The 144,179-nt window shown below is 45.1% G+C and overlaps 3 protein-coding genes across 3 annotated transcripts in view; 1 reads left to right on the top strand and 2 right to left on the bottom strand.

Moving 5' to 3' along the window:
• Nucleotides 1–27,071: 27,071 nt before the first annotated feature.
• CCDC69 (coiled-coil domain containing 69) lies at nucleotides 27,072–62,607 on the bottom strand. Its single transcript, XM_060008497.1, has 9 exons — nucleotides 62,423–62,607; nucleotides 46,563–46,632; nucleotides 43,427–43,533; nucleotides 42,835–42,922; nucleotides 31,059–31,132; nucleotides 30,053–30,154; nucleotides 29,445–29,564; nucleotides 28,436–28,533; nucleotides 27,072–27,465 (listed from the first exon to the last, which is right to left on the bottom strand). The coding sequence occupies exons 1-9, from the start codon at nucleotides 62,468–62,470 to the stop codon at nucleotides 27,288–27,290; spliced, it is 885 nt and encodes a 294-aa protein (XP_059864480.1). The 5' UTR covers nucleotides 62,471–62,607; the 3' UTR covers nucleotides 27,072–27,287.
• Nucleotides 62,608–84,030: 21,423 nt separating this feature from the next.
• GM2A (ganglioside GM2 activator) lies at nucleotides 84,031–97,528 on the top strand. Its single transcript, XM_060008496.1, has 4 exons — nucleotides 84,031–84,260; nucleotides 89,401–89,562; nucleotides 94,981–95,163; nucleotides 95,502–97,528. The coding sequence occupies exons 1-4, from the start codon at nucleotides 84,171–84,173 to the stop codon at nucleotides 95,655–95,657; spliced, it is 591 nt and encodes a 196-aa protein (XP_059864479.1). The 5' UTR covers nucleotides 84,031–84,170; the 3' UTR covers nucleotides 95,658–97,528.
• Nucleotides 97,529–112,289: 14,761 nt separating this feature from the next.
• The window catches only part of SLC36A3 (solute carrier family 36 member 3), a 38,665-nt gene continuing 6,775 nt past the window's right edge, over nucleotides 112,290–144,179 (bottom strand). The window contains exons 2-10 of the mRNA XM_060008494.1: nucleotides 140,066–140,156; nucleotides 137,504–137,592; nucleotides 134,582–134,677; nucleotides 130,664–130,748; nucleotides 129,507–129,725; nucleotides 126,937–127,035; nucleotides 126,395–126,561; nucleotides 115,541–115,714; nucleotides 112,290–112,557 (exon numbers count right to left, since the gene is read on the bottom strand). Coding sequence (XP_059864477.1) covers nucleotides 112,290–112,557; nucleotides 115,541–115,714; nucleotides 126,395–126,561; nucleotides 126,937–127,035; nucleotides 129,507–129,725; nucleotides 130,664–130,748; nucleotides 134,582–134,677; nucleotides 137,504–137,592; nucleotides 140,066–140,152 — 1,284 coding nt within the window. The 5' untranslated portion in view covers nucleotides 140,153–140,156. The remainder of the gene's footprint in view (nucleotides 112,558–115,540; nucleotides 115,715–126,394; nucleotides 126,562–126,936; nucleotides 127,036–129,506; nucleotides 129,726–130,663; nucleotides 130,749–134,581; nucleotides 134,678–137,503; nucleotides 137,593–140,065; nucleotides 140,157–144,179) is intronic.

Below are 144,179 nucleotides of genomic sequence, written 5' to 3'. Positions count from 1 at the left end.
TTCCTTCCCAGTTCTTCCTCCAGAGCATACCCCTCTCCATTGCCTCTCCTGGAATCCTGTGTTTTCCCATCAAAACAGGTCCCAGCTGGTATTTATCTATTTATTTGTGATTTTGGTTAATGCCTGTCTCCATGTCTCCATTGCTTGGTAAAGTAGATTCTCAATACATATTTGATGAATGAAAAATAAATGAAAGAATGAATCCTACAATTTAAAGATTTCAGGAGTATTTAGTCCCAAGGTCTACCATTCCAGAAACTCCCCACCCTCCACCCCACCTGGGCTGACACCTGGGGAGGGAGTGACCTTTCCAATTCCATGATGTTGCCTGGATCATTTGTGTCCTGCCCCCCTCTGCTCCCTGCCCTTCTGTCACTTGCCTCTTTGGGAGCCCTTGGATTAGAGAGAAGCCCTGGGCCATGTCTCCGCTATTGAAACCAGCCTGGAGCGGTTCATTCATTCATTCAGCAGATGTTTGTCTAGTGCCCACAAAGTGCCCAGCAGTGTGCTGGGGGGCCGGAACAATGGGGGAGCAAAGCAGACCTGGTCCCAGCTTTCACAGAGCTCATGCCCTAGAGGGACAGGGGTGGACATTCATGGCACGATCACACAAATTATCATAAAATTACAAACTGAGGTAAGTGCTGTGGGACGGAGAGGAACAGGGCTCTCTGAGAGTGTGTAACAGCCTGTGGTCTAGACCCAGGATCTTGGGTGGATCCCCTATGCCCATTATCTGGGACACATGGCTGCGATCCTGGTGAAATCTCTCCCCTAGGGAATGGTCAGAGAGAACTTGAGTCCAACGTAGTGACCTGCCCAGCTCCTAGCACCTCGCTTGAGAGCACTGTGCCCGTGAAGCTGGCAGCTAAACCATTACCTCTCAGAATCCTGCCCCTCCTCGCAGGACTCAGCCACTGAAAACAGAATGCTAAAGCCCTGGAAGGCTGGAGCTCTAGGTGTCTGTCACCCTCTTGGAACAGACGGGGAAACTGAGGCCCAGAGGGAAGAGGCTGCTCACAGTCACACAGCGAGTGGCAAAGTGAAAACCGGACCCCAAGCCCCCCAGGCTCCCCGTGCTCTGCTGTCCCCCAGCCCTCCGCACTACCTCCCTCCTTCCAAGAATGATGGTTACGTTTGTACAGGGGGATCCTGTGTCAACCAAGAGACAGGAGGGTTTCTGCCAGCTTACAAACAGCAGTTAGAATGTTGACCAAACTCTGCAGGAGAGCAAGAGCCCCAGGCTCCGTTCGGAGCGATCTACGCTGCTGTGTTCACTTAGGTCACAAACATACATGAGTGAAAACCCATCCATGACATGCCTGTGTTGAATACCATTCTTTTCATTTCACAAACATTTTCTCGGAGTAAACGTAGTGATTTGAGTCTTGAAATGCTAGCTGTTGCTCATTGCAGCATGGTTTCCTGTAGCAAAAAAAAAGGAAACAACCTCTGAAACAGCCTAATTAACATCCCGTGGTAAGGGAATGGATTGATGGTATAGAACCAAGGCATTGGACACTATGTAGCACTTTACAAGTATAGAGGTAGGTCTACACAGGGGCCTGCAGCACACTGTTTTGTTAAAAAAACTGAAAAGCAAGTTTAAGAAAAATATGTACAGTGTAAAACTACGTACAGAAAAAAAAAACAGCTCATAAATCAATCCTGTATTCGTCTACGGATACACACGTGCTTATATAAATGCAGGAAAAAATCTGGAAAAACACACACCAAGGCAATAAATAACCTCTTAGGCAAGGGGAGGGGGGCCATGTGTTGGGGGGAAGGGCTGGTCAAATGAAACCTCATCGGTAATTTTTTTTTGAGAATGAATTTTATTTACATATTATTTACTTAAATAAAACTATGTTTTAGAAATACCATATTTATTTTTTTATTTTTATTTTATATTGGAGTATAGTTGATTTACAATGTTGTGTTAGTTTCAAGTGTACAGCAAAGTGATTCAGTTATACATATACATGTATCTATTCTTTTTCAGATTCTTTTCCCATTTAGGTTATTACAAAATATTGAGCAGAGTTCCCTGTGCTGTACAGTAGTAAGTCCTTGCTGGTTATCTATTTTATATACAGTAGTGTGTATATGTCAATCCCAAACTTCTAATTTATCCCTCCCCCCACCTTTCCCCTTTGGTAAATTTGTTTTCTAAGCCTGTGAGTCTGTTTCTGTTTTGTAAATAAGTTCATTTGTATCATTTTTTTATATTCCACATATAAGTGATGTCATATATTTGTCTTTCTCTGACTTACTTCACTTAGTATGATAATCTCTAGCTCCATCCATGTTGCTGCAAATGGCATTAAGAAATAACATCCTTGGGCTTCCCTGGTGGCGCAGTGGTTGAGAGTCCGCCTGCCGATGCAGGGGACAAGGGTTCGTGCCCCGGTCCGGGAAGATCCCACATGCCGCGGAGCGGCTGGGCCCGTGAGCCATGGCCGCTGACTGCGCGTCCGGAGCCTGTGCTCTGCAACGGGAGAGGCCACAACAGTGAGAGGCCTGCGCACCGCAAAAAAAAAAAAGAAAGAAAAAAAAGAAATAACATCCTTTAGAGCAAGGGTTGGCAAAGTTTTCCTGCCAAGGGCAGCAGTAAATATTTTAGGATCTGTGGGCCACATGTGCTGTCATAAGTGCAAACACAGCCCTAGACAGTACATACAGGAAGGAGTGTGGCCGTTTTCAAATATGACTTTATTTATGGACACAGAAATTTGAATTTCACATAATTTTCATGTGTCACCAAATATTTTCTTTAACCATTTAAAATGTTAAAACCAGGGACTTCCCTGGTGGCACAGTGGCTAAGACTCCACACTCCCAGTGCAGGGGGCCCAGGTTCAATCCCTGGTCAGGGAACTAGATCCCACATACATGCTGCAACTAAGAGTTTGCATGCTGCAACTAAGGAGGCCTGGATCCGCAACTAAGACCCAGCGCAACTAAATATCTAAATAAATATTTTTGGAAAATAAAATAAAAATGTTAAAACCATTCTTAGGCCACAGGCTCTCTAGAAGCCAGCAGCAGGCAGATCTGGCCCTGGGGCACTGGCCAAACCCTGCTCTAAATCCAGTTCAAGCTTTTCCCTCCTACCACACTCATTTGTTTCGTCCTCAGATATTCCCGTCCTTCAGGCCCCCTCATGACCCTCCTGTGACCTGCAGTGGTCCCTCCAGCTGCCTCCCAGCTCTACCTGTCTGCCCTTGGAGACCTTCTCTCAGGGCCGCAGGGCTAGTTTTTCCTGAGCAGGGCTCCGAATGGCTCCATTCACCTTAGCAGGGGGAACCCAGAGAAAAGAATTTTGTGTGGAGTCCACTGGAGAAGAGCCAGAACTTTGATTTGCCTTTGAAATTAGCCCCCCTCCTCTCCCATTCCCAGGGGTCCCTCGCCACTTCCCTGATCACACCTGGCTGGCACCGACCATCTCTCCCTTGCAGCCCCATCAGCATCTCAGCTCCAGGTGGCTCCACCATGTACCCCAGAGCCCTCTGCTTCCTGTGCCTGCTCACCTGAGTCATGTCAGGTATGGGCATCTTCTTCCATCTTGGCAGATCTTTTTCCTCCCTTGGGACTCTTGAGGACACCCCGCCCCATTGTCTCTGCCTTTCCCAGGACTGCCCTGTCGACAGCAGGGGGAGGGAAGTGAGTCCTGGATCTGAGCACTTAGCTCAGCTCCTCCCCTCACTGTCTGTGCCCCGTGGCTGGGTACTGTCGCCTCCGTGAGCTCAGCTTCCTCCTCTTATGGTGACAAGGACGGACCGTGAGTGTTATCGCCCAAGTCCTTTCCAGACCCAACAGGCCTCTTTGATCTGAAAGTCAGAGGCTATCATTTTAAGTCTAGCAATCTGGGATTCATCGGTGGTACAGTGTGTGCAACTCTGAAATCTGACGGTATAAACCCTGGCTCCTGTGATCACTGGAAAGATTTAATAAAACCAAGACTCAGTTTATTCAGGAGTAGAGTGGGAATAACAGTAATCTTACAATTATAGGGTAGTTTCGACGATTAGATGATGTATATAAACATCTGGCCTGGAGCCTAGCACAAAAACAATAAGTGGTAGCAGTATTATTTTAATTTAAAGGAACCTGATTATACCAAGATTATGTAATTCTAAGAGTTTGAGTGTTTATTTCTAAATTCTTTGACTCTAAGAATCTATGATTTTGCTTACAAATATCAACAGTTGTAGGGAGGGTCCAGCAGGGGCACAGCCTGAAGGATTTCTGGCCCAGAACCTGACAGTAGGTAAATACCCAGGGGAGGCTGAGGCCCCAGGGAGACTGTCCCTCTATCTCCCTGCTTCCAGCCATCCCAGGAAGAGGTTAGGGCTGTAATAATCTCTGTGAGAGAACACCTGTGCTTGAAACAGGATTTAGAGAGCTGGTGTCATCCCAGACGTCCTCTTCCAGATCTGTCAGGTCATTGGCAATAGCTATTCCCACGTGGTGCTATCAGATGCCCTTTAGGGAGCCTCAGGTGGAAGGGAAGGGACAGGCACCCTCCTGATAAGAAGTAGCAGTTTATGAAAGGGCTGATGGTTGAGATTGGAGGGTTTATTTGAAGGAGAAGGAGTTGGAGGATGGGGGATACTGGAGGTGACATGATCATTCATTTAGAACATGGGCACTGAGAAGGATGCTTGAGAGCTCATATAGTCCAGGAATTTAAAAACTATGCTCTGAGGAATTAATTCTATTGCCTTACTGCCTGCCTTGGGGTGGGGACAAGAGAGGAGGGAGAGAGCAGTGATTGAAAAGCTGATTGGGTGAGTCTCAGCCCCCCATCTTCTTCAACCAGAGCAATCCTATTATTATTATTCGACATTTCAAGACAGGGTTCTTTTATCTAGACTCTGTCTATTGGTTTGTTTTTAAACTTGAAAATCTCAGTTTAGTCCAACCTCTTCATTTTATAACTGCAAAAACTGAGATCCAGGGCCAGCAAGATGAAGAATACAAAGAGGTAGCATAAGACAGGATCTCTCTTAATTTGGTGACCTTGGGCAAACTATGTAACTTATGTGCTACTCATTTTTCTCATCTGTAAAACGGGGCGTGAGTGAAAGCTTCCTGGCAGGGCTTCGTAGGGTTAGGTCAGATAATGCATGGAAAGCACTCTGCACAGTGCCTGGGTTCCCAATTTCTGAGTTATGATCATTATCATCCAAACCTGAAGTCAAGATTGACATCTTCCTTTAATTTGCTTCAGCGACTTGTTGGCTTGGCGAACCCGTGAGCTCCAAACCTGTAGGTATCTTGTGATGGCTCCCGCAGAACCCCATCTTCCATGGAAGCGCTCCGTCCTGGGAGGTAGGGCCTCTGCTATTGAAGTGTGTGCAGCCACCCTGTAATCAGGGTTTGCTGTGGGCCCTGGCAGAATCCAGCCAGGACAGCCCGAGCTCTGAGAGCTACAGGATTCCAGATTCCAAAGGTACCTCCAGCTGGCTGCTCAGACAACAGCTTCTCAATTAGGGCAATCAAAGAACCAGGGGGCGTTCCTGGCCCCTCTCTCATCCTGCCCACTGACTGGCTGGCTTCTGTTTCATGGAAGGCCCCTATCCATAGATGTTTGGCTATTAAAGCATTAGCGTTATATTTAGATTTTAAAAAATATACTGTGGTCTTGCAAAGATATCCACATCCTCACACCCAGAACTTTATACAGCAGAGAGGAGTTAAGGCCGTAGATGCAGTTAAGGTTGCCAATCAACGGACCTTAAAATAGGGAGAGTATGCCGGATTATTCATTCAGGTGGGCCCAATGTAATCACAAGCATCCTTAAATGTGGAAGAAATGAAACCATGGGTTAAATCCAGTTCACCTGCCTTCACTGATCCAGGTCATGTCCTCCAAGCAGCACGTAGCCTAAACAATGTTTGCCCGAGTTATTTTCCGGGAACTTGGAATCAGCCGTGTCTAGCTCGAGCTGGGTTGGTTTGGACTGGATAGGACCACTGACCCTTCAACTGGGCATGCGCGAGTGATCTTTCGCCAGCAGAGGGCCGAAAACGCCTCAGAACGTGCAGAACGTGTAGCCTAGTTACGCCTGCGCAGAAAAGCACTTCTCGCACCTTTTTCCAATCACCTTTCCCCAAGCTTCCCACGCTCTCCCCGCTCCGCACGCCTCAGACCGCGCTGCTTCTTTATCCTTTATTCGATACGTACCCTGAGCCCCTTTGCCTTTGGGGATGTGGATTCGAGACTTGAACTCCCTGTTCTCAAACCCCGCGTCTCAGCGTTTTGGCTGGCTGTTCGATGAGATAACAAACCTGGTTCTGAAACCAAGGGACTCACATCAGAGAACCAGAGAGACGGCACCGTGAGGAAGCCTTGGTCCAACGATGCTGGCTTTGAAGAAGGAGAAAAGGGAGCCGTAAGCCAAGGAATGTGGGCAGCCTCTAGAAGCCAGAAAAGGCAAGTTAAAATCTTCCAAGAGCCCCTGCTGACGCCATGATTTTAGCCCAGTGAGACCCATTTCAGGCTTCTGACCTTCAGAGCTGTCAGATAATAAATTTGGGTCGTCCTAAGCTACTGAGTTTGTGGCGGTTTGTTACAGCAGTGATAGGAAATGAATAAGCTATTCATGATAACTGTTTATTGAACGTGTATCATAACCCAGGCATTGTGCTGTTTCACGCTTATCATTTAATACAAACAATAGCTCTGCCAAGCAGGGGTTCTTGTTCCCATTTTCTAAATGAAGCAAAAGGGACTCAGGGAAATTATTGACCTGGCCAAGGTCACACAGCTAGTGTGTAGCAGAGCAAAGGTTCAAAGCCCGGCACCACCGGCTCTAAAGGCCATATTGCCGTCAGTTCGCCCAGGCTTATCCCCACGTCTCTGGAGTGTCTTAGAGAATACCTCCTTAGAGAATCTTTGTTTTCAGATGCCAGACCTCAGTGTTCTAGGCCACCTCTTCAGTATGTTGAGTCCAGCTGTTCTGTCGGAGGCTTAGTTTCTCAACTTGTAAAAAGGGGATAATAATGCTCATTGGGTGCCCTTTTGGGGCTACAGCAAGGGTTAAACCAGAATGTGGGTGGAAAAATTCTCTGCTCTGTTAAGTGCTCTCCATGTAAGAACTTCAGGATAAACCTCCCCCAAACTACCAAAACTTGCCCCAAACCATTGCAACTTCCTTTCCCTCCAAGGCTGGGCATGGCTCTCAGGATATATCCCTGCCAGGGACACTAGGGAAACCTTTTACACTGTAGTGTAATTACAGAAAAAAGAAATATTGGTCTCTGTCCCCCGTTCCTGGCATAAGCTTCTAAAAACGCTTGGAATTTCCCAAGTGACAGGAGTGTCTTTTGTTCTAATGAGGTGACTCTTGGGGGCTCCTGGATGAGGGCTGGTCACCATCAAGAGCAAGCCATGACTAGAAGCTTGGAACTTTCAACTCTACCCCCATCCTCTGGGAAGAGGAGAGGGGCTGGAGAGTGAGTTGATGGATCATGCCTACGTGAAGAAGCCTCCTCCATAAATATCCCCCAAGTATGGGGTTTGGAGAGCTTCTGGAGCTAATGGGCAAGTTCTGGGAGAGTGGGGCACCACAGGAGGGCATGGAAGCTGCAAGCCCCTTCCTACACACCTCGTCCTACGTATCTCTTCCATCTGGATATTTATCTGTATCCTTCGTCACATCTTTTGGTTTTTATTTTATTATTATTTTTTAACTTTTATATTGGAGTATAGTTGATTTACAATGTTGTGTTAGTTTCAGGTGGACAGCAAAGTGATTCAGTTATACATATATTCTTTTTCAGATTCTTTTCCTATTTAGGTTATTACAGAATACTGAGCACAGTTCCCTGGGCTACACAGTAGGTCCTTGTTGGTTATCTATTTTAATATTTATTTATTTGGCTGTGCTTGGTCTTAGTTGCGCAAGTGGGATCTTTAGTTGTGGCGTGCGGGATCTAGTTCCCTGACCAGGGATCAAACCTGGGCTCCCTGCATTGGGAGCATGGAGTCTTAACCACTGGACCACCAGGGAAGTCCCGGTTATCTACTTTAAATATAGCACTGCGTATATGTCAATCCCAAACTCCCAATTTATCCCCCCCTCCACCTTTCCCCTTTGGTAACCATAAGTTTGCTTTCTAAATCTGTGAGTCTGTTTTGTAAATAAGTTTATTTGTATAATTTTTTTAAATTCTGCATGTAAGTGATATCATATGATATTTGCCTTTCTCTGTGTGACTTCACCTAGTATGATAATCTCCAGGTCCATCCATGTTGCTGCAAATGGCATTATTTCGTTATTTTTAATGGCTGAGTAATAGTCCATTGTATATATATACCACATCTTCTTTATCCACACCCCTGTCCATGGACACTAAGTTTGCTTCCATGTCTTGGGTATTGTAAATAGTGCTGCTATGAACATTGGGAGTACATGTATCTTTTTGGATTAGAGTTTTGTCTGGACATGTGCCCAGGAGTGGCATTGCTGGATCATATGGTAGCTCTATTTTTAGTTAGTTAAGGAACCTCCATACGGTTCTCCATAGTGGCTGTACCAATTTATATTCCCACCAACACTGTAGGAGGATTCCTGTTTCTCCACATCCTCTCCAGCATTTATTGTTTGTAGACTTTTTGGTGATGGCCATTCTGACTGGTGTGAGGTGATATCTCATTGTAGTTTTGATTTGCATTTCTCTAATAATTAGTGATGTTGAGCATCTTTTCATGTGCCTTTTGGCCATCTGTATGTCTCCTCTGGAGAAATGTCTATTAAGATCTTGTGCTCATTTTTTGATTGGGTTGTTTTTTTTTTTTGATATTGAGCTGCCTGAGCTTGTAGATTTTGGAGATTATTTCCTCTTCAGTCACATCATTTGCAAATATTTTCTCCCATTCTGTGGGCTGCCTTTTCATTTTGTTGATGGTTTCCTTTGCTATGCAAAAGCTTTTAAGTCCCATTTGTTTGTTTTTGTTTTTATTTCCATTACTCTAGGACATGGATTGAAAAAAGATATTCCTGTGATTTATGTCAAAGAGTGTTCTGCCTATCTTTTCCTCTAAGAGTTTTATAGTGTCCAGTCTTACATTTAGGTCTTTAATCCATTTTGAGTTTATTTTTGTGTATGGTGTTAGAGAGTGTTCTAATTTCATTCTTCTAAATGTAGCTGTTCAGTTTTCCCAGCCCCATTTATTGAAGAGACTGCCTTTTCTCCATTGTATAATCTTGCCTCCTTTGTTGTAGATTAATTGGCCATAGGTGCATGGGTTTATTTCTGGGCTTTCTATCCTGTTCCATTGATCGATATTTCTGTTTTTGTGCCAGCACCATACTGTTGATTACTGTAGCTTTGTAGTATACAAAGTCAGGAATCATAATATCTTTTTTTTTTTAACAAATCCTGGGCACAAATTTTGTTGTATTTAATTTTATTTATTTATTTTTGGCCGTTGTTGGGTCTTTGTTGCTGCGCGCAGGCTCTCTCTAGTTGCAGCAAGCGGGGGCCACCCCTCGTTGCGGTGCGCGGGCTTCTCATCGTGGTGGCTTCTCTTGTTGCGGAGCACGGGCTCTAGGAGCACGGGCTTCAGTAGTTGTGGCTCGTGGGCTCTACAGTGCAGTCTCAGCAGCTGTGGCTCACGGGCCCAGTTGCTCCATGGCATGTGGGATCTTCCCAGATCAGGGCTCGAACCCGTGTCCCCTGCATTAGCAGGCGGATTCCGAACCACTGTGCCACCAGGGAAGCCCCCATCATATCTTTTTATAATAAGCTGGTAAACATGTTTCCCTCAGTTCTGTAAACCATTCTGGCAAGTTAACAAGCCCCCAGGAGGTGGTTGTGGGAACCCTGATTTGCAGCTGGTTGGTCACAAGCATAGGTGACAGCCTGGGACTTAAGTCTGTCATCTGAAGTAGGGGGGCAGGGGTAGTCTTTTGGAACTGAGCCCTTAACCTATGGTGGTGGTGGTGGGGGGGAAATCTGATGCTCTCTCCAGGTGGATATTGTCAGAATTGAGTTGAATTGTAGGACGTGCAGCTGGTGTCCCAGAATCGTTTAGGGTAGGGGTGGAAAAACCCACACATCTCGTGTCAGAAATGTTGTGAGTGTGGTCATAGTGTGAGAACAAAGGAGAAGCAAACAGGAGTGTAGTTTTTTCTTAACAGTGGTGAAAACCAGAGGACTCAGGTTTGAAAGTGGTGGTTTGGATCCTTTGTTGTTTTGTTTCTGCCCATTGGGTGCCTATATGTTGGTGATGGTGGTTTGGGACCATAAAAAAAGGACGATTGCTAAACTCCATTGGGACTTTTTACTATTACTGATGCCCAGACACTGTACCAGAGTCTCCTTGCCCCGATTGGCCCCTGCCATCCATACCAGTGAAGGGGTTGCCCAAGGCTTTTGTAACATGGTGGTTTAAGAAGATGCATCTGATGTTGTGTGTAAGATAGTAGAACAGAGGCGAGAAGACTAGCTGGGAGGTACTGCAACAGTCTAGATGCGATCTGATCACAGCTTTGACTGTGTGGTGTTAACAGTGGTGATAGAAAAGGATGAATCTGGTAACTATTAGGAAGGAAAAGAGCCTCGGGACTTAGTATAAATTTACAACTTCCTCTGTATGAAGAGAGATTTGGGGGCTGGCGTGGCAGGCAGGCATGTGGAATGATTCCACTTCCTCTTCCACAGGGAAGATAATTAGCTCAGTGGTAAAAGCTGGAGATAGTGAGTCCATATCTGAAAGGACTGCTTTGCAGCCAGAGCCACTCAGCGTCAAGATCACTGCTGGTGGAATTACCGTGGGCTCTGGAGTCAGGCTGAGCTAGGTCTGAGTTCTGGGTCTCCTACTTCCCCACATACCCTGGGAAAGTTAGCCTCCGTGAGCCTCAAGTTCCTCATCTGTAAAATCAGAATAATACTTTGCAGCCATTAAGAGGATGAAATAAGATGTATATAAAGGGCTAGTCCTGTTCCAGAAACACTAACATTAAAGGTAGCTATTGGTATATTTAAATACCAAGCTCCCGATCATGAGACATATCTAAGTGCAGGTTAAGCTCCCTCTTTTGGAACATGCTTAGAAGGTTTTGAAATACTGGTGGAAGCTTGGGTACGAACACGTGTAAGGTCCCTTGCATAGCCTACCATCAGTTCCGCTTCTAAGGAATTCGTTCTAAGGAAGCAACCTGACTGAAGGTTCATGAACAAGATGATAATTGCAAAATGGTTTATTTGGGCTAAGAATGAAAACCCAAATACCCCCAAATCAAGATACATCACTGTCATGAAATACCATTCAAGTTATTAAAAATGTTGGTGCGCATGTGTTTGACATGGAATGGTAATCACATACTAACTGAAAATGCAGATTATTAATATGTATTATATTCCATTTTAACAATATTTATTTAAAATATTTGCATTAGAAAGCCCTGGGAAAATATGCTTCAAATACTCATGGTGGTTATCTCTGGATGGTAAGTTTTGGGGCAAATTTAATCCCTTTTCTTGGTTTGTCTGTATTTTATAATTTTTCTTTAAAGAGTGAGAATTACTTGTGTAGTAGTAGTAAGTATAAAAAACAACAGAGCTCTGTGGTTCTGTCAACTGCTCGGGTGAGGAAAGGACAGAATGGTGGAGGCTGACCCCAGACTCACCCTTTCTTCCCTGCAGCTGAAATCCAAGAGTGTGGCAGAACTCCAAAGCCCAGAAAAGAGGAGCCTCAAAGCAGCCAGCCCTGGTGAGGCGAAGGCCCCTGGAGCTCCAGGTGATAGAACCCAAATCAGACCAGAGCCAGAAGTCCCTGCAGATGAAGACGCCTGTGGAGGCCGCAGCCCCAAGCCGCCCAGCTCCCTCCATCCTGACCCAGGTGCTAAGGAGAGGCCGATTCCAAAAGGTGGGGGACTCTGAGCCTGTGGGCTGGGGAGCCCCCAGAGCTGCCAGCGGAAGGTGGTCTGCTGGAGGGCCCCTGTGAACCTGGAAGAGGAGGGTTAGGGATGCCTGAGGTATGGGATGGAAGAACTCCTGTGACAGCCTAAATGGATGCAGGGGGTGGGTCAGAGGATGTCAGGCAGTAGTTGTCAAGCACTTTGATAAGTCTTTATAGGGATTAAAATGGCCCAGAACCCACACTGGGCATCCCATTACAAGCAACTATAGGCATTTAAAAGGCACAGTAAGATGGGCTCACAGGACCCGTCAGATGCCTAGTGGTTTTACAGAATGGGAGATAAGGCTGTCCACAATCTTGGGATGTCAATTGTGGAGGCGGCAAACAGTGCCTGTAGGGAAAAAGGTGGCAATGGTAAGGCCAAAAGACTGACCTATCTGTGCTTAGAGGTCAGGCTGGAGACCACCCTCCTGTCAGGTGCTCCATCGCAGGGAAGGCATAAATAAAGGCAAAGTTGGTCCCACAGTGTTGCCCACCCAAGTCCGGAAGAAAATCGGGCAAAGGTTGGGATATAAAACCGGGTTCAGAAAATTTGTCCTCCCTTAACTGAGTCTTTTTTTTTTTTTTTTTTTGCTGCACCACACGGCATGCTGGATCTTAGTTTCCCGACCAAGGATCGAACCCATGACCCCTGCAGTGGGAGCTTGGAGTCCTAATCACCAGACCACCAGGGAAGTCCCTCAACTGAGTCTCTTAAAATGAGAGTTCTGTGGACTCTGCATCTTTTGGCAGGTGGAGGCATTCAGAGGGCATTTGCTGGCCTGAACAAAGGGACACAAGAAAGGAGCCAAGAAGGGCAAAGGAGTTTGGGAGATTTCATTTGCAATGTGTGGGCAACGTCAGTGCGGGGGAAGATGGACCAATCAGAAGTTGCACTTGAGGTCAGTGGGATAGGAGAGCCGATCAAACTGTGGGTAGGGCCAATACAAATCCTGACAGCTCGATCGGGAAAGACAGGGTGGGTGGAGTGATAAAAATTGGGGAAGGGCACTGTCAGCTAAACAGACGCTGCTCACTCAGTGTCTCAGGTTATCCCCATCTCCTGCCCTCCCCGGCCCACTGCCCACCGACTGTCTTTCAGAATCAAGCCCTTCAGCCAGCACAGTCACTTACAGCTGGTGGAATCTAAGGGCACAGAGATGGGAATACAGCTGGTGGGCTTGGCACTGCCAGGACAGCATGTGTGTAGACAGCAAGGACCTCCAGGGGAAGACCTTCATCTTCACAGGTGCCCTGGAGTCAGGGTCTCCAAGAAACAACTCAGAAAGCCCTTCAAACCTGTCTTCAGTATTTCTCCTTAGACCCACCTATAAAATAAGAGGATTGCACTAGTGGATCTCTAAGGTCCTTCTTGTGACATTTTGGGATTTTATGGCTAGTTGCATGTAGAATGGAGGAATCAGAGTCCACCTTTGTGCAACGGAGGAAAGAGATGACTCTTCTAGACTCAGCATGGTCTCTCTCTTCCTCAGTTCCAACCCTAGCAGTAATGGTAAGCTAATCTAGAGGGTCTTGATCATGACTGTCAGCTTCACCTGGGAGCCTGTTAAAAACAGATTCTTAGGCCCCACTGCCATTAACTCTGGACAGAATCTAGAAGCCTACCAAGTCCTATAGCTGATTCCAATCTTCAGGAAGATATGGGAACCAACAGCCAGTGTGTCCCAGCTATGGCTGCACATCAGGGTCACCTGGGGAGCTTTAAAACCGCTGATACCAACCCCCCGCCTCAAGCCAGGTCCCCATGGACTTAGTTTGCAGCTGGGGCCCAGGAACTGGTTATCTTAAAAACACCTCAGGTGACTCTACTGTGCAGCCAGGTTAAGAACATTTGCATTTGTCTAATTCTAGAGCTTCTTCACCCAATACAGAAGCCACTCAACAGATAGGGCTATTTAAACCTAAATGAACTAAAAGCTGAAAATTCAGTTAAGTTGCACTAGCTACATTCATAGAGCCCTATAGCCACATGTGGCTAGTGGTTACATCTTCAACAACACAGATACAAGTACAGAAAGTTCTATTGGTAGCACTGCTTTAGAAAGCTAGTCCCCAGTTAATTCCTACTCAGTGCACCATTATGCACCGAAGAATCTGACTTGAGATTGTGTTGCTAAAAGTACCGTGAAAGAGTTTGATGAACGTTTGCCTCCCACAGGCCTGGTGCGTCATATCCAGTATCTCATTTGCTTGTTATCAGCTCTGCAAAATAGGCCAGAGTGGGATTATTGCTCCTACTTGATGAAAAAAAACCAAACAAGAACCAAGGCTCGGAGGAAGAAAGTGATTCGCTTAAGATCCCTCAGGTAGTGGGTGGCAAGATTAGGAAATCTGGACTTCTGCTTCAGTATTTCCTGTGATATTTTTCACAGAGAAGGGCTCTTAGAGACTGAGTGGTCTGAACCCCTTGTTGTACAAATGAAGACACTAAAGATCAGAGAGAGAGAGAGACTGAAGATGCACAGCAAACTGATGACAAAACTGAAACTAGCAGACTGGTCTTTAGCCTTCAGTACAGGACACCATGTGAGACAGCCAAGAGCATAGAGAATGGGGATAGGCAGGTAAAGTAGGATTTCAAGTCCCCACCAGGGACCTTATGCTTGTGGGTGGTGGTAGAGCATCAGGAAGCAACAAATCTGTCAAGCTCATTCTCTCTCCTTCCAGACCCAGAGGAACTCTTTGTCCTCACAGAGGATTATATGAGGTGGTGCAGCCAGTTCCAGTTCTCTGTCAGGTGACCAACGCCCTGGCCCAGGTGACACTGCATTGGGAGTTAGCCCCTAAGGAGGTCCCCATGGATGAGACCGACGTCTCCTTTTCAAGTTTTATTATTTTTTTAATTGAAGTATAGTTGGTGCATAAGTTACAAGTGTACAATAGAGTGATTTACAATTTTTAAATGTTCTACTCCATTTATAGTTTTTATAAAATATTGGCTGTATTCTCTGTATTGTACAGTATATCCATGTAGCTTATTTACTACATGATAATTTGTATCTCTTAATCCCTTACCCCTGTATAGTAACCCCTTCTTCCCTCTCCCCACGGGTAACCACTAGTTTGTTCTCTGTATCTGTGAGGACAGACATCTCCTTTGTGGTGAAGAGGGCTTCACCATCCACTGGCCCTGAGCTTCCTTGGCTGGCTCTCTCTTCTGCTTGGCAAGCCTGGGTGGCACGAGACGAATCTCTACCAAGTACGTGCTGATCTGCATCCACTGTGCATGAACCTAGGGCTCTGGGTGGGCAGGGAAGGGGGAGGTGATGGGGAGAGATGCCTCCTTTGGGCACCTCAGGTTGGGGTTCTATGGATTATGGAGCTCTAAACAACCAACCAGATTTAACAATGCTCCACATGTTCAACCACCTTGTCTGACTGCCAGCCAATCAGCTTAAGCTAGCTTGCATCAGGTCATCCTGTTTATTCACCCACCCATTCTCAAACTGTTCCACTGATCCACCCTTCCTCCAGCCAACCATTCCATTCATCCATCCTCCATTAATTCATTACACCCATTCACATGGCCTCTATCAATTCAACCATCTCAACCATTGATCCTCTTATCAATTTAACTATTCCACCTATTCATTCTATTCAACTACTCTCCCATTCTGTAGGTAGTATTTCCATTTTGTCAGTGGTTTCCTTTGCTGTGCAAAAGCTTTTAAGTTTAATTAGGTTCCATTTGTTTATTTTTTGCTTTTATTTTTTTTTTTTTTGTCTTAGGAGACTGATCCAAGAAAATTGCTATGATTTATGTCAAGGAGTGTTCTGCCCATGTTACCTTCTAGGAGTTTTATGGTTTCAGGTCTTACATTTAGGTCTTTAAAACATTTTGAGGGGGGCTTCCCTGGTGGCGCAGTGGTTGGGAGTCCGCCTGCCGATGCAGGGGACGCGGGTTCGTGCCCCGGTCCGGGAGGGTCCCACATGCCGCGGAGCGGCTGGGCCCGTGAGCCATGGCCGCTGAGCCTGCGCGTTGGGAGCCTGTGCTCCGCAACGGGAGAGGCCACCACAACAGTGAGGGGCCCGTGTACCGCAAAAAAAAAAAAAAAAAAAAACATTTTGAGGGTTATTTTTGGTATATTTTTGTATATGGTTTGAGGGAATATTCTAATCTCATTGTTTCACATATGCTTTCCAGTTTATTCAGCACCGCTTCTTGGAGAGACTGTCTTTTCTCCACTGTATATTCTTGCCTCCTTTGTCATAGGTTAATTGACTGTAGGTGTGTGGGTTTTTTTCTGGGCTCTCTATTCTTTTCCATTGATCTATGCGTCTGTTTTTGTGTCAAGATCATGCTGGTTGATTACTGTAGCTTTGCAGTATAATCTGGTGTCTGCAAGGGTTATACCTCCAGCTTTGTTCTTTTTTTCTCAGGATTGCTTTGGCAATTCTGGGTCTTTTGTGGTTCCATACAAATTTTAGGATTCTTCTAGTTCTGTGAAAAATGTCCTGGGTAGTTCGGTATGGATTGCATTAAATCTATAGATTGTTTTGGGTGGTATGGCCATTTTACTAATATTAATTCTTCTAATCCAAGAGCATGGGCTATCTTTCCATTTCTTTGAATCATCAGTCTCCTTCATCAGTGTTTTACAGTTTGCAGAGTATAGGTTTCTCACCTCATTGGTTAAGTTTATTCCTAAGTATTAATTTTTTGATGTAATTTTAAATGGGATTTTTGTTTTTTACTTTCTCTGATATTCCATTACGAATGTATAGAAACACAACAGATTTCTGTATATTAATCTTTTATCTTGCTACCTTGGTGAACTCATTCTGATAGTTTTGGGGTGAAGACATAAGGGTTCTCTAGAGTATCATGTCATAAGTAAATAGTGACAGGTTAACCTCTTCCCTTCCAATTTGGATACATTTTATTTCTTTTTCTTGTCTGATTGCTGTGGCTAGGACTTCCAATACTATGTTGAATAGAAGTGGTGAGAGTGGACATTCTTGTCTTGTTCCTGAATTTAGTGGGAAAGCTTTCAGCTTTTCACTGTTGAGTATTATGATGGCTGTTGTTTTGTTGTAAATGGCCTTTATTTGTTGAGATATGTTCCCTCTTTGACAGTTTTTATCATGAGTGGATGTTGAATTTTGTCAAATCCTTTTTCTGTGTCTATTGAGATCATGTGAGTTTTGTCTTTTGTTAACATTGTGTATCACACTGATTTTGCATATACTGAACAAACCAGCCTTTTGTGACTCAGTCATGGTATATGATTCCTTTTATGTATTGTTGAATTCAGGTTGGTAATATTTTGAGGATTTTTGCATCTATACTGAAAGATATTGACCTGTAATTCTCCTTTTTGGTAGTGTCTTTGTCTGGTTTTGGTATCAGGGTAATTGTGGCCTTGTAGAATGACTTTGACAGTGTTCCCTCCTCTTCAGTCTTTTGGAATAGTTTGAGAAGGATCAGTATAAGTTCTTCTTTAAATTTGGTAGAATTCCCCAGTGAAGCCATCTGGTCCTGGAATTTTGTTTGCTGGGAGTTTTTTAAATTACAGTTTCACTACTAATGATCAGTTTGTTCTCTTTTTTTTGGCCATGCCACATGGCTTGCAGGATTAGTTCCCTGACCAGAGCTCCCCTGCACTGGAAGCGCGGAGTCCCAACCACTAGACCGCCAGGGAATTCCTGGTCAACTTGTTCTAATTGTCTGTTTCTTTTAATATTTTGTTTATTTATTTATTTGGTTGCACTGGGTCTTAGTTGTGGCACATGGGTTCCTTTGTTGTGGCATGCAAACTCTAGTTCAGCATGCACATGGGATCTAGTTCCCTAACCAAGGATAGAACCTGGGCCCCCTGCATTGGGAGCACGGAGTCTTAACCACTGCATCACCAGGGAAGTGCCCCATCTGTTTCTTCTTGACTCAAGTCCTGGCATGCCATTTGTTTCTAGAAATTGGTACATTTCTTCTAGGTGTCCAATTTGTTGGTGTATAATGTTCATAGTGTTCCCTTAACGATTTTTTGTATCGCTGTGGTATCAGTTGTTATTTCTCCTCTTTCATTTCTTATTTTATTTGAGTCCCCTCTTTTCTTGGTGAGCCTGGCTAAATGTTTGTCAATTTTGTTTATCTTTTTAAAAAAAAACAGTTCTTGGTTTCCTTTCTATTGTTTTTTTTTTTTTTGATCTGTTTTATTTCCTCTCTGATCTTTTAGTTCCTTCTTTCTACTGACTTTGGGCTTTGTTCTTTTTATTATTCTTTTAAGTTGTAGATTAGGTTGTTTGAGATTTTTCTTGTTTCTTGAGGAAGGCGTGTATCACTATAAACTTCCCTCTTAGAACTGCCTTTGCTGTATCTCATAGATACTGGAAAGTAGTGTTTTCATGTTCGTTTGCCTTGAGGTATTTTCTGGTTTCTTCTTTGCTTTCATTGCTGACATGCTGGCTTTTTTTAGGAGCATATTGTTTAATTCTCACATGTTTTTCCATTTCTCTTTCTGTAGTTGACTTCTAGCTTCACATTGTTGTGGTCAGAAAAGATGCTTGATATAATTTCTAGCCTCTTAAATTTGTTGAGGCTTGTTTGTGACCTAGTATGTGATCTATCCTGGAGAACATTCCATGCAGGCTTAAAAGAATGTATATTATGCTTTTTTTTCTATGTAGTGTCCTGTGGATATCAATTAAGTCCACCTGCTCTATTGTGTCTCTTAGGATCTCTGCCTTATTGGTTTTTTCTGTCTGGATGATCTGTCCATTGATGTCAGTGAGGTGTTATAGTCTCTATTATTGTCAGTTTGTCCCCTTATGTCTGTTAGTGTTTGCTTTATATATTTAAGTGTGCCTATATTGGGTATGTATGTTAACGAGTATAATATCCTCTTCTTGTATTGCTCCTTTTATCATTATATAATGCCCTTTGTCTTTTGTTATAGTCTTTGTTTTAAAGTCTGTTTTGTCTAAGTATTGCTACCCCTGCTTTGTTGTCATTTCTATTTGCATAAAATAGCTTTTTCTATCACCTTGCTTTTAGTCTGTTCATCTTTGACCCTGAAGTGAGTCTCTTGTAGGCAGCATATTAAAAGGTCTTGTTTTTATCCAATCAGCCACCCTGTGTGTTTTGATTGGAACATGTAGTCCATTGACATTTTTTCATACATATTAATTTTAATTTTTATTGGAGTATAGTTGATTTACAATGTTGTGTTACTTTCAGGTGCATGGCATATATATATATATATATCCATTCTTTTTTTTAAGACTCTTTTCCCATATAGGCCATTACAGAGCATTGAGTAGATTTCCCTGTGCTATATAGCAGGTTATTATTAGTTATCTCTTTTATATATAGTACTGTGTATATGTCAGTCGCAGTCTCCCAATTTATCCCTCCCCCACCATCCCTGGTAACCATAAGTTTGTTTTCAACATCCATGACTGGACTTGTGTTTTGTAAATAAGTTCATTTGTACCCATTTTTTTAGAGTCCACATATAAGGGATATCATATTTGCCTTTGTCTGACTTACTCAGTATGACAATCTCTAGGTCCATCCATGTTGCTGAAAATGGAATTATTTTGTTCTTTTTTATGGCTGAGTAATATTCCATTGTATATATATATCATATCTTCTTTATCCATTCCTCTGTTGATGGATATTTAGTTTGCTTCCATGTCCTAGCTATTGTAAAAGTGCTGCAATGAACATTGGGGTGCATGTATCTTTATGAACTTTGTTTTTTCCTGGGTATATGCCCAGGAGTGGGATTGCTGTGTCACATGGTAGTTCTGTTTTTAGTTTTTAAGGAACTTCCATACTATTCTCCGTAGTGGCTGTACCAGTCCTTTGACATTTAAAGTAATTTTTGATAGGTATGTGCTTATTACCACTTTATTCCTTGTTTTCCAGTTGTTTTTGTAGTTCTTTGTTCATTTCTTCTTTTTGTTTCTCCCATTGTGGTTTGTTTGTTTATTTATTTAGGCAAAATCACATGGCTTGTGGGATCTTAGTTTCCCTTGGCAGTGAAAGCACAGAGTCCTAACCACTGGACCACCAGGGAATTCCCTCATTATGGTTTAATTTTCTTTTGTAGTATGCTTGAGTTCCTGTCTTCTTGATTTGTGTATCTATTATAGATTTTTGATTTGTGGTTACCATGATCTAGTTTAAATTGATAATCATTTAAGTTCAAACACATTCGAAAAGATCTATATTTTTACTCCCCCTCCCCACATTTTGCTCTTGATGTCATATTTTACATCTTCATCCTTAACTATTTACTGTTTGTTTTAGTTGTAGTTGCTTTAAAATTTTTTTTGATCTAAGTACTGGCTTATTTAAGTGATCTTCAATCTTTATATTTGCTTTTCTTATTGGGATTTTCCCTTTCCTGCAGAGTCTTACTACTTTTCCATTTAGTGAAGACCCTTCAACATTTCTTTTAGGGTAGATTTAGTATTGATGAATTCTTTTAGTTTTTGCTTGTCTGAGAAATTCTTAGTTTCGCCTTCTATTCTAAATGATAATCTTATTGGGTAGAGTATCCTAGGTTGCAGCGTTTTCCCTTTTAGGACTTTGAATATGTCATGCCACTCCCTTTTGGCTTGCAAAGTTTCTGCAGAGAAAGCAGCTGATAGCCTTATGGAGTTCCTTTGTATATGAATCTTTGTTTTTCCTCTTGCTGCCTTTAGAATTCTCTTTAACTTTTGCTGTTTTGATTATGATATATTTTGGTATGGGTCTGTTTGATTTCATCTTGTTTGGGACTCTCTGTTCTTTCTGTACCTGGATATCTGTTTTTTTAGGCTTGGGAGGTTTTCAGGTATAATTTCTTCAAATATATTTTTGATCCCCTTCTCTCCCTTCTTCTCTGGAACCCCTGTAATGTGGATGTTAGCACATTTTATTTTATCCCATAGATCTTGCATATTTCTTCCTTCCTTTCCCCCTCCCTCCCTCTCTCTTTCTCTCTCTCTCTCTCTCTCTCTCTCTCTCTTTCTTTCTTTCTTCTCACTTATCCTTCTGCCTGCTGTTCTGATTAGGTGATTTGCATTATTCTGTCTTCCAGATCACTTAGGCATTCTGTGTCATTTAGTCTGCTATTCATTGCTTTTAGATTGCTTTTAATCTCAGAGACTGAATTATCTATTTTTGATTGGGTCTTTATAGTTTCTAGTTCCTTATTAAAATGATCTGTGCATAGATCAATTCTCGTAACTCAGTTCGCATTTTTATTACCAACTGTTTGAACTCATTGTCTGGTAGTCTGATTTATCTGTTTCATTATTTTTTCAAGGGTTTTCTCTTGCTCTTTAAATTGGGAGTAGTTCCTCTGCCTTTTCATTTTATTTAACTTTCTCTCTGTATGAATTTAGGCAAAACAGTTACTTATTGTGGTCTCAAAGTGGTGTTTTTATGTGGGAGCATCCCTATGTAGACTGTGTGTGCCAGTGTCTTCAGTGTGAGGGCTCGATTTGATGTGGACACCAGCCACATCTTTCCTCAGGGTGTGCTGACCACTATGACCTTGAGAAAGGGGTGTGATTGGTATTGGAGAAGCCAGAGCCTGCACAGGGTGTGAGGTGGGACTCACTGTCTGCTCAGTGGTGGTCATAGGCCTGTTGGGTGGGGCCCGCTCCCAAGTTGATGGAGTAGATGACTTGAGGGTCAGGCTCAAGCTGGCTCTGTTGCCTTTTAAGTGTGTTTTCCTCCTCCCTGCACTGGGGCCTTTGCCCCAAAGGAGGGTAACGCTGAAACAAGTGGGGCTCCCGTGCTTACAGGGGTCTGATGCACTGCCTGTGTAGGTGGCTGCTGCTCCATTCAGACCCAGCCCGTGATCGCATCGCTCCCGTTGTGTTCGTCTGTCCCGGATCTAGTGCAAAGCTGTGGTACGGGGTGGGTGGAGCTGGAGCGTTCACTAGGCTGCTACTGGGGATGGTGGTCTTGTGGTGGCGGGAACTGAAGTGGCTGCGCTGCAGTCAGAAGTCTGGGCTGCTTCTGTGGTGCTATTTATGTAAGCGCTGGCAGTGGCCACTGCTGCCCCACCTGGACCACACCCCAGGCCCCCAGGTCACCTCTGCAGCCCTAGATAGTCTTTTCCCAGGTCCGGGCTTTCCTAGATCCAGCGCCAGGCCGTGGTGTGGAGCGAGTGGGGCCAGGGTGTTCGCTCAGCTCAGGTTGGGGATTGTGGCGAGGCAGTTGCTGCTAGGGTAGACCTCTCCACCCTGTCTGTTGGCAGGCTGGTAGCCCTGTACTCCTCATGAGTGGAGTCCTGGCTTTGCCAGCATTTCTGTCCGTCCCACTGGTTCTGCAAGCAGCCAAGAGGGCTTGTCCCCTCCGTGTAGGACCCCAGGACTGGGACACCCAGTATGTGGCTCAACCTACTCACTCTCCAGGACGAGCATCCACCTCTCTGATTTACCTTAGTCCCCTCCCAGGCTCACAGGTGCTGACCCAATGCTTTTCTTCCCATCCTACCCGATTCTGCAGGAATCTTTTCATAGCCTTGGTTATACAGGAACTCTTCCAGTTTCCAGTTAGTATTCTGAGAGACTTGTTGTACACGTAGATGTATTTTTTTTTAATTTTTTAAAAAATTTATTTATGGCTGTGTTGAGTCTTCATTTCCGTGCGAGGGCTTTCTCTAGTTGCAGTAAGTGGGGGGGGGGGTCACTCTTCATCGCAGTGCGCGGGCCTCTCACTATCACGGCCTCTCTTGTTGCGGAGCACAGGCTCTAGACGCACAGGCTCAGTAGTTGTGGCTCACGGGCCTAGTTGCTCCGCGGCATGTGGGATCTTCCCAGACCAGGGCTCCAACCCGTGTCCCCTGCATTGGCAGGCGGATTGTCTACCACTGTGCCACCAGGGAAGCCCCGTAGATGTATTTTTGATGTGTTTGTGGGAGGGACGTGAGCTCCATGTCCTCTTGCGCAGCCATCTTGTTCAGGCTCTGACCCAGACCTTCACTCCAGCCATTCTAACAATAATTCAACATATGTGTCCCCATTTCTCTCCCCTTCTCTCCATGGCAGACCCTTCTTTCTCACCCGAACCCACCATCCAAGCTTCAGCAACATCAGTCCGACTGGGAGAGAACTTCAGTGTGATCTGCGTAGTTCTGAGTGAGCCAGAGGTGGCTGTGGACTGAGTTGGGAATATCCAGGGCAGAAGGTAAGAGGAGGCAGAGTGTGTATGTGGTGGTGGCGTATCAGGGCAGGGGCGTGGGAGTGAAGGCTTGGGATCAGGGCCCGGAGCCAGAGGGGAGACATGGCTTGACTGGGAATCTGAGCAATCTGCATTCTAGTCCCAACTCTGACACTGCTGCTTTGAGTGACCTTGGGGAGGTCACTTCCTTTTCTGGGCCTCAGTTTCCTCATTTGTCAAGTAAAACTACTTATCAGCTTATTGTATAAAAATATATAATTTGTTTTAATTTGTCTGACAATTATTGAGCACCCACCACAGAGCAGACGCTGAACTAGGTGCTGAGGTTACAATGACGAATTAAAGAGAAAGATGGCTGCCCCCGCTTTGCAAGCTTACAGTCTAAATGGGGAGGAAGAAGTGGGAGGTGAACAAACACGATCATCTACCCAATACTAAGTGCTCTGTCGAGGATACAATGTGAGAGGGTCTACTGAGATAGGGGTCAGGGAGTCTTCTGAGGTGACACTCAAGCTGAGACCAAAGTGGCCCAAATCCCATGAAAATGGGTCTCGAACAAATGCTCATGCCCTGAGGCTGGGTGTGTATGTGATCAGAAATGGACTAAATGCATTAGTAACGGTTTCGTGACCAACCCATGTGGGCCCAGACCTTCCCCAGGTGGTGGTGGTGATGTTCTTTTCTCTCGAAGAACTTAACCCATAACCTCAAACATCTGAAGAAGAACTGTGCTAAGCAGTAGGCTACCAACCACGTGGACTTTAGGAATTCTTAAAAGACCTTCCTGGAGGGGCCGGAATTTGAGGTGCAGAGACTTGAAGGTGAGCCCCCCCAAGAGGCCTTAGGAAGTAGAGAGAGTGAGGTATTATTCTCCCACTTGTCAAAAGTGGAAACTTGAGACCCAACAAAGGGAAACGAACACCCCGATGGCTGGGAGACACTGGCTTTGCTGGGCCAGCATTTCCACAGACGTGTTCCTTGGAATGGCAGAAAACCAAAAAAGTCATACCACCCCCTTCTCCAAAAAAAAGCGTTCTTAGGAAAACACTGCCTCTTAAAAGCATTTGCCTTGGAGCTTCAAAACATACAGGGACACGTGTTAGACTCAGTGGTCTGAGTCTCCCCAGTTTCACTTTGCTTGACTGTTTACCAAACAATTTTGCCCCCGCTCTGCGGAGGGAACACCCCTTAACATCCCCACAGAAGCAGAGCGCAATAAAACCCACACCGGAAAGTGCCGTTACCTCCTGCTTCTCCTTGAGTCGGGGAGCAGACCCCAGCTTCCCCCCAGGGACTTGAACAGCTTGTTTTTCCACAGAGACCCTGGCCTTTCAGGTGCTCTAATACTGAGGTGTGACCTTGGCCAAGTCGCTCCTCCTTTCCCTGAAGGGGTACATTGTGCCTCTAACCTGCCCACTGTGCCCCAGTCAGAGATGGCACCTGGGGCAGCTGATGGACAGGTTTTTTTTTGTCTCTGCAGCTGGATCCACCCGCTCATGTCAGTGAGCAGGCCCATGGCGATGTGAACAGGTACGCCAGGAAAGCCAGGTAGGATGCAGGGAACACCCTATATGTGGAAGAGACCTGGGCCGGGGACGCTGGCATTGACACCTGCCAGGCCATGAACCTTCAGGGCCCAGGGACAGCTACCACCCGTGTCCTTGTGTTCCCTTGCTCCCTGGCATCCAGGTGTAGAGCAGTAGGTAGAAGCAGGGGTAGGTGACCGTATGAACCTCGGTGGTTTTGATGCCAAGGAGGTGCCCCTTGCAGAGCAGAAAGAACCTTCATGTTCACCCCCTACACTCTGCCAGCCCATCACTGCTTTCACCTCTTGTTTCAGCCTCGTGGCCTCACTCCAGGCCTCACCCTATTCTGACAGCCAGCCTTTGAGCCAGCCTTTATGCCAAGCCTGAGCAAAGCCAGGGCCCGTGGGGCCCCAGTACCTGAGGAGGAGCCCAGAACTGCTGGTGAGTCCCCCCAGGCCCCAGGACTTACTCCTCAAGGATCCCTGCCCCTAGCAGAGGCCTTGAGTAAGGACCCACCTCCACGCTCTCCAGAAAAACAGGGGCCAAATCAAGGCAGTATCACGTGGTTTTTTTTGGTTTTTTTTTTTGTGGTACGTGGGCCTCTCACTGTCGTGGCCTCTCCCATTGCGGAGCACAGGCTCCGGACGCGCAGGCTCAGCGGCCATGGCTCAAGGGCCCAGCCGCTCTGCGGCATGTGGGATCTTCCCGGACCGGGGCATGAACCTCTGTCCCCTGCATCGGCAGGCGGACTCTCAACCACTGGGCCACCAGGGAAGCCCTATCACGTGTTTTTTAGTTTCCATAGCTTGCCTGCCCCAGGGTGAGGGTAGGACCTCAGTTCACCTCCTCACAACCACCACAGGCTGCATGAGGGAAACCCCACTTCCCACAACCTGCCCCTTCTCCAGCCCTCAACTCTCTCAATTAGAACGATGTTTTCTAAAGTGCATTCTGCAGCCTGAAGTGCTCAGGTTGGGGGAGAAACTTGGTCAAAGATGTTTAGGAGATGCTGGACGCTTTGCTTCCTCCTTGGGAGTTTGCAGTGCATGTTAGCATCTTAAAGGCTCTGAGAAATCCTGCGGTTTGCAGAGCTGTTTAACTTGAGTGAACCTAGAGTTTCCCAAATTACTTGGCTACCCATTCTTTTCTTGGTTGTGACCATTAACGTCCAATGAACTAGCCTATCCTAGTCAGGCTTTGGGAAAAGTTATAGGAAGACGTGTGTGTGTGTTTCACTCCAGAGCTGTCCCCAAGGCTCCTGGAAAACCTGTTTGCCCAGGGCTGAAGAAACAGAGTCACATCTGAACCCCTAGAACTAGAAATGGATGAAGCCCACATCTGGGGGAATGAAGAAGGCAGTCTGGGATGACAGAGGAAACCTCAGTTCCTGTGAGTTGACTTTTCCTACGTGATGGTCCGGGGGGCTGGGGGACCCCAGGCATGGCCCATTGGCTCCTGTGATCTCAGTTTGCTCTCTGCTAAAGCTGGGTAAGAACCTGCTTTGAGGAGCTTTTGCAGATCAAGGAGAGAGGTGTGTATGAAAGCATTTAATTAAAATGCTTATACAGGGGTGGGATTGTTATTGGTTCCAGATGACCCAACACTTCCTGAGAAGAATCTTGAATCCACAGACAGTCAGGATTGGACAGGCCTGCTGGGGTTAGTTATTCGAGCCACCCCTTTGCACTGACGGGGAGGCTGAGGGCCAGGATCCGTGGGCCTGGGGTCAGGGGTGGTAGAAGGAATTAAGTGGAGAGCAGGAATGAAAGAGAGCACTCGTAAGGGTGGGGGGCAGTCAGAGCAAGGAGGAGAAAGACCAAGTCTCAGACATGACCTCCCAGAGCCTGGGGAGGAAGAAAAAGTATGATAAGGTGAAACCTGGATGACAGGTGAGGCCCTAGTCCTGGCTCTGCGGGTCCCACTCCCCGCCTTGGTTTCCTCATCAGTACAGGGATGAGGTTCCAGCTCTGGCTGTCGAGGGTACTTAGATCCACTAGGTGGCCCCCGTGTCCTGATGGCACTGAGGCCGAGGGATCGGGAGTGCAGGGCAGTGAGCCTTGCCCGGTCCAGGAGCAGCAGCTCTGCCGGTAACCCCTAGACTGACCGGATTCTGGGCCTGGGACCGGTGCCATGCCCGATTCACTGCCCAGTCAGCAGGGCCTCCAGTGGCCCCCCTCCCAGCCACTCACCCGCCTCAGTTTGATTCACAGCATGTGGCCCCTGTCCTCCCCTGCCCCCCAGCCCCTAGTCTAAACTTCAGACAAGCCTAGAATGGGACACTAGGGCCATCTGTTCAGTTCCCCCAACCGGTTCAGCGGCTGAGAAAAGGCCGGGGCGGGAGTGGGGCTTGGGGGGATGGCTGCGGGAAGTGAGGACCAGTGGGTTGTCTCCTCTTGGTCAGATGACCAATATGGCATGGCTGCCCCTGGGGAAAGCCTCAGAACCCCCCGATCTGAACAGACAGAAGGGGAGGGAGGAAAGGGCTCTTCTTGTTTGTCCCCTGAGCCAACTTGAGGGGCCTCCGAAGCCCCGAGGGTGAGTGTACGTGGCCCAAGCCCCCAGGGCTGACTGGCCGCACATCCTGGCTCCCCATCTCACTCCCACCCTTGTCCCCTCCTAGGGACAAGAGGCCCCTGCTGTTTTCTCTGCCAAGTCCTCGAGAGAAAGCTGTGACCACAGCATCCCGGCGGTCCAGGCGCTATGTGGCGAGGTAGGAGACCTCAGTGGGGGTGAGAGAGGCCAGCGGGAAGGCGGGGGAGGCGTCGGCCCCGAGGACCCGGTACAGCAGCTGCTCCTTCTCCTGCTGGAGCTGCCGGCACAACTGCGACTCCTTCTCCAGGGCCTCTCGGGCGAGAAGCAGGTCCTCAGAGAGCTGCCTGTGGACACAGACAGAGCCCAGGGTTGCCTGTGGGGAACCGCCCCTCGGGGTCTCCATCAACTGCAGCGACCAGCCCACTTCTCCAGGAAGCCTTCCCCGGGGTCCCACCGCCCTGTCTGCCTGTCCCAAAAGGCAACTCTGTTTGTCTCCATCCTGGCTAAGTGGGCTCCACGGGAAAGCCCAATCCAGGAAGAAGGAAAGGAAGCTTAGGGTTCAAGAGGCCCAATGAATGAATGAATCAGTTGTAAGGGATCCGTAAATGAGAACTAAGATCATGTGTCGGATGTAATTTGTTGGTCTGTTGAAAAAAAAGCTGTTGACCAAGGAGTGTGGCCCTCAGCCACCGCCCCCCCACAAGCCCCACTCCCACCCCGGCCTTTTCTCAGCCTCTGAACCAGTTGGGGGAACTGAACAGACGGCCCTAGTGTCCCATTCTAGGTTTGTCTGAAGTTTAGCAGACAGCTCTGGGTTCAGATCGGCTCCACCACTGAGACGTGTAACTCTGGACAAGGTATTCGCTCTTGGTGAATTTGTGAAATGGGAATGATAACAGGACTGGCTGTTAGAGTAATTACGAGGATTCGATGAGATAATGTGTAGTCAACAAATTACATCCGACACGTGATCTTAGTTCTCATTTACGGATCCCTTACAACCGATTCATTCATTCATTGGGCCTCTTGAACCCTACGCTTCCTGTTCCTTCTTCCTGGATTGGGCTTTCCCATGAAGCCCACTTAGCCAGGATGGAGACAAACAGATATTAATCAGCCCTGTGACTTCTGTTTCCGGGCAGAGCCGGTCCCTTGGGATTTCCCTTTGCTGACCCCCCAAGCAAAGAGGAGCTGCATTCCCCAGACAGGCCTGGGCCCACGTCAATCCATTCCCAGGGCTTCTTGGAGACTCTCCCAACTGGAAGTTCACAAAAAAAGTGGTGGGGATGGGAGGAGGGGGGTGGGAGCAGCTACCTGGACACAGCCATCTGGTTGCGGCCTCGGGCATGGAGGTCCTCGTTCTCCTGCTGCAGGGTGGTGATTTTCTCCTCCAACAGCAGGTTTTTTTCTTTCTGTGACAAATAAGAGCGAGCTCAGAAAGCCACCAACCTCACTCGACACAATGTGTGCTGTCACCTCCCTCTTATCTGTGCTCACTGAAAACACTGATTTACTTGAGACCAAATGTCACATTTCGTGAAGCAATAAGATTACTTGGAACAATACAGCTAAGGCATGAACACAGGACTGCCAGCTTTTCGCTTTGCCAGATGAGTATTAAAAAAAGAAGAGCGCCACTACTATTTAAAATCTCCATCAGTTCACCAGAGTATTTTGGTTCTCCAAAAGTCAGAAGTATCTAATGTATAAAAATGTAAGTGTATCTGTTATGCTGTTCCACAGAAATGGTTGAAAAAAATTTATAGGGAAGCTCTGAGATGGTCTGATTTAAAATTTAGGTTGTGCGCCACACAAGAGGACAGGGAACTTCTTCCAGGACAACGTAACATAATCCGTTTGGATTCAACCCTAGGTTCCCAAGGCCTCCCTTCTCCTGGAGACAAAGCCACCTGTGTCCCCAATGCCCACCACTGCCCAGGCCTGTCCTTGCTGACTCTGGCTTTCCAAATCTGTCTGACTTTTTTTTTTTCAGCCTTGACTTCTTCCTCAGCCCCTGCCCGACCTGTGACATCTGCCAGCCCCTCCTGATTAGCCCGGCTACCTGCCCAGCGTCACCCAAGTGACAGCAACGTGAGCAGTCAAGAAATGTATAGGACCCAGATGACAAGGAGGCACTGTTGGACCCAGACCAGCCTCAGCGGCTCAAGGGCCGGCACAGGTGGCAGGTCACAGCTGGTATGGACCAGGCTGGGCCCTCCTCAAAGTGCCTTCCCTCTGCACACCTGACAGAGGAAGTGCCCAGAAAGTAGAAGCATGAGCTGCCCCCGCTACCATCCCCCACCAGCCGCTGCCAGCCACGGACCACTGTCTCCATGAGGATGAGCCGCTTGTCTAGCTCGTGGATTCGCTCGTTCTTCATCTCGATGACAAAGTGTAAGCTCTCCAGCTCCTGCTCCCAGAACTGGCTGGGGCTCCCGTACTCCTAGACAGGAGCACAGAGCGATCTCAGCAGACCATCCGGCAGAGGGGGCAGCGGGGCATGGGCGACCTCCCTCCTACCCGCTCTGCCCCCGGCTCTGACTTTCACAAGTCACCTCCCTCTCTTGGCCCATGGAAAGTGCTTAATGTGCTTTATCTTACTCTATTCAATAGTGCATGTTGTGCTCACACCATCACAGATGGGGAAACCGTGGTTCACAGAGGTCAAGTCGCTTGTGCTAAGTGGTAGGTTTGCTCTTTGCGCCTAGTTCTGAGTCCAGAGCCTGAGCACTTGACCATCCTATATGCCTCTCTCTGAACCTTACCTTCCCCTTCAGTGACACGGGGACACCGTTTCTTCCAGACCCTTGTGAAGGTAAGAGTGTCAGGTCTGAGCCCTGTCCTTGAAGAGGGACTGGCCTTTCCTGTTGCCCAGACCTGGACCTCCCCGGAGATGGAAGAAGGAGAAGCTGCGGATGAACTGCTGCCTACCTGAATGTGCTTCTTGTAGTCCTGGCTTAGGATGGACTCCTCTACCCTCTTCACCTTGGCCTGGAAGGCCTCCAGCTGTGCGGTCAGTCTGTCCGTGGTCTCCTGGAGAAGGGAGTGGGATGGAGGTGATGAACCCCTGGCCCATAAGGCTGGAGGTGGACTTCTCCACCCCACAGAGAGGGGTCAGTATTGGGTTCTTCAGTCTGTTGTTGCTCTGCCCAACAGTGCAGGCTCTAGCTACTTCAACCACTGCTCAAAACACACAGCCCCACCTCTCCATACCCTTGGGGATGATGTCAGGGCATTCAAGGCCGGTGGTAGTCTGGCATTCAAAATACATGCAAACCGGGCTCGGTGTCCTTGCCCTTTCTCTTCTCTCACTGCTCCCTCTACACGCCTCTCCTGCAGCCAACGTCACATCACTCTTCCAGCTGCCAGGTGCATTCCTGTCTCCATACTGCTCCCCTGCCAAGGATTTCTTCCACCCGAACCTTGCCTGTTGCCTTTAGGACAGTGCACCCCTTACTATGGCTCACAGACTCCCACCGTCTGCTCCTTGCCTCCCTCTCTGGCCTCAGCTATCTCCCACTTATACTCTATACCCAGTCATCTTGGACTTGTTTCAGTTCCACAGGTACTCCATATTTTTTCCCTTTCCTCCATGGCTTTAAACACTTTTTTTTTTTTTCCTACCTAAGGCACTCTTCCTACCCTTCTTCATCTGAAAAATTCTAACCCACCCTCAGACTCCAGCTTAGATCTCAATCCCTCTTGGAAGTCCCTGACCAGCCAGATTGGGTCGGACACCTCCTCTCCTGCTTCCACAGGTCCCTGTGCATCCACCCATTGCTCTAATCACTGTGGCACCAGGCCCATGAAGTCTCCAAGATGCTCCCAGCGGTCCTTGAAAAACAGGCCAACCCTCATCTCAGACCAAGTCCTCCTGAGCTAATATAATAGTGTGGTGGTCACATCACAGAGACTGACATGGCCCAACCCGTCTCACCTGCAGGGCTGCCTTGGCCTCCTGGAAGGAGCGGGTAAGGGCTTCTTTATCTTGCTCATGGGAGGCCTGGAGGACTGGAGGGAAAGGAGACCACTGTGAGCTCAGATCCCTGACACTTCACCCTACAGCTGTCCGGCAGGCCCCATGAGCTTCAGAGAGCCCAGGTGACCCCCTGGGATCATGGGGACCAGGAGTCTGAGAATGCTTTTATTCCTCCTCCTATCTCATGGGCTTGGGGCTGTACCAGAACTATAGTGGATATTTAATAGAAGCTCATGGAAGGGGAAACCAATGAGATCCTGGGAAGAACTGTGAACCCTACCAGATTGTGGGTGCCACCCACACCCGGCTGAGGGGAAGATCCAAAGGTCTGCGGCAGGCTGTTAATCTCAGGCCACAGCATGCGGTGGAAAATGCACAGGGCCAGTGTTCTGTAAGTTGGGTTAATCAAATCACAAAATCATTGACTCATTAGTTGTCAAACTGTGGCACAAAACTACAGTAAGTACATTAGATTTGGGGCCAGGAAATCTACCTGGTCCTAATTCTGCTTCTCTAAAACTGGAGGAGATCACTTGAAATACCTAAAACTCCTGTTGACTCAGTTGTGAAATGGGTCAAAAGAAGCCTGGCCTAGTTGTCTCTAAGGGGTGAGAAAAGGACATGCAAGGCTCTCCAGGCTGGGCAGTGCTGTGCAGACCTGGACTTATCACTCTCCAAATTCACAGAGTTTACTTTTCATCCTGCCTCCTCTACAAAGTTCCTTTTGGAAAATTCCAACCTTCTCTTGGCTGAAAGAAGATAAGAGGGAAATGACTAGTCACTGGGTGGGATGGGAAATAGGACAGACAACAGGAAAGTGTAGTACAGCCAAAGGCCCAGGTATATAAGGGGCCTGTGTCACAGTGGGCAGTGACACAAGGAAAAGAATGTTCAGTAACATAAATGTGATCGAGCTGTCAAAAATGGATAAGATCAGCTATATAAAAACCACAGGCTTAATTTTTATAAATTATGGGCTTAATTAATTGGCCTATCAAGACAGGTTTGTTTCCAGGTAAGATGGAGGAAGCACACTCCATGCAGTCTACTGAATTTAGCTATAAAACCAGGACAGAATGAATGCAACAACTATTTTCAGACTCTGGAAGGTAAATGGTAGCAGGCAGACTGGGCAAGAAGATCAGAATTCAAAGTACCACTCAACCAGTACATTTAATTTAAACAAGACCCAGAATCTGATGTATTCAAACATCCAATATATCCAGAATGCAATACAAAATTGCTCAGCTTGCACTTCTCAATACTCAGCATACAAAGAAGTGGGAAAATCTCAATCCTCCTGAGAAAAGACATTCAACAGATGCCAACAGTGAGGTGCCACAGATGTTGGAATTATTAAGGGACTTTAAGGAAGCCACTATACAAATGCTCTGAAATAAGGGTGAACACTCTTCGAAAGGATGGAAAACTAGAAAGTGTAACCAAACATTAAAACTAGGAGGGGGCTTCCCTGGTGGTGCAGTGGTTGAGAGTCTGCCTGCTAATGCAGGGGACACGGGTTTGAGCCCTGGTCTGGGAGGATCCCACATGCCGTGGAGCAACTAGGCCCGTGAGCCACAACTACTGAGCCTGCGCGTCTGGAGCCTGTGCTCCGCAACAAGAGAGGCTGCCATAGTGAGAGGCCCGCGCACCGCGATGAAGAGTGGCCCCCGCTTGTCACAACTAGAGAAAGCCCTCGCACAGAAACGAAGACCCAACACAGCCAAAAATAAATAAATTAATTAATAAACTCCTACCCCCAACATCTTCTTAAAAAAAAAAAAGGAGGGAATTTTACAACAAAAAAATGAAGTAAAAAACTCACTTGGTGGGCTTAATAGAAGAACAGAAATGACATAAAAAAGAGCTAGTGAACTTTTGAAGATCAATAGAAATTACCCAATCTGAAAGAAAGTGAAAAAATATTGGAAAAAAATGGACAGAGCCTCAGAAACCCAAAAGATAATCCCAGGATATCTGACATTTGAGTCAAAGACTCAGAAAGGATGCAGCGCAGAAAAACTATAGGAAGGAATGGTTGAATGCTTCCCAAATTTGGCAAAACATAATCCTACAGATTAAAGATGCTCACTGAACATCAAAGTAAACCCAACGAAATCCACACTCAGACGTATCATTTTTAAAAACGAATAACAATCAGCCATAAAAAGAAACAAAATTGAGTTATTTGTAGCAAGGTGGATGGACCTAGAGACTCATACAGAGTGAAGTAAGTCAAAGAGAAAAACAAATACCGTATGCTAACACATATATATGGAATCTAAAAAAAAAAAAAGATTACGAAGAACCTAGGGGCAGGACAGGAATAAAGACGCAGATGTAGAGAATGGACTTGAGGAGGGGGAAGGGGAAGGTGGGACAAAGTGAGAGAGTGGCATGGACTTATATATACTACCAAATGTAAAATAGATAGCTAATGGGAAACAGCTGCATAGCACAGGGAGCTCAGCTTAGTACTTTGTGTCCACCTAGAGGGGTGGAATAGGGAGGGTGGGAGGGAGATGCAAGAGGGAGGAGATATGGGGATATATGTATATGTATAGCTGATTCACTTTGTTATAAAGCAGAAACTAACACACGATTGTAAAGCAATTATACTCCAATAAAGGTGTTAAAAAAAAACTAATAAAAAATCTGGAACAGAATCAAAGAAAAATGGTGCATTACATAGAAGAAGTAAGTTTGAATGAGTTGTGGATTTCTCATTAGAAAGCTTAGAGACTAGAAGGCATAAGAACATTTTTAAACTGCTGAAATAAAAGAACTGTAAATCAAGAATCCTATCTTCAGTAAAAATATCCTTCAGGAAAGAAAGTGAAATAAAGACATTCTAGATGAAGAAACACTAAAAATTCATCACCAATGGACCTGCTCTAAAAGAACTGCTCAAGGAAATTCTTTAAATAGAAGGCAAATGGTACCAGAGGGCAACTTGAAACTTCAGGAATTTAGGAAGAACAACAGAACTGGTAAACACCTGGGTAAATGTAATAGACTATTCTTTTTCCTTTGAGCTCTTTAAAATATGATGGGTAAAAGCAAAAATTATAACATTGTCTGACGGGGTATTCAGTGTATGCAGATGTAATACATAAGACTAAGTACAACAAAAAGGAGAGATGATAGACCTATATGATGATAAGGTTTGTACATTCCACTTGAACTGGTAAGATATTAATTCTAAGTAGACTGTTACACATATTGTAATTCTTAGTGCAATCACTAATACATACATACACATACACACACACACACACACATATATACATACACAAAGAGATACAGTAAAAGAGAATAGGGGGGCTTCCCTGGTGGCAAAGTGGTTGAGAATCTGCCTGCTAATGCAGGGGACACGGGTTCAAGCCCTGGTCTGGGAGGATCCCACATGCCGCGGAGCAACTAGGCCCGTGAGCCACAACTACTGAGCCTGCCTGGAGCCTGTGCTCCGCAACAAGAGAGGCCGCGATAGTGAGAGGCCCGCGCACTGCGACGAAGAGTGGCCCCGCTTGCCACAACTACAGAAAGCCCTCGCACAGAAACGAAGACCCAACACAGCAAAAATTAATTAATAAACTCCTACCCCCAACATCTAAAAAAAAAAAAAGAGAGAATAGGTAAGTTAAAAAGGAATACTAAAAAATGTTCAGATACTCCAGAAGAAAGCAGGACAGGGAAAATAGAGGATAAAAAACAGAACAAACAGAAGACAAACACCAAAACGACATCCATATCAATAACAACATTAAACTGCCTAAACACTCCAAATAAAAGAAACCCCAACTATGTGCTATTGACATGATATAACACCTACTTTTTTTGTTTGTTTTTGGCCGTGCTGTGAGGCTCACAGGATCTTAGTTCCCCGACCAGGGATCGAACCCATGCCCTCAGCAGTGAAAGCACAGAGTTGTAACCACTGGACCACCAGGGTCCCTACAAAAACCTACGTTAAATATGTCATAGGTGGGTTAAAAGTAAGAATGGAAAAGAAACATTTAAGAATAAGGAAGATTCTCGGGACTTCCCTGGTGGTGCAGTGGTTAAGAATCCACCTCCCACTGCAGGGGATGCGGGTTCAATCCCTGGTCAGGGAACTAGATCTTACATGCATGCCGCAACTAAGGAGCCTGCGAGCTGCAACTAAGGAGCTGGTGAGCCGCAACTAAAGAGCCCTCCTGCTGCGACTAAGACCTGGCACAACCAAAAAATAAGTAAATTAAATTTAAAAAAAAAAAGAATAAGGTAGATTCTCAGGGATGAAGATGTACACTACATCATGATAAAGGGGTCCATTCTCCAGGAAGACATAACAAACCTTAAATATTTATACATGAACAGTCATTCTTCAAATTACATGAAGCAAAAACTGACAGAACTGAAAGGAGAAACAAACACACAATTACAGTTGAAGACGTCAACACTCCTCAGTATTTGATAGAAAAGGTAGACAGACAGTAAAAATATAAACTGAACAATACTGTCAGTGACTTGTTTTAATTGATTCATTTATAAAATACTCAATACACATTCTTTCCAAGTGCACATGAAACTTTCACAAGATAGACCATATCCTGCATCATAAAACAAGCTGAAAAATATTATAAAAGAAATGAAATACAAACTGTGTTCTCTGACCATAATGGAATCAAACTGGAAACCAGTAACAAAAAGAGAACTAGAAAATGTCCAAACACTTGGAAGGAAATACACTTCTAAATATTCAGTGAGCCAAAGAGGAAGTCTCAAGGTAATCTCCCCTGAATATATTTTGAACTGAACAAAAATAAAAATGTAAAACATCAATTTGTAGGATGCAGATAATGCAGTGCTGAGGGGGAAATTTATAGCACCAAGTGCTTATGTTAGAAAAGAAGATAGGTCTCAAATCAATAAACTTCTAGTTTAAGAAACTAGAAAAAAAAAGAGCTAACTAGATACAAAGCAAGCAAGCAGGAGGAAGGAAATAAAAAGAGAAGTCAGTGAGATTGAAAATAGAAAAATAGGAAAAAGAAATCAATGGAACCGAAAGCTGATTCTTGGAAAGGATTAATAAAATTGATAAACCTCAAGCAAGACTGACAGAGAAAAAAAATTAAATGCACAGATTACCAATTACAGAAACTTAAGAGGGGATAGCATTATAGATACAGAAGATATTTAAAACAATACTAAGGGACCACTATGAACAATTCCTATGCACATAAACTTGACAACTTAGATAAAGAGTACCAATTACTGAAAAACTACAAACTTCCAAAACTCATCCAAGAAAAAATACATAACCTGGACAATCCTCTAACTATTGAAGTTAAATCTGTACTTAAATACTTTCTGGAAAGGAAATGTCCAAGCCCATCTTTTCTTGTGTTTATTTGCTGTCTGTATATCCTCTTTGGTCAAGTATCTGTTTAAATCTTTAGGTTTCTCTGACAAATTCTACTGAATATTTAAAAATGATATAGTACCAACTCTATACAATCTCTTTTAGAGACAGAAGAGGAAGGAGCATTTCCCAACTCATTCCACGAGGCAAGCTTTGCCCTGATACTAAAACCAGACAGATGGTACAAGGAAAAACTACAGACCAGTAGCCCTTATGAACATAGAAACAAACAACTTCAGTAAAATATTAGCAAATCAAATTCAGCAATATATAAAAAGACCAAGTGGGGTTTTGTAACACAAGTCCAAAATTTGAAAACTCAAATCAATGCAATCTACCATGTTGACAGTATAAAGAAAAATCACATGATTATATGGATCATAGACCTAAATGTAAAACTTAAAACCATATAACTTTTGGGAGAAAACATAGAAGATCTTTGTTACCTAGAGTTCAGCAAAGAGTTCTTAGATATGACACCAAAAGCATAATTGATAAAAGAAAAAATAACTTTGGAATTTATCAAAGTTAAAGCTTTGCTTTGTGAAAGCCATTAAGAGAATGAAAAAGAAAAGAAAACAAAACAAAACTAAAACACCCACACAGACTAGGAGAAAATATTTGCAAATACAGAGGACTTGTATCCAAAATATATAAATATCTCTCAAAACTCTACAGTAAGAACAAACAAGCTACTTAAAATGGGCAAAGGATTTGAACAGGCATTTTACCAAAGAGGTTATACAGACAGCAAATAAACACATGAAGAGATGTTCTACATGATTAGTCATTACTGAAATGCAGATTACACCCACAGTGAGTCATCATGCTTATTTATTAGAACAGCAAAAAATAAAAAGTATTGACAAGTGTTGGTGAAAAGGAACAGTGGAACTCATCCATCACTGATGGGAATGTAAAATGATGGTCCCTTAGGAAAGCAGTTTAGTCATTTCTTATAAAACTGAACATACATTTATGATATCCATTCCACTCCTAGGTGTTTACCCAAGAAACTAAAGAACACAGAGACATGTACACAAATGTTTAGAAGAATTTAAAGAACACAAATTTAGAAGAACACATAGAGACCTGTACACAAATGTTTATGAAATTAGAACACTCCCTAACAGCATACACAAAAATAAACTCAAAATGGATTAAAGACCTAAATGTAAGGCCAGACACTATCAAACTCTTAGAGGAAAACGCAGGCAGAACACTCTATGACATAAATCACAGCAAGATCCTTTTTGACCCACTTCCTAGAGAAATGGAAATAAAAACAAAAACAAATGGGACCTAATGAAACTTAAAAGCTTTTGCACAGCAAAGGAAACCATAAACAAAACCAAAAGACAACCCTCAGAATAGGAGAAAATATTTGCAAATGAAGCAACTGACAAAGGATTAATCTCCAAGATTTACAAGCAGCTCATGCAGCTCAATAACAAAAAAACAAACAACCCAATCCAAAAATGGGCAGAAGACCTAAATAGACATTTCTCCAAAGAAGATATACAGATTGCCAACAAACACATGAAAGAATGCTCAACATCATTAATCATTAGAGAAATGCAAATCAAAACTACAATGAGGTATCACCTCACACCGGTCAGAATGGCCATCATCAAAAAATCTACAAACAATAAATGCTGGAGAGGGTGTGGAGAAAACGGAACCCTCTTGCGCTGTTGGTGGGAATGTAAATTGATAAAGCCACTGTGAGAACAGTATGGAGGTTCCTTAAAAAACTAAAAATAGAACTACCATACGACCCAGCAATCCCACTACTGGTCATATACCCTGAGAAAACCATAATTCAAAAAGAGTCATGTACCAAAATGTCCATTGCACCTCTATTTACAATAGCCAGGATGTGGAAGCAACCTAAGTGTCCATCATCGGATGAACGGATAAAGAAGATGTGGCACATTATACAATGGAATATTACTCAGCCATAAAAGGAAACGAAATTGAGATATTTGTAGTGAGGTGGATGGACCTAGAGTCTGTCATACAGAGTGAAGTAAGTCAGAGAAAAACAAATACCGTATGCTAACACATATATATGGAATCTAAGAAAAAAAAAAAAGGTCATGAAGAACCTAGGGGTAAGACGGGAATAAAGACACAGACCTACTAGAGAATGGACTTGAGGATATGGGGAGGGGGAAGGGTAAGCTGTGACAAAGTGAGAGAGTGGCATGGACATATATACGCTACCAAACGTAAAATAGATAGCTAGTGGGAAGCAGCCACATAGCACAGGGAGATCAGCTCCACGGTTTGTGACCACCTAGAGGGGTGGGAGGGAGACGCAAGAGGGAAGAGATATGGGAACATATGTATATGTATAACTGATTCACTTTGTTATAAAGCAGAAACTAACACACCATTGGAAAGCAATTATACTCCAATAAAGATGTTAAAAAAAAACAAAACTCTACAGTAAGAACAAACAAGCTAATTAAAATGGGCAAAGGATTTGAACAGACATTTTACCAAAGAAGTTATACAGACAGCAAATAAACACAAGAAGAGATGTTCTACATGATTAGTCATTACTGAAATGCAAATTACACCCACAGTGAGTCATCACTGTTTATTTATTAGAACAGCCAAAAATAAAAAATATTGACAAGTGTTGGTGAAAAGGAACAGTGGATCTCATCCATCACTGATGGGAATGTAAAACGATGGTCCCTTAGGAAAGCAGTTTAGTCATTTGTCATAAAGCTGAACGTACATTTATCATATCCATTCCACTCCTAGGTGTTTACCCAAGAAACTTAAGAACACACAGAGACCTGTACACGAATGTTTAGAAGAGCTCTATTCATAATTGCCTCAAGTTGGAAATGACCTGTCCCCCCAGGGACAAGGGGATGAGCGAACACTAGATCACAGCTCAGCCATGAAAAAGAAGGTACTACTGATACACCCAGCCACTTGGATGACTCTCAAAGGCATCATGATGAGGGAAAGAAGACAATGTTAAAAATTATATTGTATTATTTTGTTTCTCTAACAGCCTCAAAAAGACAAAACCATAGTGGTGGAGAACAGATCAGTGGTTGTCAGGGGTTGGGGTGGGAGAAGATGTGAATACAAATGGGCAGCCTGAGAGAGTGTTTTGGGGGTGATGGAACTGTTCTATATTGGATTATGGTGATGGTTGTACGAATCTACACATGTGTTAAAGTTTATGAAACTGTATATCAGAAAGTCAATTTTAATGTATAATAATTAAAAAATAAAAACAAAAATAGAAAATAAAAGACAACAAGGTTATCAGATGTGAATAACCACCACTAGCCTCTCCCAGTTATACTTCCCCCATGCTGTGCTTTTAGTCATTCATTTAATACACACTTAGGCAGCACCTAATTGGTGCCAAGCAATTCAAAAGTAACTATGAAAGAATTCTGACTGATGGGAAGAACTCGAGACAGGCAGTCCCTTCCCCTCTGGGGTTGTTACAGTAGGAAAATTTTCTTATCAATATATTTACAATGCTAAAATTAATATCAAAGCAATGCTCTGCTTGGAGAAGAAAGTTCTTTTCCCATAATAGCCTTGAGAGGGAGGGAAGGAAGATTTTAGAGATACACATACTGAAAGGAGATTCAAGGTAGGTTTTAGAGATACAGAAAGTGAACTAAGGTCCAGTGACAGACCCAGTTTCACGGGGTGTATTAGTATTAAAGTGCAACCCTTCAAATTCCCAGGGCAAGGGCTTCAATTCTATTTCAAAATTGCGCTAATGTTGCAATATGTTTCAAGATTCTTAAAATTGTTCAGACCTCTGTTCTAGTTATTCCATTTCTGGGAATCTAAGGATATAATGTAAAATGTGGGCACATCTTTACGCAAAACACGTTTAGTGCAGTGTTACTTACAATAGTTAAAAATCTATATGTCTAGACTCACAGGAAATAAGGAAAACCATGTATGCAGTGGTCTAGATTTTACATTTTAGTAGCAGAAGAATTACTTGGAAACATGTTTGATACAATGTTAAATAAAAAGAACAAGATATAAAATTTTACATATAAAATAATCTTAACTGTGTTTTTAAAAAGATAAATAACTCTGGGGGAAAGTCATACAAATACTGATGATTAAAGAAAAACTGGCTTAACATTTTCAAGGTCAATTTCAATAGCATCAAAAATCTAGACAGGGCTTCCCTGGTGGCGCAGTGGTTGAGAGTCCGCCTGCCGATGCAGGGGACACGGGTTTGGGCCCCGGTCCAGGAAGATCCCACATGCCGCGGAGCGGCTGGGCCCGTGAGCCATGGCCGCTGAGCCTGCGCGTCCAGAGCCTGTGCTCCGCAACGGGAGAGGCCACAACAGTGAGAGGCCCGCGTACAGCAAAAAAAAAAAAAAAAAAAAATCTAGATAACCTTCCCCAAAGAAGCTACACAAATGGCCAACATGCACATGAAAAGATGCTCAGAAAAATTAGTCATCAGGGAAATGCAAATCAAACCCATGATGAGATACCACTTTGCACTCACTAGGATGGCAATAATAATAATAGCAACAACAATGGAAACTAACAAGTGTTGGCAAGGATGTGGTGCAATTGGAACCCTTGTGCAATGATGTTGGAACTGAAAAGTGGTGCAGCCACTGTGGAAAACAGTTTGGTGGTTTCTCAGAAAGTTAAGCATAGAATTACCATGGGACCCAGCAGTTCTACTCCTAAGCGTACACCCAGGGGAACTGAAAGCAGGTGTTCAAGCAGGCGCTTGTCCTGGTGGCACTGGTTCATAGCCCAGGCATCCATCAGCTGATGAATGGATAAGAGAGTGTGGGGTGCCCAGGCAATGGGATATTATTCAGCCACAAGAAGGAATGGAATGATTTTAAAAATGGGGGGAGAAAAAGGAATGGAGTGCAAATGCACACTGCGGCATGGATGAGCCTTGGAAGTGTTATGCTGGGTGAAGGAAGCCAGATGCAGGGGTTGTATGATTCCACTTACATGAGTGTCCGCAGTGGCACAGCCATGAGACTCAGAGCAGAGTGATAGTTGCTGGGGGGTTGGAAGGGGGAGGGTGGGGTTTGGGAGTGACTGCTTAGTGGGTATGGGGTTTGCCTTTAGGATGAGAGAGTTCTGGAAGTGGACAGTGGTGATGGTTGCAGGGCACTGTGAATGGAGTAAATGTCACTAATGGTAAATCTTATGTGTATTTTACCAAACTAAAAGATATATGTACATAAACTTTGCCATACCAACCCTACGAGGATGTTATTCTAATGATAAAATCATGAGTGTGGCCAAGATTTTACAAAATGAGGTTCACCGTGTAAGAATCACTGCTATTATAAACAATGGCAAAAGTTTGAAACTGCCGAAATGCCTAACCAGAGGGGCTCAGTTAAATGAGCAAAGGTACACACTGGAATGCTACGTAGTTACTAAAACTGTGCTACAGGAGTCTAATGACAAGATGTTAATACAGTTCAAAGTGAAAAAATCCATTTATCTCCTCCCCCCAAAGTGTGTGTGTGTGCATAGATATATATTCTAGGTAAATACACATAAAGGAAGTAAAAGGGATCTATATCAAAGGGGTAGCAGTGACTAGTTCTGGGTGGAATTATACACAATTTTAATTTTCTCAGTAATAAAAATATACTAATAAATACTTGCTAAGTATCTTGTGAACTATCAGGGACTGTTCTAGATTCCTTCATCTACCTATCTATCTATCTATCTATCTATCTATCTAACTAACTATAAATTAAATTGTTTGATTCTCATAAAGACCCTATGAACAAGGGTTAACTAACTTCTTCAAGGTTACACAGCTGGTAAATGGTGAAGCTGGGATTCAAACCCAGAGGCCATTTGCAGAGTCTGAGATCCAACCATTATGCTGTAAGATCTTTTTGTTTAATCCATACATTCTAAATTTTCTTTGATGAGCACATCACATGTAAAAGGAAAGAAAGTTACTTGAAAAAAATAATCAACCTAACCATAAATTGTAAGAGCCGTCATCATTGTGGGGAAGGAAAACAGATATTTTTAAATTCTCCTATTTGTCAAGGTTTTCCAAATGTCCTGTAATGAATACAAATTGCTTTTAAAATGGAAAGGAAAAACACCTCTCAACTAAGGTAAAACAAAGGATGGGGTCAGATTTTACATGCCTGAAAGGACAAGTCGAAGGACGCTGCAAACTCCAGCCCTGAAGTGACCAACTGCTTATGGGCCAGAGCTGGGAGGGAGGGGACAGTGGGAGTCCCGTGTGAACTCAGCTGGTGGAACAGAAGGAGTCCGTTCCACACCCTCCCAAGTGCATCTTGTCCTTACCTCTCAGGGCCTCCGCGTGCTCTCCCTCCAGGACTCTTCGCTGTTCATTCAGTTTCTCTCCAAGCTCTAGTTCCCTCTCCTTCTCCACCTGGGGGCGGAGGGTCCAGAGCAGGATGAGACTGAGTAGGTTCAGGGCAGCCTCACTTATTCACTCACCGACACTGGAGCCTTTTGGAGGTTGGTGATCAGAGTCCTACCCGCTGATCGGAGTGATGGGAAGGACATGTGCCCAGAGAGGGCACAAGGCCTCCAAGACATAGCAGGTGTGGCTGACTTTGCCCTCTTTAGGGCTTAGAAGGGGGTTCCCAGAGATTTACCAGGTGGAAAGGGATTTTGGAATCTTCTAATCCTGATGCCACTGAGGGCAGGAAGCCCTTTGTTACGTTAGTGTTTCCCCACCTTTTATTGCATAGAATGAATATAATGAATTATATGCCAGCAGTTACAAATATTTGTTCAACAGATGAAGGACTCTCTTCCCGGCAAAACAAGTAAGAGATACTCACACCAACAATAAGAACAAAAGATGGCCTCACTCTGGGATTTAACATGGTCAGCAGAGCAGGAGGAAAAGAGAGGGGCTGGGCCTTACCTTCTGTGCCCATTTCTTCTTGTCCTCTTCGTGTTGCTGGAGAATTCTGGTGAGAGCCTTCTGGTGCTGCCCAGCCTCCTCAGATGCACAGAGATGGACAGTTGTGGCTATAGGTGAGGGAGGAAAAAAACAATCACAGAGCAGAGGCTGGGACCAGGCCCAGCAGAGAGGGTGTAAGGGCTGGGGAGGCCTGTCTCCTCCTCAAGAATGGTCTCAGCTCGGGGGTCAACCTCCAGAGGCAGCTCCTTAAATCTCCCTGGCTTTGGAGACCCTCCTTCATAAAGTGCAGAAGCCAGGGGTCTCATTTTGCCCCTGGGATCTATAGCAGAGCCGGTAACTCACGGGACATGTTCAGCCCATAAAGGTGCTATTTGCTCTACCCCAGGGGTCCCCAACTGCCGGGATCTAATGCCCGATGATCGGAAACAGAGCTGATGTAATAATAATAGAAACAAAGTGCACAATAAAAGTAATGCACTTGAGTCATCTCAAAACCATCCCCCCTGCCCCCGTCATGCCCCAGTCCTTGGAAAAATTGTCTTCCACGAAAACGGTCCCTGGTACCAAAAAGGTTGGGGACGCTGCTCTACCCAATATCTAAATTAAAAACAAATAGTGGCTGACGCTTAATAACTGGGCAGATTCTACTTAATACGACAGATTTCCAACTTATCTTGAAGAAGCCAAAGAAGTAGCGGTGTGCGCCTTAGTGTCAAAGCAGGAGCTGGGCGGAGGGGCAGCTGCCTTCCCCTCCGTCCAGGATGTGGCTCTGCCCTTTGCTCACAGAGGATGCGTGTAAGGGGCCACTTGGTCACACACGTTACCTGCTGGACCCTGTGTCTGAGTGTGTGACCCCTCACCTTCAGCATCCCCCGAAGCGGGGGGCAGGGAGGCTGCTGTGAACAGTGAGGAGACGCAAACAGGAAACCCCCAAACAGGCCTGGTGATGCCACTCTGAGTCCAACAGGCTGTGGGTCTCACCTAAGGCAGGGACCCACCCTCTCGGGGCTTCAATTTAATCAGGATAATGATAATACCTACCTCATGGGGCTATTGAGATAGTTAAGTCAGAGAACAATGGCGATAAAAATAACAACAGCAGGTAAACAATAAAGAGCGCTTACCATGCTCAGAAACACGCCCAGCTCTGTCCCAAGTATCTCACAGGTATTACTCACTGAATCCTCACAACCACCCAGAGTGGTGGGCACTGTGATTATCCCCATGTCACGGATGAGGGAACTGAGGGACAAAGAAATCATGCAACCTGCGCAAGATTACCCAGTTCACAATCGGGATAAAGGACTGTGAACCTACACGATGTGATTCCACAGCAGACATTCTGAACTACCACCTTGTTCTACCAGCTTATGCATAAAAAGCAGTAATTGTACAATAGCCAACACGTGGAAGCAACCTAAGTGTCCATCAACACATGAATGGATAAAGTAGATGCAGTATATACGTGTAAAGGAGTATTACTCAGCCATAAAAAAGGATGAAATTCTGCCATTTGCAACAACATGGGTGGACCTAGAGGGTATTATGCTTAGTGCACTAAGTCAGAGAAAGACCAATACTGTATGTTACCACTTATATGTAGAATCTAAAAAATACAACAAATGAATGAATTTTAAAAAGCACTAAGTGTAGTGCCAGGCATTTGGAGGTGATCAATAAGTACTCTTCATTGTTCACTAAATGTTCTCTAAATATTCCTCGGTGCTCATGACAAGCATTGGAGGCTAATACTAGCATTGTTAGCATTATTATAAATATAGTAGTAATAGGGACTTCCCTGGTGGCACAGTGGTTAAGAATCCTCCTGCCAATGCAGGGGACACGGGTTCGATCCCTGGTCCGGGAAGATCCCACATGCCACGGAGCAACAAAGTCCATGTGCGCCACAACTACTGAGCCTGTGCTCTAGAGCCTGTGAGCCACAACTACTGAGCCCACATGCCACAACTACTGAAGCCTGCGCACCTAGAGCCCGTGCTCTGAAACGAGAGGCCATTGCAATGAGAAGCCAGCTCACTGCGACGGAGAGTAGCCCCTGCTCACTGCAACTAGAGAAAGCCCGTGAGCAGCAATGAAGACCCAACACAGCCATAAATAAATAAATAAATAAAAGGAAATGTAGTAGTAATATTACTACAGAACTTCATAGGCCAGGTTGGGTACAAGATATGACAAGAAATGTGAGGAAAGAGGCTGTGGTCAGTCCATCAGATAGGAAGTCTGAGCCCTGGGTCCTGGGTGGAGGCGGTGGTCATGATCAGCTCTCATAAGTCATCTGGCTCGGGGTCCCAAACGTTGGTCAGCAGTACCAGACTGGCCCCAACTGGGGAGAAGCTTATTAAAAAGATTTATCATCCCTAACAATGCAGAGTCTTCAGCCCCGCTCCCAGAGATCCTTATTTAGTTGGTCTGTGGTGAGGCCCCAGAATCTGTACTTTTGAAAATCACCCACCCTAGGTAATTCTTATGTACATTCAGATTGGAGAACCTCTGAATTCTGACCCAGTTGCTTACCTGGTACTTGAACTTCATCTACAATATCCCTGACAGCCTCCAGGTGTTCATGAAACACTTTCAGAGATGGAGAGCTCATCCTATTATGAAGTACCCCTGATGATGTTAAACCAACAACCACATGAAAAATCCTTTGAGATTAAACTGAATTCTGCCAGCCTGTTTCTGCTACATTGAGGCCCTAGTACTGATCTCTGGGTCACTGAACAAACCTCATCTTTCTTCTCCATGAGGACACTTCAGTCACTTGGAGAGAACTGTTGTGTTTTATTGCAACATCCTCCGTTTCTTTAACTGTTCCTTCAAGACATGGTTTCCAGATTCCTCACCAGCCTCATCTTTCTCCATTGTACTCTTTCCAATTGTTCTGGATTCCTCTGAAAATGTATTTTCCAGAAATAAACTCAGCACTCCAGGTGTGGTATGAATAGTCGGGAACAGGGAAGAACTATCACCTCCCTGATTTTAGACATGATACTCCTATTAATGTAGCCTAAGTAAAATCTTGTGAGATAATTAAATAGCCATATCATGTCTGCTGATTATAAAGTAGGAAATCTCATAGATGTCAGGGAGGGCATTTACAGGGCTGCCTACTCACCTGTGTCACCATTGAGGGGACCCAGTTCCTGCAGCTCTGGTTTGGGAGGCTGATCTGGTCCTTGGCACCTCTGGAAGAGATGAGACAACAATGAGGATGAAGGAAGAAGGTAGGAGGTCAGTGTGAGGATGCTATGGTAAGATTCTTCTAAAGGCAAGACAGGAATTCCAGTCGTGCCAAACCCGGCTCTAGGCCCAGTTCACTTAGGCTTCCTTCCTCACCATACCGAGGCAGCACTCCCTCTGTGGGGAAAGGGTTCTCAGAGCAGAATTTCTCATCTTGGCCAGGGAAACCCTCCGCGGGGAGTTTGATGCTGGTTGGTCTCTCCTTAGATTCTTGTGATTTGGCTTGGCCACCAACCATGGGCCCCTCTCTGCCCTTATCTTCCTTCTCTAGGGACTTAGCCAGACCTTCTGCTATTACCCTCACCCCAGTTATGGCCTTTAGGTGTCCTAAAACTTCCTAACCCCCAGTTCAGAGACAATTCCCCTTCCCTCTCGGGGCTTGTGGCTACCACAACTTCCAGCCAACTTCCCTGTATTGAAAGCAGAGCATCAAAGTTCGAGCCATGTTTTACTATGCTTCTTCTCTGCTAGAAGGGCTGTTTCCCCAACTATAAGGAGACAGCAGTGCTTAACGTGACAGATGGGGGTGAGATACTGCAGCCAGGATGTACCAGGCACTATGCTGTCTTATCTATACTATCTCAGGTAATCTTTAGAAGGACCCTGGGAAATACGAATGCCCCCCAATTTAAAGATGACAAGGCTGAGGCAGGTGAGGAGCCCATCAAGGTAAAGCAGGGGACAACTAGCAGAGTCAAGGATTTGAGCCATACCTAGTGGGCACTTTAACCAACCTTGGCCAGTGTGGGTTGAATCTGATCATAGGAGAGAACTGAGGCAAAAGGGCCTTCTGTACCACAAGGCAGTGTCAGTGGCTCCCAGATTTCAGTTTTCATAAATAATATTTTGAAATAGAAGAATTGATATGGGTTGACAAGAAAGGCTGCTGACAAAAATTATTTGCAGACTATCACTATCATTTCATAAAACAGAAGACATTTTAACCTTCCAAAGTATATTAAGGAAAGCTCAAGATAGTTCTTCCAGGAAAGGTGAAGTAACATCTTACTCAACGTTACACACACATTCACACCTTTCATTTTCTCATTTCACCCCAGAGAGGTGAAAAGTTGGTCAAAGTCTGGCACTGGCCACTGGACCAGGATCTGGGGTAGAAAAAAAATTTAAGCTATTTTGTATACTTTTCAAAATGCTCTAGGATGTTAGCTAGACTTATTGTGATCATTTCACAATGTATATAAATATTGAATCCTTAGGCTGTACACCTGAAATTAATATGTTACTTCTCAACTATACCTTGAAAAAGTGTTCTGATTTAAAAAAAAAGATATTCTAGGCCCCATTTAATTTTTATTAATTAAAATTTATTTATTTTTGGCTGTGTTGGGTCTTCGTTGCTGCATGCGGGCTTTCTCTGGTTGTGGTGAGCGGGGGCTACTCTTTGTTGCAGTGTGCGGGCTTCTCATTGCAGTGGCTTCTCTTGTTGCAGAGCACGGGCTCTAGGTGCGCGGGCTTCAGTAGTTGTGGTGCATAGGCTTAGTTGCTCCACAGCATGTGGGATTTTCCCAGACCGGGGCTCAAACCCGTGACCCCTGCATTGGCAGGCGGATTCTTAACCACTGCGCCACCAGGTAAGTCCCTAGGCCCCATTTTCAAAATCACTTCAATAAGTCAGCCTGGGAAAAGGCTATGAAAGCATTCAATTGTGAATTATCATTGTAAAGGAAAAGCTTTACTTTTTTCTGTAATAATAGATTACTAAAATAAAAATTATTAACAATTTCCTGAACTTGAGAATGAATGAAATGCTGCTAGAAAGCATACTTCCAGTTGAGGAAGGAAGAGAAGGGAAGGCTTCTAGAACATTCTGCTCCTGCCCCACAGTGCCTGGCACAGGGCCTGGTGCTGCGTGAAATCCCGGCAAACTGAGCAAGGCACGGTGCTTCCCCCAGGCCCTGGTCCCCACATCTGCTCAGTGGCTGGCACGCCTGTCACCCTCCCTCCACCCACCCTGTGAAGTCTCCGCCCTCCTGCCCATGGGAGAGGGGACGCCTGGCCCAGGCACAAGCTGTCAACACAGGATTCTGGGGAAATGACAGGAGGCAGCCTCTCCACCCTGGGCCGGAGGAAGGAGGGAGATAAACACCAACGGTTGTCTTGTCCCTGTTGCCACCACTGGTTACGCTAATCTGGTCAACGTTTTTATGAGAGTGAGATTTCCAGAATTCCAGTCTTGGCTTTTCCACAAATTTGGACAAGTCTCCTTCCTCCTCCGGGCTCCCACTTCCTCCTTTGTGAAGTGGAGGTGAGGAGGTCTTAGTTTCACCCAACGACGCCCATGGCGTTCAAACTCTGAGTGTCTGATTTCAGATCCTCTCAACTGCACTGAGAGGCAAGGGTTATTACAAGGGAGGAAACTGAAGCTGGGGAGGTAAGACACTGTCTAACGGGACCTCGATGTCAAAATCAGCATAAGAACAAGGTCTCAGAACAGTAGAGACCAGAACAGTATGGTTAAGAACTGTGGGAGTCTAAAATCACCCAGATCTGGATTCAAATACTAAATCCAACACTGTGTGACCACATGGCCTCTCCAAGCCTTGGTTTCCTCAGGAGGTTATTTTAAGGATTAGATGAGATAAGGCACCTATAACGTCTGGCATATTCTAAGATCTCAAACATGGCATTATGACAGTTATCACGTGATGTTTGAAAAGCACGGCAAGAGCAAAGACGCACAGCGCTTTCCTAGATCTTCTGGGCTGCCACTGGCCTCAGGTTGCCTGAAAAAAGTTCATAAAGCTCATGAGAAACTGTCTTCTCCCAAATAACCACCACAGAAGGTGGAAAACTCTTCTCCACTAACAGCTTCCAGACCTTAGGCAGGACATGGCCTTGTGCTTGAGTCTCCAGATCCTGATGGTACCCCTGCCCCCAGGATAACTCCTTCAGAATGACATTCAACACTCATAATCTGTCCACACTCCACTGTTCTCCTCTCCATTTTCTTAATATTTAAATATTGGTAAACATCTTCTTCCAATTATAGTGGTAATAAATAATACATATTTATTCATTATTGGAATATTATACTTTCTTACATCTTACTTTTTCAAATATGAGCATTTACTACATGGCATTAAATATTCTGTAAATATATTAATTTTAATGACTTGAGTATGACATCCTTACAGGTGAATTTAATCATTTAATCAACAAACCACAGTTGAATGGTCTTTTAATCCATACAACCTCCACTGGTTTTAAATCATTAATATTACTCAATATCTAATTGAGTGTTTCATTTTCAAAATAGTTTGCAAGAATATGTTGACCGCAAGGAATTTGCTTTTTAAAAAAAATAATGCCTTCATGTATCTCCTTCCACTCTCTAACATTTCTATGAAGCTCCCACTTTGAGTAGCTTTCTGATATTTGTGATCTAACTGTAAAATGTTATTCCCTCCCACATGTGAATAAACATAAATCCAGATGTGAAAAAAAATCCACATCTCTTTTTTTTCACATTGAGGGAAAAAAAGTTGAGGGCCTTCCCTGGTGGTCCAGTGGTTAAGACTCCGCGCTCCCAATGCAGGGAGCACAGGTTCGATCCCTGGTTGGGGAACTAAGATCCCACATGCCACGTGGCACAGCCAAAAAAAAAAAATCCACTGTTGAATATATACATTATTTCCATTTTTTAATTTCCAAATCATGCTTTAGAGAACATACTGATTTATAAAATTTTTCACACATCTAAAATTACTGGCTCTGCCTGTGCTCTGCAACAAGAGAAGTCACCATAATGAGAAGCCCGGGCACCGCAACGAAGGGTAGCCCCCGCTTGCCTCAACTAGAGAAAGTCCGCGTGCAGCAATGAAGACCCAACGCAGCCAAAAATAAATAAAATTAAAAAAAAAAAAAGAAATATAAGATTAAAAAATAATAATAATAAAATAAAATTACTGGCTCTACTCTCCAGAAAGTTCTATCAATTAACTCACCCACTAATAACACACAGAAGGCCAGTTTCACTGCAACCTTGTCTACATGGACTAGTGTCTTTTTTTCTTTAATTAAAAAATTTTTTTTTCATGTTGACCAATTTGCTAGGCCAAAACCAAACCAAAACAACCTACTGTGCTCCTGGCCACAAGATGCACAACCGTGTGTTCAAGACCATCCCAGCATGACACATGGTCAATAATTTCTCAGGCCTCCAGGCCCCGCTCATATATTATTTCTACTTGGTCTCTCCCCAGGGCTGAGTTAGCTCCTGTCAGCGCTACGCTCCAGGGCCTGTTCAGACACCTATGTGAGTAGCTACCCAGTTACCTGTACTTCTGCTAGTCCAAGGGGCTCCCTGAGGACAGGGACCATTTTTGAAATCGACTTTGGATTTGCCCCAGTATCTGTTATGATGCCCAGAACAATATTTCTAGGAATTTTCAGGCCTAATAGAGGGTCTCCTGTATTAGAACCACCTGAAGTCCTTGCTTAACACAGCTCCCAGGCCCAGTTCTAGACCTACAGCATCCGAGGGTGGTGTGTGTGTGCTGGGAAGCTCTGATGTACCAACCCATCCAGGTGATTTTGAGGCTCGCCAAAGCCTGAGGACACACAGCCCAGAGCTGAGCGGGAATCGATAAGCAACTACTGCATGGAAAATTCCCACGGTGGGGCCTTGGCTACTTCCTCCTCAGAGGTCATGCAGCAGAGTTCACCCTGCAGTGGGAGAGGACAGGAGCTGGGAGGGGGCCACAAAAATTTTCCCTTCCAAAAGCAGAGTGAGGCAGGCCTCAGACTGGGAGGGGCATCCGGTCTGAGCTCTGGAAGAGGAATGGCAGCTTCCTGTGTCAATGGAAACTTGGGCGAAGAAAGCTATGAGGTGGCAGCTGGCAGCACGGGATAGAGGGAGAACCCAGGACTGGGAGAGAGGCCAGGAGACCCAGGTTCCAGCTTCACTGTGTGACTTGAGGGAAGTGCTGTCCCCTCTCTGGACCTATCTGTGATGGGTCAGGGTCGGAACAGACGTTCTCCTCAGTCCTTCTGGGCTCCAGGGCAGCCCTTCAACTAAGAGGGCTGGAAACAGGGCCCCTCTATCTTGGTGACATGCACCGTTCGGGGGCCCAGCTCCTTGCTGTCAAGCAGACCAGAGCTCTGCTCTGGGGTCAACCAGAAGCAAACCTGGTCCGCGGTAGAACACGGCTCCGAAAGCAGACAGGGTCCAGGCAGAGCATGAGGACAGGGGCCAGAGCCATGAGGAAACCAGGCAAGCTCGGACTGGGCCTGGTGAGACCCTCTCGAATATGCTTGCATTTTGGAGGGTAAACTGACCAAATGGAAGGTGTGCAAGAGTAGCTGACAGGATGTGGTAGGAGATTCAAACCAAGTGACAGGAGGGACTGTTAACAATAGTTGATCAGCCTCGAGAATAGGCAAAAAACAAAAACAAAAAGAAAAAACTCTGGACTCCATCTTCAAACCTCTGCAGGACTGCCATGAGGTAGAAGCTGCTAGTGTGTAGTCCACAGCCTTGAAGGGCAAGATGGTGTCCAAGGACTAGAAGTTTCAAGTGCAATATGAAGAATCTCAGAACTGTCCCAAATAGAGAGAGGCTGCCTTATTGGAGGGTGGGGTGGTGGTAGTGAGCTCTCTGTCACTGGTAGCATACAAGAAGAGGCAAACTTCATTTTGCAGGTTGGACTGACTGAGTGATCTCAGAGGGCCCTCAACTCCAACCATCAATAATTCTATAAAATATCCCTGATGTTCAACAAGTAAAGACCTCTGGTAAGCATCAAGTGTTTAGCTAGTGCAGGCGGTACGTAAAACCCACCAACATTAACAGAGTCCCAGGGGGCTCTGTTGAGTATTATTCAGGTTGCAGTACTTTGGGGTGAATTTTCATAGTCTCATACTGAAGAGTCCAGGATAGACTCCTCACTTCCCTCAAATTCCGAGCCTCATCAGGAAAGAATGAGGAAGGCAGAAGCAACTTGGATAGAAACTTCCCAGCTATTCCTTCCCTTGGGAATCCCGCTAGGATGGAAGCCAAGCCCTGAGGCTGGCTCGGCCTTTCCTGAAGACACTTGGTCTAACCTTGCTTTAGGGACCATCACTCCACCTTCTTCATGGGCCTTTAGGCATTGTGTATTTCTGATTGAACGGTGTGATTTATGGCCTCATTAATCCTGCTTAGCTAAGAGAATTTAGTAATCAAAGGACCCTTAAGAGTTCACCAGCCCCTCTGCCATCCCCACAAACCACAGCCCTGGCTTCCCTTGGCCGCATAGTTCTGTCACACCCACCTTACTGTCACACCCAGTAAGCTGAGGAAGGCTTACTGGGACCCAGAAGACAGGGATGGAAGGGCCCCTGGAGACAGTTTATTCCAATCCTCACCTCCTATTTCCAGATGGAAAAACTGAGGCCCAGAGGGGAGGTGAGCAGTGCTTGTCAGAGGCCACAAAGCAGGGAGCAGAGCCCTAAAGGGAATCCAGACTCGAGGCGGAGCCCCTTCCGTGTCCTTCGTGCACGCGCCAGATTGATCCAAGTAGCCAAACGATTAGGGGATTCTGAGCCTCAAGGGACTCATGTCACAACCCTCTGCAGTATCAGAGCTGCTTTCTGGTGTCAGAACTCAGCGTGGGTGGGGCCCCTGGCACCACCACTGGTTTCGGGATCTGAACAACCACAGCAGAGCCCATTGGCTGAGGGTAGAGGCAGGAAGGAGGTGGCGGCGGAGGCCTGTGGAGGCGGAGGCCCAAGGGGCCCCTCCAGAACTTCGGGTGGGGGAGAGGCAAGACCAAAATATTCAGGGCTGTTGAGAAATGTTAGCGTTCACACCCAAACTACAGAGCCTCGGATGTAAGAACACCATAACCACAGGCCTCAGCTTCCCCATCTCTAAGATGGGCAGAAGTATTTTGCCAAAGCAATGCCTGAATGTGATTTCACTTTCACGCGGCCAGGGACGCCAAAGATTTACTTCAACTTGTTCATTTTACACATGACGGCGTCAGCATCAGCCAGTGCCTGCCTGGGGACATACCGACGTGACCACGCAACCGAATGAAAGGTAGGAGCACCAGCCAGTACCTCTCAGCTGTGTCAGGAGGCCCCGCCTATTCTCTGAATACCTGCAATGCCCCTAGAACACCCCAAGTCAGGGGCGGATGTGGCCTCCATCCCTCCCATCTGACCAGCTGACGAAAGAGATCTCAGGGGAGGACAGAACCACTTCCCTCCCACGCACCTGCTGAGCCCACCCATGGCAGACAGTGAGCGCAGGGCCCAACCCCTCATTCACAGATGGAGGGGCTGAGGCCTAGGAAAGGGTTTCTAGTATACCACATCCCCTTCCTTCCTCCCGAGAGCCCACCTTTTCCTGTCCCGTATCAGCCTCCCAGGGGGTCTGCCAGCTCTGCTCGCCTGAGAGCGCCTGGAGCTGGCAGGAGCACTCGGTACCATCTCCAGCATTTGGGTCAGTCCGCCAGGCAGAAGGACCCTGAAGGAGTGGGACAGAAAACGGTGTCAGTGGCCACAGCGGGGGAAGGGACGGGCTGAGGGCATAGATACACAGCTGGATATCCACCTGTCTCAGCAACCCAATGGCAAACTCCCCAGTTGGAGTCCAGAGTCAGGCCCCTGACTTGCTACTTGCATGCTGTGTGACCTTGGGGAAGCACCCTCCCCTCTCTGGGCTTCTGTTTCCTCCTCTCTCTGGCATGGAGTTGGGCAATGGGATACATCAGGGTCCTTCTGGTTTTGGTATGCTGTGGGTTGAAAACAAGGGGCAGAGTGAGGTCACCCTGACACCTCATCCCCTATCAGTCCTGTCACGCTCGCTGGCTCCAGGCACGGCGGAGCTGACAGTTGGACACACTCAGCTGTCAGCCCCTGCATGGAGAGGGCTTCTCTGCAGGACAAGGAAGGAGGGGCCCTTGCTCAGGAGGGTCTGGGGGATGTCCTGAACCCTTCATACCACCCTCTGTTCTTGAGCAGCTCCTGTGGAGAGAATGTAAAAGGGGGCGCTGCAGTGCCTGGAGCAGATGACAGAGCCCAGCAGCCACCTCGCAAGGTACACGCGGCAAGCACCCCCACCCTGCCGTAGCACGGCCTGCAGAGACCGGCACCCGTTAGCGAGGACAGTGGCTCCTCCGGGGTGCTCAGGGCGGGGTCACTTGTAACAGGGAAACGCTGGAAACCAGGCTCATATCCACAATGGGGCACCAGCTCAATACACTAAGGTATATAACACTAGGCAGTGCCACTCATATGTTTAAAAAAACCAAGTAGGAATTTACCAACAAGAGTGGAAAGCCATTTGGTAGAATATGAATAGGCAAAATAAACTATTTCTACTGTACGTAAATGCACAGGAAAAACTACCTAGAAAAGCGCACACTGATGGCAGTCAGTCATCATCCCTAGAGAAAGGACTAGAATTATTGCAGTCAAGGAGGGGAAGCTTCAGTTTTGCCTAAATTCTTAGAATTTTTCAAACAATAGTGTATTCACATTTGACTTGCGTACAATGAACAACAACAGGCAGAATAAATACCTCTCTTGGAACCTAAAAGCAGCCATGGCGATCATTTTACTGGTGGGGAGATCAAGGCCCGGGGGACAGAACCAGCTGAGATCACACAGCAAGCTAGTGACAGAGGCAGGAGTGGGACCCACTCCTGACCCCCGGCCCAGTGCGCTTTCCTCTGCAGATGCTGCAGCTGGTGTCCAACAGCATTTGGGCCTTGTCCAAGCACCTCCTTGTTTGCAGTGCTCCCTACCTTTCTGCCAAGCCATGGTTCCAAAGGGGAGGCACTGGGCTCTTCCTGCCCATTTCTACTGGTGGCAGGGTGGGGGAGGGGTGAGAGAGGGTGGGGAGTAATTAACCTTAAAATATATGTTTCCTAGGGCGTTGGTGACTTAAAACAACAGACATTTATTCTCTTCCAGTTCTGAAGGCTAGAAGTCCCAAACCGAGGTATCGGGTGGGTTGGGTCCTGCTGGAGGCTCTGAGGGAGCTTCTGTTCCATCCCTCTCTCCTAGCTTCCAGTGCTTGTCAGCAATCCTTGGCGTTCCTGGGCTTGTAGCTGCATCACTCCAATCTCTGCTTCTGTCATCACACGGCCTTCTCCCCGTGTATCTGTGTCCAAAGTTCCCTCTTCTTACAAGGACACCAGTCCTTGGATTAGGGCCCACCATCATCCAGTATGACCTCATCTCGACTGATTACATTGGCAAAAACCCTGTTTCAAATAAGGTCATGCTCATAGGTTCTGGGTGTACATGAGTTTGGGTAGGGACACTAATCAACCCATTAAAGGGACTTCCCTGGCGGTCCAGTGGTTAAGACTCCGTGCTTCCACGGTAGGGGGTACGGGTTTGATCCCTGGTCAGGGGACTATGATCCCGCGGGCCGCGTGGCACGGCCACAAATAAACAAACATAAAAAAAATCCATTACACATAACTTGTCTGATGTCAGAGCTGTTTTCTCAAGGAGAGGGCAGGGGGTAGGGTTGCACGGGGTGGTGGAGAAATGACAAGGTTCGTTGTACACTCTGAAAAAGAACTTCACTGCTGGGGAGGAAGGAAAACTGGAAGTAGGTCAGTTTGTACATCATGTATCTGGGGGGAAAGCATGGGTGTGGGATGGATGTATTGTGAGGCATTTGGCCTAGATGTTCTGGAAGATTCAGATTTGAAAATAAAGTGACACAAGATAAATGATTTTTAAGGATTCACATTTACTTGGTGAGAAGTCGATGGCTTGTCTTCGGGTGATGGATAGATTTAGATCTATCTATGCTAAAGATAGGTGGAATTTCTCATTTTCTCTCTCTCCTTCTCTCTGCCTGGGGCGGGGCCCTGGGAGCTCCCCCTGCACCCACCTGCAGGTCCTGCTCCTTTCCTGGCCCAGTCCCTGGTCGATCAGTCATCCGGGGTGGCTCACAGTGCTCTGAGGGTGGAGGACACTGAGAGGACAAAGTGCAGGCCTTGAGGAGGGAAACCCAAGTGCACCCCGAGATGTCAGAGCCAGGACTCAGGCCATCCATCAGACTCTTCCTTTTATGGGGGCTACCCAACTTTTTCCAAGTTTGGTTTTTGAACATGAATGCTCATGAATGTTACACTGAGGTCTCTTGGAACTCTTTTTCAGGTAGATTTCAGACCTTTGCTTACTAGCCAACCTATGAACACTGAGATGTCTAGTGGCAGCCCCTCCTACCAGGAGTGTCACCATCTTGACTTATATGGCATCCTGTTTCCGGATGAACAATTTGAAGTTTTATCTTTTCGGCCCTTTTTATAATAAAAAAACACACGTGATGACATGAAGCATGGGCCCCAAACTCAACACCCAACTGAGGCAGCAGTGGAAGTCCTGAGGTGCCTGGGGGCATCTCAGGCTCTCAGGGACCTATGCACATGTGCAGAAAGTGTGTTACCAAAGGTTGTGTGTCCAAGGCAAGGATTTATTAGGAATTATTCTGATGGGTTTCAGGGCACAGGGCACAGATGTCTCTTTATAACATAGAAATCTGGCACTGAACCTCACAAGGTTGTCAGAGGTCATATATATGGAAGCCTGTATTGACTTTAACTAGGATGATTTTTCCGGTGTGGGGGGGCATCATTTGGGGGGTTGGGCAAAGCTCAGAGGCCACATACACAGCAACGTCCCCACAATGTTTGGGACAGAGGACTCAGTGCCAGGGAAAGGCAGTTTCCTTTCGTAGACCCTCTGTCCCACCCTCAGCAAAGCAAGTTCAAAGGTCAGATTTGCCCTGCTCCTACCGACCAGGTGTCCGGGGCCCTGCCTCTTGTGTACCCCATTCACCCTGACACAAGTGTCTGGCCCCCATTCACCTTCAAAACCCAGCCAAGATGACATCTCTCCCTGGAGGCCCTCCCTCCCCCAACCTCTCCCCTCTGACAAAAAGGCACAGTCTCCCGGCTTAGGAGGAAAACACAAGGGTGGGTAGGAGTGGGGAGTGTAAATGACCAAGTGTCCAAACTGGTTAAATAAGCCACAGAACATCCACGGAACATTAGGTGGCCATTAAAAATCACATTTCCGCGGACCATTTAACATGGGAGAACGCCCCCAACAAAATATTAAGTAACTAGAATATAATCATTTAAGATATATTCCCAGGGACTTCCCTGGCAGTCCAGTGGTTAAGAATCCACCTTCCAATGCAGGGGACGCGGGTTCGATCCCTGGTCGGGGAACTAAGATCCCACACGCCGCGGGGTCGCGCTACAACTACAGAGCCCACGAGCTCAGGAGCCCTCGCACCACAACTAGAGAGAAGCCCACACGCTGCAACCAAAACCCGACGCAGCCAAAAAACAAATGCATAAATATATATCAAATAATAAATAAGATAAAATATTTCCCCAATTCTGCAAAAATAGTCACATTCACATATATCATACATGGAGGAAAACAGTAGAAAGAATGCCACTGAAATGTACACAGAGGCTACCTCTTCATGGTGAGATTAAAAACGACTTTAAAACTTCTTTATACTTTTCTAAATTCTGAAATTTTGCCTCAAACATTATAGTCATCACAATAATGAGATGTCTTGAGTGGAATCCTAAGTGCTTTCTCGTCCGAGGCTTGCGTCCCCTCTTCTATTTTTGCCACAATCGCAGCTGACCTCTGCTTGAACTACTCCAGGATGGGGAACTCACTACCCTTCTTCCTGGTGAGAAGTAGAATCTGGCTCCCTGGAGCGTCCCCTCATTGGCCACAACTCTGCCTCCTGAAACCAGAGAACAAGGCCGTGCCCTGTGCCCGTGCCTCTTGACAACACTTCAGAGGTTGGAAGGCAGTGGCCAGGCTCCAGGCTTCATCTTCCTAACCCAACAGCCTGCCAAGAACGTTAACGTCCCCCTGTCTTCCGCAACCCTGTTTGCTTTCCTTGGGTACAATCCAGGCGGTGATGTTCTCACCCACATTCTGTCTTATCGAGGGTGTGCCACGTACCAGTTGGTGTATCAGGGGCTCTACTACATGCATTCTTTCATCTAATCTTAGAACCCTATGACTCAGGAGCTAACATCACACGTATTTTACAGATGAGGAAACTGAGGCACGGAAAAGCCAAGTCCCTTCCACGGTCACTTAATGGATCCATGACGGAGCCAGGACTGAAGTGGCACCTGGCCCAGAGTCGGACAGCTGAGTTAATAAATGAATATGTGGACCCAGTTGTAAAGCCCATGTCCTTAGTGTCTATGGTTTTGTTTCAGAATTAGCTGTGCCCGTGCCAGGCTCTCCCATGGTGTTCACTTCTGCATCTCTGCATCTCTGCCTCTCACCTGGCCTGCTACAATGGAAACCCTCCTGAAGGGCTACTGACCACAGAGAACCTGTTGCGCGAGGCATGTCTCCGGGAGCAGTGCTGAGCCAGGGTCTCTGATACGCTGCTCAGAGCTGTGGCGCCAGAGCTGAAGCCCTGGGGGCACCAGGCACACATACAGGGGACTGACCATGAGGCACTAGCTGTCCCTCCCCACCTTGGGCCCAGACGGGTAACCTGTTGGGGATGGAAGGCCCCTGCGTACTCTGCATGCCACTCCTACAGGCAAGTCCGTGGGCTTGCTTCCTCGGCCCTTCCCCTTTACGTCCGGCCTTCTCCCAAATCCTCCCAGGGATGTGGCCACATCAGCCACAGTCTCTGCCAGAAAGGGTTTCGGAAGGACCACACAATGCAGGTGGTTCTTCGGTAGCCACATCCAGCCTGCTAGGCATCCTCACTCATTTTTTCACCAGGATTTCAACTTTCCCCAGAAGTCCCCGTAACAGCCCCAGGTCAGGCCTCTCCGTGGGATCTAGGACGGCTGGTCAGCTAAGGCCACCAGGCACTGTTGACCACAGGACTCAGCAAGCCCTCAGGGCCTGGCCCCTGGAGGGACCTTGAGAAGTCCTAGTGGTCAAGCCCGTCCCTAGCCAGCGAAGTCCCCGCTGAGAGCGCCGGCCTCATTCCTCACAGCTGGCCACGCCCACTCTCCACAACCAGCACTGTCACTCTGCTTCTCGGGCTCAGCCGCTGCTCAGACTGACCTTTGTACCTCGACTGGGCAACTCCTACCAAGCCTTCAACACTCAGCCACGGCGTGCTCAGCCCTCATCCAAGACGCCTTCCTGCGTCTCTCAAAGCTGGGTGAGATACTCCTGCTGCACCCTGGGCTAACCCCTAGTCTGGCTCTCCTGTGGCCCTCATTCACTCACTCAAATATTTATGTAGCACCTGCTCTGGGCTCTGTGCGGGGCAGTGGGCACTAGCCGGGGAAGGCAGAAAACCAGGCCCCACTGCAAAGCTTGGCCACCAGCTGGCTATGGGACATCACTCCTCCCTTGAACCTCAGTCTCCTCCCCTATAAAGTGGGGAAGATTCGGCAGCTCAACCTGGCTTCCAGGCTGCCGTGAGGTCGGCAGGATGTGAAAGTACTCTGTCAACTGCCACTCAGGGTGAGTCACTGTTGTCGTGACCTGAGCCTCCTGCGGTCTGAGCTCATTTTTGTACATCCCATCCTCAGAGGCCCCCTCCCCCCCAGGGGGCTGAGAGCCTACTGGGGATGAGCTTGGAAGCTCACGCCTTCTAGGGGTTGGCACTTGGATGAGAAACTGGGCAGGAGCACAGCACAAAGGGATGGAAACGGGTGTGAACTTTAAACAAAATCAGCTTATAAATCCTGCCACTCAGGGGCAGGGGCCTGGCACTGCTGGGGCAGGAAGAAAAGCCAGGCTGCTCTGAGGCAACAGGGTAAAGGCTTTAAATGCCAAAGGGCTTTGGAATCAACAAGAAGCCACTGGAAGCACCGAGTAGGGGCAGAGACAAAGAACACTGGGCTAGGGGACTGGACACCTGGGCTCTACTCTAAGTTGCTCTGTGACCTCAGTCAAGACCCTTCCTTCTCCAGGCTTTAATCTCCCATCTGTATGTTGGGTGCATCAGCCCAGGTGGTACCCAAGGCCCTTTCCCACAGGAATAGTCTCTGCTGACTTCCCTTGCCCTTCACAGCTTGAGACAGGGGGTCCAGTTCAGGCTGTGCCAGGGACAGACAGGGACAGCTGGCGAGGCTTTCAGAAAGGCCACGAGGCCGGGGAACCCATGCTCACTGTGGTCTCCTCTTCTGGACTATGGAAGAGTCAAGGCCTGGAACAGGGCTCCTCCTCCAGTCTCCTCCCACCACTGTGTAGATGGAATTCACCCTTGGCCCACTTTGCAGACTGAGAGAGCAGAGAACACCGGTGCAGAGAACACAGATTCTCAGACTCTTAGAAATCATCCTGCTCATCGCCCTCCCTCTCCATATAGAGGGAGAAACTGAGGCCCAGAGAGTACTAATGGCTTACTTGGGGTCACACAGGATGCTCGTGGCAGAGCTAGGATTAACACTGCGGATCATGCCCACCTATCACAAGTTTGTTCTAAGTCTCAAGCCAGGCTCAGGTTTATGTGCGCATCATCCCGTCAGCCAGCCTCTGCTTCCACTGATGGAGGCAAGCCTCAGTTTCCCTGTTGGAGCCAGGGAAGACAGGAGGGTTTCTGGGTCAGAGCTCGGTGAGGTTTTTTGAACTGGGAAGAAAGGAAGAGCAAGGAAAGCGGAGGAGGCACTGTACTTGGGACAGAAACTCTTCTCCCTGGACTAGGCACAGGGCAGGAAATAGAATCACCCAGGTTGGGGACAGTCCTGCATTCTCAATAAGTAGAAAAGCTTGTGCTCAAGCACAGGCAACGCAGCAGACACTCAAGTTCAATGAAAAATGACTAAATAGTGTCACAGGGTGTGTGTGTGGGGGGGGGGGGGGGGCTCTTGAGGTCTCAGGGGACTGATCATCAAGTTTATAGGACCACCTATTCCCACCTGGCTGGAGGGCAGGCAGTCGTAGGAAAAAGGCTCAGGACTTGAGGGTCCTCCCTTCCCTCTCTGTGCCTCAGGGTGTCCTCTGGTTCCAGACTCTGAACCTTCTGGGCTTGTCAGAACCCAAGGGGCAGCTGGTCCCACTGCAAGAAACCCGAGTAGAGTCTCCTGGGCCCTGCCCCAGCTCGGAGGCCCCTTGGGGGAGGGACAGGAAGGGAGGGAAGGGGAGCAGAAGGCGGTAAATCTCCCCCCTCGTTGGCCCCTCCCAGCTACCCTTAGGACAGCCCACATGCACCGGCTCCGGGGCCTGAAAAGGCTCTATACCAGCACTTCTCAAACTTGTAATCACCTGGGCATCTTGTTAAAAGGTTCTATTTTAGTAAGTCTGGGGCACAGCCAGAGATTCTGCATTTCTAACAGGTCCCAGGTGATGCCGATGATGTAAAGCCGTGGACCACTCTGCGTCCGAGTAGCGGCCCTAGAGATAATCTGCCTCTTAAAGGTGGGAAAACCCAAGGCCCAGAGAGGTCGAGTCACATGTCCACGGCCACACAGCGAGCAGCCCCAGACCGAAGGGAAAGGCACCTGCCATAGGCACTAGACATTTCCCCAGCCCGCCAGCCGGAATCAGCTGCCCTTCCCGGGCCCTGGGGCCGTGTTTGTAAACTCGGCTGCCCCGCGCGGCTGAGCCCAGGGCCGTGAGGGAAAGAGCGCCGCCCGGCCGAGTCTTCCCCGCCTCCCTCCGCGCCGGCCTCTAGCTGTTCTGCGTCCGGCATCCCCGGCCGACCCGAGGGAACCCGGGGCACCGAGGGTCCCCTGAGGCGGAGTGGTTCCGCACCCTCCTTCCCCTCCGAAGACAAACTTCTCCGCCGGCGCCCTTTACCTTTTTGGGGGGTTTGCAGCAGCTCAGCCTGCTGTCTCCGCAGCCCATCCTCCTCGGGGGACTCCCGGACGCCGCCTCCCAACTCCGGGGCCCCCAGAGGACCCTGCCGTTCTGGCCCCGCTGCCGGCTCCGCGCCCGCCGGCCGGGGCTGCCGGCGAGACCCTGAGACTGAACCTGGAAGCGCAGACTTGAGCGGGAGCTAGGACGGCCGCGCGCCGTAAATACTCGAAAATCAGGGCCTCAGCGAAGCCGGCTGGGCGCGCGGAGCCGCCGCCTGAGCAGGTGACCAGAATCCTTGTAAATGATAGAAAACTCGGGCCAGGGCCGAAAAGATCCCTACGATCAATGGATTCCTTTCCAGGCCCGCAGCAGAGAAAAGGCCAGGAAAAAAAAAATTAAAACAATTATTTAGTAAACGCAACAGTTACCATTTATTGAGTTGTCTCTGTCCCGGCTTCTCTGCACATATTATTTCGATTTCTTGCAATCTCCTTGCAACAAAGGTATTAGTTCCTCCATTTTACAGGTGAGGAAAATCAGGCTCCGATATGTGATTTGCCTAAGCTCACAAAGCTAGTAAGTATCAGAGCCCAGATAAAAATCCAGTTCTAACTCCAGAACCTAAGCTTCCAACCATTTCCCTACAAATACATAATAATGGGAAGTTTAATTGTAATGCCTCCCCACTTCTGGGTCCACAGCTCCTTCCAGCTCACAAACACCTGTAATATTCTACTCTATCCATTTTGAATCGATGTTGCCCATCACAACTTCGTGAGGCAGACAGGCAGATGCAGGGAGAATAAGGGACGTAACATGTCAGAGTCTGGAAAAAAGAACTTTTGTTTACCCTTGCTTTGTTACTAGCTGAGGTTTCTGGGAGTGGCAATGCAGGAAAAAGACACCTAACTTTGAAAATCAGTGTGAGTGTGTACCACTTGGAAAGATGTGCTGATGAAAGGGACTTACAGTCTTGAAAGGGAAAAGAAAGTGAGACCACTACAGAACTTCTCCCTCCACAGAGTAAAAACCCAATTGCAGCAGGTTCAAAGAAAGGAAACTGAGGACACAGGTGATATTAGTTTCTCGGGAAGAAGAATAAGACGGTGGTTCACAAGGTGTGGCCCCCAAATCAACAGCATAAGCACTACCAGAAATCTTTGATAGAAATACAAATTCTCAGACCCCACCCAGACCTACAGATCCTAAACTCTGGAGGTGGGGCTCAGCAATCTCTAGCTTCCTAAGCCCTCCCAGTGATCCTGAGCCATGCTTATGTGTGAGAACCACTGCTGTAGGACGCGCTGAACAGGTAATGAGGAAAGAGCATCTATTTAAATTAACAATGATTATGAAACAGTGCTCATGATTTACTAAAAACCCAAACCAACAAACAAGCAAAAAACCAGAACAAAGTAAATATCCAAGAAAAGGAGCTTGGTTAAAAAAATTATGATATATCCATAAAAATAGAATATCATGTAACCTGCTAAAATACTTATGAGGATGAGGTTTTTAAATGTCATAAAATGTAACAAATTCATTCTTATTTTTAAAAAGTGTTCATAGTGATTACCTATGAACACCCTCTCATGAGGGTGAGAGTTTGGATATTCATTTTCTTATGTTAAAAAAATGAGTATACACTTTTATTATAATAAGAAAATTATTGTCATAATAAGAAAAATGTTCTCGAAAAAATATGTTTTTAGGGCTTCCCTGGTGGCGCAGTGGTTAAGAATCCGCCTGCCAATGCCTGGGACACGGGTTCAAGCCCTGGTCCGGGAAGATCCCACATGCCGCGGAGCAACTAAGCCCGTGTGCCACAACTACTGAGCCCACGTGCCACAACTAGAAGCCACCGCAGTGAGAAGCCCACACACTGCGCAGCAACGAAGACCCAATGCAACCAAAAATAAATAAATTTTTAAAATATATATGTTTTTAAACCCAGGCATGAGATTGAGACTAGTTTTTCACCATCAAGTGGGTAAGGATGTGAAATCCCAAGGAAATAGACAATGATTGTGAGGAGCTAGGTAGGAAAGCAGTGTAAAGGACAAACAGGGCCAAAAATGTGTAGGGAGATCATAACCAGTAATGTCTTGGGTGATCCTGAACCTGTTGTTTCTCTTTTTGGAGAGTTTCCCATCTGAACATCGAAGAGTTGAACTTTCTAAAAATGATCTGGAATTTTAATGTCAGCAGTTGGAATCAGTAACTTGGGCTGGTGGGTAGGAACCAGGAAGGCAAATTCTGTTCCCAGAGACTCTGTTCCCAGAGACTCTGTTCCCAGAGACTCTGTTCTCAGGAGCTCTTGCCTCTGGCTTCTTTAAGCTTCCTGGGAGACCAGGCTTAGATTTCCTATGTTCACACAACTGGCTTTTTGGTTATGTGCTTTGAAGTTCCACCTGAGAAAAAACCCTAACGAGTTTTTTTTTTTTTTTGCTTTAGGAACTTGAGTTTAAATAAGTTACTAATGAGATTTCTGGTGGTGGTCGTGCCAGTCAGGTTATGTAAGGTTTTGCTGCAGTGATGAAAAACATGCAAATCTCAGCAACTTATGAGCGAAGCTAAGTTTTGCTCACACGACCCGTCTGGCATGGGGAGGCCGAGGGCTCTGCTTCACAGAGATATCCGACACCATTCTAAGATGCAGCCATCCCAACTCCATGGCTTCAGGGTTTGCCAGGCCAAGAGAAGACAGTGTGTGGAGAATGGCGCATGGGGTCTTAAATTCTTCCACTCAGGAGTGACACACATTAAGTCCACTCACATTTTATTGGCTAAAGCAAGTCGCATGGTCATGCACAACTTCGAGGGGATGGAGAAGTGTAATGTGTGCCCAGAAGGAGAAGAGAACCAGAAATACTGGTGAACAGCAGAAATGTCTACCACAGTTAGCCATCAACAAGCAGGTACTATGATGTGCCCATTTCTTGGGCAAGTAGGGTAACTGACTCATCCTGGTCTGCTCAGGATTTCCCCACTTTCAGCACTGAAAGTCCCATGTCTCAGGAAACTCCTCAGTCCTAGGCACACTGGGATGGTTGGTCACCCTATGGGCAAGGACAGTGAAGACTCAGTTCTTATCTTGAATTAGTTATAATCTATTTTCTTGACATTAGACCTATACATAGGAAAAAGATGGGAAACTTACAAAAACAGGTTACAAAGCAAATGTCAAGTTGAATATTGCATGCAGGAAGTATTAGCATTAAAAGGAGATAAGAGACAGTGGTGGATGGGGATGGGAAAGGAAGACTTCCTGGAGAAATACTAAAGCCAAAAGCCATTCATGGCAAAAGGAATCCTAGAATCTCAGGCTGGGATGGGATCTGATGCTTCACTTCTGTTGCTTCTAACTCAGATAAATCTCTTTTATAATTTCCCTTCTATAATTACCTTTCCTACTGTATTTGTGCAGTCTATGTTTGAATACTTCCAGTGATGGGGAAATCACTACCTATCTTTCCATATTTAGGGGGAAGAGGAGAAGCAGGAAGGAGTAATCACAAGAGGGAGGAACAGCATGGGTCAAGTGGGGGTAGAGTGTGGAGGCTGGGGAGTTGGGGAAAAAGGAGGAATTAGTGTTGGTGACTAAGTTGTGTGTAAAGGGACAAAAGTGGAGGATGGGGTGAGCAATTTTGGGGAAAGATTGGAAAGAACAATATGGGAATTATCTTGAACACCTTTCATATGAAAAGTACAATACACTCACACATAAAAAGTTTCACCTAGAATTTCAGGAATTTCAGGGCTCCCTGCAGCCCACACAGTGGGGCTGTGTGTGGATCCCAGGTTAAGAACCTCTCAATGCAATGGTCGCTAAACATCATTCTAGCCCTGAAAGCTTTCTCTGTGTGGGTTCCGACTGAGCCCAATTGTTTCCCAAACATGTTGTCTGCCCAGAGTAACTTTCTTTACTATCCACCTGTGTGAGTTACCATTCTACCTGTACATCAGGAAACAACTCAAATGCCCTCTCCTGACAAAAGCCCTGCAGCACCTGTTCTACAACTCTTTTACTTGTTTGTGTGCTCTGTGAGTCCTCCCTAATGGACTACGGGTTACACAGCTCTGCCTCCTGCCTCCTTATGCCACCTGGTCCTTAGTAGGTCATGGCAGAGACTTCCAGTCACCTTACTCAACTTCCATTCTTCTCTCTTCCTTAGTGATGGAATCCTGATAGTCTCTGGGTCAGGGGTGTGCTACTTCCTCAGCTTCACTTGCATCAAGGGGTGCTCAGTGATATGTAAGGGGGCATTACCGGTTGGGGCTTCCAGGACAACATTTAACAGAAGAATGACTCAGCTGGGAGCAGGTCTCCCCCTTTTCTTGCCCCCGCTTTTCCTGCCTGGAATACAGACATGATGGAATACAGCCATTTTATTACCCTGAGCAAGAAGGTGGAAGGAGCCTTGATCTCTGATGAAGGCTCAGAAGGCCCAGTCCCAGCTTTTTTTTTTTTTTTTTTTTTTTTTTGCGGTATGCGGGCCTCTCACTGCTGTGGCCTCTCCCGTTGCGGAGCACAGGCTCCGGACGCGCAGGCTCAGCGGCCACGGCTCACGGGCCCAGCCGCTCCGCGGCATGTGGGATCTTCCCGGACCGGGGCACGAACCCGTGTCCCCTGCATCGGCAGGCGGACTCTCAACCACTGTGCCACCAGGGAAGCCCCCAGTCCCAGCTTTGATCAACCACTTCCTAATATTTTCACGTAATAGAATAAACAACAAATTTGTTTAAGCCACCGCCACTGAGATCACTGCCACTGAGATTCTGTCCCTAGCAGCAGAATGCAATTTCTAACCAATTCATAGGTCACTAATTAACGTTTGTTATATTGAATTTAATTAGAATAATTTACTCTTGGAGATACTGTATGTACCCCAGCTTCAGTTCTGGAAGTGGGACACGAGGCTCTGCTGAGAAAGTTATCCTGGATTTGCCAGACTCTTGATGGAAATGTTGGTTTTGACAACTTCCTCCTGGAAATATATGTAAGAGAAGGAAATGAGAGGGGACCTAAAATTGCCGAGTTCTTAGGCTTCTATTGGAGTGTTTCTCAGGGAACGGGCAGGCTCATGCGCTTCAGAATCACCTGGATCCTTTTCCCATCTATTCCGTCAGGCCCTGGAGGGCTGAGTCTGAGGAATTTTCACAATAACATTTGAAGCTTATTGCTCCGGTTGTTGTGGTAGGTTATCTCACCAGGGAATCAAATTATTACATTAATTATATCGAATTGTGTTGAACTGAATTAATAGGGAGGTCCTTGGAAAGGAGAATTGAGTCTGAGTAATGCTAATGAGCAAGAAGCCATCCCTGCCTATTTTCCCAGAAGACCTGTGGCTTGGGTCTTGGGGCTGCCTTGGGAGAGGAGGCAAGATTCACTTTACCACTTTCTTTATGCCAAGAGTGAATTCATGCCACCAATCATTGGTTAATGCTTTCTCTGTTCGATGAAGTTTGGATGGAGGTCTTCAAGGAGCTTCTGTGGTGATGCAGATTAGGAGGGTACAGAGCATCACCTAGGGATTCTAGGGAAAATTACACATCACCTCTTTAAGTGGGCTCTAGGGTCTGGAGGCTGCTAGTAAACATTTCTTTACATCAGTAGTTCTCAAAATGTGGTCTGGGGATCAGCAGCATCGGCATCTCTTGGAAATGGTTAGAAATGCAAATTTGGGGGCTCCACCCCAGACGAGCTGCCTCAGAAACACTGGGTATGGGGCCCAGGAATCTGTGTTTTACGAGTCCTCCAGGTAATTCTGATGTGTGCTTATGTTTGAGCTACTTTCAGCCTTTATGTCCTCCTGCCAGCCATTTAAAAAAAATTAATTTTAGGGCTTCCCTGGTGGTGCAGTGGTTGAGAGTCCGCCTGCCGATGCAGGGGACACGGGTTCATGCCCCGGTCTGGGAAGATCCCACATGCCACGGAGCGGCTGGGCCCGTGAGCCGTGGCCGCTGAGCCTGTGCCTCCGGAGCCTGTGCTCCGCAACGGGAGGGGCCACAGCAGTGAGAGGCCCGCATACTGCAAAAAAAAAAAAAAAAAATTAATTAATTTTATTTATTTATTTTTGGCTGTTGGGTCTTCGTTGCTGCACACGGGCTTTCTCTAGTTGCGGCGAGTGGGGGCTACTCTTCGTTGTGGTGCGCGGGCTTCTCATTGCTGTGGCTTCTCTTGTTGCGGAGCACAGGCTCTAGGCGCACGGGGTTCAGTAGTTGTGGCACGCAAGTTCAGTAGTTGTGGCACGCGAGTTCAGTAGTTGTGGCGCATGGGCTCTAGAACTCAGGCTCAGTAGCTGTGGCATATGGGTTTAGTTGCTCCACGGCATGTGGGATCTTCCCGGACCAGGGATCGAACCCATGTGCCCTGCATTCGTAGGCAGATTCTTAACCACTGCACCACCAGGGAAGTCCCTGTCATCCATTTTTTAATGGGCACAGAGATGAGAGATGGAGTGAGGTCCTGGGCTCAGTGAGTCTCCAGTAAGCCCCATTTTCCATGTTTGAGACATCCTTGGCTGGGCTGAGTGTCTGGTTTCCAGGCCACTCCTAACCGTGCCCTTCCTGTGACACACAGAGGACTGTTCCATGGGTTCTGAGCCAGGCCCTGAGCCATCTCACATCTAGGGACTAAGGGTGAGTCCTTCCAGATAGAGTCCCCTGATGATCAGCTTGTTCGTTTAAATGTAATTGAATCATGGGACTTCCCTGGTGCTCCAGTGGCTAAGGCTCCACGCTCCCAATGCAGGGGACCCGGGCTCTATCCCTGGTCAGGGAACTAGATCCACATGCCGCAACTAAGAGTTCGCATACCGCAACGAAGATCCCGCATGCCACAGCTAAGACCCGGCACAGCCAAATAAATAAATATCAAAAAATTTTAAAAATGTAATTGAATGAGCAGGACTTCAACACTAGCTGAGCTTTCCGGACCTACCTATATCAAGGATGGATATTGACTTGTCTGGCTGGAAGTCGGCCATCTACCTGTCCCCTCCTGTATGCCCCAGACTGTTTGCACCTTCCGCACGTTCCCACCCAACATCATGTTCTCAATTCCATTTGGTTCCAAACAAACTTACTGTATATTTTTAGTGCAATCCCAGTTTCCACCAGCCCATCTCATTTGAAAAATGAATATTTTTCCACCTATATCATTTGCTATGTAATCAAAATTTAAGCAACCCTTTTTGAACAGATAACTGCCCTAAACCTCTCCTTTCTGGAAAACTCGTGTTTCCTGCCCTGTGCCACCTTCCTTGCTCCACTCCAATGGGAGCATCTTACCCACAGGGAACTAACTGCAGGGAGAGTTGGAAGATGGTGAGGCAGGGACTGTTTTCCAAGTCAAAAATTGGAGCACACGATTTAACAAAGGAATTTGTGACATTTATATTCTTTATTGACCTGATTCTATTCATTTACTCTTTGCCAACATATTGGAATTTCTAGGACAGCTAAACGGTTTATGGGGACAAGGAGGTGGAATATTTGTAAACGGGAACAGAACACATGAGAAGCATGATCCAGCTCCAAGGCTTAAAACCTAACTGTCTACAAGGCTGGGCAGGTACGTAAATGAGAAGAGGGCAAAAGACAGGGGTGGGGTTAAACTGGGGCCACACACCCCTCTAAAAGGAGCACAAGTGGATGTGTTGCGGTGGATGGTTGTTAGAAGGAAGTGAAACTCCAAGCTGGCCTGACCTTCCGATTTGTCAAGAGAAATTAGAAATCTGGGGGTTTTTTTTAATGTAAAATTTCTCTCTCTCTCTCTCTCTCTCTCTTTCACACACACACACACACACACACACACACACACACACACACACACCCCATCATGCAAGCTAAACAAAATATTTGCAGGAGGTTACATAGCTTCTGGTTTAGGTAGACAAATAATGTAACAAGGGGTATGGAAAAATACCATGGAAGCAAAAGGAGTAACGAACTCTATCTGGGAGGAAAGGGAAGGGCAGGCTTCCTCAGGGATGTGATGGTTGACCTGGGCTGTGTAGATTAGGCCAGGATTCTTCTTGTCAAGAAAGTGGGGAAGTGTAACTCTGTGAGGGGATGACTGTGTTAACTTACATTATTGTGCTGATCATTTTGCAATATATATATATATATATATATATACACACACACACATACATACTTATGTATACATATATGTATAAAATTTTAAAAAAAAGAAAGTGGAGAGAACATGCGTGCCCAGTGAGCAGTACTGCTCACTCTGTGTGGCTGGAGTACTGGGTGAGGTTAGGGAAGGAGTGGGACACAGATGGAGAGGACAGCCTCGAAGGCCCTTCTCATGCCGCATGTGGGATCTTAGTTCCCCGACCAGGGAATGAACCCATGACCCCTGCAGTGAAAGCGCAGAGTCTTAACCACTGGACCGCCAGGGAGGTCCCTGACCAAGACATTCTTTTTTTTTTTTTTAACATCTTTATTGGAGTATAATTGCTTTACAATGGTGTGTTAGTCTCTGTTGTATAACAAAGTGAATCAGCTATACATATACATATATCCCCATATCTCTTCCCTCTTGCATCTCCCTCTCTCCCACCCTCCCTATCCCACCCCTCTAGGTGGTCACAAAGCACCAAGCTGATCTCCCTGTGCTATGCAGCTGCTTCCCACTAGCTATCTATTTTACATTTGGTAGTGTATATATGTCCATGCCACTCTCTCACTTTGTCCCAGCTTACCCTTCCCCCTCCCCGTACCCTCAAGTCCATTCTCTAGTAGGTCTGCGTCTGTATTCTCATCTTGCCCCTAGGTTCTTCTGACCATTTTTTTGGTTTGCTTTTTAGATTCCATATATATGTGTTAGCATACGGTATTTGTTTTTCTCTTGCTGACTTACTTCACTCTGTAGGACAGACTCTAGGTCCGTCCACCTCACTACAAATAACTCAATTTCGTTTCTTTTTATGGTTGAGTAATATTCCATTGTATATATGTGCCACATCTTCTTTATCCATTCATCTGTTGATGGACACTTAGGTTGCTTCCATGTCCTGACTACTGTAAATAGAGCTGCAATGAACGTTGTGGTACATGAGTCTTTTTGAATTATGGTTTTCTCAGACGTTCTTACTTTATCCTGTGGGCAATGGGAGTGGCACGATCAGATTGGCATTATTCACGGTCATTCTGGGGACTCAGGTGGAGGGCAGACAGAAAGCTCTCTCCTGGAGCCGTCAAACATCTCCTGGAATGGTTCAGGAGGGAACCGGGGCGGTTCCTAAAGGCACTTCGGTCCAGAAGGCCTGCAGCCCTCAGGTCCAACTCTGGCCCTGCCCCCACTGGGCTCCCAGCCTAAGATACTATGGTAATGAGGCAGGTACTGCAAAGGAGGCAGAGGAGCTTGGGTGCCGTGGGGTAGGCAGTGGGCAGTTTCCTTTCCTCTTGGCCTGGGAAGTGGCTGTAGCAGCCAGCAGTGCTGTGGTTACCAGGGCCTTGGGTTTCAACACGTTTGTTTTTGAAGAAACGTTGCAATACCTTTTAAATCAGCGCCTTGGACAGGATCCAAGGACAGTAGCAAGGACCAGCCTCTGTAGTACTTCTTAAAGAAGTAGCTGCAGAGGGAGGGAGCCTCGGAACCTGGATTGCTGGGAGAGCCCAAGTTCAGGCAGGGCTTGGAAGGTGGGCAAGGTGGAAGGAGATCAGATCTCCAGGTCACCCCATTTCCACTCTTCCTTCCTTAGGACACTTTTGCATCCAGAGCACTTGAAGATGAACAGTGTTCCGAGCTGTCCTGGAAAACCAGAACTAGTAGGTAGGGAAGCCCAGGAATGTGGGGTCCAGCTCCTTGGGAAGGAAGACCTTCCAACTGGTCCAAGATTCAGGGGTCTGGCTTGACAGGGAGTGAGGTCCCCATTGTGGGAGGTATGCAAGGAGAGGCTAACATTGATAGGGCATGTTGGAGAAAGTACTGCAAGGGCCTGCTGAGATAGGGGTCCTGGGGGAATGGGTGCTCAGATCCACTGTGATTGTGACTGGAAGGGGTATTTATTGTGGTACCCCTTCAGAGACAGTAGTTCTTCCTCAAAGGAATCAAGATTGGCATTCAAGGGGTTTCCCTGGTGGCGCTGTGGTTGAGAGTCCGCCTGCCGATGCAGGGGACATGGGTTCGTGTCCCGGTCTGGGAAGATCCCCCATGCCGCGGAGCAGCTGGGCCCGTGAGCCATGGCCGCTGAGCCTGCGCGTCTGGAGCCTGTGCTCCGCAACGGGAGAGGCCACAACAGTGAGAGGCCCGCGTACCGCAAAAAAAAAAAAAAAAAAAAGATTGGCATTCAAGAGACTTTCATTCTAGTACACGTTGATGGGAATGTAAAATGGTACAGTCCCTATGGAAAACAATGTGGACAGTTCTCAAAAAATTAAAAAATATGGTAATATGATCCAGCAGTCTCACTTCTGGGTATATAGCCAAAAGAATTGAAATCAGGACCATGAAGAGTTATCTGCACTCCCAGTGTTCACTGAAACATTATTAACAAAAGCCAAGATATGGAAACACCCAAATGTCCACTGACAGATAAATGGTTGTATGCATACAACCAAAGTTTAGTTAGCCTTTAAAGAGAGAAATTCTGCCACTTGTGACAACATGGCTGAACCTGGAGGACATTATGCTAAGTGAAATAAACCAGGCACAGAAGGATACTGCATGATTCCACTTGTATCTCAAATAGTCTCAGAGAAGCAGGGAAAGGTGGTTCTAGAGATCTGTGGTACAACATAGGGTCTGCAGTTAACAATACTAAAGTATTGTGCTCTGAAACACTTGTTAAGAGAGTGGATCTCATGTTTCGTGTTCTTACCACAAAAACGAAACCAAAAAACAAAGGGGCACAAGGAAACTTTCGGAAGTGATGGCCATGTCTATTACCTTGCCTGTGGTGATGGTATCAGGGGTGCGTGCATATGTCCAAACTCATCTAATCATGTATGTTAAATATGTACCTTTTTTTTATATATCATTTATACCTCAAGAAAGTTGTTTTAGAAAAGAGAGAGACTTTCATTCTGATCCTTGGCTTGCTATCGATTTGCATTTTGACCCTGGATAATTCACATACATTCACTTCTCTAGCCTCACATCTCCCCACCCCACACTTTACCCAGTGCCTGGCATGGAGTAAGCACTAGCAAAGATTTGGTTTTTGTTTGTTTTGTTTTTGTAAATTTTAAAAACTCCTACAGTATATATACATATATTTTTTGGCCGTACCACACAGCTTGTGGGATCTTTTTTTTTTTTTTTTTTTTTTTGCAGTACGCGGGCCTCTCACTGTTGTGGCCTCTCCCGTTACGGAGCACAGGCTCCGGACACGCAGGCCCAGCGGCCATGGCCCATGGGCCCAGCCGCTCTGCGGCACGTGGGACCCTCCGGGACCGGGGCACAAACCCGCATTCCCCGCATCGGCAGGCGGACTCCCAACCACTGTGCCACCAGGGAAGCCCAGCTTGCGGGATCTTAATTCCCTGACTAGGGACTGAACCCGGCCCCCAGCAGTGGAAGTGTGGAGTCCTAACCACTGGACCGCCAGAACATTCCCAGCAAAGGTTCGTTGAACAAATGAATGAATGGATGAATTAGCTGGATGGGGTCCGAAGTTGGACTGGGATCAGCAGGCCTCAGAGGCTGCCTGAACCTCCTGAAATTACATTTACAGCTCTGCATGTATGAGCAATTCAGGTTTTTTCTGGGTAGAGGGTCTGTAGCTTTAATCACTATTGCCATCATTTATGGAGGATTTGTTACAGCAAGCTAAGGTCTGTACATATTTTATCACATTTAATCTTCAGGAACCATGAGGGAGGTTGGAGGGGTTAGTATTTCCACTGTACTGAAGTGGAAACTTGGGTTTGGGGAGTGTAAGGACTCGCTTAGGGTCATATACTGGAGTCGAACCCAGGTGCACGAGACTCCACAAAATAAGCTGTAAGCCACCGCCGTAAATTACTACAGCTTCTCAGAGGGATCTGTGACCGCAGAAGATGAAAACATTCTAGGACCCTGGAGTTCTGTTTCTCTGTGGGACTGTGGGGAATGGGGAGAAAGGGGTGGAGGTGGAAGAGGAAGCCAGCCAGCCAGCCGGAGCAGGACAGCGCCCATGCCAGCAAGGGCTGCTATTTAGAGCAGCCCCAGAGCCCCCAGAAAGGATGATAAGGGGTAGGCAGGGAAGAGCAGTTGTAAGAGGAGCCCGGGGAGGGGGAGGCAGCCATCTCCTCCCCCGCCCCTGCTGCCTCCAGCTCACCCTGCCGCCTGATGTCTAAATAAGGTTTAGAAGCACATTCTAGGCAGCTAAAAATAAACTCTGGCTCCCCCTCCTGCCCTTGGGCTTTGGCGACCTCCCCAGCCCCGTCAGGGCTCCCCTGGGCAGGACCAGCTCTCGGAGCCCGCCCTTGCCGGAGCTATAGAATCTTGTGTCGCTGAGGACCCCAGGGTTCTGGTGGGAAAGCTTCCCACCGCAAGAAGACCTGGACCAGAAATCAGGACGCCCGACTCCAACTCTCGGCTCTGCCCTAACAAAGCTGGGCAAGTCCCTTTTTTCTTTGAACCTCAGTCTCCCCACATGTCAAATGCGGGCGCTTGACAATGATGTAAAGCGCTGGCATTCTTGAATGAATTCAGGATCCCACACTCAAAACTTCAGAGAGTGCCCACTGGGGTTCTTTAGGGTACATCTGTCCTGCAGACCCATGCCGTCTTTTACTAGGATCTTAATTCGCTGCCCAGTCCTTAACGATTTGAAACATTCACATAAAAATCTGGATTTCCAGCTTCTCTTGAAATATCGGGTCTGTCCACAACTGGGCCAGTGTGTCAGGAAACAAGAAGCCCGAATTGGGTAGCTGTCGCCCCCTGCTGGCAGAATTAACGTACTACAGGTGGCGGCTGACGCCCTCACTCACATTTCTGCCCAGCCTTGCAGTTGTGCGAGGCACCTGGAGCAATACGAGTGAGTACTCTGCGTGCTGGCCGATTCAGTTTTACAGCCTAGGGTCGGGACATTGGCATTGCTCTGCCCAGCTAATGCTAACAGCAATTTTAGTTATCTGACTCTAGCTGATTAGTGTTCAGTTAGCACAGCCTTGAGGTCAGAGGGGACAAGAAAGGGAATAAAGTTTTGGATAGAGAGGGAACTCAGTTTTAGGCGGACTCGGTTTCAACTGTCAAGGTCCCCATGAAGGAGTTTTGACCGTGGTGCTGCCCGGCTGAAATCTGTTGCCAGCGCATTGCGAGCCTGTCCCTGAGTCCAGGTCCCAAGCCCTCAGAAAGCACAAGATCCTCATACCCTCCCCCTTAACCCCACCCCTGGTGGGAGTCATCAGACAAGTAAGGTTCTTAAGTATTGCCCTCCTTCCTGATAAGTCAGTAGGATTGCCCTTGGTTGAAAAATTACTGGCAAAAACAGTCAGGGTCGGGCTTCCCTGGTGGTGCAGTGGTTGAGAGTCCACCTGCCAATGCAGGGGACACGCGTTCGTGCCCCGGTCTGGGAATATCCCACATGCCACGGAGCGGCTGGGCCCGTGAGCCATGGCCGCTGAGCCTGCGCGTCCGGAGCCTGTGCTCCGCAACGGGAGAGGCCCCAATAGTGAGAGGCCCGCGTACCACAAAAACAAAAAAACAGAACAGTCAGGGTCTGTTAAACTCAAATTATCTTTAGCACCACTTTGGAGACCAGACAAGGGGCAGGGAAGGAATCAGGAGGAAGGGTAGCAAAGGTTGAGCAGACCTGTTCAAAGAACAGGCTTCAGGACAGCCTGCTTGGATTCACCCAGCTCTCCTTGAGAAACTCACTGAAGCTAGACACTTCACAGAACCAAAGGATGCTGCATGTGGACTGACCTTCAGACATCATGGAATCCATCCTGCCTCTACAAGCAGTAGGGCGATGAGGTGTAGAGTGAGAACCTGCGAACAGCTGAGGCTTTGTCCTTTCTGCTGGGTTTCAGTAAACAGAGGAGAAGGGGAAAGTTCACCAGATGCCTTCCTTGGAAGGAAATAGTGACTCCATCTGTATCCCAACCCTGCAACTCAGTGGTGGAGACAGTGTCTGGTACTGACCCTTGCTACTCTGTGGTCTTCTGGGTAACAGCCTTGGCCTCATCATCAGCTTCTTAGAAATGCAAATTCTTGGGCTCTGCCCAGCACTGCTGAATCATAATCTGCATTTTAATGAGATCCCAGGTGTTTGCATGTGTATTACCACTAGAGAAAAGTTGCTTTAGTCCAGTAGTTCTCCAAGTTGGCTGCACCTTGGAATCCTCTGGGGGTTACTTTAAAAAATGTTGCTGCATGTGTCCCACCATGGGCAGCAGTCTGGGCCTGGGCTCCCAAGTGATTTGTTTAAAGCTCTCCAGGTGCTACAGCCATTAAAAAGAAGGATTTAGGGACATCCGTGGTGGCGCAGTGGTTAAGAATCGCCTGCCAATGCAGGGGACACGGGTTTGAGCCCCGGTCCGGGAAGATCCCACATGCCACAGAGCAACTAAGCCCATGCGCCACAACAACTGAGCCTGCGCTCTAGAGCCCGCGAGCCACAACTACTGAGCCCACATGCCACAACTACTGAAGCCCGCGCACCTAGAGGCCGTGCTCCACAACAAGAGAAGCCACCGCAATGAGAAGCCTGCGCACCACAACGAAGAGTAGTCCCCGCTTGCCGCAACTAGAGAAAGCCCGAGCGCAGCAATGAAGACCTAATGCAGCCCCAAATTTTTAAATTAAATAAATAAATAAATAAAAATAAAGCTCTCGAGGTGATTCCAGTGTGTAACCAGCATTGAGAATCACAGCTCCAGGCAAAGGCTCTAATGAGATGAAAATCTGGGGGTATCAAGGCAATGCAAATTTGGGTGGGGCTTCCCACCCTGGGCCTTCCCTTGGCACCTTTCCCAGCCCTGCTGGGCCTGCCCAACCAGTCCAACCCCTGCTCCCCAAGGCACTGTCAGGCCTCCAGCTGCTCTCAGGTTTCAGAAGGGTGAGGTGAGAAAGGGGTTCGTGCTCTTATTAGCTTTGCAATTCTGCCCAGGGGTGTGGCCCTGAGCCGAGAGGCCAGAAACCTGGATTCTCATCCCATTTCAGCTGGGTGGCCTTCGGCAAGGTCTGTCCCTCCCTGGGCTTCAATTTCTTGATCTCTAAAATGGGCTAGTCAGAGGAGATGAAATAACTTCTAGTGTTCCTTCCAGTTTTCTACTGTGTAGACAGACTCTCAAAGTTGAAAGGGAACTTGGAGGTCATCTAGTTTAATCGGACCTTCTTACAAATGGGGAAACTGAGGCCCGGTAAGGTTAAAGGCATTGTTTAAGTCAGAAATACCATTACCTTGGCTTCCTTGGTGGAGCAGTGGTTGAGAATCCGCCTGCCAATGCAGGGGACATGGGTTTGAGCCCTGGTCCGGGAAGATCCCACATGCCGCAGAGCAACTAAGCCCGTGTGCTACAACTGCTGAGCCTGTGCTCTAGAGCCCACGAGCCACAACTACTGAGCCCGTGTGCCACAATGACTGAAACCTGCGCGGCTAGAGCCCGTGCTCCGCAACAAGAGGAGCCACCACAATGAGAAGCCCGTGCACCGCAATGAAGAGTAGCCCCCGCTCACCACAACTAGAGAAAGCCCGCACACAGCAACAAAGACCCAATGCAGCCATAAATAAATAGATACATTTATATATAAAAAAAGAAATACCATTACCACTGAGAGAAAAGTTTTGACTTCAGTGGAAAACTCTTCATTGTCTAGAGCATACCCTTCTACATATCTGCTTCTGGTTCTGTGGAGACTCTGTGTCTGTCATTGAAGGTTATCTACATCTGAAGTTGTAGATAACCCATAACAATAGAAAATAATCTTTGCCTAAAGACATTTCATTTTTGTCCTGTGGAGGTTAAATTGACTTCCCTGCCCCACTATGGAAGAGGCTGATTTTGCCTCCATTTCTACTTTTATCTCAATATTCCTGATCCATACTTGTGTTTGTTCTTTGAACTCTCCTTTGCACTGGTTGTAACAGCTCACAGGTTCCCTCACTGAAGGAGTTAAAAATAAAATCACTACTGCATTTCATATCTGTTCGAGAGTTATGATTTTACCTTCTTTTTAAAAATTACCCTTGGGCTTCCCTGGTGGTGCAGTGGTTAAGAATACGCCTGCCAGTGCAAGGGACATGGGTTTGAGCCCTGGTCCGGGAAGATCCCACATGCCGCGGAGCAACTAAGCCTGTGCGCCACAACTGCTGAGCCGGTGCTCTAGAGCCTATGCTCCACAACAAGAGAAGCCACCGCAATGAGGAGCCCGCGCACCGCAACGAAGAGTAGCCCCCGCTCGCCGCAATTAGGGAAAGCCTGCACACAGCAAAGAAGACCCAATGCATACAAAAATAAATAAATTAAGTAAATAATTTTTTTAAATAAATAAAAAATACCCTTTAGGGCTTCCCTGGTGGCGCAGTGGTTGAGAGTCCGCCTGCCGATTCAGGGGACGTGGGTTCGTGCCCCGGTCCGGGAGGATCCCACATGCCGCGGAACGGCTGGGCCCGTGGGCCATGGCCGCTGGGCCTGCGCATCCGGAGCCTGTGCTCCGCAACGGGAGAGGCCGCAGCAGTGAGAGGCCCGCGTACCGCAAACAAACAAACAAACAAACAAAAAACCTTTAATAACAAAAAGAGTTAAGATTTTAAAACCAGAGGTCCAGGCTAAATTTGGGATTGAAACCCACAGAGACCAGGCAGTAACAAAAGTGAGAGATGCACAGCTTGTAGGGGCTGTTGGAGGCTGCAGAATCCCATCGGTGACAACTCAGCTTCAACAGACTGTTGCCCTGTAGAAATGCAGGCCAGTGTTTCCAGATTCTCTGAGTTTTTCAGGAAAGCTGGAAGTCCATAATTTAATGAGAAATCACCTGCTTTTATTATACACTGACAACCAAGTAAAAACCAACTACACACACTACTATCTATAAAATAGGTAAATAGCAAGGTCCTACTGTATAGCACAGGGAACTATATTCAATGTCTTGTAATAACCTATAATGGAAAAGAATCTGAAAAAGAATACATACATATATATGTATATACATCTGAATCACTATATGTATATAGTTTCTGGATCAGAAACTAACATATTGTAAACCAACTATACTTCAATTAAAAAAAAAAGTAAAAATTCTAAGAAACACTACATAGACAAACAAATGATATTTGAGGCTTGTGTTGCCGTCTGTGACATCTTCACATGCATTTGAGGTGGTAAGCATTCCTCACTAAATCTGAAATTGAGCAGGACCCTGAGGGACACTCCCGGGTACAACAACCTTTCTATGTCCCCCGTTTCTTGTTTGTAGAAAAAGGGTTTTAGTCTCCTAGACCTTCCCTGAGTTCCAAAGAGCAGATTCAAGCAGATTCAGGGAAGTGAGGGAGTGCAAAAACAAAGGAAAAGTAGCCAACAAAAAGTACGTCAGCGATGAAACAGAGTCCTAGCTTCTCAGGGGATGGACACAACACTCTGACACATGTCTTTGAGTTGTTCTGCAAGAACTAAGGCTCCCACCCAGATGGAGGGTGGTGAGGACATGCTGAGACCCCAGACTGGTCAGAGCCAGGAGGCTGGTGGTTGAGATTCCTGGGACACCCTGTGACCTCACTACCAACCAATCAGAAGAAAGTCATGCACCCTGCAGCTGGCACCCAAATGTTGCCTTTAAAAACTATTCCCTGAAAACCACTGGGAGGTTCTGGTCTTTTGAGCAGGTGCTGCCTCTTCACCTTGCTTGGCCCTGCAATAAAACTTTCTCAGCTCCACACTCCAATGTTTCAGTTTGTTTGGCCTGGTGCGTGACCTTTGGGTTCAGCAACAAGGGCACTTCCCACACCAGGCTTTACGCTCACACTGGGTCTCCAATCACACACAAGCAAGGCTGGGAGGTCATCTTGAGCCATGTTATTCCAGGGCTCAGACCCAGTTGCTCCTCCAGGAAGCCCATGATGATGAACATTAGAGTGGCAACAACTTTCAAGTTGCAACCCATCACTCCTGGAATGTGGGTTCTTCAAGGATAATGGTCTTATTTTAGTAATTGTCACTTTTGTTTGTTTGGGTTTTTTTTTGGCCGCACCATGCAGCATGCAGAATCTTAGTTCCTGACCAGGGATCGAACCCGTGCCCCTTGCAGTGGAAGCGTGGAGTCTTAACCACTGGAACACCAGGGAAGTCCCGTAATTGCCACTTTTAGGTACATGTGCGTCTATTGTATGCCAGGTGCTTTATGTCAACCTTGGTCATACATTTGAATCATCTGGGATTAAAAAAAAAACAAAAAACCAACCTTGGGTCCCACCTCCAGAGATTTAGGTGTAGTTGGTCCGGAGTATGGCCTGGCGATTGGGAATTGTAAACGCCCTGCAGAGAAGTGCAGTGTGCAGTCCTGGCTAAGAATGATGGCCTGATGGTCTGGACCATTTAAAATTTTACAATGGCTCTTCTCCCAGATGTTTCTATTTCTCCCAGATGGTCTGAGAGTTATTAGACTCAAGAATGCTGACCACCTGCACTTTGTATTACTTTAACCTGATTTCTTGTCTTTTGGTATTAATACTCTTGGATAGTATCTTGTTTGTCTTGTCAACTAAGAAAAAAAAAACAACCAATCAAACAAACCCAAAAATGAGAGTTGTGAGTTTCAGTTTTCTTTGGGGACTTACTGAGGACTGTAGCCGAGGAGACAGCCTCTCAGTCCTGAGGAACTGCTCTGAAGAGGTGGAGGGAGTTGGGGGAGAGGTCAGTATATGTGTAATTCTGGTGAAAGTGTTCATGCAATCAAGCACACATCTCTTGAATAGACCCTAGTTTTTGTGGAGGTGGGGTAGGGTTATAGGAATGGGGGCAGGGCCTTTATTTTGTCAATTCCAAACTCCCTAACTATCCCTTCTGTTCACCCTTCCCCACTGGTAACAATAAGTTCATTTCCTAAGTCTGTGAGTCTGTTTCTGTTTGGTAAATAAGTTCATTTGTATCATTTCTTTTTAGATTCCGCATATCCTTTGATATTTCTCTTTCTCTGTCTGACTTAACTTCATTCAGTATGACTGACAATCTCCATGTCATCCCTGTTGCTGCAAATGGTATTATTTCATTCTTTTTAATGGCTGAGTAATATTACATTGTGTATATGTATAAGGTGAAAGGTTAATCAGCAACTACCTGCATGATCGGCTGGACATGCAGCTAATGATGTTTCTAGTCCTCGAAGTAGAACGGCTCCAGTATGTTCAGTTATCAACAGGAAACAGTGGCCCCCTTGCAAGGGTTACTAACCCAAAGAGCTGGGCGGGGAGGGAGGGAGGCTCCAACAGTCCCCCTGGCAACTAAGGAGCCCTTCTGACGTCATGCCCCCTGTAACTAATAGCCTCCTCCTCCCCTGTGTAGCGGAGATTGCAGCTGTGCCCTGCCAGCTGCCATCCGTACACAGTGGGGGGTCGTTCCAGGACATTTGCCTCTGACTTGCAAGATTCCCTGTCCAATAGTTAATGCCTCTGCCCCTGACTCCCTCTGGGTTCTTTCTTCAGTCTCATGGCTGGGCGACTGCAAGGACTGCAGGACTTCGGGGTGCAGCCCTACATCATTTCCTCCCAGCTCCTAAAGTCTCCATTATCTCAGCCTCAGGCACACTCCTTCACACAAGAAGTCAATGGTCTTGGGCAGTAAAAGGTCAAATCTCCTGGCCACTTAGGAGAACCTCTCAATGAGGGGGCACATCCCTTGGGAATTAGAGTGCCTGACATCTCCATCTGGAGGGCTTTGGAGGAGATTGTGCAAAGCCAGAGACACAGTGACTGGAAACCAAGGCCATAAGGAAGATGCAAGAAAGAACAGGACAGTAGCTTGTTCAGGGTGCTTGCTTCCAGTCAGGCAGACCCAGGCTTGTCTTGTAAGAGCCTGAGCAGGGGCCTTAACCTCTCTGGGCTCAGTTTCCTCATTTGCAAAACAAGGATTAATAATAATAATAATAACAGCAACAAACTACCTCCCAGTACTAAGCTATTCACTCATTCAAAAAATATTTATAGATTCAAGTCAGACAAAATAAAGGCCCTGCCCCCATTCCTATAACCCTACCCCACCTCCACAAAAACTAGGGTCTATTCAAGAAAAGCAATCCGCAAGTAAAGAGTAAAACAAAGAATGTTGCCCACCATCCAGTTCTACCTACAGTGCAGCCTGAAAGGGGTTCAGGGAGGAGATTAGGATGAGACACTCTGTGCTCTGGGAAAACTGACAGAACAGGCCTTAGATATTTAGATATGTTCAGGAAGAATTTTTATGAACCTGATTCTTGCATCTTCCTGTAATTAGAAAAGCACTAAAACCATTGACTAAGATATCTGTTCTTTGTGACTAGCAGCAACCTTCTACCGAGATGTGTGCTTGATTGCATGAACCCTTTCATTAGTTTGACACCACTTATACCTCTGAGGGAACAGCCTCAGGAGAAGTGAGTTCTAGTTTTGCTTCTGCTATGTGACATTGGACAAGTCCTCTCACTCAGGGGGCCTGAAATTGCACTTGTGTATAATGAAGAGGTTGTGCTAGATGAGAGAGGGAAGGGATTATCAGAATGGGAGGAAGGTGTACAATTAGAAAAGCATATTAAAAGATCAGGTGAAGTCTAGAGCTTAGTTAATACATCAATGCTGGTTCCTAGTTTTTATAAAAAAATACCCTTATATCTTAATGTTAACAATGGGGAAACTAGGAGAGAGTTTTGCACTATTTTTGCAACTTTTCTGTAATCTAAAATTAATTCCAAAATTAAAAATTTCTTTTAAAAGATGATTAGGTTGTTTTAAATTCTATTGATGCGTTCATTTACTCAACAAAGATTGCCTATTATGTGTCACATTACTAGTGACCAGAAGTCATGGTTCCACCCCTTGTGGGGTTTACAATCTAATGGTAATTTGGCAGGAATAGGGTCCCTATTGCTTTTAAAAAAATTAAACCTCAACTACGAAGTGTAGTAGCTTAGGGAAATCTTGGCTGATGAGGTATATACAAGCAGAATCCTTGCTCTATCTCTTAGCTGTGTGACCTTGGCAAAGCTAACCTGCTTTATCATGTATGTTTCCTCAGTGGTAAAGTGGAGCAAAAAAATGGATTCCCTCGTTAAGTGCTTAACAGCGCTTGGCATGCATTAAAGCACTTACTAAAAATGATCATTATCATTAAAATAATTATTTAAAAGACACAGTGATTTGTAACACAGCTAAGGGGAAGCGTAGTATCGACAGGGAGCATGATATTTTTGTCAAGAAGGACTTGGGCGAACGAAAACATGACGGCCCTTCCAGCAGCGACGGTTCACAGCGTGAGTTCATAAACAACAGCCCCGCCCCTCCCTCGCGCTCCAGCCCCGCGCCGCCCCGTACTCAACCCGCCCCTTTTCTCCTCAGGCTCTGCCTTCGCCACTGAAGGCGGGGCCTGTCGCCCACGGGCGAAGTGCGGGGCTAAAGGAGGAACCTTTGGGGGGCGGATCCGGGAGAGCTCTGTCCAATCCCCGGCCCCGAAATCTCAGATCCGGAGGGGACGGGACGCACGGGGAAGTGGCCGCATTCAGCTTTGCCTAGCAATGCACAGCTTTGCATAACCAATACAGGCAGGCATTTAAAGGCGTCGTCGCCTCCACGAACCTTGTAGTTAACCCGGTGAGGACTCACCCTTTGCGATGAACCCTCTGATGCAGGCTCCTCTCCTCATCTCCCTAGGCTTGCTTCTCGCCGGCCCAGCGGCTGCTGCACGCGTCTTCTCGAACCGGGTGAGCATCCTATCCTTTAGGAGGCTGCTTCCAGCATCCCAGCCCAGCTCGGGATGTGCGGGCTGGGGTGGGATATGGGGGTGGCCTTTCCGGTCTCTAGAATTACTTCTTTTCAGCAGAGCCTCCCAAAGTCACTAACTGTGGGATTCTGAGTGGGTCCTTTGCTCTCTGCGGGTTTCAGTTTCCCCATCTGTACAGAGGGGTGGGCTGTAAGGCTTTGCTCTGCTCCAGACTGTTTTGGAAGGGTTAATCTCAGTCCCGTCTGTACTCCTGTCCTCTTTCCAAACGTCTGAGTGAAATTTTACGGAACTGCAAGACCAAGGCTCTAATCCCAGGCCCAGAGACGCAGCCCCGTTTACGTGCCCTCTCTTTTCCGCCATGAAAATGCCTGGAACCTTTTCCCTCCCCTCTGTACTGCTCTGAGGCGCTGCTCCTCCTCGTGGGTGGGTGGGTTTGAGAGGCTTTTCAGGCCAGAAGGTCCATACTTGCTCCTCTGGCGACAAAGGTGCAGCCCTGCTCCTGGGTGTGAGGCATGCAGAGGCAACAGCCTACAAGCTTCTCCCTTATCTTCTCACGCACCCTGTGCTCCAGACCCTGGGAAAGGGGAAGTTCTGTCATGCTGAGAAGTAGAGAAGCCTAGTTCCTCTTTGCTGCATACCTGGGGGCTAGACACTTGGTATCTCTGGCAGCAGTCAAAGAGAGAGGCCCAGCCTAGGTCCCCTCCTGCCAACCTCCTTGGAAATATTTGTCAGAGCCAGGAACAGGGCGGTGTGAGGGAAAGTGGGATAGGACTAGGAGGCTTGGCTTCTGATTCCTCCTCTGTCTCTAATCCGTGGGAGTGGCATTTGGGTTCCTTAAGCCTTGGTCTCCTTATCTGTACAATGGGCTGGATAGTGCCAACCTGCCTTTCTTTGATGGTTGTGGGTGAAGGGAAATGCTTCCGTGGATGGAAAAGCTCTTATATCTTAAACTCATAAAGTGACAGAAGCCAGTGGGCTCGGCCTCACCCTGCCCCAGGGGCAAGGAGTCTATTTTGCCTATTGAATGGAGGAGCAAAGAACTCTTGGCCTTATTGGCCCGGAGGGTTCACAGTTAGTCCCTGAGTGTAGGTTGAGAATGTTCCTCTTGGCTCCAGGTCTGACCACTATGAGGTGGTGTGGCTAAGTCTGGAACCAGTCCTACATCCCCGCTCTCCTACACGTCTTGGCTCTGGATGCCGTCCCAGACCAGAGGGTCTTACGTTGACAGTTTTAGAGAGGCCATGAGACATCAGGGAGTTCACCCACCTTACCCAGCCCCATAGAGGATGGGGGACTCATCTGAGGTTACACAGCAAGGGGCACTTCCCATTCTTATCTGCTATCACCGGGTCTTCTCTGGGCTCATGTGATGCGGAACCTTACCCTGAAACCCTGGGCCACATGAAGGCTGTGGGGTGATAGTGAGTGTTTGAGCATCAGGAAACGGGCAGTTCCAGTTCCTCCAAAAGCATTAACCCAGTCTCATGCCCCTGGGCTGTGGTGATCCTTAGATAAAAGGGGAGAATGTCTAGCCCCAGGCTGGGTGCAAAATAGGTACTTAATAGACTCTCTGATAACTGTCTAATAGACTCTCTGATAACTGTCTAATAGACTCTCTGATAACTGTCTAATGTCATTTATTGTGCACATACTGTGTGCTATGTGTTGAGCCAGGTGCTTTGCTCTTTATTTCCCTAATAAACGTTTTTAGGGGAGTAATTTTAGACTTACAGAAAAGTTGCAAAGACAGTACAGAGTTCCCACACACTCCTCACTCGGTTTCCCCTAATGTTAACATTTTGTATTAGCATGGTACGTTTGTCAAGACTGAGAAACCAGCTTAGGTACATGACCACTAGCTAAACTCTAGACTTTATTTGAATTCTACCAGTTTTCCCATTAACATCCTCTTTCTGTTCCAGGATCCAGTCTCGGGCACCACATTGCATGCGTTGTCCTGTCTCCCCAGTCTCCTCTGGTCTGTGACAGTTTCTCAGACTTGTGTTTTCATGGCCGTGACAGTGTCGAGGAGTTGTGACCTGTACTTTCTGTATACAAACTTCTCACTCTTACAGTAGCCCTGTGAGAAGATATAGTTTTGCCCATTTACTATATGAGGAAATTGAGCCTCAAGAGGGGTCAACTGACGCATGTTCTCAGCTAGTGAGAGTGGCTGAGGTGTGGTTTTAATCCAGGTCTGTGATTTGGACACATATTTCTGCCTCCACAGCTGTGCCTTTGCCCTCTGCTATACGTTGCCTCTTCCCACGTGTTAGCCTAGGCTGGGATGACAAGTATCTGGTGCCAGGCCTGCCCTTAGTGGGCATTGCTAACCCATCATGCTTCCTTTTCCGGATGAGACTGGACTCAGCTGCAGAATTCACTGCGACAGAAGCCTCTAGTCAGCCATCGAGAAACCACCTTGTTAAGTCTCCCCAGAGCCTGAGGGCGGGAGAAGCGGGGTACTCTGGACACTTCCTCCAGCCTGGAATCAATCCTCGCTGTGAATCAGGCTGCTTTGGAATTTGTGAAAGCAGCTCTAGAAGATGCCTAGTCCTCCTACCCACCCTCCAGCCCAACTCTTAATCCCAGGCATGCTTTCATTTGATAGTGGCCTTCTAATTGATCTCCCGTGTTCTAAAGGTAACCCTCTGCAGTCCATTCTCAACCTTAAACCAGAGCGTGGCCCTCTCCTGCAATGGCGTTCCATTGCACTTATAGGAAATCCAGCCTCCTGAGGATGACCTATGAGGTCTGGCAGGAATTAAATGACCCTGCCACCCCTCTAAGCTTACTTGGGTGCCTCATCCACTACATCTAGCCCACCGGCCTTGCAGGGCCCAGAGCAGCTGAGCATCTTCCCAGTGCGGGGCCTTTGCCCATGTTCCCTCTGCCTGGACATTCCTTCAGTACTTGCGTGGCTGACTCCTCATCCTGCAGGATTATAACTTCCTCATCACCCTATTTAAGTGAGTCTTGTTACTCTCAACACGACCCTCTGTTTGTTTCTTTTATGGCACCCAGAGATCATAGTGGGTAATAGTTATTTACATTGGACTGTAAGCCCCTCACCGAAGGGCAGGCACATTTCTAATTGTTTACCTCTGTGAACAGCCCTTGGCCCCGGTCCTGTGATCACTGTTTCATAAATATCTGCGCAATGAATGTTGAAGGAAACATTTGTTGGTACCTACCCTGTCTAAGGGGCTGTGGGCAATGCAGGGATGAATCAGGCCTTTCTTAGTCATGGCCCAATGCTTCATTCCAAGGGACAGAAGCCCATTTCAAGAAGCTCAAGTAAAGGGAAGTTTATTCCAGGTATACAAGGAATCTCGTGGAACTACTGGCAGGAAGTGGCGGCTGGGATGTCTAATGGCTATCATTTAGGGAGCCAGCTCATGCTTTGTGCCTGGCATTGTGTTATGAGCTTTACGTACATGCTCTCACCCTCGCAACAGATCTGGGAGGAAAGCAGAAATGACTGCACTTAAAAGATGTGGAAGTTGCAGCTCCAAAGGGGAAACTGGCCTGTAGAGCCACATGATATGGTGGTCGAGCTATGATTTCAAGCCATGTCTAACTAAAGCCTTGATTTACCTATATCTTAGTCTAAAACCATGCCCCTGGCTGTCCCCCCTCACTGCCTATTTAGATAGGGGGCCGGAGGCAGGGGGCGACTCTGTTCTCTTTTCCACAGACCAGCAGAGCCCTTAGTTCTTGTCCCTTTGGCTTGGTCATGAGTCTGGGTGTTCTGGCTCTGACTTAAAGCTTATGACCCCAGGACAGCTCAAAGCCCAAAGTCCTCTGAATGATTTTGCCTCTGTCTCACTTCCCAAATTGGAGGCAGAGAGAATCTGTCCACCTGGCCTGGGTTAAGTATTCTCTTTTGGCCCACCTACCCGTGGCTGTGTTGATGATGGGGGTCAACTTGGGGACTTGGTACTGGCAGGTTTTCCTTCTAAGATGGGATGTGTGTAGTGGGAATGCTGGAAGTCTCTTGCAGGTGGCCTTCAGGGGGCTGGGAAAGGTGTGAGTGGGTGGGCAGAGTCTGCATGGTATAGGAAGTGTTAAAGATCATAGACAGGGTTCTGTGGGAGTGGGGAGTCAGTGGTCATGTGTAGTTGGATGCGATGGTGGAATGAGGAATCAGGAGACCTCTTGGGGGATGTGGAGGAAGAGGAGGAGATATGGCTCAGCAGAGGGGAGGGGAAGGACGTGGGGTGTGGGACAGGGCAGGGCATGCGCAATGGGAGTTAAGAAAGCACTGGTTAGGACTTCCCTGGTGGCGCAGTGGTTGAGAGTCTGCCTGCCGATGCAGGGGACACGGGTTCGTGCCCCGGTCTGGGAAGATCCCACATGCCGTGGAGCGGCTGGGCCCGTGAGCCATGGCCGCTGAGCCTGCGCATCCGGAGCCTGTGCTCCGCAACGGGAGAGGCCACAACAGTGAGAGGCCTGCATACCGCAAAAAAAAAAAAAAGAGGAAAAGAAAAAGAAAGCACTGGTTAGGATTGTGCAAGTTTGTTCACTAGGGATTGTTCATCAACAGAGGGCCCACTGGGGATCTTTTCAGGTGTGTCCTAGTCCCTCCTTGGGCTAATTGTGCCTCCTTGAGGGTAGGGTGTTAGATGTTGTTATGTTTCCCACTGTGTTTTGTGTTCCCTATTGTTCCTGGCCCTGGATTGGGCCTGGACTGTGACGTGAATAAGGTTCTGGGCATGGGCTGCAAAGCCGAATCCTCCAAAAGCCTCCCTCTAAGGAGATGCCAAGACTAGTTGGAGAGGAGTGGAGAGCAGGGAGGTGAGAGATCAGAGAAGGTATCTACCAAAGGTGGATATGGTTAGTCTCCTATTTTGAAGTTCAAGGTCTGTGATTCTGTGCTCTATAGTTCACGGCACACTTTTGGGAGATTGTCTTTTAGTTTAGTCCTGCCTATGGAATGGGTAGGACCGATGTTATTCCAGGTTTACAGATGTGGAGTTGCAGATGAAGCTCATAGAGGGCAGGTACCTGGCCGATGGGCACACTGTCAGTAAACTGCTCTGTTAATTCTTCTAACCTGTGACAGTTCCTTTTGTCAACTTTTCTTTTCTCTTCTTTTCTTGCTGCCTTATTGTCCTTAGCTCTCCCAGCTCAGTAGCTTTTCCTGGGATAACTGCGATGAGGGGAAGGACCCTGTGGTGATCAACAGCCTGACTGTGGAACCTGACCCCATTGTCATTCCTGGGAACATGACCATCAGTGCTGAGGTCAGGACCACTGCGTACCTCAAAGATCCTCTGAAGGTGAGCCCAGGGGTGGGCAGGTTCAGGGAGGTGCTGGAGGGAAGGTGCTATGGGCCAGAGGGAGGGCCTGAGGCATGTATGCTCAGGGAACTGAATAATTTTGGAATCCTGGAATCCCAGAGCAGCAAAAGAAGCATAGATTTGTTAAATGTCCTTTCATAAGTTTATTTGCCTTTTGTGTTTTTGTTTAGGAATAACCAGTTCATTCATGCCTGTTGCCTGCTTTGGGGGTGGATATTTGCATGTTTTCATACAGAACAATAGAAACTTTCTGTGTATCCACTGCAACTCCATATATTGTAGTCCTTTCCTCACTGGTTTGCATTGCTACCTTTATACCATATTATTATTTTTTTAATATTTATTTGTTTATTTGGCTGCATCAGGTCTTAGTTGCGGCATGCGGGCTCTTCATTGCAGGGCACGGGGCTTCTCTCTAGTTGTGGCACGCAGGCTCCGGAACATGTGGGCTTAGTAGTTGTGACATACACTGTATTCTTGTATGCCTTCAGCCTGTCCTGGTGCAGATCTCTTCTGGCACCAGTTTCCTTTTGACTCTTTAAAAGGATTTCTGATTTGGAATCTGTGTACCTGAAACTACCTTTTGACTTGGTTAATCACAGCCCCTACCTCATACATTTCTCTGAGCGATTACTGAGTTAATAACATGGATAGTTCCTTGCACAGGGCCTGGCACACAAGACCAGCTCGGTACATGTTAGCCCTTGTTAATATTTCCGTTAGTATCAATCTCTTCCTGTGGCTTCTTTGACCCAGACAGAGTCCTGTACGTGCAAACAGCTCTCAGGCTTTGCTTTGCCCAGCACCTCTTCCCGAGTCTTCTCCAGGCTAGGTCACTGCATTTTCTTTCGCTGTTCTTCAAGTGATTTTCTACCAGGGTCACATTTCTACACTACCTCCACTGAGTCTGGAGCAAAGAGCTCTTTAGCGAGCTGGCCATCATGCTTGCTCTTCTGCCACTGCCATGCAAATCAGTTTCCAGGAACACTGATGCAGTACAACTGACTTGGAAGGAAAAAGCTGGTAAACTCGTTTTTCTCCCCCCAGCCTTTTTCTGGCTTCTTTGTAGGCCATTAAGATGGGTTCCCCCCCACCCATCTTCTATTATAGATCTTCCTCAACTTACGTCCCAGTGAACCTAGCATAAGTTGAAAAATCTCGTTAAGTCGAAAATGCATTTAATACACCTAACCTACGAAACATCACAGCTTAGCCTCACCTACCTTAACCACAGTCAAAACATGTACATTAGCCTACAGTTGGGCAGAATCGTTTAACACAAAGCCTATTTTATGATAAGGTGTTGAATATTGAATACTGTACTGAAAGTGAAAACCAGAATGGTTGTCTGGGTACAGGATGGTTTAAGTTGTTTACCCTCGTGATCGCATGGCTGATTGCGAGCTGTGGCTTCCTGTCACTGCCCAGCATGACCAGAGAGAATGGAACTGCATATTGCTAGCCCTGAAAATGATCACAGTTCATAACAGGAAGTACAGTTTCTACTGAATGTGTATTGCTTCTGTACCATCGTAAAGTTGAAAAATTGTAAGTTGAACCATCGTCAGTCTGTACTTTATTACCTGTCCTAAATTTGGGCCGTTGAGCTTTTTAAAACTGGACTCAGATTCCCACTGCCCCTTCCTTTCCTCCTGCATTTCTCTTATGTATATAGTTTTGATTTGGTTCCTTTATCTCTTTAGGGTATGTGCATACTAGCTATTAAATGAAAGCCTCTCACCACTTGGGTAGGAGAAAAGATGATGAGTCTCCTTTTACAGATAAGGGACACTGAAGCTCAGAGAAGGATGCAACTTGCCCCAGGTCAGCATTCAAGGCTGGTGTCCTTATCTGTCTAATGTTTCCTATTCCTGAGCTCTTTCTGGCAGGGAGGTGGAATTAGTGCTTGGAGTTTTAGCAGGGGAGTATGCCAGGACTTTCCCCTTGACAGCAAAGAACCCCGCCCCCCAGGAGAGCTGCTAGGATGCAAGCACTGTATGAGCCTGAAGGGCTCTTAAGGTTAATGGCTTCTCTCCTTGTTACTGGGGCCCAGAGAGGAGTGACTGGTCCAGGCCACGCACCTGTTAGTGGCAAGAGAGAAACCTCCTCCTCTTCTGACCTTGTTGAAGTGAAATTTCTTCAATCAAAAGTCCCATCTGGGGCTTCCCTGGAGCCCGAGCTCTGCAACAAGAGAAGCCACCGCAGTGAGAAGCCCAGGCACTGCAACGAAGAGTAGCCCCCGCTCGCCGCAACTAGAGAAAGCCCACGCGCAGCAATGAAGACTCAACGCAGCCAAAAATAAATAAATTAAATAACAAAAAATTAAGAGGGAAAAAAAAGTCCCATTTGGAACCTGGATGGACTTGATGCCAGCTACAATTTTTAGAAGTTGGATTCGCCAGATTCTGTGAGCCATGGGCAAGGTTAGAGTCTGTCCAGGAACGCCTTTTTCTTTTGATGTGTTCCACAGGATTTGGCATAATTTAGAACTCCCTTCTTTGAGCTCTCAAGTTCCAGCCTCTGAGACCTTGGTTTCCCCATCCTCAGGAATCGTAAATTGCTACCACATTTGGCATATACACTTATTTCAGGCTTTTAGACATGTAGCTTTCAGCCCTGATGGTTTACCTTTTTCTTCCCCTCTAAAGTCCTGTACCTGCAATGCCCCTGCCTGAGCCCTGTGATTGAGATATAACTGCCCCTTCCCTGATCTCATCAAAATGTCTCCCCTTCAAGTCAGTTGCCAACAGTGGGTCTTTTTTTTTTTTTTAATTAATTTATTTTATTTTTGGCTGCATTGGGTCTTTGTTGCTGTGTGTGGGCTTTCTCTAGTTGCGGCGAGCGGGGGCTACTCTTCATTGCGGTGCATGTGCTTCTCATTGCAGTGGCTTCTCTTGTTGTGGAGCACAGGCTCTAGGAACGTGGGCTTCAATAGTTGTGGCATACAGGCTCAGTAGTTGTGGCTCGTGGGCTCTACAGCGCAGGCTCAGTAGTTGTGGCGCACAGGCTTATTTGCCCCACGGCATGTGGGATCTTCCTGGACCAGGGCTCGAACCCGTGTCCCCTGCACTGGCAGGTGGATTCTTAACCACTACACCACCAAGGAAGCCCCTATCAGTGGGTCTTTATCTAGAGCCTTGTGTGCCTAGCCCTGAGCTAGAGGCCAAGAGAAAAGTCATTGTTTTCAACTTGCAAGAAACTTGGACTCTTAGGATGTCAGAACTGGTAGGTCTCTTCAAGATCATGAGATCCAAATACTCCATGGTCAAGATGGAGGAGCAGAGGCCTGAGGGGGGAAGGGACTTGCCCAAGCACCCTGGTGGGTACAGGGATCGTGATTCCATTACCTGTCAGTGCCTCTGTCTGTCTTGTGGAACCAGGTCCCATGACACAGGGGTTTATTTAGGTTGAGCTGTGGAGGTGCTAAGGTAGTCTTGGAGTAGAGGGATTGATGGTCCTTTATTACTCAGCTTTGCTTGAATTTTTTTTTTTTTTTTTTTTTTGCCCACGCCGCACGTCTTGTGGGATCTTAGTTCCCCAACCAGGGCTTGAACTCGGGCCCATGGCAGTGAAAGCACCAAGTCCTAACCACTGGACCGCCCAGGGAACTCCCCCTGCTTGTTCTTCTGAGCCATATGAACAAGTAGACTGAGAACAAGGACTGGAAAATCAGCCATGGTTTGTAATCCCCAAACGGCAGGCATGGCTGTTGCCTTAAGTTCGGGGTGCCCCCGCTGAGTACCTCCTGTGCTGTGCTTGTCCTGGCTGGGAGAGGCCTGGCTCCTGGTGGATGCAGCCCCACAGGCTTCCAGTGTGGTGGGAGGAGCCCAGGCAGGACTTGGTCCCCGCTGGTCCCCTCAGCTGGGTGTTCTTTCTTGTTCAGGGCAGAACTGGCTCAACCATTTTCATTGGGGTGTTAGCAAAACAAGGAGGGGTATAGAGGGGAGAAGTCCAGCAGGAAGTAATTTTTGGATTTCAGGCACTATGCTAAGTGTTTGACAGGCATTGTCTCACTCAGTGGGACCTTGTGAGAGAGGCAGACACTCTTAAAATATCCCATTTTGGAGATAAGGGAATGGAGACAGAAGAAATTCCCCAAGGGCACAAGAGTAGGAAGTGGCCGAAGTAGCATTCTACTCCAGGCCCTCAGCTCTTTCTAGGCAAAGGGGTTGAAGCAGGCTTGGCAGGAGAGGAGACAGGAGGGCTGGGAGGGGACCGTGCATGACTCGGGGTGGGGAATAACATGTGGGTCAGCAGAGTGGGATGAGGCAAATTTGAGTTTGTCCACTCAGGATACAGGCTGCGCGGACTTATCCCTTCCTCCTGGACCTGGATCCTGACACCTGGGGCAGTTGGAAGACTGAGTCCACAGCACGGGGAGCCAGTCTGAGCCCAGCAGGCTCAGGGGGAATAGTGCCCATCCAGGATTTGTCTCTTAGAAACAAAAGCCCTGAATCAAGTGAGCTTGGGGGCTGGGATTCACAGAATGCTGTGATGTTACAGCCGAGAGTGGTTTCCTGCCATTACACCCACAGAGAATCAGACTTCCTCCTGCCCTTTCCCGACACTCTTCCCTGACACCTCTGGGGGGATACGATCATGGTCCCTAAGGCACCACTCATTTGGCTCTTAGGCAGCTAATACTTAGTGAATGCTTAGCCCGTGCCATGCACAACTGGTCAGCCCCCACCTCCAGAACAGGAGCAGAATCGTGGCAGCATAGAGGTGTGAAGTACTCACAGGTCTCCCCATCCAGCTTCTCTCTGGGTGCAGGAGTCCTTTTGTAGCTTCCGCAACAGGGTCCAGGCAGCCCATCTCTTCTTCAGGTAGTTCCATCTGTTGTAACTTCACTATGATTGTTAAGATCTTCCTAATAGCAATCCCAGAATGATCCCTCTGTAAATTCCTATTGTTTTCAGTTCTGTCTTCTACGGCTGTACAGAGAAAATAGGATCCAAGAATAGCAGATGGGTTTCATCTTGGTAACCAACTCCAATCAGTTGGTGGTAGCTGCCTGAAGTCCTCTGAAGGAAAAGGTTCTGAAGCCAAGATTGGGCTGAGAAGGAAAGTCTAGAAGCAGTGCCACAGTTAGCCAATTAGCAGTTAGATGACAAGTGCATTTCAACTTCAACCAATGGGTAGTGACTCCGTAAAGAATTATAAGACTGTGGTTCAGTGCAGGGGGAAAAATGTTACATTTGATTATTAATGTCAGCCACGGGCACAGGAAAGGATAGTGTTGGAGCATGTGCCACAATACTGTCATTTCTCAATCAGAATATCTCCCAGATCCCATCCAATTAAAGACTGTTAAAATAAAAGGCTGACCTTTTAAAGAGGCGGAGGAACTGGTATGTTTGCCTTGGAATTTTACACTTTCTCCAACTCTCTCACCAGGTGGTACTAACTCTGGAGAAGGAAGTGGCTGGCTTTTGGGTCAAAGTCCCATGTGTGGAGCAACTTGGCAGCTGCACCTACGAGAACTTCTGTAATGTGCTTGAAGTGTTAACTCCCGATGAGAATCCCTGCCCAGAACCCCTGCACACCTATGGGCTTCCCTGTCACTGTCCCTTCAAACGAGTAAGTATAGGGAAGGGAGAGCATTCCCATCATGACTAGAGTAGAGACATGGGGTTTGGAGACATTCTCTTGCAGACCTGGATGTCTGTGGGTGTAAACTGATATGATCTATCCTGAATCACTTATCTTTTGGGGACCTCGGTTTATCCAACTGTGAATGGGAGACCTGAAGCTCGATCTGACCTCTGGTGTCCTTTTCCTGTCACATTCTGTGCTCTACCTGGCTCTTAGGAGGGTGGGAGGAGGGGCGGTTTGCAGCTGCATTCCTAGAGGTCACTCCAGGAGAGAGTCCCATCTGTAGGCTCTCACTGACCTGTGGTCCACTGCCTTTCCCACAGGGTACCTACTCACTTCCCAAGTCTGACTTCTTCCTGCCTGAACTGGAGCTGCCCAGCTGGCTCAGCAGTGGGAACTACCGCTCGAAGATCACCCTAAGCATCAACGGGGAGCATCTGGGCTGTGTCAAAATCTCCGCCTCCCTAAAGAGCAAATAAGGTGGCACCTGCCACAGCAGAATGAAGGGGATGTAGGAAGGCATCCTCTTCTTCTGTCTTATGTTGGCCAAGGCCAGATTCTACTCTCTGTCCTTTCTCAAGCCCCTTTCTACAATGATGACACTCCCCCGCTGAAAGTCATTTTATGCCACCTACAAAATTTTTAGGTGTGGGCCAGCAGCCCTAACCTAAAGGAGAATGAGCCTCATGGTTTTTTTTTTTTGTTTTTTTGTTTTTTTGTTTTGCGGTACACAGGCCTCTCACTGTTGTGGCCTCTCCCGTTGCGGAGCACAGGCTCCGGACGCGCAGGCTCAGCGGCCATGGCTCACGGGCCCAGCCGCTCTGCATGTGGGATCTTCCCGGACTGGGGCACGAACCCGTGTCCCCTGCATTGGCAGGCGGACTCTCAACCATTGCGCCACCAGGAAAGCCCCAAGCCTGGTGGTTTTTGACAGCCCAGGACATCTACTGGGCTGGCCACTGCATTTTCCTCCTCACCCCCATGGCTTTCTCTCTAAGAGCTCAACTCATTTTCTAAATGGTCAAGGAAGGGGGCTAACACGTTTTGTGACCCCACGTTCAGGCTGACCCAGTCTTGGTCTCCTGAAGTACCTTTATGATTTTTCTCATTGATTTCTTGTGTGCATCGCTGACCTAAAAGCAGAGTGAGAGTACTAACAGTTTTCATTTTACTCCCACCCCCCTCTTACAACGAAGGGTCTGAAGGAGTCGATCTCAGTCTGTTCCTCCATTAACGTCTATGATTTAGTATTCTTTTCTAGACTTGCCCAGTTAACAGTGGGGCACAGTGTATCCTGGAGAGGCAGGGCATGTGATGGGAGAGATATCTGAGAATGCTCTGTGTTTAAGATAGTCTGTGAACTCAGGTACCTGCAGGGCAAAGCGCAAGACATCAGTACGTGATGAGACCACGAGGAACATGTTGTTTGCCGGCACATCTTCCATTTTTTCCTTTGTATAACATAACTGATCTGAGGCAGCTGCTGCCCAGTCACGAGCTGGGGGTATAATCAGGGATGTGGGGAGTGGGGTGAGTTGGGAAGGGCACATCTGGTCTGTAGGGACAGCTGCTATCTAGCTATAGCTAGTGAGTACCACAGGAGGGTATGGCCCAGCATTGCCAAATATTCTCAATTTCTTTTTCACTCGAGAAGCCAGAAATCCAGACTTTTATATGAAATCAATTTTTAAATATTGGCAACGAATTATTTTTTTAAATACTGAGCAGGCAGAAGGGGCCGAACAGACTTGTCACTGGGGAAATCTGGTTGGCTCATGGGTGGCCAGTTCGTGGCCTTGGATATAAGAACATGCATGCCTTGTCCTTTTAACCTTGAGACAACTCCTCCACCACTGTGTCTCCCTCCATCGGGTCAAAGCCATAGTGCCTGACCCTAGAATGCTCCTCCAGTGCTGGGGGAGTGGAGGCGGCCTCAGAGCTGTGAGCTCAGGGGTCACGAGGCTGCCTGCCCTGGCCTTGGAGCACTGTCAGGGTGAGTGCGGCAGAAGCTGAACAGGCGGACCCGCCAGCAGCCACTCTGTGGAGCAGGGATCCAGCGAAGAGAGGTGGACTCATGTCACGTGCCTGGCTTTGTTCACTGTCCTGTCCTCTCATGACAACTTAATCACCCATGACCAGCCCCGGGTTCTGGGCTCACATGAAGGCTAGAATTGTAATAAATCTTTTTAACTTGAGGAGAATTCCTCCTTTGTTGTGGCTGCATATTTTCTCATTGATCACATTTCAGGATTTCTTTCTTTTTTTTTTTTAAACATCTCTATTGGAGTATAATTGCTTTACAATGGTGTGTTAGTTTCTGCTTTATAACAAAGTGAATCAATTATACATACGTTCCCATATCTCTTCCCTCTTGCGTCTCCCTCCCTCCCACCCTCCCTATCCCACCCCTTTAGGTGGTCACAAAGCACCGAGCTGATCTCCCTGTGCTGTGCAGCTGCTTCCCACTACCTATCTATTTTACATTTGGTAGAGTATATATGTCCATGCCTCTCTCTCACTTCATCCCAGCTTACCCTTCCCCCTCCCTGTGTCCTCAAGTCCATTCTCTACGTCTGCGTCTTTATTCCTGTCCTGCCCCTAGGTTCTTCAGAACCTTTTTTTTTTTTTTAGATTCCATATATATGTGTTAGCATATGGTATTTGTTTTCCTCTTTCTGACTTACTTCACTCTGTATGACAGATTCTAGGTCCATCCACCTCACTACAAATAACTCAATTTCGTTTCTTTTTATGGCTGAGTAATATTCCATTGTATATATGTGCCACATCTTCTTTATCCATTCATCTGTTGATGGACACTTAGGTTGCTTCCATGTCCTGGCGATTGTAAATAGAGCTGCAATGAACATTGTGGTACATGTCTGTTTTTGAATTTTGGTTTTCTCAGGGTATATGCCCAGTAGTGGGATTGCTGTGTTGTATGGTAGTTCTATTTTTAGTTTTGTTTTTTTTTTTTTTTTTTTTTTTTTTTTTGCTGTACGCGGGCCTCTCACGGTTGTGGCCTCTCCCGTTGCAAAGCACAGGCTCCGGACGCGCAGGCCCAGCGGCCATGGCTCACGGGCCCAGCCGCTCCGCGGCATGTGGGATCCTCCCGGACCGGGGCACGAACCCGTGTCCCCTGCATCGGCAGGCGGACTCCCAACCACTGCGCCACCAGGGATGCCCTATTTTTAGTTTTTAAAGGAACTTCCTTACTGTTCTCCATAGTGGCTGTGTCAATTTACATTCTCACCAACAGTGCAAGAGGGTTCCCTTTTCTCCACACCCTCTCCAGCATTTATTGTTTGTAGATTTTTTGATGATGCCCATTCTGACTGGAGTGACATCTCGGGATTTCTGGAGCTTGTTTTCTGGGCTGTTTCTGCCAGAAGAGTTTGTGGCAGTGGGACAGGTGAGCTGAGGTGATGCCAGGGACTGACTCTTCTGTTTCTGTCTCCTGTGCTGCTTGTTATCTCAGCTTCATTCTGTCTCATCACCATCCAGCTTCCTTGGTTGTTTTTTTGCCTTCCCATCGCACTGTGACCTCTCCAGCCCTTTCTTCCCCCTCCTGGATCTTTGAGTTGAGCATTATTCTCCCAGTTGCATCCTTGCACGGAAGGAAGCTCGATAGTTCGGTTAGTCTTTGTGTGCCATGCCATGCTGTCGGCTCAGATGCTCCTCCAAGTCTTGGTGGGGGGCAGTGAGAGGTTGTGTGGGGAGATGGTGAGAATCTCAAATCACAGGGAAAAGTGAACTTTTTAATAAATGGTGCTGAGCCAAACGGAAAGCCATTTGGAGAAAGTTGAAATTAGATCTATACTTAATGCCATATGCAAGAATAAACTCCAAGTGAATCCAGGGTCTAAGTGTTAAAAATGAAACCATACAAATACTAAAAGGAAACATGGGTGAAACATCCAGAGGCAATAAAGACTGATACATTTGACTACATATGAAAAAAATTGCTTGGCAAGAAACACCAGTCAAAAGACTGGAAGAAAATATTTACAGCACGTATCATAGACAAAAGGTTAATAATATTCCTACTATAAAGAATTGTTGGGGCTTCCCTGGTGGCGCAGTGGTTGAGAATCTGCCTGCTAATGCAGGGGACACAGGTTCAAGCCCTGGTCTGGGAAGATCCCACGTGCCGCGGAACAACTAGGCCCGTGAGCCACAACTACTGAGCCTGTGCATCTGGATGGAGCCTGTGCTCCGCAACAGGAGAGGCCGCGATAGTGAGAGGCCCGCACGCCACGATGAAGAGTGGCCCCTGCTTGCCACAACTAGAGAAAGCCCTCGCACAGAAACGAAGACCCAACACAGCAAAAATAAATAAATAAACTCCTACCCCCCTCCCAAAAACAGAATTGTCAAGGGATCAAAAACCTGATAGAAAAACCGGGAAAAGAATTGAACAGACAAACTCTCACACAAAGGTATAAAAATGACCCTTAAACATGAAAACAAATGTTGAAACTCACTTCAAGATCAGAAAAATGTAAATTGAAACAATATTGACATAACATTTGTCATTTCTTGGGTTGGTAAAAAATAAGTACACCACCACAACCCACCAGGCAAGGCTGTGTGGAAACAGGTCCTCTCATACACAGCTGGTAGGAATGCAAACTGATTCAGTCCTTGAGGGGAATTTGTCAGTGTTACTTGTCATGTAAGAAAAGAGTGTAAGAAAAATAGACGTGTGTCTGCTCATTTGTACATAAGGAAAAATGAGCCAGGAACTAATGAACTGCTTATTTACAGAGAGTGGAAAGAAGAGGGAAATGATAACAGTTTATAAAGGATGAAGAGGATGGGATGCTTCTGAGTATATCTTTTTGTGTATCTGACTCTTAGAACCATATAATGTTTCTGATTCCCAAATCATGATTAAAATCAACCAGGAGATAAGGGAAATTTAACATGGAATACAAACTAACAAAACCTATTTCAAATGAAAACCCATTTCAAATAATACAACCACACTGAAATGGGTGGGGAAAAAATAAAATTACAGTATTTTGATGGGGTACTATAAAGCAACAGAAAAAAGGAACTGCACACAAATACTGAATGTACTCTATTAGTCAATTCGTTTTTTCACAGGAGTAGCAGTTAGCAATTTTGAAAGTATTTCATGTATATATTAGCATTGAGAAAATGAATAAGTATATTATGGACACTGAGAGCATAGGGGCATATTGAAAGGACACAGGAACCAACCTGAGCTCTCAGTGGCCAAATCTTGGACAACTTGAGCAAGAAAAGAAATATTGACAGTAATGGGTTATAATCCATTGAATAAACATCCTTGCGTCCATACACAACAGAATCCCAATTAAATGTAGAAGAAATGGCAAAAATGGGAAAAAAAACGTCATTAGGCAAATGCCATTGTAAGAATTGTTGCAGACAAGAAACATCTACGTGTGCTAAAATTATTGGATAAACGTATGATGAGAAACAGGATTTTGCATGGTCTCAAGATATCTCCTTACAGGATACAATTACAAAGGGGAAAAATATAGTGGAGAAACCTGGCAGACACCATTTAACCAACTGATCAAATTTAACATCACCAGTAAGACATACTGACATCGTGCACTTCCCAATATGGTGCACTGATAAAGGACAGTGACACTTCTCTGGTATTGTCCAAAACGTATAATCTCAATTTCATCACAAGAAAGATCACACATGGAGAACAGTATGGAGGTTCCTTAAAGAACTACAAATAGAACTACCATATGACCCAGCAATCCCACCACTGGGCATATACCCTGAGAAAACCATAATTCAAAAAGAGTCATGTACCAAAATGTTCATTGCAGCTCTATTTACAATAGCCCGGAGATGGAAACAACCTAAGTGTCCATCATCGGATGAATGGATAAAGAAGATGTGGCACATATATACAATGGAATATTACTCAGCCATAAAAAGAAACGCAATTGAGCTTTTTGTAGTGAGGTGGATAGACCTAGAGTCTGTCATACAGAGTGAAGTAAGTCAGAAAGAGAAAGACAAATACCGTATGCTAACACATATATATGGAATTTAAGAAAAAAAATGTCATGAAGAACCTAGGGGTAAGACAGGAATAAAGCCACAGACCTACTAGAGAATGGACTTGAGGATATGGGGAGGGGGAAGGGTAAGCTGTGACAAAGCGAGAGAGAGGCATGGACATATATACACTACCAAACGTAAAATAGCTAGCTAGTGGGAAGCAGTCGCATAGCACAGGGAGATCCGCTCAGTGCTTTGTGACCACCTAGAGGGGTGGGATAGGGAGGGTGGGAGGGAGGGAGACACAAGAGGGAAGAGATATGGGAACATATGTATATGTATAACTGATTCACTTTGTTATAAAGCAGAAACTAACACACCATTGTAAAGCAATTATACTCCAATAAAGATGTAAAAAAAAAAAAAGAAAGATCACACAAACCTAAATTGAGAAACAATACAAAATAACTGGATAGTTGTCTTCAAAAGCATCAGGGCCATGAACAGTAAGGGAAGACTGAGGAATAGTCATAGATTAGAAGAGAATATAGAAATTGTGAGAACTTGGATTGGATGCTGGATTAGAAAAAGGACCAGAAATAGGATTTCACCAGTGTTAATTACTTAGTTTTGATCACTGTGCTCTGTTTGGGTAAGATGTTAACATTATTGAAAGCTAGGTGAAGGGTATATGGGGACTCTATTATTTTTGCCACTTCAAAGTTTTTTCAAAATAAAAAGTTGTAGGGAAGCAAGAAGAACTACAATCCTGCAGACTGTGGAACAAAAACCACATTCACAGAAAGGTAGACAAGATGAAAAGGCAGAGGGCTATGTACCAGATGAAGGAACAAGATAAAACCCCAGAAAAACAACTACATGAAGTAGAGATAGGCAACCTTCCAGAAAAAGAATTCAGAATAATGATAGTGAAGATGATCCAGGACCTCGGAAAAGGAATGGAGGCAAAGATCGAGAAGATGCAAGAAATGTTTAACAAAGACCTAGAAGAATTAAAGAACAAACAAACAGAGATGAACAATACAATAACGGAAATGAAAAATACACTACAAGGAATCAATAGCAGAATAACTGAGGCAGAAAAACACATAAGTGACCGGGAAGACAGAATGGTGGAATTCACTGCTGCGGAACAGAATAAAGAAAAAAGAACGAAAAGAAATGAAGACAGCCTAAGAGACCTCTGGGACAATATTAAACACAACAACATTCGCATTACAGGGGTCCCAGAAGGAGAAGAGAGAGAGAAAGGACCAGAGAAAATATTTGAAGAGATTATAGTCAAAAACTTCCTTAACATGGGAAAGGAAATAGCCACCCAAGTCCAGGAAGTGCAGAGAGTCCCATACAGGATAAACCCAAGGAGAAACACGCCGAGACACATAGTAATCAAATTGGCAAAAATTAAAGGCAAAGAAAAATTATTGAAAGCAGCAAGGGAAAAATGACAAATAACATACAAGGGAACTCCCATAAGGTTAACAGCTGATTTCTCAGCAGAAACTCTACAAGCCAGAAGGGAGTGGCATGATATACTTAAAGTGATGAAAGGGAAGAATCTACAACCAAGATTACTCTACCCGTCGAGGATCTCATTCAGATTCCATGGAGAAATCAAAAGCTTTACAGACAAGCAAAAGCTAAGAGAATTCAGCACCACCAAACCAGCTCTACAACAAATGCTAAACAAACTTCTCTAAGTGGGAAACACAAGAGAAGAAAAGGACCTATAAAAACAAACCCAAAACAATTAAGAAAATGGTCATAGGAACATACATATTGATAATTACCTTAAATGTGAATGGATTAAATGCTCCAACCAAAAGACACAGGCTTGCTGAATGGATACAAAAACAAGACCCATCTATATGCTGTCTACAAGAGACCCACTTCAGGCCTAGGGACACATACAGACTGAAAGTGAGGGGATGAAAATAGATATTCCATGCAAATGGAAATCAAAAGAAAGCTGGAGTAGCTATACTCATATCAGACAAAATAGACTTTAAAATAAAGAAGGTTACAAGAGACAAGGAAGAACACTACATAATGATCAAGGGATCAATCCAAGAAGAAGATATAACAACTATAAATATATATGCACCCAACATAGAAGTACCTCAATACATAAGGCAACTGCTAACAGCTATAAAAGAGGAAATTGACAGTAACACAATAATAGTGGGAGACTTTAACCCCTTACTTACACCAATGGACAGATCATCCAAAATGAAAATAAATAAGGAAACAGAAGCTTTAAATGACACAATAGACCAGATAGATTTAATTGATATTTATAGGACATTCCATCCAAAAACAGCAGATTACACTTTCTTGTCAAGTGCGCACAGAACATTCTCCAGGATAGATCACATCTTGGGTCACAAATCAAGCCTCAGTAAATTTAAGAAAACTGAAATTATATCAAGCATCTTTTCTGACCAGAACGCTATGAGATTAGAAATGAATTACAGGGAAAAAAACGTAAAAAACACAAACACATGGAAGCTAAACAATACGTTACTAAATAACCAAGAGATCACTGAAGAAATCAAAGAGGAAATAAAAAAATATCTAGAGACAAATGACAATGAAAACACGATGATCCAAAACCTATGGGATGCAGCAAAAGCAGTTCTAAGAGGGAAGTTTATAGCTATACAAGCCTACCTCATGAAACAAGAAAAATCTCAAATAAACAATCTAGCCTTACACCTAAAGGAACTAGAGAAAGAAGAACAAACAAAACCCAAAGTTAGCAGAAGGAAAGAAATCATAAAGATCAGAGCAGAAATAAATGAAATAGAAACAAAGAAAACAATAGCAAAGATCAATAAAACTAAAAGCTGGTTCTCTGAGAAGATAAACAAAATTGATACACCTTTAGCCAGACTCATCAAGAAAAAGAGGGAGAGGACTCAATTCAATAAAATTAGAAATGAAAAAGGAGAAGTTACAACAGACACTGCAGAAATACAAAGCATCCTAAGAGACTACTACAAGCAACTCTATGCCAATAAAATGGACAACCTGGAAGAAATGGACAAATTCTTAGAAAGGTATAACCTTCCAAGACTGAACCAGGAAGAAATAGAAAATATGAACAGACCAATCACAAGTAATGTAATTGAAACTGTGATTAAAAATCTTCCAACAAACAAAAGTCCAGGACCAGATGGCTTCACAAGTGAATTCAATCAAACATTTAGAGAAGAGCTAACACCCATCCTTCTCAAACTCTTCCAAAAAATTGCAGAGGAAGGAACACTCCCAAACTCATTCTATGAGGCCAACATTACCCTGATATCAAAACCAGACAAAGATACTACAAAAAAAGAAAATTACAGACCAATATCACCGATGAATATAGATGCAAAAATCCTCAACAAAATACTAGCAAACAGAATCCAACAACACATTAAAAGGATCATACACCATGATCAAGTGGGATTTATCCCAGGGATGCAAGGATTCTTCAATATACACAAATCAGTCAATGTGATACACCATATTAACAACCTGAAGAATAAAAACTATATGATTGGGCTTCCCTGGTGGTGCAGTGGTTGGGAGTCTGCCTGCCGATGCAGGGGACACGGGTTCACGCCCTGGTCCGGTAAGATCCCACGTGCCGCGGAGCGGCTGGGCCCGTGGGCCATGGCCACTGAGCCTGCGCATCTGGAGCCTGTGCTCCGCAACAAGAGAGGCCACAACAGTGAGAGGCCCACATAACGCAAAAACAAAACAAAACAAAACTATATGATCATCTCAATAGATGCAGAAAAAGCTTTTGACAAATTCAACACCCATTTATGATAAAAACTCTCCAGAAAGTGGGCATAGAGGGAATCTACCTCAACATAATAAAGGCCATATATGACAAATCCACAGCAAACATCATTCTCAATGGTGAAAAACTGAAAGCATTTCCTCTAAGATCAGGAACAAGACAAGGATGTCCACTCTCACCACTACTATTCAACATAGTTTTGGAATTCCTAGCCAAAACTGTCACTGTTTGCAGATGACATGATACTAAACAAAGAGAATCCTAAAAATGCCACCAGAAAACTACTAGAGCTAATCAATGAATTTGGTAAAGTTGCAGGATACAAAATTAATGCACAGAAATCTCTTGCATTCCTATACACTAATGATGAAAAATCTGAAAGAGAAATTAAGGAAACACTCCCATTTACCACTGCAACAAAAAGAATAAAATACCTAGGAATAAACCTACCTAGGGAGACAAAAGACCTGTATGCAGAAAACTATAAGACACTAATGAAGGAAATTAAAGATGATACCAACAGATGGAGAGATATACCATGTTCTTGGATTGGAAGAATCAATATTGTGAAAATGACTATACTACCCAAAGCAATCTACAGATTCAATGCAATCCCTATCAAATTACCAATGGCATTTTTTATGGAACTAGAACAAAAAAATCTTAAAATCTATAATGGAGACACAAACGACCCCCCCAAAAAAATAAAATAAATAAAAAGTTGTAAAAATATACTGCTAAAGTTTTTCTATGACAGCTGAGGAGTGTTACGAAATAGAAGCTTATTGGGAATGGCAGAGCCTGGGTCAGTGGGTGAAGTCAGGGAGGGTTTTCCTGAGGAAGTGATAACTGAGATCTGACAAATGAGTAGGAATTAAGTAGGTAGAGAGGGGGGAAAAGAGTTCAAAGTGGAGGGAATAGCATATGCCGAGGCCCTGCAGGAAGGAGGAGCTGCTTTTTGGAAACTGGACAAAGGCTGGTGCGGATGGAGAGAAAAGGTGCTATTCGTGCCAGAAGAAGCAAGAGAGGTGGGGAAAGACCAGATCACAGGGCCTGTCGTTCACGTGTGAATCTCCCTGACCGGCAAGTCCAACTTCCTAAGTTATGGTCCACCTGAAACTTTTCCCTTAAGAAAATTTTCAGTGCAATATCATAGCAGTGCAATTTCACTTCCAAGTGGTGTCAGATGCCAGGGAGAGGTTCTGTGCTCCCCCGGTCCCCTTTTTATAACATTAGAGCTCAGAGCTCAGGGAATTGCTTGAGGCGCTCCTTCGTGGGTTTGAGTCAGGCACTGTCTGGACATTGTTTGCTAGTCACAAATCTTGTGAATCTTTATAGAGTTCTCTGTCAGTTTCATTCTCAGGGTCATGGTGGCTTATACGCCACTCATGTCACTTGTGTCCACTTGGTAGCCAACTCTTAATGCCTCAGTTTCTCACGGGCAACTTCTGCTGCCACCCCCACGCAGGGCTTGTGTTGCTTAGCAATCTCAACTTTCTCGTTCCTCTTTCTTTCGATGAGTTGTTGAAGATCCGAATTCAGCCTCTCCTTAAAGTGATTTTGTATATCATTCCCCTCAATGCCCCAAACACAGTCCATCTCAGTCATGTTGAGACAGATCATGCTTGTGGAGCCAAGAAATGCAGTGGGAGATGATTCTGAAGGTTCTGGGGGTCAGGAATCCCCCTACAGCCTCTGTATCCTCCCAGACATCTCTATTCCAGCTACCAGGTCCCAGTTTTTGCCAAAGAAGCACATGGCAGCAGAAAATCCAGTATACACTGATGAAACTGGAAGGGCCAATTTGGGTCCTGTCAGTGCTGGCTGCAGTCAGTAAGTGTGTTCTGTACCAGTCATATGGTGGCCTGGGTTTCCTTGTCTGGTAGCTTACCTCCCTCATCTGATTTTGCATATTGCCCCATTCTGCATTCAAACCTTAGTGCCAGGGTTGGCTATCCACCATCTGCAGATGGTTCAATGCCACAAGAAGCAAATATTCTTGCCTTCCTTTTTCCAGAGGTTCTTTTGCAACCCAGGGTCTATTTGTTTCATTGGGTTTGTGATTGCTCCTAAAGTTGCATGCAAAATTTAGTATGTATGCATAAATGTGAATTTTATGGAAGGAGGATCCATGGATTTCATTAGAATCAACAAGGTGTATGACCCCTCCAAAAGTTATAAACCACTGTCTTATATGCATTTTATTGTTATATATTCTATAGTAAGGCTTCCATATATTCCCTAAAGCCTCACCTGCTCCAGGCTCATGGTCTGGGTCCCCAAAGAGCAAAGATCTTATTGGCATATAGCTTTCTTATGTAGTGATAAGATGCTCCTCCCCACCGCCCTTTCCTTCATGATGCCATGGCTACTTCACATCTCCTCTGAGAGGTTGTTGCTTGACACCTGACCATCGGTAAATGAATGAAGACGCATTGCAGGATGAGAACTCTGCTAACCCCAGCTGGGATTCCTGTTATTTAGGCCATAGAACCAATCATCAAATAGAAGGTGAGGTTGAAAAGTGATGTTACCTAGAAATACTCATTATACTGTAAATTTATGCTTTGCATACTTTCCTGTATGGGAATTATAGTTCACTATAAAATGTTTTTAAAAAGTGGTGCTTTGGGGCTTCCCTGGTGGCGCAGTGGTTGAGAGTCCACCTGCTGATGCAGGGGACACGGGTTCGTGTCTGGGAGGATCCCACAAGCCGCAGGGCGGCTGGGCCCGTGAGCCATGGCTGCTGAGGCTTTGCGTCTGGAACCTGTGCTCCGCAGCGGGAGAGGCCACAGCAGTGAGAGGCCTACGTACCGAAAAAAAAAAGTGGTACTTCCATTAGAGTGAAACAGATCATTAAAATTTTCCCTCACATGAAGTTTCTTTAGTTATAAAATCAACACAGGGACTTCCCTGGTGGTGCAGTGGTTGAGAATCTGCCGGCCAATGCAGGGGACATGTGTTCGATCCCTGGTCTGAGAAGATCCCACACACGGTGGAGCAACTAAGCCTGTGCGCCACACTACTGAAGCCTGTGTGCTGCAACTACTGAGCCCACATGCCACAACTACTGAAGTCCGCATGCCTAGAGCCCGTGCTCCACAACAAGAGAAGCCACTGCAGTGAGAAGCCTGCACACCACAACAAAGAGTAGCCCCCACTCATCGCAACTAGAGAAAGCCCGCATGCAGCAGCAAAGACCCAACACAGCCAAAAATTGCAACACAATTTTTGGTAAGCAAAAAACACAGGTAAGCAAAAAAAAAAAAAAAAAAAAAAACCCATAAAATTTCACTCATAACTGAACCCACTTGGAGAAAATTCCTGTAACATTTTATGTTGTGCATATCCTTCAAAACTGTTTGGCTATATGCATATGACTGCTTTTTTAAAAGGAACCAAAATGGCATCATGCTTCACATTCTATTTTTTACAGCTTTGAGTTATAATTGTTATACAATAAAACTGTACATACTGTACAATTGAATAAAATTTGACATATATATACACACCTGGGAAACCATCCTCACAATCAAAATAGTGAACATATTATCCATCACTTATGAAAGTTTCCTCATGCCCCTTCTCACCTCTCTCACCTTCAAGCAACCAGATTTGCTTTCTGTCCCTACAGACTAGGTAGTATTTTCTAAACTTTTATATGAATAGAATGATACAATTTGTACCTGTTTTATTTTTAAATCTGTATTCTGTCACTCAGTATAATTATTTTAAGATTCATCCATGTTACTGTGTGCACCAACAGTTTGATCCTATTTATCACTGAGTTGTATTCCACTGCTTGGATATACCACAGTTTGTTTATCCATTCACCTGTTGATGGGCATTTTGGTTGTTTCCCACTTTTTGCTACTGTAAATAAAGTTACCATAAACATGTATGTACAAGTCTTTTTTTTTTTGGCCGCACCACACAGCTTGTGGGATCTTAGTTCATCAACGAGGGAATGAACCCATGCCCTCGGCAGTGAAAGCTTGGAGTCCTAACCACTGGACCACCAGGGAATTCCCTGTACAAGTCTTTTTATAGGTAGAAAATTCCTTTTCTTTCAGGTAAATATCTTGAGGTAGGATAGGTGGATCATATGACAGGTGTGTGTTGAACTTTTAAAGAAACTACCAAACTGTTCATCAAAGTGGTTTCACCATATCCATACACAGTAGCAGCATATGGGAGTTCCAGTTTCTCCACATCCTTGCCAACACCAGTATGGTCAGTCTTTAAAATTTTAGTCATTCTAATAGTTATAGAGTAATATCACATCGTGGTTTTAATTTGAATTTCCCTAAATACTAATGATGTTGGGACATCTCTTCATATGCTTATTTACCATCCATATATCTTCTTTGGTGAAGAGCTGCATTCATATTTTTTTGCCCATTAAAAAAAATAAGTTGTTTTCTAATTGCTGGACTTTGAGAGTTCTTTATGTATTCTGGATATGAGTATCTCATTAGACACAAACTTCATAAAGATTTTCTCCCACTTGGTGGCTTTTCCTTCCATCCTCTTAACAGTGCCTTTTGAAGAATAAAGGTTTTAATTTTAATGGAGTCCATTTTAGCAATTTCTTCTTTTATGGATTGTGCTTTAGGTGTTATATCTAAGAAATCTTTGCCTAGTCCAAGGGTCACAACATTTTTCTCTCCTATATTTTCTTGTAACAGTTTTATAGTTTTAGATTTTACATTTAGGCCTAAGATACATTTTAAATTGATTTTTTTTTGTATATGATGTAAAATATGGATCCAAGTTCTTTTTCGGATGGGGGGGTGGGGAGAGCATAAGGATTTCCAATTTTTGCAGCACAACTGCCTTGAAAAGGTGATTCTTTCTCCACTACCTTGCCTTTGCCTCCGCACCTTTGACAAAAATAAGTTGCTCATATGTGTGTAGAGTTATTTCTGGACTCTCTATTCTGTCCATTGAATCATGTGTCAATTTGGCACCAATACCATGCAGTTTGATTATGGTAGCTTTGTTACAGTTCTTGAAATCAGATAGTGTTAGCTCCTCAACTTTGTTCTTTTCCAAAGAATATTTTGGCATTCTAGGTCCTTTGCATTTCCATATGAATTTTAGAATCAGCTGGTCAATTTATTTAAAAAAAAAAAAAAACCTTGCTGAATTTGATGAGGATTGACATCTTAACTATAATGTGTCTTCTGAGCCATGAAGAAGGTGTATCTCTCCATTTATTTACATCTTAATTTCTTTTAGCAATATATTATAGTCTTTATTGTACATATGTTTCATATCTTTCATCAGATTTATCCCAAATTATTGCATATTTTTGGTGCTATTGTAAGTGCAATTTCTGATTGTTCCCAGCTAGTACAGAGAAACACAACTGGATTTTATACATCGACCTTATATCCTGAAACTTTGTAAAATCAACTAATAGTAGCTTTTTTGTAGATTCCATTGGATTTTCTACACTGATGATCATATCAACTTCATATAAAGACAGTTTTACTTTTTCCTTTCCATTCTGGATGACTTTATTTCTTTTTGTTGCCTAATTTCACTGTTTATAGACATCTGGTACAATGTTGAATAGAAGTGGTGAGAATGCACATCTGTATTTTGTTTTTGATCTTCAGTCTTTCCTTATCAAGTATGATGTTAGCTATAGATTTTTCACAGATGCTTTTTACCAGTTGTAAAAGTTCCCTACTATCCTTAGTTGCCAAGAGTTTTATTCTAGGAATAGGCATTAGATTTTGCCAAATGCTTTTCTGTATATATTGAGATGATCATATATTTTTCTCTTTTTAGTTTGTTAATATGGTAAATTACATTGATTATACTGATTTGCTAAAATTGTGTTTAGAATTTTTACATCTATGTCCATGAAGGATTTTGGTCTGTAGCTCTATTTTCTTGTAATGTCTTTGCCTAATTTTGGTTCACAGAGTGTTTTAAACCAGTTTTTTTTTCCCACTGATAAATCACAAATATATTTGCATATAAATAGGTGCATTTTTGCAGTGTTTGGGGTCATCACAGAATTCTATTCTGGATGAATCATAATTTAACTTAATGTTGGATATTTGTTTCCAACATAAATAATGCATAAATTTTTGCAAACATAAAAGATTCTTAGGATAAACTCCCAGAAGTGAAATTGGGTCAGAGGGCTATGCATTTTAAAACTTATGTATTATAAAAATTGTCCTTCAGAAAAGCCATAAAAATGTATTCTGCCATCTGCAGAGTATAAGATTGTTTTTCCAAACCCTTACCAAAACTAAGTATTATTTTTAAAAAGGTCAGTAGTCCTTGCACATGATGAAATCCTTTCCCTCACACACACTGCTCATCCCCTTTAGCCTAAACCAGCTCTAAGTGGCCTTAAGATATCCGAGAAGGTGGGGGTCGGGTGGGGGGAGAGAGAAGAAGAAAGAGACAGAGAGGTGATGTCCTTCTCAGTAGGGAGGTCACCATAATGAAAGATTGCTAAGAAATATTTTTTTATCCCTTAACCTACTTCTGGTATGCCTGTGTCTCCAGGGCAACAGGGTAACTTGCTGACAGAAAACACTTCGACTTTCACACATGTGTTAAAGGATAAATTCATTTCTTTTCTTTTCTTTTTTTCTTTTTTTTTCACTTTCAGAATGTCAAAGCTGGAAGAGTCTGTAACAGCCAATTAATCCAATCCTTCAGTTCATAGAATGGGAAAGTGAGATGGACAGGGAGAGAAACTTGCCGAAGATCCCATAGGATAAAAATTTAAAAAAAAAAAAAAAAGATGCCATAGGAAATCAGTGTCAGAGCTATTGGTTACAAAAATTACTGCTAAGTACTATTTTTGTTCTGTGACTCTTCCACTTAGAACCATACCTAAATAGAAACTCCTCTTTCTCCAATATACACTTTTCTAAACCTGATGCTTTAAGGGTAGTTACTGCAGAATAGAGAAAACAACTCCTTTTGCATTTATATTTTTGCTTGGTCTCTGTTTCCAGGGATATCATGGGCAAATGGCATCCTTTTTCCCATTAAATGAGGCTGATAATACAAACGGTTGAATGTGGTTTTGGTTCGGAGGTACAAAAGGCCTCCAGAGAAATCCAAAAACCAGAAAAGACATAGCCTGAGAGGTATCAGTACTGACTTGTGTCACCTACATTTCTCTTGGAAAGATAAAGAAGCCACTAATTAATATAGAGATGTGGGGGTTTGATGAATGTATATAACATCCACAATAGAAGTCAAATTGGGGATGGGAGTAAGGGAGAACTATCAGAATAAAAATAGATAATTATGCATAGACAGCTGTGGAGTTGGCTATGGAATAGTTGATGGGTTGGATCAACTCACAGAGGGCTTGGTATGTTCCAAATACACACCCCAAAAGGCCCAGGATGCTGATCATGATGTCCTTTGCAATGGTGACACAGCTCATGTCTTCAGGGTAAAAGGTGATGAGCTCCAGGAGGGGCGGGATGATGAGGGCCAGGGCACTGCTGCTCACAGAGCCCACCAGGGAGATGACCAGGTCCAGGTGGGGGATGAGGATGGCTGAGACACTTGCGGGGAAAAAAGAAGTTTAGAATTGCTGAACGTTCCTGCAGAAAGGGAGCCCAGAAACAAATCATTTCTTTGGAGACTTGTGTAATTCTACAGGTGCCTGACAGACCATTGAAGAGGTGGGAAAGGAGCCCATTGTGAACTGGAGCAGAACAGGCACTGTGGCTCTGGACTCCCACCTCTGTTTTAGCTGCCAAAACATGCTCTCCTTTTATGTTTTATCTATTGGGTTTTTCACATATAATATTTATTGAAAAGGATCCTCTACCACCTATCTATTATAACCTTGTCATCACAGAGCTGGGGAAATCTAGAGCTCTAGAGGGAATGGGTTGTGCCCAAGGTCACACAGAGCTGAGATGAGAAGCCACTGAAATGTCCAATCTAAGGCCCTTTCCACCCTACTAGGTTGCCTCTAATGTACGTGAAAGAACTTGATATACAGTAGGTGCTTGATAAACGCTTGACTCTTGCCCAGGCACTGCATCTACAGTGAATTTGTACTAATCTACACAATATAGTCGCTGTCTAGAAGCAAGGATAGATAAACAATGAGAGGTGGCTCTGCTGCTCCCAGACTCTCAACCACTGGTTTTCCTACTCTTAGAAGGAAACTGGTAATTAAGGAGGATATAAAACATGCAGACAGCATAAGGCGGCTGACTCACCATCTCTTCTCTTCCATAGACACTCTTAGATATCCACCTTTTATACATACAATGAACATATATCATGGATTTTCGAGGGGAGTCCAATTTTGATAATATTTGAATGAATAAACATATAAATTATGTGACTTAACTTTATACAGCCATATGATTTTCCTATGAATAAATTAGGGAAAACCAGCTCTGGAAAGCACTCAGACTAGCTTTCTGGGTCTTGAAGAAAACATCACCTCTTTCTGAAATTGCTCCAGCACATCTAATCAGAGAACAAGAGAGACTCATAGACTCTCACGGTTGAGAATCCATCACCTCTCTGATGGGATGATCCTCGTCCACAGCTTTCCTTTATCAGATATTTAATAAATTGCTTACTGGAGGAAGTACAGAGAAAATTCAGTGTCTGTTCTTTAGGAGAGCTCATGCAGGCAGGGCAGAGAGAAGATATGCTCAAGGAAAGCTACAATGCACGGTGGACTGGAGGAGTGCTCTAGAAGGGTCAGATCTGGTCATGCTAACCCATTGCTGTGGGCCCTTCCCCACTGCCTGATCTCCTTAGCACAAGGTCCCTTAGGACTTGGGCCCTGCCAAATCCTCTGGCTTCGCATCTTATCACTCCTTATGCTTTCAGTTCTCCAGAGAGGCTGTATGTAAGTACTTGCCTCCAATCTGTGCAGAGCCTGCTCACTGCATGTGGTACATTCTCCACTGCTTCCACCTGCCTCCTTTTAGGTCTTAACTGAAATATCACTCCAGTGGCGAGGACTTCCTGACCTGGCCCAGGCTAAGTTATAGGACCTTCTCAGGTGCTCTTAGGGTAGCCTCTTCTTACAGTCTTAACTATCCTCTGGTACATCACTGTGTACCATCTTAACATTCATCACAGTGTGCTATAATTATTTGCCTGCGTATATTTCCCACTCAAACTATAAGCCTCATGGGGGCAGGAGCCATGTCTTTTTCATGATTCATTATTGTATCCGTAGCACCTAGCACAATGTCAGGCACATAGTAGGTGTTCAACAAATGATTACTGAATGAAGGATAACAGAATTGACAGATGAATAAAAGAGGAAGAAGTGGTCATTCAGCACAGAACAGAAGCAGGACATGTCATTGAAAGTCAGCTGTCTCTAGCGATGCCCTTTCCCTGATACCAAGTGGCCTGAACTACTCAGTGTTTCTCTTCAATGTACACCCTTCCTATTGGGAATGATCTCAAAACAATGTATTTACAGGTTCCTGATGTCTTGGTACAGACTAGGAACTCTCTGTAACAACAAGTTGGCCTAACAACACCTTAGGCCAAGCTGTTTCTGCTTATAGAACTCCAGTTATGTGGAGTATAGCATCTGGTAGTATATTGTTCTGCTGGTCTGCTCCAAGATTTACACACTTTCTCCTGACCCTGAACTGAGATGGGATTCCCTCAACTGTAAACACTGACTCCTGGAGACTTTAAGATGAAATCTGCTCTCTCTCTTGCACAATAATCCCACAGGTGTTTGAGAACAGATATAGAATTTCCCCAAGCCTTTGCTTCTCCAGGCAAAACCTCCATAGTTCTTTCCCTCATTCTTCATGGGACACCTGTTTTGATCTTCTTTCTCTGAACATGCTTCAGAGAAAGAGTTTCCCAGCCCTGTTCACAATGTTTCCCAAACATCTACAATGGCACCTGATGTAGAATGAATGAGGTAATGAATGGATGAATGAATGGAAGGAAGCAGGAAGGAAGGAAGAAAGGGAGGGACGGAGGAAGGGAGGACAAAATGACTTCCAAGACTGTAACAAATCAGCCCCTTGGGGTTTTTCTCTATAGTTAAACGCCACTTTAAGGAGACTTGACCTTAATTCATGATAGGAAGGAATATGGCACAATGGAAAACACAGACTTTGGTGCTACACAACCTGCATTCAAATCCCAGCTCTGTCACTTAGCACCTGTTTATGATGTTAGCATGTTACTTAATTTCCTGGGTCATAGTCCCTTCAATTGGTCATATTACATAGTTAGGCTGTCATGAGTCTTAGATAATGTCAGTGCTGTGCCTGACATATAGGAGGCATATAGGAATGAATAAATGACGCTTCTTTCTCCCTCAAACCAGTCAATGTATTCTTTCTATGTGTAGACAGTAGAGATTACTATAACATTTACTATGTGACAGTTCTGTTAAGCCCATTTTTCAGTTGGAAAGTTGCGGTTCCAGAAAGTGAAATATCTTGCTTGGCTAGTGGCCAAGCCAGTGATGGGGGTAGCTGTCAATGTGGCTCCCGGCCACAGCTTTGGGCAAAGAGAGCCCTTTTATCTTACTCACAGGTCAGACAGACCAAGGCCGTGCGGACAGACAGGTCTGCAAACAGCACCCAGCTCTCTGACGCCTGGGAGATGACGACGGGGATGATGATCTCAGTTGGCACGTGGAACTGGAGGGCATAAGTGAAGAAGATGCCGATGGAGTACATCAGCTTGACCGACTGGTACAACCTGCAGAGAGAGGGACAGCACGTGAAATTCGACGTGGCTCCTGGGCAGGGCCGCACAGGACTCATCCACTGCTTGGAAGCTGGGACTAGTTGAGTTATAGAATTGCCTAACTTCCACTGACTCAGCCTGACCCGCCACCAGAGCCACCTGGGAAGCTTATTAAAAGTGTACATTCTTGGAGATTCTCGTTCAATAGGCCTGTGGCTCAGGAATCTGTGCCTTTCTTTTTTTTTTTTTTCTTTTACTTTTTAAGAAAGGTATACCTGTATGGAGTAAAATTCACAGTACAAAGGTCCTACCAGGACTCCCTCCCACCTTTGATTCCCAGTCTCCAGTTCCTCTCTCCATAGGCAACTCTTCAAACAATTTTCTTGAAGCCCTTCCAGAAATAGTGTAGATACAAACTTACACAGAATGTAGGTGTATACACACACACACACACACACACACACACACACACACACACAGAAGCATCATCTACACACCACTGATCTGTTTTTAGTCATTAAATATTTCTTAGAGATTGTTCCCTATCAGTACACACAGATACATAGATCTGGCTCTTCTATTTAATAGCTGCTTGATATTCCAATTGCACGGATATACTATAATTTTTTAACCAGTCTCCAATGAATGGATATTTAGATTATTCCTAGTCTCTTGCCAGTAAACAATGCAGTAAAGAATATGCTTGTACATATACCTATGCACATACAGTATATGACCCCAGAAGTAAAAATGTTGGGTAAAAGTATATGTGATTTAACATTTTGATAGCTCTCAGAAAAGGGTACTGTCATACAGTGCTGTAAATTAGTGCAGCCACTGTGGAAAACAGTATGGACGTTCCTCAAAAAACTAAAAACAAAACTACCATATGACCCAGCAGTTCTACTCCTGGGTATATAACTGAAAAAAAAAATTAAAACACTAATTCAAAAAGATACATATACCCCCATGTTCAATCCAGTGTGTATATACATATATATATATATGTATGTTACACACAGACACACAGATACACACAATGGAATACTACTCAGCCCTAAACAAGAATGAAAATTTGCCATTTGCAGAAACATGGATGGACTTGGAGGGTATTATGTTAAGTGAAATAAGTCAGACAGAGAAAGATAAACACTGTATGATGTCACTTATATGTGGAATCTAAAAAATAAAACAAACTAATGAATATAACAAAAAAGAAGCACATTCACAGATATAGAGAACCAACTAGTGATTACCAGTGGGGAGAGGGATGGGGGAGGGGCAAGATAGGGGTAGGGGATTAAGAGATACAAACTACTGTGTATAAAATAAATGAGCTACAGGATATATTGTACAACACAGAGAATATAGCCAATATTTTATAATAACTATAAATGGAATATAATCTTTGAAAATTGTGAATCACTATGTTGTACACTTGAAACTTATATAACATTATGCATCAACTATACCTCAATAAAAAGAAATAAAATAAAAAATAAAAGTTTGGGAGGCTTCCGGGAAGATGGCGGAAGAGTAAGACGCGGAGATAACCTTCCTCCCCACAGATACACCAGAAATACATCTACACGTGGAACAACTCCTACAGAACACCTACTGAACGCTGGCAGAAGACCTCAGACCTCCCAAAAGGCAAGAAACCCCCCACGTACCTGGGTAGGGCAAAAGAAAAAAGAATAAACAGAGACAAAAGGATAGGGACGGGCCCTGCACCAGTGGGAGGGAGCTGTGAAGGAGGAAACGTTCCCACACACTAGGAGCCCCTTCGCGGACGGAGACTGCGGGTGGCGGAGGGGGAAAGCTTCGGAGCCACGGAGGAGAGCGCAGCAACAGGGGTGTGGAGGGAAAAGCGGAGAGATTCCCGCACAGAGGATCGGGGCCGACCGGCACTCACCAGCCCGAGAGGCTTGTCTGCTCACCCGCCGGGTTGGGCGGGGCTGGGAGCTGAGGTTCCGTCTTCAGAAGGAGCGCCGGGAGAGGACTGGCGGCTTGAACACAAGCTGCAGGGGGTTAGTGCGCCACGGCTGGCCGGGAGGTAGTACGGGGAAAAGTCTGGACCTGCAGAAGAGGCAAGAGACTTTTCCTTCCCTCTTTGTTTCCTGGTGCGCGAGGAGAGGGGATTAAGAGCGCTGCTTAAAGGAGCTCCAGAGACTGGCGCAAGCCGTGGCTAAAAGCGCGGACCCCAGAGACAGGCATGAGACGCTAAGGCTGCTGCTGCCGCCACCAAGAAGTCTGTGTGCGAGCACAGGTCACTATCCACACCTCCCCTCCCGGGAGCCTGTGCAGCCCGCCACTGCCAGGGTCCCGGGATCCAGGGACAACTTCCTCGGGAGAACGCACGGTGCGCCTCAGGCTGGTGCAACGTCATGCCGGCCTCTGCCGCCGCAGGCTCGCCCTGCACTCCGTGCCCCTCCCTCCCCCCGGCCTGAGTGAGCCAGAGCCCCCAAAGCAGCGGCTCCTTTAACCCCGTCCTGTCTGAGCGAAGAACAGACGCCCTCCGGCTACCTACACGCAGAGGCGGGGCTCAATCCAAAGCTGAGCCCCTGGGAGCTGTGAGAACAAAGAAGAGAAAGGGAACTCTCTCCCAGCAGCCTCAGAAGCAGCGGATTAAAGCTCCACAATCAATTTGATGTACCCTGCATCTGTGGAATACATGAATAGACAACGAATCATCACAAATTAAGGAGGTGGACTTTGAGAGCAAGATTTATGATTTTTTCCCCTTTTCCTTTTTTTGTGAGTGTGTATGTGTATGCTTCTGTGTGAGATTTTGTCTGTATAGCTTTGCTTCCACCATTTGTCCTACGGCTCTGTTCCATTGTTTTTTGTTGTTGTTTTTGTTTTTCTCTTAATAATAATTTTTTTATTTTAATAACTTTATTATATTTTATCTTACTTTATTTTATTTTACTTTACCTTCTTTCTTTTTTCCTTCCTTCCCTCCTTCCTTCCTTACTGCCTCCCTCCCTCCTTCCTTCCTTCCTTTCTTTCTTTCTTTCTTTCTACTTCTACTAATTCTTTCTTTCTACTTTTTCTCCCTTTTATTCTGAGCCGTGTGAATGAAAGGCTCTTGGTGCTGCAGCCAGGAGTCAGTGCTGTGCCTCTGAGGTGGGAGAGCCAACTTCAGGACACTGGTCCACAAGAGACCTCCCAGCTCCACATAATATCAAATGGCGAAAATCTCCCAGAGATCTTCATCTCAACACCAGCACCCAGCTTCACTCAACGACCAGCAAGCTACAGTGCTGAACATCCTATGCCAAACAACTAGCAAGACAGGAACACAACCCCACCCATTAGCAGAGAGGCTGCCTAAAATCATAATAAGTCCACAGACACCCCAAAACACACCACCAGACATGGACCTGCCCACTAGAAAGACAAGATCCAGCCTCATCCACCAGAACACAGGCACTAGTCCCCTCCACCAGGAAGCCTACACAACCCACTGAACTAACTGTAGCCACTGGGGACAGACACTAAAAAATGGGAACTACGAACCTGCAGCCTGCAAAAAGGATACCCCAAACACAGTAAGATAAGCAAAATGAGAAGACAGAAAAACACACAGCAGATGAAGGAGCAAGATAAAAACCCACCAGATCTAACAAATGAAGAGGAAAGAGGCAGTCTACCTGAAAAAGAATTCAGAATAATGATAGTAAAGATGATCCAAAATCTTGGAAACAGAATAGACAAAATGCAAGAAATATTTAACAAGGACCTAGAAGAACTAACGAGGAAACAAACAATGATGAACAACACAATAAATGAAATGAAAAATACTCTAGATGGGATCAATAGCAGAATAACTGAGGCAGAAGAACCGATAAGTGACCTGGAAGATAAAATAGTGGAAATAACTACTGCAGAGCAGAATAAAGAAAAAAGAATGAAAAGAACTGAGGACAGTCTCAGAGACCTCTGGGACAACATTAAACGCACCAACATTCGAATTATAGGGGTTCCAGAAGAAGAAGAGAAAAAGTAAGGGACTGAGAAAATATTTGAAGAGATTATAGTTGAAAACTTCCCTAATATGGGAAAGGAAGTAGTTAATCAAGTCCAGGAAGCACAGAGAGTCCCATAGAGGAGAAATCCAAGAAGAAATACACCAAGACACATATTAATCAAACTGTCAAAAATTAAATACAAAGAAAACATATTAAAAGCAGCAAGGGAAAAACAACAAATAACACACAAGGGAATCCGCATAAGGTTAACAGCTGATCTTTCAGCAGAAACTCTGCAAGCCAGAAGGGACTGGCAGGACATATTTAAAGTGATGACAGAGAAAAACCTGCAACCAAGATTACTCTGCCCAGCAAGGATCTCATTCAGATTTGATGGAGAAATTAAAACCTTTACAGACAAGCAAAAGCTGAGAGAGTTCAGCACCACCAAACCAGCTTTACAACAACTGCTAAAGGATCTTTCTCTAGGCAAGAAACACAAGAGAAGGAAAAGACCTACAATAACGAACCCGAAACAATTAAGGAAATGGGAATAGGAACATACATATCGATAATTACCTTAAATGTAAATGGACTAAATGCTCCCTCCAAAAGACACAGACTGGCTGAATGGATACAAAAACAAGACCTATATATTTGCTGTCTACAAGAGACCCACTTCAGACCTAGAGACACATACAGACTGAAAGTAAGGGGATGGAAAAAGACATTTCATGCAAATGGAAACCAAAAGAAAGCTGGAGTAGCAATTCTCATATCAGACAAAATAGACTTTAAAATAAAGACTATTACAAGAGACTAAGAAGGACACTACATCATGATCAAGGGATCGATCCAAGAAGAAGATATAACAATTGTAAATATTTATGCACCCTACATAGGAGCACCTCAATACATAAGGCAAATACTAACAGCCATAAAAGGGGAAATCGACAGTAACACATTCATAGTAGGGGACTTTAACACCCCACTTTCACCAATGGACAGATCATCCAAAATGAAAATAATTAAGGAAACACAAGCTTTAAATGATACATTAAACAAGATGGACTTAACTGATATTTATAGGACATTCCATCCAAAAACAACAGAATACACATCTTTCTCTAGTGCTCATGGAACATTCTCCAGGATAGATCATATCTTGGGTCACAAATCAAACCTTGGTAAATTTAAGGAAATTGAAATTGTATCAAGTATCTTTTCCGACCACAACGCTATGAGACTAGGTATCAATTACAGGAAAAGATCTGTAAAAAATACAAACACATGGAGGCTAAACAATACACTACTTAATAACGAAGTGATCACTGAAGAAATCAAAGAGGAAATTAAAAAATACCTAGAAACAAATGACAATGGAGACACGACGACCCTAAATCTATGGGATGCAGCAAAAGCAGTTCTAAGAGGGAAGTTTATAGCAATACAGTCCTACCTTAAGAAACAGGAAACATCTCGCATAAACAACCTAACCTTGCACCTAAAGCAATTAGAGAAAGAAGAACAAAAAAAACCCAAAGTTAGCAGAAGGAAAGAAATCATAAAAATCTTTATCAGAAATAAATGAAAAAGAAAAGAAGGAAATGATAGCAAAGATCAATAAAAGTAAAAGCTGGTTCTTTGAGAAGATAAATAAAATTGATAAACCATTAGCCAGACTCATCAAGAAAAAAAAGGAGAAGACTGAAATCAATAGAATTAGAAATGAAAAAGGAGAAGTAACAACTGACACCACAGAAATACAAAAGATCATGAGAGATTACTACAAGAAACTCTATGCCAATAAAATGGACAACCTGGAAGAAATGGACAAATTCTTAGAAATGCACAACCTGCCAAGACTGAATCAGGAAGAAATAGAAAATATGGACAGACCAATCACAAGCACTGAAATTGAAACTGTGATTAAAAATCTTCCAACAAACAAAAGGCCAGGACCAGATGGCTTCACAGGTGAATTCTATCAAACATTTAGAGAAGAGCTAACACCTATCCTTCTCAAACTCTTCCAAAATATAGCAGAGGGAGGAATACTCCCTAACTCATTCTACGAGGCCACCATCACCCTGATACCAAAACCAGACAAGGATGTCACAAAGAAAGAAAACTACAGGCCAATATCACTGATGAACATTGATGCAAAAATCCTCAACAAAATACTAGCAAACAGAATCCAACAGCACATTAAGCGGATCATACACCATGATCAAGTGGGGTTTATTCCAGGAATGCAAGGATTCTTCAATATACGCAAATCAATCAACGTGATATACCATATTAACAAATTGAAGGAGAAAAACCATATGATCATCTCAATAGATGCAGAGAAAGCTTTCGATAAAATTCAACACCCATTTATGATAAAAACCCTGCAGAAAGTAGGCATAGAGGGAACTTTCCTCAACATAATAATGGCCATATATGACAAACCCACAGCCAACATCGTCCTCAATGGTGAAAAACTGAAAGCATTTCCACTAAGATCAGGAACAAGACAAGGTTGCCCACTCTCACCACTCTTATTCAACATAGTTTTGGAAGTTTTAGCCACAGCAATCAGAGATGAAAAGGAAATAAAAGGAATCCAAATCAGAAAAGAAGTAAAGCTGTCACTGTTTGCAGATGACATGATACTATACATAGAGAATCCTAAAGATGCTATCAGAAAACTACTAGAGCTAATCAATGAATTTGGTAAAGTAGCAGGATACAAAATTAATGCACAGAAATCTCTGGCATTCCTATACACTAATGATGAAAAATCTGAAAGTGAAATCAAGAAAACACTCCCATTTACCATTGCAACAAAAAGAATAAAATATCTAGGAATAAACCTACCTAAGGAGACAACAGACCTGTATGCAGAAAATTATAAGACACTGATGAAAGAAATTAAAGATGATACAAATAGATGGAGCGATATACCATGTTCTTGGATTGGAAGAATCAACATTGTGAAAATGACTCTACTACCCAGAGCAATCTACAGATTCAATGCAATCCCTATCAAACTACCACTGGCATTTTTCACAGAACTAGAACAGAAAATTTCACAATTTGTATGGAAACACAAAAGACCCTGAATAGCCAAAGCAATCTTGAGAATGAAAAACGGAGCTGGAGGAATCAGGCTCCCTGACTTCAGACTATACTACAAAGCTACAGTAATCAAGACAGTATGATACTGGCACAAAAACAGAAAGATAGATCAATGGAACAGGATAGAAAGCCCAGAGATAAACTGACGCACATATGATCACCTTATCTTTGATAAAGGAGGCAGGAATGTACAGTGGAGAAAGGACAGACTCTTCAATAAGTGGTGCTGGGAAAACTGGACAGGTACATGTAAAAGTATGAGATTAGATCACTCCCTAACACCATACACAAAAATAAGCTCAAAATGGATTAAAGACCTAAATGTAAGGCCAGACACTATCAAACTCTTGGAGGAAAACATAGGCAGGACACTCTATGACATAAATCACAGCAAGATCCTTTTTGACCCACCTCCTAGAGAAATGGAAATAAAAACAAAAATAAACAAATGGAACCTAATGAAACTTCAAAGCTTTTACACAGCAAAGGAAACCATAAACAAGACCAAAAGCCAACCCTCAGAATGGAAGAAAATATTTGCAACTGAAGCAACTGACAAAGGATTAATCTCCAAAATTTATAAGCAGCTCATGCAGCTTAATAACAAAAAACAAAAAACCCAATCCAAAAATGGGCAGAAGACCTAAATAGACACTTCTCCAAAGAAGATATACAGACTGCCAACAAAGACATGAAAGAATGCTCAACATCACTAATCATTAGAGAAATGCAAATCAAAACTACAATGAGATATCATCTCACACCAGTCAGAATGGCCATCATCAAAAAATCTAGAAACAATAAATGCTGGAGAGGGTGTGGAGAAAAGAGAACCCTCTTGCACTGTTGGTGGGAATGTAAATTGATACAGCCACTGTGGAGAACAGTATGGAGGTTCCTTAAAAAACTGCAAATAGAACTACCATATGACCCAGCAATCCCACTACTGGGCATATACCCTGAGAAAACCATAATTCAAAGAGAGTCATGTACCAAAATGTTCATTGCAGCTCTATTTACAATAGCCCGGAGATGGAAACAACCTAAGTGTCCATCATCAGATGAATGGATAAAGAAGATGTGGCAAAAAAAAAAAAAAAAAAAGAAGATGTGGCACATATATACAATGGAATATTACTCAGCCATAAAAAGAAACGAAATTGAGCTATTTGTAATGAGGTGGATAGACCTAGAGTCTGTCATACAGAGTGAAGTAAGTCAGAAAGAGAAAGACAAATACCGTATGCTAACACATATATATGGAATTTAAGAAAAAAAATGTCATGAAGAACCTAGGGGTAAGACAGGAGTAAAGACACAGACCTACTAGAGAATGGACTTGAGGATATGGGGAGGGGGAAGGGTAAGTTGTGACAAAGCAAGAGAGAGGCATGGGCATATATACACTACCAAACGTAAGGTAGATAGCTAGTGGGAAGCAGCAGCATAGCACAGGGAGATCAGCTCGGTGCTTTGTGATCACCTGGAGGGGTGGGATAGGGCGGGTGGGAGGGAGGGAGACTCAAGATGGAAGAGATATGGGACCATATGTATATATATAAAACTGATTCATTTTGTTGTAAAGCAGAAACTAGCATACCATTGTAAAGCAATTATACTCCAATAAAGATGTTAAAAAATTTTTTTTTGATAGCTCTCGACATATTGCACATTTGTTGTCCCAGCATAATGGAGTGCTTGCTTCCCTCCATCCTTGGCAAAACACAGTGTGTGAACACATGCTGGTTTGTGCCGTTGTGTTTTGTAAAATTGGCATTGCTATGATTATGAGGGAGACAGAGTAGCTTTTCAAATATATAAAATGTCACTTTCTGAGTTGCCTGTGAACTGTTTGCTGAGGCCCATTTCTCTTTGGGTTGTTGGTCTTTCGCTCATTGGGAGGGGATATTTGTTCATTCCTTCTTTAAGGCTGTTCTGGAGAATCTCATCACCAGCCAGGTTCAGAGAAGCTGTGAGGTTCTCACAGCACCCGATGCCCGTTTTTTTCCAGCTGATATACCAGAAGGAAAGCACCCGCCCTGCCCAAGGTAACTAGTGGCAGCCCGAATTACCCAGAATAAGAACAGCATATTAGGCTGATATCTTACTCGTGTAAAATAAGTCACCACTTCAAAGAAATTCCACGTTTATTATCTCATCTAGTCATTACCACAACACAGTGAAGTGGGTGGGACTGGTGACATTTTTCTCATTTTACAGCTTTGGCCTTATGGGAAATGAACGCCCCACCATCCTACTCACTTCCAAAAGACCAAGGCTGCGCGGAGACATAGCAGTGATAATAGCTAACATGCAATGAGCATTTACTGCGTGCCAGACATTTTTCTAAGCATTTTATGTATATTAAGCCAATTCACCCTCACAGTCACTCCCTGAGATAGCATGGCAGTCATTTGCGCTGCTCACCAAATACCTCCCAGTCCTCCAGACACATGGTAGAATTTCACTTCCCTGCCCCTTGGAGTGAGGCGTGGCCACTTGCTTTGACGGACGAAGTGTGAGCAGAAGAGACATATGTCACTTCCTAGAGAAGCTTTAGCAGCTTCGTGGTAAAGGGTATGATTCAATGTGCCCTTTGCCATGGAAACCACCAATGTTTCAGGGAGTGGCTATTCCATCAGTCTAGGTCTTGGAGTGGGGATGGTGCAGAGCTGAGCCCCAGCCATCCCGTAACGGACATGTAGCATGAACATACAATTAAGCATTTGTGTGTTCAGCCATTGAGACTTTGGAGTGGTTTATTTTATTACCAGAGCACAACCTATCCTGACTGATACAAATAGGCGAGAGTATTATCCTTATTTTATGGAGGATGGATATGAAGTCTGCAAGATTAGGTTAGCTTATCCAAGGTCACGTGAGAACCAGGATCAAATCCCATTGCTCAGGTGTAGAATCTGTGCTCTTAAACACTTGGTTCTACTGACTGCTTAGTCATTCTGCCCCCAATACTGCCAGAATAATGACAATAGCTAATACTAGATGAATGCTATGTGCCAGTCCCCAAAACACTTCCTGGATGAATGAATGAATGAGTAAGTGAATCAACGACTGAATGCAAGAACTCCAGTCCAAGAACCAAGTGGGGCATAGCAGTGGCAGCTTAGGCCCCTTTCTGGAATTGGGGTCCTGAGTAGCAGTCCACTTGCAGGCCCCTCAATCATTACTCTGGAGTTATACTTTTTGTTGTTGCTATTTCTGTTTCATAGACACTCTCAGATCATTCCTGTTTGACAGCCTGTGAACCATAGAGTCAGAGAGATTAAGTTTCAAGTTTCAACTTCTCATGAGCAGTGTGAGCTGGGCAAGTTACTTACAGCCTCTCCACATATCAACTTCCTTATCCATTCAATGGAGTTGATAGTAATAATGCTAACTCATAGAGCTGTTGAGAGAATTAAATGAGATAATACACAATGCCTGGGTTATTAAACGTACCTGTTATTATAATACTAATACTAGCAGTTAACATTTGTTGCTAATGGTAACTCAGGGATGCCACATTCTGTTGCCAAGATTCAGACCCTGTGACTCCCCTCCCCTTCCCCCCAACCCCAGATGGGCAGGGACGTACCAGCAATTGGGCAAGTTGCGGGTGATGCTGGCCTGGGTGTTTGACCCAAACTTCATGTAGCCCAGTGTCCCCAGGCAGATGTAGAGGACGATGACAAGGGACATCCCGAAGTACAGAACAAAAGAAAACTGTTGTGGATGCTTCATCTGGTTTTTGAGAGACAGAACCTAGAAATGAAAGGAGGTTGAGAAAGAAAAGGTAGAAAGAAAGCTAGCAGGTTCCCCCACAAGCACAGACATCCTTCACCAGGCAGCCCAGAGTCAGGAAGGGGCCACACCCCCTTTCATCTTCTCCCACATTTTCTACAGCCAGGAGTGCCCCACTCCCTCTGGCCTGATGGTAAATTCTCACTCAGTCTTCAAGGCTTGGTGTGGTGTATGGGGCAGGTGGCACCCTGTAAATGGGTACTGACTTTCCCTTCCACCAGGAGAAGATCATATTCTGCACTTTTCATAAATACGACTATTTAGACACCTAGACCAATGACTGGCTTTCATAGAGAGCACTGGGGACCATTCCCTCAAACCCTACACCCATCTTACCATACCGACGCCTTCAAACGTGAAGATGGCTGTACCGAAGAACAGCAAGAAAGTCTTCCAGCTTGCCATCAAGGGTAGGTTCCTGGGATCTGGAATCTCCTGAAAGGAAGTAGAAGAAGGGCATTCATTTTGCCAAGGCGGAGAAGTCTCCCCACATCTGGTAGAGAGCTGGGCTTGCCCGACGTCAACAGAGACAGTGTTAGAAGCACCCATGAGGTATCTGCAGCTGAGTCAGCCTTCTCATTTTTTAAACAAGTTACTTATTTTTATTGTGGTAAAATATACATGGCATAAAAGTTACCATTTTAAACACTTTTAAGTGTATAATTCAGTGGCATTAAGAGCCTTCACATTGTTGTACAACCATCACCACATTCCATCTCCAGAACTTTATCATCATCCCCAGCCGAAACTCTGCACCCATTAAATAATAACTCCCTATTACCCAGCCCACTGGTAATCCCTATTCGACTTTCTGTCTTTACGAATTTGACTATTCTAGATACCTCTTACAAGTGAAATCATATAATATTTGTCTTTTTGTGGCTGGCTTATTTCACTAAGCATAATGTCCTCAAGGTTCATCATGTTGTAGCATAAATCAGAATTTCATTCCTTCTTAAGGAATACATTGTATATATTTACATTTTGATTTACCACATCTTTACATGTGGTGAAAATGGAACCCGGGGAGAAGAAGGGAACTGCCCAAGGCCACTCTGCAAGTGAGTGGCACAGCCCAGATAAGAATTCAGGTCTTCTGTTTCCCAGTTCTCTAATACCTCTTTCCCATCACTTCTCTCGGAGCCGTGAAGTCTTCTGGCTGGCACAGTAGCTATCACAGATCTAGAGGGAATGATTATTTTAATAGACTCCTGTGGGAAGAATAATGTCTACTTCCTAATCCCTGGAACCTTGAATATGTTACATTACATGGCAAAGGAGAATTAAGTTTTCAGACTGAATTAAGGTAGCTAATCAAGCTAATTTTATTTATTTATTTATTTATTTAGTTCACAGTATTATATATTTGAGAAGAAATTATTCCTAAGAGATTCATGTCGTCCCTTGAGATAAATGGGAATTTCCAGATATTTCAAATCCAAGTTTGGGAATACAATTGGGAGAGTACGAAAATGATAAAGGGAAAAAAACTCTTGGACATCAGAGTTATCACAAAACTTAAAGGTGAGTTACGTGAATTGTGTAGAGTCAAAATCAAAGTAGAAATTCCAAGAAAAATAGAAGAGGCATGTTCTACTTCCACAATCTGACCAAAGACTGGCAACACTGGGCTCAGGCTTTGAGCTCTGCTATCACAGGCACTTCTTAAGCCCTTAGGACAATAGGACCTTTTATAGTTTCTTTTCCAAAGAGCAATTTCAGGCCCCTCTTTAAGTCTTTATCTCTCAGACTAGATGGAGGAGTTCAGCATGGGTGTGATCACAGCGTACATCACTGAGGCTACTGCACTAGAATGTGAGCCGTGAGCAGCAGCAGAGCTACTGTACACTCCTATGCCTGTACAATAAAATAAGGAGACAACTGAGAGGTGAGATGCACAGGTGGATAATGCTTTATACTTCCGCTGAAGCTAATTTTAAAATAACGAGATTCTCCTGGATTACCTGGGTAGATTCCATGTAATCACAAGGGACTTTAAAAGTGGAAGAGAGAATCGGAAGAGAGAACCAGAGATGGCAGCATGAGAAAGACTTGGCCTGACATTGCTGGTTTTGAAGAGGGAAGTGGGCCATGAGCCAAGGCATGAGGGCAGCTTCTAGAAGCCAGAAAAAGCAAAGAAACAGATTCTCCCCACAAGCCTCCAGAAAGAAATGCAGTCCTGCCCAGTGAGACTTCCAGAACTCTGAGATAATTTTGTGCTGTTTGAAGTCACCAGATTTATGGTAATTTGTCACAGCAGGAAACTAATACAACCCCAGAGACTTTCAAAGAAATGAAACTATAATGGTGACATTTCAGGGCCTGTAATGATAGCAAAGCATGGGCTTGGGAGGCAAAATGACTGTAATTAGTGGAAAAATTACTTTCTGTTTATCAGTTTTCTTGTCTGTGGACTGAGGATAAAGTAGTATTACTTCCAAAATAGCATCATTGTGAAGATTTAATCTATGTAAAGAATTTGGCACAAAGTAAATCGAATTCCTTTATCATCCATGTATCCCTTGTCAACCTATCACTGCTACAATTTTGGTTGGTTATTTGATTGAGATTTATTACCCCAAGTGATTGTAACCTCCATGAAAGCAGACACCTCATCAATTTTACTTACTACTGAATCCCCACCCCTTGCACAATGCCTGGGTCATAGAAGCTATCAATAACTATTTGTTGAAGACCCATTGTCCAGTGTGACGATAATGATGATGATGGTGACTAGCTTTTATAGCTTGACGGGCAGGTGTTCACGGACATCATTTTGGCAGGGGCTGCTCAGAGCAGGAGGTTACCTTCCTCAGTCTCATCTGCCCATGACAACAGTGACCCTCCCCAAGGGTCTCAGAAGCCCTGGACACTGACCCCCTTCTGTGGTAGTTTTGGGCACAGACCTGCACGATATACTCAAAGATCAGAGCCATGCTCCACAGGGTGGTGATACTGGCCAGTGTTGAGAAGACGGACAGCACCCTGAGGTTCTGGATAAACACCAGTAGGATCAGAAAGGGCAGGATTGCCAGCATGTAGAAACGAATGTCCAGGGTGGGGGTCAGCACCAGGATCTTCCTGGGTTGGCAGGTGTTGGAGGTCACGTAGGCTTCTTCCACCATCTGATGTGGAACACAAGGAAGGGCAGTGTAGTTAGAGGTGCCACATTAACACAAGATGCCATTAAGTTTCAATTTCAGATAATTAACAGGTAACATTTTAGTAAAAGTATGTCCTAAATATTACATAAGGACATACCTGTACTGTAGTAAAAAAAAAATATGCTGCTTATCTGAAATTCCAATTTAACTGGGTGTCATATATTTTTATTTGCCAAATCTGGTAACCCTAAACCGTAGTACCCATGACTGTGACAACCAGAAACCCTTAGAATCATCAAATCTCAAGCCTGAAGGGTCCTTTTGTTATCTAGTCAAGCTCTTCTTCCGTACCAAATGGTTTTCTTTTAAACATCCAGAGAATAGGAATTGATTACACAGGAATATCTTCTTCAACTTTAGATAGCCCTAAAAGTTAGAAAGTTCTGAATAGTGAGCAAAATCTGTCTGCTTGAATATTCCATCTATAATGCCTTTCATAGTTCTGGCTGTTTGAGTGCACAAAAACAAGTATGCTTCCTTTATTCCATGAAACCAAGAAAGAATGCTGTGATTGATTTATAATGCCTGTTGGGAATGCAATGAAGGCAATGTTGCAACTTGTTTGCCTTAATTTAAGTCGTCTACATGACAACCTTGAGCTGCCTAAAGAAAAGCTCACCAACACTTTTCAGGCTAAAAATTCTCAATTATTTCTGGTTGGACAGGATTGCAAGCCTCTCTTTCCGTCCTGGTTACACTCCTCAGATGTTGCTTCGGCTTCCCTATGATCCGTTTAAAGAGTGATTCCCAGGACTGAAAGAACTCCCAAGTGTAGTCTGACTAGGGAGTAGAAATGAAGCCCTCTCTTCCCATGATCCAAAAACTATAATTTTGCTAATGCAACCCTAGCAGCAGGAGGTCTGCTTTCCCCCGCCTCTGCCCAGAAGGGGCCTCTTTACCTGTTGTAAATTGTCTGCCATAAACATAAAATAAACACTGCAGAAGCCCAATTGGGTGATGATTAATAAAAAGCTGACAGTGTACCTGAGAAGGAAAACAAGAGGCAGACAGAGGGAGAAACAAATTATTTTTAAATGCATTTTTTGAGACAATTGTTTCTTTTACTATTTTTAGTATTTCCTCATTTTTTAATTTTGAAAAATTTGAAGTCCACAGTAAAAGTTGAAAGACTAGTATAATTAACATCCATATACTCTTTAACTAGATATACTGATTGCTAAAATTTAGCCCTAACTGCATTAAATATGTATGGATGAATGTGTTTATCCATACACACACACACACACACACACACACACACACACACACACACGTGCATTTTTTCAGAACTACTTGAAAATTAATTGCAGATATTATAACACGTTAACCCTAAAGACCATAACATAGTCCTCCCTTAGGACTATGATGTCCAGAAAATCAACTTCACTATACTCAGATATATAGTCTATATTTTAAATAACCCAATTCTCTCCAAAGTATCTTTTATAGCTGTTTTAAAACTTTTTTTGATTCAGAATCTAATCATGCTTCATATATGGCATTCGGCTATGTTTGTTTAGTATTTTTTTTCAGGTAGAGCTGCCCTGTACATATACACCTTTTTTGTTTCCCATGGCATTGGCTTTTTGGGAAGAGTCTAAGCCATCTGTCTTGTAGAATGTCCCACATCGTGGACTTAAGTGACTGTTTCCTCATGATTCAGAGAAGCAAGCACACACATAGGTGATACTGTGTACTTGTGTGTCATCACATTGGGAGGCACAGGATGTCCACTGTGATGGCGAATGCTAGGCCTCTCTATTGAAAGTGTACATTTCCTACGTTGCAACCTGGAGGGAAAAACTTTGAGATGCCACGAATAGCCTATCCTCCTCAACCCAAGGGTTTTAACATTCATTGACGATCCTTGCTGAATCAGTTATTTCACTGGTGGTCGCAAGGTGGTGATTTTCTAGTTCTGTCATTTCATCTAAGTTTATTAGCTAACGTCTAAGAAAGATATATTCTCCTTTCCTCTTTTTTTATCATAGGAAATTCAATTAATTATTCTCTATTTAATATATTAAACTCTGTTATTGTCATTATTCTTTTGGATTCTTAAATTGTCCCGTATTTGGAGATGCATTTATTTATTTACTTTAATAAATTTATTAATTTTATTTATTTATTTTTCACTGCGTTAGGTCTTCCTTGCTGTGAGCGGGTTTTCTCTAGTTGCGGTGCGCAGGCTTCTCATTGCGGTGGCTTCTCTTGTTGTGGAGCACGGGCTCTAGGCGTGTGGGCTCAGTAGTTGTGGTGCATGGGCTTAGTTGCTCCGCGGCATGTGAGATTCTCCCGAACCAGGGCTTGAACCCATGTCCCCTGCATTGGCAGGCAGATTCTTAAACACTGCGCCACCAGGGAAGCCCTGCATTTATTTTTTAAGAGAAAAAAATATGTTCCTCTACTTAGGTTCTAAGGTTTAGATCCATGTTTTTCAAGACTGGGTTGTAGTAACCATTGCATCAGAATCATTTGAGGTTTATGGTAAGAATACAGAGTCCTGGCTCTCATATCAGCCTATTGAGTCAGAAGCTTGGCAGTGTCATGTGAGACTTCAGAACAGGGATGTTTTTTCTCTTTATTGTTGAGATTTTCAAACATACATGAAAACAATGATAATAATTCAATGACTCCTCGTGTGCTCATCCCAGGTTCAACAATTAACTTTTTGCCAATCCTCTTCCATCTATTCCTTCACCCCCACTGCACACAAGCTTATTTTGTTGGTGTATTTGAAGCGAACTGGAGATGTCAAGTCATTCCACCTGTAAATAATTCAGTATGCAGCTTTAATGGGCTAGAATTTAAATAAAATATAACCATCATGTCCTTAATCACCCCTTACAAAACTAACAATAATTTCTTATATCACTTAATATTCCATCCATAGTCAGATTTTTCCAATTTTTTCAAAAATGTCTATTTCACAGTTGGTTTCTAAACAAGTCTATTCATTGCATTTTGTAATTAAGTCTCAAGTTTTTTAATCTGCTATATTCTCCTTGCCTTATTTATTTTTTCCCTTGCAACTTTAATTTTTTTGGTTGGTGTCGAAGATACCAGAAAATTGCCCTGTAGTATGTTTCACTTTCTAGATTCAGATGATGAATTCATAATGTCATTTATCTTGTTCTTCTATCCCCTGTGTTTCCTGTAAACTGATATTAGATCTAGTGGTTTGATAAGACTGAGGTTCTTCATTTATCTTTCTGGCAAGGGTATTTCAGAGGTGGTTCTCTGTACTCCCTACTGTATCCTATTATAAGACACATCATGTCCACTTGTCCCATGTCTAGACATGAGTCGATGACTACATGGGGTCAGGTGATGCCAGTGTATTCTTGCTTTATAGTTTTCCAATGACCTTTCACAATGAGCATCAATTGATGACTGTTGCTTATGTGGAATAGGTAATTTTTAATCAAACTCCCCAGGTATTTCTTAGCATACTAAAAATTACAAATCATTCGTTTAAATAAAATAGTTTCCCAATTCTTTCTCAGCTGCTGGGTCTCCAGAGAAATGGCACAGTATAGTGGATGAGAGCTGAATGTTCTGGATTTCAGTCCTTGCTCTGATCCCTGGGTAACTTGAGCAGCCTTACTGTTCTATCTGGTCTTCATTTTCCTCTACTTGAATAGGCATGGATATAGTGATCTCCAAGGAGCCTTCCTGCCTGAAAGTTTTATTCAGGGTGTCATCAGAAGCTGATAAATCTTCGTGAGAAAGGATGGACAATTGCGAGATCTCTATTATTACTGCCCCGTGCCTTTCCTGTCTGACAATCAGAGTGACTCCTGATTGGGAGATCAGTGACCTACTGACATTCCCAAGAGAGGAGCTGCAGGAAGGATCTTGGCAGGTGAGGGACTAACTCCTGAGGGGCTCTGCTGGGAAAGGCTAACATGTTAGGTGCTTGGTCAAAACTCTGCTTCACCAGTATCTATACCTGTGACCTTGGACACATTATTCTGTCTCTGTGAGCCTTTATCACCATATTTCCTCCCAATAAAGATATACCTGCCTACCTCACAAGGTCATAGAGATGATCAGAGGAGATCAGACAGAGAAGAGCATTCTGTACACCATAAACTTTTTATCCAGCGAGGGTTACAACCTAAATGTTCACCATTAGGGGAAGGACTAAATAAAACCACAGGATCGGGCTTCCCTGGTGGCGCAGTGGTTGGGGGTCCGCCTGCCGATGTGGGGGGCACGGGTTCGTGCCCTGGTCCGGGGGAAACCCCCATGCCGCGGAGCGGCTGGGCCCGTGGGCCGTGGCCACTGAGCCTGCGCGTCCAGGACCTGCGCTCTGCAATGGGAGGGGCCACGACAGTGAGAGGCCCGCGTACCGCAAAAAAAAAAAAAAAAAAACCCACAGGATCCATCTATACTGGGGAAACATCGTGAGCCTTACAAAATAATGAGGTCAATCTCTATGTCCCAATGTGGAAAGAAATTAATCATATTATTAGATGAAAGAGCAAATTTGCAAAAAATATTCCAATTAATATACAAGAAAATACAAAACAATATATATATTTCCATTTGTACACATATATACAGAGAAAAAGTACATGCAGAGAAAAAGTCTAGAGGAATGTTTACTAACTAGATATCAGTGATTACTTCTTGGGTGAAGAGTGGGATGGGGGATGGAGCTACCAGGGGAGATTCTCTATATTGTTCAATAGTTTTCAACAAGAACATATTCATTTAAAACTTGTGTTACTAGAAATAAAGAAAAAACAGGTGAGGATTATTATTATTGTTGTTGTTATTACTACTACTACTGTGACATCTATGACTACTACCTTCCCCACACTGAGTGGGTCCTCAGCCAGGCACTTGGGCAGGTTTCGAGGCTGTACATCATGGCCTCTCCATAGTTCACAAAAGTCTTTTGCAGTCTAGGGAAAGGACAAGCAATGAATAACTTAAAACATTTTTTTTTTAAAGTACAATGTACTTCTAAAGTGAGTAATTATTATATATTCATGTATTAATATGGGACATTCTGGTAATTTTCTAGCAAATTATACTAGTATAATTTTTATACTATTTTTATAATGGTATACTTTTAAAAGTTTCAGAATTCTGCCTTTTTTGTGTAGTTGTCTTTTTAACACTAATATTTAAGTGGATATTATTATTATTATTTAGGTAGACAGTAGCTGTGAATTGATTAGGTCTGCAAACAAGGGCAGAGAGGATACGAAAGTTGTGAGGTGTGCACACCTGGTTAGAGGGAGGAGAAGGGAGGGGGACGGGGTATGAGTATGGCCAAGACAGTGGTTCTGTCTTTTCTGGACTTACATTCCCTTCTTCCCACTGTTGAGGGTGTTGGAACATTTGGGATGCTTGCCCTGGACCAGACACCATGCAAAGGTAATCTTTAGCCTCCTGCCCAGCACCCCTATAGGATGTGACACCCCAGTTCCAGCCTATCCCTCTTCCTTCATCCCTCCTTCCCTAGGTGGCCCTTCCTAAGGGACAGGAAGGCCCTGCTGAGGACTGTCAACAGAGCAAGTGGGAGCAAGTTGCCCAGGTCCCTGGAGTTAATTGCATGACTCAGGGGAGTAGCTTGGAGAGGGAAAGGGCCCCAGGCTTGTCAGGGACTAGGGTTTAAGTCCCAACACACCCCCTTAGATGGCTGGGAGACCTTGAGCAAGTCTCTTGATACTTCCAGGCTTCAGTTTTTTTACATACAGTCTGGGTTTTGGGGAGGAGCCAGTAAGAGATGAATATGGTGACGCACTGAGGACACGGCATGATGCTTCTGTTTTTATTATTACTCAGTGTGCTTGGCATATGAAATATAGACGAGGTCACATTGCATAGGACTGGCAAATACATTACTCTGAGGATTGCAAATTCAAAAGCAATGGGGATCAGAAAGGTATCAGTAATGTGGTGAGAAGTGCTGGATACGAGACAGAATAGGGGATAGTGGAGACAGTATCCTAGGCTCTGGTACAGGTCTTGCTCCAAAAGGAGTTGATCAGGATGTGGCTCCAGCTGAATGATGAAGGAATGAAGCCGCAGAGGTGGCAGAGTGTCTGACTGGCAAGAAGGTACAGATTTTTTTTATGTGAAATCTACAGGTTTTTAAACACTGGCAAAAAACAAAAAACCAAGGGACTTCCCTGGTGGTGCAGTAGTTAGGACTCTGTGCTCCCAATGCAGGGGGCCTGGGTTCGATCCCTCATCGGGAAACTGGGTCCCACATGCATGCTGTAACTGGGAGTTCACATGCCACAACTAAGGAGCCCATGGGCCGCAACTGAGGAGCCCACCTGTTGCAACTAAGACCCAGCACAGCCAAATAAATAAATAAATATTTTTAAAAACCCAGTAGAAGTCCTCCCAAATATATCTGAAAACCATTGTCAGCTCTTAGGCCATGGGTCTATAACCTCTGTTAGAGGAAAAAAAAAAAGGAAAAACAAATAATCAAAAGCAAAAATCAGGAAAAGGTTGTCATAAATGACAGAGATGTTGGAAACCTGCACGGTGATAAAATGGTCCTGGCAGGCTTGAGGGAAGAAAAAGATTTGCAGATAGGTTAAGGGGTAGAGTCAGACAGGTCTTAGAATACTGGCTCTGCCTCTTCCTAGCTGTGTGACCTTGAGCAAGGCATTTAACTCACCTAAGCTTCAGTTTAATCATCTATAAAATGGGAAAAATAATGTCTACCATAAAATTTTACTGTAAGGAATAAATAAAAGAAGACTTGCAAAGCTCTTGCCATGTACCTGGCACAATGTAATTGTGCAATAAATTTAATTGCTGAATGAGTAAATGCTCTTAACAGTGTTTCGTGGGCTGGAAAGTACCACACAAGTTAGGTGTGATTGATATATACTCCAGATGCACCTATTTGGGTTATGATAATTTGACTTTATGAGGAGCTTCATTTAATATCCCTACTTTGACTCATGAGGACTTTCTCCACATCTATGAGGACATATTTAGATTTGCCTGCCTTGGGAGAAGCTGAGCCCTGTGGACAGAAAGCCATAATCCTATCGGCTGTAAAGAATTGCTAATCACCATGAATTGCTAGTTTATAAATATGAAATTTTCAGCATTGTTTGTTTTCACTGCATTTGTCTTTTCCTTCTGGAATTTTGTTTTGCATTACAGTTTTAAATATATAAACGTTGAGTGTTATATGTATACTTTATTAGGGATTGAAGTGAATGACCCCTGCATTAGGGATATCCCTAATATCCCTGTGAGCTATTCATCTCATTGTTAACTATGTTTTTTTTTTTTTTTTTAAACTATGTTTTTTTACTGTTACTAACTTGTCCCAAGAAGGGTTTACCTGGAAGAAATTCCCCTTCGAAGGTGTATGTATTGGAGTTGGGGGGAGATGGGAGTGGGGAGATTAAGAGGAAAAGAAAGACATCTTAAGTATCTCGCATATTCATGAATATGTATGACACATTTGCATCCTTTATCCCTTTTGATTTCTCTAGATAGGGATATTTGGGCTCAGAGAGTTCAGGAGATTGGCAAAGTTGTCCAGCTAGTTAGCAGCAGAGTTGGGTCCAGACCTAGGAGTTCCCGGGTGGGATTTTAATCACTCCCTCCACCGCCTTTGCAGTATCTAGAGGAGCAGGGGTGGTGGCCTGGAGAGGGGGCCAGCTAATTGGGTCAGCGATCCAGGGAAACTTAGCACACCCTGAGATGGAACCCGGCACCAAGTGACAGAGAAGCAGGACTCTCACCTCTGACTTAGGCAATGAGCACAGTTCAACAGGATGACCATGCAGTGCACAGTGAGGATCCCGATGGCAAGCAGGCTGAAAGGACCGACCTGGAGGGGAAAGGAGATGTGGGCACAGTGAGCCACAGGTGGATTGCTCCCATACCTGGCCCTCTCCCTGCCTGGGTGCTAGGGTCCCTCTCATAATAGAGATTTAGGGATGAGAGCCCCTGCCTGAATGTCCTTGTGCCCCCAGATGCTCTGGCCTGAATACCCTTCTTGGCATCACTGAAAAGTGGCTGCCCAACCTGTGCTACAATACTTCCAGTAACAGAGAGCTCACTACCTCCCAGACAGCCCATGCCTTTCCTCATCGGCCTTTAGTTCCGCTTCTAGATCTCTCATTCCTTCTCACATCCCAGCCCTTACCTCCTCCAAGATGCTTGAAGACCAAGGTTCCTTTTAGGGATCGGCTTCCTTCCTTTAGTACAAAGTTATCAAAAGGGGCACTACTGATATTTTGGGCCAGCTGATTTTTTGTTGCTGCAGGGGGCTGTCCTATACATTGTGGGATATTTAGCAGCACCACTGGCCTCCACCCACTGGATTTCAGAAGCACTCCCTCCCCCTCCTCTCCAAGTTGTGGCAACCAAGAATGTCTCCAGACATTGTAAATGTCTTTGGGTAAGGGGGGTGCAAAATTACCCTCAGTTGAGAATCACTGCTCTCGTATGTCTACTTTCCATGTCCCTTTTATTTTTATAACTAAAAATTATATGCATTTAAGGTGAACAACATGATTTGATATACATACACAGAGAAATGATGACTAGAGTCCAGCTAATGAACAAGTCTCCTCCTCACGGTCTCCATTTTTTTTATGTGTGATGAGATTAAAAAGCAGGGCTCATCATTCATCATTATCTCCCAGATGTGATCACAACAGCACAGAGCAAAGAGGGACTCTCTCACCCTCTTTGTGCTGCACACCTGTGCCTTTATAGATGTGACCTGTGCTAATATCACAAAGAAATTTGAGAGATGAAGAGCACCACTAGATTGCACCAGGATGTAACCTCCCTAGAGCAGAGTCTCTTTTGTTTATATCTATATTCCCAGGGCTTAAGAATAGTAGGTGCTCAATATATATTTCTCAAATGAATCATGATTACAGGTTCTGATGGGAGATGGAGGGTAAAGAAATCACCTAATAACTCTTTGGAACCAAAAATCAAAGGATGAAAGAGTTATCTTAAAAAGCAAAGACCACACTGGCAAAGAGAATTTGGTCGAGGGCCATGTGGTAATAATGCTCTTCAGAAGTTCTAGAACCCTGAGAATTCTAAAGGGGAACTTCCCATCTCTGGGTTGGAACTGATTCAGATTGGAAGTCATGTCAGTAGCCAGGGTCTCAATGTGACTTTTTTAGACATGAGGGCCACTTTGCAGGCCTGGAGAGAAGGAGAAATTCGTTTCCACTAAATGGAAATAATCTATCTATTCAATTCCATGGACACAAATTGGGACTTCCAGTGTGCCAGTCTCTATAGCAGGTATTGTGGGGAGGTGTAAAGATGAATTAGAGAGTACCTGCCCTCAGAGCTTTCAGGTAAGTGAGGAAGATAGGTATTTTTCAAAATAAGCATATTTCATCTTTGTAAGTGCTGGGAGGATTCCAGGTTAGGTAGATATAAGTTCTAGAAAAACACAAGGTGAAGGAATTTTAATAGAAAACAGTCAAATTTTACAGAGGAGGTGGAGTTCAAAAGACAGAAATAAGGGAGGAGGTAACAGCATAAGCAAGAAGACAGAGTGGGAGGGCACAGGAAGTGTCAGGGTAGAGAAATCGTTATCCTCATTTTCCAAGCCACTTTCTCACAATCAATCACAAACAGGAGTCACACACTCAAATGCCTGGAGGGGCCAGGCTGCTGATATAAATGAATGAAATAACAAGGATATAATCCTAGGGAGTTGGGAGAACTGTGGTAAAGTAGATTCTGCGTCAGTATGCGAGTATGGTGAGCCTTTAAGAACAATGGTGGGGAAGGGGAACTGGATGGAGGTGGTCAAAAGGTACAAACTTCCAGTTATGAGATAAAAGGTACTGGGGGTGTATTGTACAACACAATGACTGTAGTTAACACTGCTATGTGGTATATTTGAGAGTTGCAAAGAGAGTAGATCCTAAAAGTTTTCATCACAAGGAAAAAACATCTATTTTTGTAACTTTATGGGGAGATGGATGTTAACTAAATTTATTGTGGCAATCATTTTGTAGTATACGTATGTCAAGTCATTATGCGGTACACCTTAAATTTATACAAAGCTGTATGTCAATTATATCTCAATAAAACTGGAAAAAAAAAAAAAAAGAATGGCTTGTCTCCTCCAGGCATGCTCCACTTAGCTCTGGGTTGGCTCCAGTGGACTGATGCCAATAGGCTCATTTCCTATTCCAAAGGGTGACTCCCTAAGCAATAGGCTTATTGCCCATTGATAAACAGTACTAAGGCCTTAGGGACCCACCAACCCTTTCCCCCAAATGGGTAGACCTGGTCCCCATTGCACAGGTCCATCTTACCAATAAGCCGGCATTTTTCATGGCCAGAGGAAGTCCCAGGAGCCCCGTGCCAATGTTGCATTTCAATAAGTGAATCAAGGTTTGCATAATCCTGTAGGGGGAGCATAAGGCAACAAAAGGGTATGTTAGCGGAGGGAAAGGAGACGCAACTGCTCAGGCTTCTTTCAGCCTCTCCAGGCACCCTGTGGTGGGAAGACAAAACCAGATGAAGGAGACTCTGGTTTAACTCTCAGTTCCCAGGATCTGTTCTGGAACCTCTGATCAAGGGCTGGTGCTTGTTCAGGTGACTCAACAAATATTTAACACACAGTAGACTCTAAAGAAAAAGTTAATAACCATTGCTACTATTCTGGATAACTCCCTAGTACCAGTTTATTCATCAATGCATTCAACGATTTCTTTCATGATACTTGCACTCAAAATGTGTTGAGACCTACTAGATGTTTGGCATTTAGATAGACATGGAAAAAATAATAAGAATTTTCTCAATTTACAGGTAATTATCGCTGCCCAGTCATTTATTAATTCATTCACTAGAGAAACAACCGTCTGCCACCACATATGGAGTATTTATTGGTTCTAGTTCACTCTTTCATCCATTTACTCAACAATATTCACTGCAAACTTATTCCATGCTATGCACTGGATACAATTTAATAACAGTTGCTAAACGTGCGTATAGAACACTTACTATGTGCCTGGCAGGGTGCTAGATATCAGGGTTCTAAATGTTCTCCACACCAGTGCTGGCAGCGCCTGCTCAGGCACCACCAGTCCACTAGGGAGGGGAAATGTGGAACAGGATCTTGAGAAGAGAATCAAAAAGGAATTGAAATGAAAAGTTGTCTGCAAAGGACTGAACTGCGGTAGGACCACTGGATTCTGAGTCCTAGCTCTGCCATTAACCGACTGTGTTTGATCACTATTTTGGGAAGGCCCCTCAGCTGCTTACATCTTCTGTTTGTTCATCTTGACCTGCCTACCTCCCAAGGATATAATAAGAATCAGAAGAGGTAATGACGTAATGAATCTTGGAATTGTGAAGGGCTTCACAGATGTGAGGCATCATCACCATCAACATCATTATCATCATCATCCTCATCACCACCACCACCTTTGGTTTGGCCTTATGGTGCTCACCTGTTTGAAACGGCTTCCTAAAGAGGAGGCAGAGCTGGGGTGATGGAAAAAAGGCAAGCAAGGGCTGGTTTAAGCAGGTAGTGGGGCCCCCTCCTCCTGTAACAAAAGGTACCTGGAGGAGGTCATTGGAGGCACCTCCTTGTGCAACCTTTGGACTGTCTGGAGGCAGCCCGGAGGGTGGAAATAAACTGACCAAGGTCACATGGCGAGTCAGGGCTCACGCCTCCTGGTCTTGTCCTGTTGGTTAGGGTGTCAGGGCTGGGTCAGGTTTTGGCATTTCAGTATTGCCCAGGGAGAGGGCTGGGGCTGAGAGAAGACAGTGACTTCCTGCATCTCTGTGAGTTCAGACTTTTCACCTAAGCAAAGCGGGGGGGGGGGGTGGTGGTACAAGCTGTCCCTTCACTTCAAACAGAAATTTATATTTCTTGGTAACTGCAATTTTTGAAAAATATGTCAAAGTCAAAAAAAAAAACCCACCCTATTTAAAACAATCTTTTGTCAATTCTTTGATAGTAATTTCTCCAAAAGATGTGCCCCCTTCCTGTTCTCCATTCCTCCATCTCTCATTTCTTTCCTACAGCAGCGTCTTGCCCAACCTGATCAAATCTCTTGGGAAGGGTGAGATAAGGGTTTGGAGAAAACATTGCACCTCAGTTAACAGCATCATAGATCAGGGCTATGAGGAGTAAAACACATGTTGGGAGCTCCCAGGGACTTAAAAAAAGTTCCTATTTTTTTTTCCTTGAAAAATGATACATTGTCATTATAAAAGGAAATACTCAAATTCCACCAATTGGAAAAAACTACTTTTAACACTTTAACATTCCTCTAGGCATCCTTACTTGTCTACAAATGCACACAGATTGTACACAAGGAGAACCATTATAATACTGTATTTTAATTTTCTTTATGACTAGTATGTCCTACATATTTTCACACAACCATAGATTTCCTTCATCACTCCTAATGGCTGTATTGTATCCCACTATGTGTATCATACTTTAAATAATTTCTCGTTGTTTCTCAATTGTCAGTATTACAACCAGATCTGAGGTTAATATCTGGCTTCAATAAAATTATCATTCATACCTGCATTATTATCTCCTTAGGAAAAATTCCTGGAAGTGGTATAACTGATCAAAGGATTTATTTATTTATATTTACTTACGCTTAAAAAGCCCTAAGTAGGGGACTTCCCTGGTGGCGCAGTGGTTAAGAATCCACCTGTCAATGCAGGGGACACAGGTTTGATCCCTGGTCCGGGAAGATTCCACATGCCACAGAGCGACTAAGCCTGTGCGCCACCACTACTGAGCCCGCGTGCCACAACTACTGAAGCCCACGCGCCTAGAACCCGTGCTCTGCAACAAGAGAAGCCACTGCAATGAGAAGCACGCGCACTGCAACGAAGAGTAGCCCCGGCTCGCTGCAACTAGAGAAAGCCCACGTGCAGCAACGAAGACCCAACGCAGCCAAAAAAAAAAAAAAAAAAAAAAGCCCTAAGTAACACAGTATGAAATTCAAAAGGCAAAACAAACTAAAAAAGAACCCAAAAAAACCTTATGTAGTGAACATAAATGTCTCTTCTATCTCTGCCTCTCAGTCTCCCAATTCTCGTAGCCAGAAGCAGCCACTACGGCCAGTTGTGTGTGTGTGTGTGTGTACTTTAAAAGAAAGCATAGGCCAAATAAGTATTTGTATGTTTTATATAAATATGTGTTAGGATTCGACATATATTACAACACTGCCATCTAGAAAGGTACTAGCTTAATTCTTCCCAAAAGGACATGACAGAGGGCGTTTCCTGACATCCTTTCAACACTGGGTATTGTCATTTACAATCTCTCTATACCATGGATATTATCTGATCTGATTACTAAATAATAGTCTGATTGGCAATACAGCCCTGGGGAAAAGAGCCACGTGTCTGAGTTTATGGGAGTAAAAGTAGGGACATGGGTCTAGGAGGTGAACTTCTATTTCCTGGATGGGTTTGTATGAGGAAGGGAGAGGGAGGCTGGTGGGCGGGGAGAGAGGGAGAGAGGGAGAGGGAGAGAGAGTATGAATGATAGCAGAAGTCGACAGAGAGGCAAGCAGCTTGAAACTAAGTCAGCCTGAGATAGAAAATTGTTGTGGGAATTGAGAAGCTCACGTTGGGGACTTCCCTGGTGGCCCAGGGGTAAGACGCCACTCTCCCAACGCAGAGGGCCCCGGTTTCATCCCTGGTCAGGGAACTAGATCCCGCATGCTGCAACTAAGAGTTTACATGCCACAACTAAGAAGTCCGCATGCCACAACTAAGATCCCGGAGCGCCGCAACTAAGACCTGGCACAGGTTAAATAAATAAATTACTTAATTTAAAAAAAAAGAAGCAGCTCATGTTGGGGATGACTCTGCGATTTTGCAAAACCTGTGAAACAGGTGTAATACCCAGAGCCACATGGGTCAAACTTCTTAGATTCTGAAGGTTTCGTCTTTAATCCTCGTGTCTCCTGTTCAATGGGAATAAATGTGTTAAGAAGAGAGACGTAGGAAGTTGTGGCCCAGCTCTGTGAAGGCAGCCGTGCCTGACCTCAGATAGAGGAGGGCCGTGCAGCCACTTACGATAATCCATTGGCTTCCTCTTCAGGACGGACACTCTCTGAAGTGATGCTACTTCTACTCTCCGAGAGTGACTTGGCCCCATCATCCAAGGACTTGGGCTCGCTGTTGTTGTCCCTTGCAAGCAATGAGATCTTCTGCATGGTGGGTAGGTGGTGGTGGCTCAGGGTTAAGGACTGTAACAGCCTTGAACCAGCCTCCCATGGGTTTTTCTCCAGAGGAACCAAGGCTGCAGCACGGAGATGCTGGCTCCTAATTCCCAAGGGTGCCTGGCCCTGGCGCTGGTGAGAGGGGGACGCTGATGTCGATTATATGCCTCACTTGGCTTTGGGGACTTACGAGAGTCTCATCTCGGGATGATTCTCAGGGCTC

The sequence above is a fragment of the Delphinus delphis genome, chromosome 3 (assembly GCF_949987515.2).
Source record: "Delphinus delphis chromosome 3, mDelDel1.2, whole genome shotgun sequence".
Taxonomy (NCBI): Eukaryota; Metazoa; Chordata; class Mammalia; order Artiodactyla; family Delphinidae; genus Delphinus; species Delphinus delphis.
The sequence above is the reverse complement of the archived record's forward strand: the minus strand, read 5'-3'. Positions and strand labels throughout refer to the sequence as shown.

Excerpts from the sequence above, each read along its gene's own strand:
- GM2A (XM_060008496.1), top strand. The coding sequence starts at position 84,171 with ATGAACCCTCTGATGCAGGCTCCTCTCCTCATCTCCCTAGGCTTGCTT. Across the intron at positions 89,563-94,980 it reads ACCTCAAAGATCCTCTGAAG|GTGGTACTAACTCTGGAGAA; the intron begins GTGAGCCCAGGG and ends CTCTCTCACCAG. Across the intron at positions 95,164-95,501 it reads GTCACTGTCCCTTCAAACGA|GGTACCTACTCACTTCCCAA; the intron begins GTAAGTATAGGG and ends CCTTTCCCACAG.
- CCDC69 (XM_060008497.1), bottom strand. The coding sequence starts at position 62,470 with ATGGGCTGCGGAGACAGCAGGCTGAGCTGCTGCAAACCCCCCAAAAAG. Across the intron at positions 46,633-62,422 it reads GCTGCAAACCCCCCAAAAAG|AGGTGCCAAGGACCAGATCA; the intron begins GTAAAGGGCGCC and ends CATCTCTTCCAG. Across the intron at positions 30,155-31,058 it reads AGGCCAAGGCAGCCCTGCAG|GAGACCACGGACAGACTGAC; the intron begins GTGAGACGGGTT and ends TCCCTTCTCCAG.